This window comes from Manacus candei, unplaced genomic scaffold, assembly GCF_025592945.1.
Source record: "Manacus candei isolate 608988 ecotype Guabito, Panama unplaced genomic scaffold, ASM2559294v1 h1tg000014l, whole genome shotgun sequence".
Taxonomy (NCBI): Eukaryota; Metazoa; Chordata; class Aves; order Passeriformes; family Pipridae; genus Manacus; species Manacus candei.
In genome coordinates, this window is record NW_026138062.1 from 43,306,887 (window position 1) to 43,451,065 (window position 144,179).

The following is a 144,179-nucleotide window of genomic DNA, read 5'->3' on the forward strand; positions in this document are numbered from 1 at the left end:
ATACACTTTACCATTGTGCTGCTTCCCTTCTATGACTGAGGCAATACAGGTTGGCCTTTATGAGTTTCAGACTGTGTTTTCTTGGCATAAGTGGGCATATCATGGGATGTAATTCAAGAATGACCATGGTATTGTGCCTGCTGGGGAAATAAAATTGAAGATGAAATAGTGACTATGTCTGTTTTTCAAATTGCTTTAGTTCAGAGAGTTGGAATATACCGAAGGGATGTGATAAAAATGTCTGTGCAGTATGTTTTTCTTTCCCCTTTGTAGCATCTGATCAGCAGTTCAGGAGCAGAAGCTTAATATCACCAATCTTACCAAAATTTGTCATTTCAAGTGGGAAACTGCAGCTTTGGTGATTTAAAAAAAAAATAAAACACAAAAACCCAAAACTGAGCACAAAATTGCTTGTGTGTGCAAGTGCAGCTCTAATGACAAGAAAGAGTCATCTAGATCTAAACAAATTATGTCTCCTAATCCAAATCCCAGTTTGCCACCAAGCCTGAGAAATACCTTCTGAAGTAGAGGGAAGCAGAACTGTATAGGAGGTGGAAAAATTCAACAGAGAAATCTGATTGCTCTCTGTTAAAATCAGTATCATCTAGATAGAAAGCTTATTTCTAAACTGTACTAGGGTATCATTTTAAAGATCACAATGGAAATCTGTTATTTATGGAAACAGATTCAGAGTTCTTGTGAATACTCTTGCTGAATTTGTCCATCTGGTGCAGACCAACATCACGAAAATGTCGAAAATGTCGTGGTCCTTCTGAGGACAGCTATGGTCTTGAACAAAATCAGTTGTCGCCTAATTCACGACCTAGTTTGCAAAGGCTGATAGCCCTGTGTGCTGTTTGCCAGCCCTCAAGCTTAGTGCGTGGTAGTCTTGGTTTCCTCCCTTGCTCTGAAGAGGTACCGCAGCTGGAGGCTGCAGCTGGGGGTTGTCAGCATCAGGCAGAGAGTGGAAGAAGTTTGGGTCCTGTTGGGTTTCTTTCTTCTGGTGAAGTGAACTGTCCCTTGCACCTCTGGAAGGATTGTTAAACCAACTTCCCCCATTAAAACCTGCTCCTGCTAGCAATACATGGATTCATGACATTTATTACTGCAAGACTTGTTTAGGGCAGTGCAGCATTGTGATTTATTTTAGCAGATGAGACTTCACTGGAACTTCTTTCTGGTTTAAAATTTTAGGGCTGAATTCATTTCAGTTGGAGGCACAGATAAGCTGATGGTAATGACAATAAATCATGTTTTCTGAGAGCTTTAGAAATTATTCATAGATGTGGAAATCTATAGCTGTTTTATGCCCACCTCCTCTTTTAATTTATGCTTGCTTTTCAAACACCAGTTTTTTAAAAATGTAAGTTCTCTCAGTGCAGACAGCGAGAGAAGGAATAATTTTAGAAAATTCCAGAGCCAAATAATTAAAAAAGAATAAAAAGCAAATTAAAGTCCTTCTTTATGTAATATCCCTTTCTGCCATTTCTTCCAGTAAAGAATAAAAGCAAGATGGTGCTATGTAGGCGTTAGAATAGGGGATTGTAATCAGGACTCTGGAGTCTATTTCCAGCCACTAACCTAGGATGGTGGCCTGGATTTTATTCCCTCTGATGGACTTCTGCTGCAGAACTTGTTATATTTGTGGGGTCAGATGTGAAGCTAAGGGGTGAAGCACTGATTTCAGCCCTGCTCTGAGATGGAATGAAAGCAGGGTTCAGGTTTTTCTCTGCTTCAGTTTGAGTGAATTTACAGGAGTGGCTCAGGCATGTAAACCCCTCTAGTCCCAACCCTGGATCTGAGCAGAGATCAGGGTGCTGGCATCCCAGCTCTTACCAGCTCTGTTCTTGTTGGAAGTGGGCGTATGTACCCCTGCAGTGCTGGACTATGGGGAACAAGGCAAGGACCCACCTTAGAGCATAAGGTGGTCACAACAGAGATGTGATGGTCACAACAGGAGGTCTGAGGCAGGGGATAGAGAGAGAAGTGCTCAACTTTGGTCCCTTGGGTAAGTTCACACTTTCCAGATCAGACTCCTGCAGGAGGATGGAGCTTGGGATGTGCCTTTGTCTGCTGAGATGCCTGTTAGCTCGGCCATAGCTGCAGAGGACAAAGATCGTGTCTGGATTTAGGCTGAGAATGCCTTTGGCATTAAAATTTTATTAAAATTACACATTGTCTAAGGCAACATTTTTGGTCAATTAGCAGTGATCTGTCTCAGAAACATATTTTTAATTTTACTCTTCCTTTTAATAGACAGCTACTAGCACCTGCTGATTGCAGATGGGAGCGTTTATGGATAAAGCCTTTCCTTTCCATAATGCTGCAGCCTGGCTGGCTCCTCTTCAGCATTTGTTGGTTTGGAGTGGATTTGTTATCTAATTTCATCCATTTTTTTCCACGATATTACTCCTTGCCAAGAATATCAAATCTGAGAACTGGAGCAAGGGTGTTGCAAGGAAATGGAAAAATGCCATGAAGCGCCTTGGTACAAGGGAATGCCAGGAGAGACTTGATAGAAGAGCTGGAGGGTGCTTGGATTGCACTCAACTGGAGGTGGATGCAGTGCAGAACTAGCAGATGCAGAAAGCTAAAGAAAAAACAATAAAATGATGAAATTAAGTGAAGGAAACAAGGAGATTGGAAGGAGTGTGATGGATGAACAGGAAAGATAAGCAGAGTAACACAAAGAAGCTCTTCCCACTCCTGTAACGGTGGCTTAGCTGCAAAGGTGATAACTCACTAAGTGGGACCAGATGGGCTCCTTTGTCTGCTCTGGACAGCTCAGCAGCACTTGTTTCAGCTGCCTCAAAGGATGAGTTTCAGAGTTTCAGACTGTTGTTCTTTTGACAACCAGTTCAGGGGCCTGTCAACAGGTTTTCCAAAGCACTCAGTGTCTTCGAGAAAATGCTGAGCAATGTCTGAGATTGTGATCAGTTAAGAGGCATCTGAAAGGGAGCTGGAAGCTTTTGAAGCTCTAATTTCTATCCCAGAATGCTCAAAATCCAGTGCTCTGACACATTAATCCTGTGACTGGCATGATTCTGGTTTTATCCCAGCGTTACAGCACTGGCTGTGGTGGAGTTATTCTTGGTCCTTGCTGCAGTAAATGGGAGAGCAAGACCAAGATGTTTCTAAATACTTGGAATTCCTTTTTTAGTGAAATGTGTTTTCTAAGTGGAAATAACAATAAACCAAAGACTTTTTTTGAGTATCCTGGCCATCCTAAGAGTCAGCCACATCTTGTCCTGCCAAGCGCGGGGAGTCTGGTGAGATGAGCTGCCCCCACCAGCCACAGGGACAGTGAATAACTGTGTCTGAGAGTACCAGCTGCAAATCAGAGGTGACAGGCTGAGCTTAGGAGGGGTGGTTTGCAGCCGAATAGCATCATTATGGACTAACCCAGCAGCTGCTTTTCCTGAGGAAAGAGATTTGTCGGCAAGTTGAAAACTCCCTGCAAGTTTTCTTTGCTGATGCAGCAGAAAGAGAGGAGACATGGGGACAGTAGTGTGGGGACATGAAGGATGTAATGGGACCAGCACTGGATCTTCAACTAAGCCAGCTTCTGCCAGCAGGGGAGTGAGTCCAGGGCTTGCTGGGTTTTTTGGGGGTTTTTTGGTTTTTTAAATTCAGCATTCACTAGGACAGAATATATCTGATTTTTTTAAAGTAATATCCAGGAGAATCAGAAAGTATGAAGATGTTCCCAAGCATTCTCTTCCTTTTTATTGTGATCTGGGAAAGGGGAAAAGGTTGATATCTACAGGCGTTGCCTTGTGGGAGACAATGTGAATTGGCATTGGTCACCAAGGCTAGAACAACTGCTGTAACAACTAATGCCCATGAACCCAACACAACAAATGCAGCAGGAATGGCTGTTCCAGCTCATACCCATGCTCTCCTATATCCTTGGCCTCTGGTGTTTCCATGCTGGTATTTTTACAGGCACAGTTGTAGAGGAAAATGAGGAGGAAACGTGACACTCTTAATTTTGAGGTTATGAGCTTGTCCATGGAGTCACTGCCAAGCAGAGCACTGGTGTGGCAGGGTAGTGCATTTTGGATGTGACTTGGAGCAATGCTTGCCTTTTTGCATTGGAATTTGGTTGCTGCTATTCCAGGCTGCCAGGTAAACAACAGCCTGATTGTGAGTTGCTTGTTCCTTCATGGAGTTTCTGCCTTTTATAGGCCTCTTCAACATTGCAGTTGTCTTTTAAGGCTGTTTTCAGGTTTACAGGGGTGGACGAGATTTTCTTGTTTGCCAGGATTATGCTGAAGTCTAATCCAGTCCTCTAAAACACTTGTAAGCACTCCCTCACTCATCCCAGTGAATGCAATGTGGAATTTTACAAGTGTGCTTTATTTTCCATCCTGGGGAAGCCCAAGACACGTCCCTCACCAGGACCTCTGTAGCTCCCCAGGAGCGTGACAGCACCACTGGCAGACGAGTGAGTATCAGGTGGAACAAGGCAGCTGCGTTACCATGCAAACTTATGCCTCAGATATAGGAGTATTCACGCAGTGTGGGTCTGGTCCTAGTAGAGTCTCTGGAAACTGCTGGGACACCCACTGGTTTTGGTAGGGCAGCACTGCTGGCTTCACACCTCCTTGGAGATTTACCTTAATGCAGCATTCAAATCCAGTTCCAAGAGCTAGCTTTTCCTGAAAGGTAAATGGACTAGAAATAGAAATCCTCTCCTCCCAACTCTGAAAAAAGGTTCAGGCTAATTATAAAACTTCTCGACTGCCCTCAAATGCAAGAACTGTGTGATGGCTGTATTGTGAAGGGATCAAGGTGTAGAGCAGGAAGTGGAGCTTACAGGCCTGGTGGTTGGTGGTTGTGTTCTCTGCCTGAGGAGCAAATGAAGGTGCCAATGGCAGCTGGCTTACTGGTGCCAGTAAGGCTGCAGGATGGGTACGGTTTGACTGCAGTGCTGTTGATTGAGTCAGGTCAAACACTTGGACCTCATGATAAATGGTGTATTGGAGCACTCTGGACAGTGAGCTGCTGTCGGCTCTCGTGGCTCTGCAGTTGGCACAGGTTGCTTTCACTCTCTGTCCCTGCCTACCAGTACAGCGATAATGCAGAGTGATGGAAAGCACTCACAGCTCTGAAAAACTTATTTACACTTGTTCTGAGAGGCAGTAAAAGGGGCAGCAGTTGTGATTTGGGTGCAGAATGAGAGTTTCAAATACTGCATCTCTGAGGAAGGAGGACAGCCCCCCCTCAGATATGACATGTGTGCTCTCCTCTGCTTCTTTTGAGGAGTTTCTTTTGGGGGAGCTAAGCAGCTCTCATGGGGCTGGAGATCTGAAGGCAACACCCAAAAAGGGGGATGTTGAAGGAGAAGAGGAAGTACAGCTGTGCTTCTCACCCCAGAGACCTTCACTTCAGCAAGTGAAGAGCTTTGAGTCATCACTTCAGCATCCAGAGGAGAGACCGATCAAGCCACTTTCCAGGACACCCTGTACCATAGGGAACACCATTCCCTGGGGATGTACACTGAAGCTCTTCAGCAGCAGTAGAGTGGTGATGGGGAAACCCAGAACATCGCAATCAAGTCTGTAGATCCTGCCTCCTCACCCATTTTAACAACTTTGGAGCTGCGGAGTTTGAATTCCCCCAAGTCCATGTGTTTGTTCTTTATTATGCCAACACCTTATTTCTTCTCCAAGCGTTTTCACCCAGGGCTACCCACTGGATGTCCATTAGCCAAAAGCTGGTCCCCACAAGGCTTCCACCAATGAGTGGGACTCACCAAGAGGGAGCTGCGGGAGAGAAAGCCCATGTGAAAGCCCTTCTCCTCAATATCAGGCACACAGAAGGAGCCCAGTGCTCGTGAAAACACTCCAACATTTTTTTTCTTGCTTTGAAGTATTCAGATCCCAAAGCCAAGCCTTGGCCTCGCTCGGCTGCATCTTTGCAATCTGTTAATGCTACCCCAGGATGACGTGGAGACCACAGTGAAGACAAAACAACCTCACTTGTCTATCAGTGATATCTCTTGCAGCAGCCTCTTTGTTGTTCCAGACCAGGGAACTCTTCCACATTGCAGGCTGTGAGACACCGCATGACGGGTCAAGGCAAGGCCAGAGATCCCAAGAGAAAGAAATGAAAGCAATCTCCTTTAATATAAACTACATGTTTCCTTGTCCATGCTCAATTTACACTCTGCATTTCTGACTCCTCTCTGGCAACCAGTGTTTATTTGGCAGGGGACAGGTCTCATTAGCTACAAAGGACAACATCAGATTCTTCTGTGCCTTGTTTAAACTGTATTTTTGCTTGTGTTTTCCTTTTAAAATGATTGAGCAAATGACTCAAAAGTGGCAGCACCCTTCCCTCTTTCCATATGCCTCCAACTATTTTAAAAGTTCAAAGAAAAATAAAACATTGAGTCAGGTAAAGCATTTCAACTCACTGATTCAGAAGGGTAAAAGAAAACTCATCTCCAGAAGACAAAAAGAAGTGATCTTTCTGCTTCTGCTGAAACTGCTGGCTGGCATTTATTTAAAAAAAAAATGGTTCATGGTAACACAGACTAATATTTTAATAATATTTATAATAATCTCTGTTTACACAGAAGTCATGTCTTATTTGAAGGTCACTTCTATTAATTCTGTATCTTTTCCAGGAATAGGACCTTCTTTCTTTGGAAAACCAAAAGAAAAGTGCAAAAGCTCTTATTTATATAAGACTGACCTGTTCGAGTACTCAAATGCAGGGTGGCTGAGGGCTGGAGAGACAGCAACAAGGTAACCATTGCCCCATTGCATTAACCCACGCTCAGTGCTAAACCTTCCTTTTACCTCCACAGGCCAAAGAAATGTTCTTTTTCCAACTAATTTCCTCTCTCTGCTTCTCTTTGATCACACTGTGGAGCCAAGCATCCCGCCTCATACCAGCTAACTGGAAGGAAGATTTACTCTGTTGGCTATTGGAAATGATGAGCCATTTTCATAGCTGGCAGCCCTGGCCTCTCACCCAAGTACCACCACATCTGCCAGAGGCAACTGTCTGCCCCCTCAGACCCCATACCACAGTCACTCCTTGCCCACAGGAGATGGCTCCATCCCATGGCCTCCTCCCCTGTGCTGGGATGCTCTGGCTCAGCATCCCCATTGGGAAGGCACAGTCTTCCTCCCACACAGCAGTGACCATACTCCACCTTGGGCTCCAACCTTGAGGACCTTAGTTCAGTCTTTTCAGACTTCAGGAGCCTCCACCACTCCTATTTTTGGCACTGCATTTCCAGAATCACCTTGTGCATTTAGAGCACTGAAAAATGTTCAGTGAAAGTTCATCACAAGTGTCATGTCAGCCAGTGAGCAAGAAATCCCTCTCATGCTTATGAGGTGCTTAAATAGTGGCTTGCCCCCATTAACCAAAGGTTCCACAGTGCTGTTCCTCTTCCATCTTCCTCCTCCTTCTCCCCTGGTGTCCCCTGCGTGGGCTGGAGTCTTGGCTTCTCCCAAAGCTCCAATCTTCCTTGGCCTCCCACAGCTCCCACAGCCTGTTGCTTTGTGCTGGTCCTACTGCAGTCCTTACCTCCTCCACTTTGTTGGATCATTTTAATAGCTCAGTCAAATGCCAGCATGTGCTGGTGCTCCTGGATTTGGGGAGATGTGTCTTGAGCATGTATCTCCCAGGTCACGTTCAGCACCTGCTTCCCACCATATTTCCTGACCAGGATGGTATGGCTGGACTAGTGCTATGGGATGGATGGATCCTTCCAGCCTAGCTTAGCAGAACCTCATTCATCCCGGGGGACTGTGTCAGGTGAAGGTGTGTGACTGGGACCACTGGGTAAAGGCCAAGCAGGAGGGAGGCAGGTGCTATGGATGCCCCTGCTCCCAGGGTTGCTCTCTTCTGTAAAGCCATGTCCCCACAACTCAGCACTCAGGCCAGCTCTCTTCTACAGCACTACTGGGGCTCACAGACATTGTCAGTAGTTTGATGGTCAGGGTTTTTTTTATTTTATGAAGTTTCCACCATAAAGTGAGGATTGCACCTTAGCTGGCTGGGTTGGGGTTTTCCTAGCACATAGATGGGGGGGATGGGTGCCTAGGTGGTGGGGTCACAAGCATACGTGGGTGTTTGAGAGTATATTGGGTTTCTGTGGCAAAGTTTTGGTAGTGGGGAGTCTGCAAGGGTGGCTTCTGTGAGAAGCTGCTAGAAGCTTCCAACACATCTGACAGAACCAATGCCAGCCAGCTCCAAGATGGACTTGCTGCTGGCCGAGGCTGAGCCCTTCAGCAACAGTGGTAGCAACTCTGGGATAACATATTTAAGAAGGAAAAATTTTATTGTGCAGAGGCAATTGCAACCAGAGAAGAGAAGAGGGAGAATAAGTGAGAGAAACAGCCCTGCAGACACCAAGGTCAGTGAAGAAAGAGGGGGAGGAGGTAATCCAGGCGCCACAGCAGAGATTCTTCTGCAGAGCTGGTAGGATCTCACTGCTCCGTGGAAGGCCAACAGGCAAATAATTTTGTGCTATGGGGAACTAAAGGTCCAGAGTCTGAGCTTATATCCTCAACCACTTCTTTTTGGGTGTAACATCCATGTAACATCCTAGGTGGGACTGTTTTAGCTTTTGCACCCAGCTGGTGGTTGGGTAAGTGCCTGCTTCTTTGGTGCAGAGGTACCTACTGCATCCTGGCATGGAGCTATTGGTGGGACAAGATCCCCCAGGCTACACTGGGTATGTGGTAGTGGGGGAACACCAAAGGGTGATGTGGTTGACAGTTAAAAGGAGGGTCGCAACCCTGGAACCTCTCCAGAACCTTCCAGCTCCTCTGCATGGATTATTTTTATGACTTTCTGGATGAAAAATGAAAGGTTTGTGATTTATGCACAGCCTCAGACAAGCTGATGTGCTAATCTCCACTGGTGCTTTGGGCCAGTCTCAAGGACAGCAAGTAAATCCATTGAAGTGGCGGGCTTGTTTCCAGCCTTGCAGGCTGCTCCGATATGTGTAGGTGTGCTAGCAGGAGCCAGGACCAATTTCGTGTCTCCAGGGGGACAGCATGGATTTCAGAGTCTGGCTCTGATCACCTTGCTCCTTGGGGATGACAGGGATCAGCCTCTTCAGGGTGCTGCAGGGCGAAGTCCCTTTGCTGTGGGGAAGTGGAGATTTCTGCTGTGAAAATATTAGATATCATGACACATTTCAGCCCCCTTTTCAATTCTTCTCCAGACAGCATATTGCATTGCCATGTTGCCCATAGCAACTTGATGATCTCAGAGGTCTTTTCCAACCCAGCTGATTTTATGATTCTGTGATCTTCTGGTTGAAAATAAGCAACCTGTGACAAATGCTGGTGGATATGTAAGAATGGTTTATATTATTACCATTACTATTACTATTATTATTACTATTATTATTGCTATTACTATTATTACCACTATTATTTATAACTTTGGAGGCCTTGCAGCAAATGTTTTTGGTTAGGAATGCAGAGATGGGCAATCCAAAACAATATCACCCAGCAGGTACTTCCACAAGCCTCAAGGCACAGCAGCCTGGGGCAAAGGGACCAAGGCCACAGCAAATCTGATTCTCTCTCCTTGATTTAACAACTGCTTTTCTTGGCAGGAATGTGGTGGGAGGAGGCCTATGGCATCACTAGGGAGTCCGTTTTCCAAGAAAAAAATACCTATGTGTCCATGTGTCCATGGAAGTTGGACAGTGGAGCGTGTCACACATGCTCAGACTGTGTGATGTGCTGCCAGTCTCCAGGGATGGTGCTGCTTGAGGAGGTTCCCTCTCACCAGCTCATGACCACTGCTACGTGACACACAAGTCAGAGGTTTTTGGCAGAAGGTATCTTCAGATGGACTGAGCTGAGCAGAAGTGACTCAAGGCTTTGGATGCCTTGGTTCCTGGGTGACCCTGTTACTATACTGTAAGTTTTCATTTCGTGTTTCAGAGATCTTGTCAGAGCCTATGGCTCAGTGCTCCAGGTGTGTGGCGGGAGAGGAATCTTCTTGTGAGCTCTGCATCTAGGCCACAGTGAGCTGACAAATAACAATTAAGAACTTGTTTCAGAAGTTGTTTTTGAGGAACAGTGCCTAGTGAGTGGGGCATGGACTTTGACCTCATAAGCTTTCACTTTTGATCATTTTTCTGTTGTTCTTTAAGCAATTTACTTTGCACTTTGAGGCTGAGAAAGGCTATGACTCATACATGGCTACCCCTCTCTCCTCCTAAATGTTCAGCTGGCTCAGGCTTCCCAGGGTGGGCTCAGAAGTCATTACATCAATCTGCAGCTTTCCTGGGATTTCTGGTTAGCAGGACATTTTGCCCCAGTTCCCCCAGAGCCTTCTGGAAGGAGTCTGGGAAAGCACCCTAATGTTCAGGGCACCATCTCCTGCTCTGCTGCCCTGGGGCCTGTTGACCCACAGAGGGTGGACACAAGCATCCCAAGGTGTGATTGTTCAAAGCACTTCCATTCCAAAGTAGGAAGGAAAAAGCAATTCCACCTAAACAGCCTTTTGGTGTTTTCATTTTTTTAGAGCTGCTTTCCATCATTTCAGTCCCCCACCCAGGATCCATGCTTGGTTATTTACTGACAGGTCCCCTCCAAACCCCAGGGACATCCTGACCAGGATGGTCCCAGGAGGGAGACAGGGTATTTACAGCTGAAAACACTGGGAGAAAATGCGCTGCCATGGTGTTTTCTCTAAGAGCAGCAAATCCCAGAGGTTTCTCCTGACCTTCCTACTAGAAACAAGGTGAAGAGATGCTTAAATGAAATGCTGCTGGCTACAGCAGTGGATGCTCCCGGCGGTTCTCTGTTGGAGAGCAGTGGCAGGGAAGCAGCTCCTGTCACCAGGACCTTCTGGGGCTGCACAGAGCACCACATGGTCCAAGCATGGTGCATCCTCCAGGCCATTGCAGCAGCTTGGGCAGCTCAGCCACGCGAGAGGCTCAGCAGATACCTCGGGATCCAGTACGATGCAGGGTGGCAGCTGGGGGAATGCCTCAAGCCCTTGCAACCTCAAATTTCACTTAGTTCAGCATCTCTGGGCTTTAGTTGCTGCTATGTAACACACATATGACCAAATAAACTGGGGGACATACAGTAGTTCTACACAGGGGGACAGATCCATCCCACAGCTGCCAGGCACCCATCCCAAGGGCAGTCTGGTAGTTCAGTGTCTCTCCAACCTTCCCTGGTAGAAGGCAAGAGCATCAATCCAGCCCCTGTCCTGCAAGCTGGAAATGACAAGCTGCCGCTTTTAGAGCGCTCTGCATCACTTCACTCAGCCTGCGACCTGTCCAGGTTTAGGCTCATTTTCTGTCAAACATGGATGGGCCATGTTCCCCTCTCTTCATGGCTGTCTCCTGCAAAAGCAGGAGGCTGCTCTTAAACGCTTGATACTCTTGTGAGGGTACTTGGATTTTCCAGGACACCACTGTGTTGGTGGTTCAGCATTATCATCTCCCTTCAGCATTTGAAACAAAGATACAGATATATAAAAATATATTTTTATATTATAATATTTATTATAATATATTTATATTTATAGGGGACATTGCCATAAATTCAGGCTTTTTGTCCTGTTAAACTTCATTGCATTTCTATTATTTTATTCTATAAGTTTGTTCAGTTCCTCCAAAGTGACATATAAATCCTTTTTTTTGGTGAAAACTTTTATGTGTTTATGTTACCAGAAATTCATCAGCACATTATTTTTTGTGCCACTGGCACTGCCAGAAATACTAGGTGGTCAAGACTGATCTTTGAGGATCCATCAGGAGTTATCTCTGTGCAGCCTGAATTAACTCTTAGTGAGACAGAGCACTGGTATCTCTCTTGGTTCCTTTGTTACCCATTTCACAGTTTCTTCACACCAAGTATTTTCTTCTGCATTTTAAGTAAAAATTTCACATGAGACACTGTAGAAAAAGGTACTAAAGTCCAGAAAAATGTGACTGAATGCCTTGTCTTTGACTAGAAAAATCAGTTACTCAGGAAAGCTTGAAGAATTTCCTAGCAAGGATTCCATTTGGCAGGCTTGCTGCAGACAGGCAGAGCTGCAGTTTCCCAGGGCATATTTCTTGCCTTCCTAAAATTACTATTTTCCAGTACCGCTTCTAAACCACTGTAGATTAATTTCAAATATTTGCTGCTGGACTTGCAATTTCATGTCCATTTTGTTTCCAGCTCTGGAGTGGAGCTGGTCCAGTTCCTTCAAATTGCACTTTCTTTCCCCCTTAGATGTGGTTGTTTCCATATTCCAATGTCCATCCATCTTCAGTTTGGCCTGAGATTCAGCATTTTCATTCTTCCCAAAGCCTGACACCAAACAGCCACCTCGTTTGAGGGATGTAGTATTTAGGAGGGATTTAGTATCTTTAGCCACACCCTGGGCATGCAAAAGCCACGTTTCTTTCTGGGTTTATGATTCAGGAACTTTTTGTTATTTGTTTTAATTTCTTTGTGAAGATCTAGCACAGCTTGACTTTGGCAGTTCTCATGTTACCGCTGCACTGCCTGAACTTTAACATAAACCTCTCTTGGCTGGTTAATCCCTTTTTCTGTCCATTACAGGCTTGTGGTTATTCCTAATACTATTTTTTTTTTGTGGTAATTTAAGGATTTAGCCTTTCCCCTGAGAGGTCTCTTCTTCTTGCCTGGGATTGCACTCCAGATTGTTTTAAGTTAGTTGATTTCCCTGATTAATTCCCTTAATTTCTCAAAATTCCCTCTCTGAAAAAGTTAGCAGCAAGCTAACAACTCATTTTTAGTTTAAATTGAAATACCATGGAGGCATTCAATCCAAGATATTTTCTATGACAAATTCCTTTGGTTCTTATCAAATGCCCTTAGTTTTTATCAAAGCCAAGCAAAAAAGTCTTCCTTCCTGTTGGATTAATTACACTTCACCAAAGAAACCAGATTGTTGTGTCCAGGAGTAGCCACATCTCATCATTACTAGCAGTGTGATGGGAAATTAAGGTCTTCATTAAACACACCACTCCCACGCTTGACAGTCTCAACTCTATGACAAGACAGAAATCCTTGTCCATACCCAAATCTGACCCTAATGATCATAGAATCAAAGAATGGTTTGGGTTGGCAAAGGACTTTAAAGATAATAGGTTTGAAAAGAGCTTTAAGATCATCAAGCCCACCTGTCAACCCAGCATCACCACCATGTTCACCATTAAACATGTGTCATGTCCTCAAGTGTCATATCCACATATCTTTTTAACACTTCTGGGGATGGTGACTCCACCAGTTCCCTAGGAAGCCTGTTCCTGTGCTTTACAACTGTTCTTTCTGAACTGAACTTCTTTCTGTAAAGATATTTTCCCCAATATCCAATCTAAACCTCCCCAGGTGCAACTTCAGTCCATTTCCTCTCATCCTGTCACTTGTTACCTGGGAGAAGAGACTGACACCCACCTGGTTTCACCCTTCTTTCAGGTTGTTGTAGAGAGAGATAAGCTTCCTTTTCTCCAGACTAAACACTCCCAGCTCCCTCTGCTGCTCCTCATAAGACTTGTGCTCCAGACCCTTCCCCAGCTCCGCTGCCTTTCTCTGGATATGCTAAAGCACCTCAATATCTTTCTTATAGTAAGGGGCCCAAAACCGAACACAGGATTCGAAGTGCAGCCTCACCAGTGCCGAGTACAGGGGCAGAATCACTGCCCTGGTCCTGCTGGTCACACTATTCCTGAAGGTCAGGATGCCATTGACCTTCTTGACCACCTGGGCACACTGCTGCCTCATGTTCAGCCGCTGTGGACCAGCACTCTCCCAGGTCCTTTTCCATCAGGCAGCTTCCAGCCACTCTTCCCCCAGCCTGTAGCACTGCCTGGGGTTGTTGTGATCCAAGTGCAGGACCCGGCACTTGGCCTTGTTGAACCTCATACAGCTGGCCTCAGCCCATCGATCCAGCCTGTCCAGATCCTTCTGCTCTGTTGGCTTTCTGGAGATAAGATCAGGTTCATAGACCATCTCTATCCCATGTCTTAAAATCTGTAGGAATGTGCTTTGCCTCCACCACAGCAGGGCTGACTCCCCAGTCCCTTTTCCCAAACATTTGGCTCTCTTTACAGCTAAGGGGTACACTGCTAACTTGAGGCCCAAACAAGTATCAATATGACTGAGAACAATTTGCTTCACAGGTCTGGAAGGAAAGGTTTAGAAAAGACTGGAAGGGTTTGACAGAGATGTTTCACCAGCACGAGGGGAAATGGCTACAGTGCTCACCCCAGGAATGCTGCCCAACAGACAATGCACAGTCATATGTGTTCCTTCCAATCATCCCTCTTTTTATAATGGTCTACTAAGAGAAACCTTTGACACATACAGCAGCCAGCGGGATAATCCACGCAAATGCCTTTGGTGATGGGTAGAGACTCCACAGTTCTTCCCTGATGGTCCCCCACAGGGGAGACGTGGAGCTGGTGGGGTGAGGAGGAGATTGCCAAAAGGACTCCCAGCTGCTGGTCAGTGCCCAAGCAGCCCTTGCAATGTCCCACCAACAAATGTCCAGGGCAGCACAACTCTAGAGCTGCTCCTGAGGGAGGCCTCAAAACAGTGTTCCCCTCTCCAGTGAGCCAGGTATGAGTTCCTGCATTTAAAAAAGTCTCTTTTACTTAGGACTTCAAGCACATTTTTCACATGGGAAAAATTTTGCCACTGGTGAAAGATCCAAGCAGAAAGCCGACATGTGCTGGGTGAAGGCTGTCAAGTGCTGAGAAATGTTTGCTCTTGAGAGGTGTATGAAATTCCTCTCTAAAACTGAAATGAACCTGGCCTGTTATAGCTGTTTTGGGTCTGAAGAGTTCAACTGGATGATGATGCAAGGAGGATTTTAAACCCAGGGGCTATGTAATAAAGAGTTTTCAAGTGCAGCCCAGTTCCCAGGAGCACACAATTCCATTTTCTCCACGAAAACTCAAAGACCTGTGCTTAGAGCTTTTTACCTGGAGAGGCCTATATTTGAACTGGTCTGGCCACTGTCAACAGACAATTTTCCTCTAGCATGAATGTGTAGTTCACTGTACAATCAAATTCTTCACACTCAAACCTTTCTTTTGCCACTTGCAAATTTCTTTTTCTTCTTCTTCTTCCTCTTCTTCTTCTCTTCCTAATTTTCTTGTTCCCCATGATTAATTGAATTTTTTATTATGCTTTTTCCTATTACTATTCTTTTTGATTTTCTTATTTTCTTGTTCCAATTCCTATTCTTATTCTTATTTATATTTTTATCATAGGATAAGAGAATGGTTTGGGTTCCAGTGGACCTCTGAAATTCACCTAGTCCAACCCACATGTAATGATGGAGGACATCAACTAGATCAGGTTCCTCCTGGTCTTAATCTTATTTCTCTTGCTCCATCTCTTCCTCTACTATTGCTGTTGCTATAGTTACTATTACTATAACACTTGATATTAGCATCATCATTTCAGGCTGGAGTCACCCTTCAGAACAAAATCCATCTGTGCTGTATGCTGCACAAACACATGTCTGTGACCCCCATCCCAGAGCCTTCCTAGTTTAAGTGCCATGGAAGAACAGGCAGGACAGGGCAGCAGGGTAAGTGGCTCCCATACTGTTCCAGCACAGAGGCAGACACCTTGCTGCCAGCTTGGTTTTGCCCAGGAGTTGGCACATGGCTGCTGGAGAATGGCACTGGGGACCACTGGTGGTAGATGGTGACAGGGACAAAGGATGCTGGTGCAGCCCCAGCAGGGTCAAGTGAGGCTTCAGGGCCCTGCAGGCAGAAGAGCCATCTGGGTAACACAATAAGGCACTCATGGCTTATCTATCTAAAAAAAGCCCTGTCATGGGGATAAGGCATTATTTAACGCCTAAGTGAAAGGGCTCTGACTTGTGCACCAGATTTAGGCTTGGGGAACTTGTACAATGATTTCATGTTAAAAGCAAAGGTGCACCAAGCTGGTGTGCAGATAATAATAATCATAATAATCAGCAACAAATACAATTATTTACAGCTTGAGACAAGGATTAGGGGCCACCACACATGGCCTCACTGTGCAAGGCACTGTACAAACACCTAGATAAGGGCATTCCCTTCCTACCAGCTGTTCAGTCTTAACACTGAAACATGGGGAACTGGTGGCACGAGAACCTGATTTTCCTGGGCTTTCCCTGCCTGTTTCTGGCAGGGTTGAGTTGGAAAAAGATGTTGGAGGCAGAAGAGTGAGATGGGGGCAGTAAAAAGTCAGGGGGGGATGCGTGCTGTGAAGATGAAAGCAGGAGCTAGAAGAGGGATGCTACAAGAAAGCCAGAGGGACTTTTTAGAAGGGCGTGTAGTGATAGGGCAAAGGGGAGTGGCTTTAACTTAAACTGAAAGAGGGTGGGTTTAGGTTGGGTATGAGGAAGATATTCTTTACTATGAGGGTGTTGAGGCACTGGAACAGGTTGCACAGTGATGTTGTGGATGCCCCATCCCTGGCAATGTTCAAGGCCAGGCTGGATGGGGCTCTGAGCAACCTGGCCTAGTGGAAAGTGTCCCTGCCATGGCAGGGGAGTTGGAACTAGATGATTTTTAAGGTCTCTTCCAACCCAAACCATTTTATGATTCTATGATGAGCCTGCCAGCTCTGCAGCAGGGGTGATCAGGGCCAGGAGTGGGAATGCATCCCTACAAGGAAACAGGGCACAGATAAGGATGTATCTTTGCAAGAAAACAGGTCGTGGCTGGGGGTGTTTCCCTGCAGAGGAGCAAGGCATGGATGATGATGTGTCCCTGTGGAGGAGTATGGATGGGGACAGGCTGCTCTGCTCACCCACTCTCCCCCATGGAGGGAGCAGACAGGTTACTGCTGCCCCTGGCATCATGCCCACCCCAGACATGGGTTTGTGCAGGTGGTGCTTCAGTTCTCTAACTCGTGTCAGTCCCAAACCTAATTAAGGCCAAACCCACACAACATAGGTTCCCTGTGGGGTTGTGGTGAGCATGCCCTATAAATAGACCCCTCTCCAGCCCCTGTGAGAGGTGGCTGGACCCACAGGCTGCCCCATCCCTACATCCTGCTTCACCCAGCAGCAAGGAAGAGAGGGGCTTCCCCATGACAGGGCTCTGTCCGAACCTGGATGATGGGCTGTTTCTGCTCCTTCAACAGTCCTGGGGCAACTCATTTGGGTGCTCCATGGGCTTACCAGGTCCCACCTTTGATGGGCTTGGGATTTAGCATCACAGCAAAGACATGGTGGCCACCAATCCTCCAGTAAGTGCAGAAAGCCACTGGATTTGGGTACTTGGCCAGTCATTTCTGGGTGTGCTATGAATTCAGGTGGAATTCACATAAACTGATTTTTTTTGAGCACCAAATTGCAGTGTGATTTTAAGAGCAAGCCTACCAGAATGGGTTGTCTTAAAAATGCTCTGAATAACCTGCCAAGGGAGAGGACCTCCATCTCCTCACACCTTATTACACCTTTCTCCCTCCTGGAGCTTCCTCCCAGCAGGTTTTCCTACTTGGGTTAATCAAGTCCCAAACCAGGGACTGGCAGACGGATGTCAAATGCCATCACAGTCTCTTGTCCTCATTCTGAGCCCAGCTGTCCTGCAGGAAGCTTCGCATGCCTGGAGGGTCACTGGCTGCTCACCCTGCTTCTGCTGGGGCCTGAGGGCACTCCCAGGGCATGCAGGAACTGGGGGAGCTATAAATGTGGAGTCAAAGACCCCACTGAGCAGCCAGGAAAGCCACTGGTCAGTTGTGGGTATGATCTCCTGAGAGCTCCATCACTGCCTCATCATGTGGTACCTGGGAAAACAAAACCCCATCCAGCACTGAGTTTTGCCACAGGTCCTCAGCCCCCCACAAGATGGGGGGGCCAACATGGACCTGGGTCTCATCTCTTACTACTGCCCTGCTTTGTGTCAAAGTGGAGGTCACTGGAATAGGACCGAGATCTGGGCTACAGCAGGGCCACACAGGGTTACTCTGGAAAATATGCGCACTGATATTTTATTCATCTAAAGCTGAAGTGGTCGGTATGAAAGAAAATAGCTCGTGGTCTTCATACCTTGAGTCAATGAATTCCTGGGCCTTTTATAGCTCAGGAATGCTGGGCACTGGAGGGTGGTTTTACAAGGCTGTGAAACCGCGGCTTAAGGTCTGGATGAACATTAATCACAGCGGGACAACAACAGCTGCTTGTGTTTTACCCATCTCTCAGGTGGTATTGCACTTTGCACATTGTGCCCTGTTTTACCCATTTGCTTTGGTCAGCAGAGAGGGGGGTTACTACCTTCAGGCTTGTGGGGCCACCGCAATCACCAGTTTTAGTACTGGCATTCAAGGGGTGGGCCCATAACCAGCACATTGATGCAGTGCCAGCACTGGCTTGGCACCCGCCTCAGGCACTTCCCTGCACTTTGCTTTCCCCCCAGGCTGCTGTTTGAACAACACTCTTACACTATGGGGAAGAGGAGGAGTGTTTCTCAAATTTCCACAATCTCTGTGTAGTAAGAGCTACCAATCTGTAAGAAGAGGGTTTTGGGGTTCATGTGTAGTTGGCCTCCCAAGCCCCCATCATTGTAGACTGATGGTTGGGAGGGGCAGCCCAGCACCAAACTCACCAGGTACCACCGATCCACTGCAGCTCTCCCATGCCCATGCTGCCCTCTTTCTGGATGAGCAGCTCATCTGCCACAGGGTATCCAAAAACCTAACAAAGGAACACAGCACAGTGCTCAGGCCCAGTCCAGATTGTTGGGTTGCATCTAGACCCCGGACTGGGGATTCTGATGACAAGCAGACAGCTGGCAGCGTCCTTCCTGCTGGAAACTGATGTCTGCACTTGTGCACATTTCCCTGCAGCATACCCTAAGTCCTACCCCAAGAGGCATTTAGCGACATGAGGAATCTTTTCCCCAAGAAGGCACCTCACTGCTGTTTGTACACTTGCTCCTCTAAAACTTAGGGAGGAGAAAGTCTTGAACACGGTCTTGAAACCAGCACAGAAGAGACATCGCAGCTGCACAGTGCACTGAATCCCAGTGAATACTGGAAAGGTCTCGTCATTTTGGATGGGGCTTGATTTTTGAATGCTTCTAAATGTCAATTTTGTTAATGTTTTTGGCTCTTCTGAGCTCTCTCCCTCTATGTGGCAAGTAAGGAGATCCCTGTCCATTACTTACTTTTGGGATCGTGGATTTTAATTTTAAACAAACTGACTGTGGAATTTGCTTCTTTGCATGTCTATGCCTGAGGTTAATATGCAAAATATACTTAACCTGCAGATTGTGTTACAGTGATATTCTATTTTTGGCTGGAGCATCTGTGGTGAAGACACAACCCAAAAATGGAATAAGCCCCCTCTTTGTCATACCTGAACACAGATGGCCATGAGACTTTTCCCACCCTCTGTTAGTTTCTTTTCTCCCATGACCTTCACAAAAACAAGCCCCAAATTTTGCTGTCAAATCTCAACAATCACCAAATTTTTGTTCTTGTTGGTAAAGAGCCAGGGCACAACAAATACTTTCAGCTGCCATGTCTTGAAAATGGAGTGATCAGATGGGTCAGGCTGACCTGTGCTCACACGGGGAATATGAGGTGCTGGGATGGGGGTGAAGCAAAACCACTGCTCGAGTTTCTGCAACCCCCCCAGACCCTTGTTGACAACATGTGCAAGGATCTGGGGAGAGGAGGTTGGGACAGGCAGAGGAGAACTCATACAAGAGAGATGCCCTTAGTGGCATTCATGCCTTTCATGCCTGCAGCTCCCTGGGACCTGATTCAGGAATTTTCTAATAGATACTTTCAAGTGCATGTGAGAGCCTGCTGAGCAAATCTCCCTTACTCAAAGCTAGACACTTGGGTAACTTTTTCACCCCTCTCCCTATTTATTTCAATTGCATAAACAAACAATACTTCCACCAGGCTGGAGCATTTCCTTTGCCCGCACAACAGCTTCAAATGAGATCTGATCTTTATTCCTTACTGAAGACATTATAGTTAGATACTTCAAGAATATCTAGGTCTACAAGGTGTTCAGGTACCTCACTCACACTGACCCAACACCTGTCAAAAAAGAAGCCCCAGACCCTGAAGAACATACTAAAAAAATCAGTGGGAGTTCTATGCTTAGCAGGAATGCAGGGCTGAAGCATATTCAGATCTTCACCAAACTGTCTCATTAAGTTTCCACCCTCATTTTCTTCAGGTGAAGATAATCTCACTAAAATCCTACTTTTCTTGCTTGACCAAGCTCCCAGTTTGATTCTCTGCTTTGGAGACCCACTGATTTCATGCCCACATACACCCACTGGTGGCACTTGCTGTGGGGCCTTCCATTAACAATGGTGAAAAACAGGAGATGCAACCTTTAAGTCCCCACGGTATCCTCGCTTTGTCTTAGCACATTGTGTGCAAAGCTTAGAGAATTGTTTTAAAAGGTCTTTCTTCTTGTAGTCTGAATATATTCACACTGGAAAAGTGAGAAAATAAACATGTTTATACATTTATTATATACAATAGTAAGGCACAAGTTTAAACAGCAAAGAATAAGAAATCTTTGGCTGACCAACAATATCAACATTTGCTGGGGGTGACACATAACGTTCTTCATTTCCCCCCCTATGTACAAATAACCCTCCAGCTGTACAACACTGTACACAAACTTCTCTATACAACCAATGACAATAAAAAATGACAGTATTTTACAACTAGTTACCAATGTCACCTGGAATGGCTACAGCACAGTTTCCCAAAACCACAAAACAGTTCAAACAGCTGGGAAAATCAGCACAAACGGAACTGTACCGCTCTGCTGAGAGGGGCTGACCTATGGCAGTAGTACTCCACACAAGTCCTGCTAGTGCTCAGGCTGGGAGGTAACCTGCTGGTCCTCCAGACCTTCCCTCCAGGAAAACTGACATCTCTTGAGTTCAACACAATTGAGAAGAATGAACCTTTGGGTCATTTAAGCTGTTGCCTACAACAAGAGTTGCCTACACCACAGTATCCAACAGTTTCCTATATGTAACCATGAATCTGGGGCACCATCAATTGTAAACAGCTTTGGAAATTGGAGGTACTGTGGTCTCCACAAGGAGAAGGAGGAATTCTGTACTCTAGCTGACTTGGAGAAGCTGAGCAGAACCACTACCAAACATAACTGAAAGCCTTATCACGCATGCTGATCCAACAGTGTTTCTGCTGGACACCTCCCTGTCCGCCTGCACACAACTTATTGAACAGTTTCATCAAAAGAAATAATACTTAGGGACTTACAAGCACGTGGGTATCCTTATTTCTTGGATAAAAAATGATGAAATTAAATATTCACCAACACTTTACTTGTATTCCCTTGCTTTGTCTTCCTCCCACCCCAGTCCTACCACAGACACTTGAGGAAGGGCCACGGAGGTGGGTCAGCAGTGATGTCACGTGCAGGCCTGGCTTTGATGCAAACAATTACAACGTTTAAATTAACTTTAGGGAAAAAAATAAAATTATCTTACAAGGCATATATTAAGCTGCATAACATCTTCCAAGGGTTTTACACATTTGGTTTCACAATGCAAAGCTGCTAATACTTAAAACACACAGTTCGCTTGCCCACACAACCTACCTACCACTACTGCATTTAACAAGTGCAAAAATCAGAAAGAGGGTGACAACAACATGTGTCTAATTCTATGTACACACAAAAATAAGTGCATAGCTTTAACATAGCAGTTTTTTTCTTTAAAAAAGGAAGGTATCAGCCAGGCAGTATTGACCACAAGGCTCTTGCCTGTGCAGGCTTTGAGTTCGCAAGGTCTTCAGTTTTCAGCAAAAGCAGAGTTTAAAATGCCTGGTGTTCTCATGGTCAAGGGCTATGATTTGATACCTACAGGAAGGGGTGATTTTGAGCCAGCCCTGAGCACACAATTACTTCTAGCATCCATCACTCTTCCACTCTAGGCAGCTTCACATTAAATCCCATCACCCTTTTTCCCAAAGCCAAGTTCTTCTTAAAGTCATTACGGTGCACCACAAGGTTCAGGAACTGCAAAGCCAATACAAAAATACCTCACAGAGGAAAATTTCCCTATCAGCATGTGCAATGCACAAAGCGAATGGTATGCCATGATTAACACAGCTGGTGAGTTGACTGCCTTACAGTCAGTCACCATCTCTTACTAAATTCAGAGACAAAGCTGAAAATGAGAAATGTTTCATCCTAGGTAAAATAAGGTGAAAAGAAACCTCACCTCAGCACAAAAAATACATGATGCTCACATACTGCTTTGCAGTTAAAGCCTTCCCGGCCTGATTCCACACCTCTTAATGCCCAGTCCCACATCAGCTTGAACAGCAGGTTTGTATGGTCAAGAAAAGTAGGATTTGGCTGTAGGCATTGAAAATAAGGAAAAATCTTGTTCTTACCACAAGCACACTGGTTCTTCTAATACTATGAACCAGCACACATTAAGAGGTATCTTCTGATCTCATGGACTTAACACCTCTGAAAACACAACCATGCAGCCCCCCTCTGAAGGAACTCTGTACTGCACAGCCCTTTAGGGAGCTGTTGGAATCCTCCCTTAACTTTCCCTCCTGAAACCTTCCTATGGTTACAACAGGGATTGCTTCAGCACCCTCCCCCTCCCCCCCCACATTTATCCTCCATGAGAATTCCAGCCAACAACTGCTCCTACCAAAAAAAGAAGTCTCAGCAAGCTCTGAGGTTGCAAGACACGAATATTTGCACTGTAAATCCAGCTACAAGAGCAACACTTGTCCAGCCAGGAAAGAGGCACCTGACCTGCCTGCCCAGGAAAACCATACCACGCCACTTCAAATAAATACTTACAAGAACCTGCCGTGTACACCTACAGACCAATTATTCACAAAAACTAGGCAGTGAAATTTTTGAGACTTTGAAACTTTTTGAGAAACGCATTGATACTGAGGAAGATGCAAGTTTTTCCTGCGTTACTCAGAAACTCCCTCTGGCCTCAAAGGAGACAGGATTTCACTCCCTGTCCTGGCTGCAGAGAGGTAGGAAAACAGAGTGGCAGTGTGCAACCAGTCTTTAACTTCACTACTTTCTCTTTATGCCAGAAAACCCAGTTTCTTTTTGCCTCAATGATCCCCTTCTCACACCATCTTCCATTTTCAATGCCCCTCTCTGTTTAGAAAATCCCAGACATTCATTTCATCGCTCCTCTTCAGCGCTCTTGACTTCTCGCCTGGTCCAAAGTCTACACATAACAGACTCAAGCTTCATTTTGGGCAAAAACTTTATCTTCCTTCAAACTGTATAGGTTAGTTTTCAAGGCTGGCACACTGAGGACCATCTTGGATCTGGCTGTACACACACAAAACCCCAGAGACGCTGTCCTCTGCTCAGATGAGGACTTCCATCATGTCCTGATCTGGAAACTCAGGCTTGTGGAGCAAGCTGCTCACTCTGCCTTTGCTGTCAGGCAGCTTCATGTGGCTGGAGCTCTCTGAAATGGAAAGAAGGGAAAGTTGGTCTTCAGCTCAAATTCAACAGCAAGTTGTTCAAAGCAAGTATCAACCCATTTTTGGGGAAGCAAAGGTGGGGCACGTCCTAACTGTACGTCCTACATCCTGAAACCCAATTTGTTCAGGACACTGAGAATATGTAATGCTTAATTCCCTGCACAATGAGAGCAGGTGTGTCAGTGTACGCAGACCTCAAGGGCAAGCACAAAGATGGTATTTAAGAGATACAGACCAAAGTACCTCTTTAATTAAAATCATAGAATGGTCTGGGTTGGAAGGAACCTTAAAGATCATCTAGTTCAGTGACAGTCAGCCCTCTAATGATACATGGCATGTTCTTAGATCAAAAGCTTGCTTTTCAGAGGAGATGAATGTGTAAGAAATGGGTATTTTCAAAATAACATGCACAAAAGACATATCTCCTTCGTTAGGGCAGCAAACCAGCAGTTCCCACCTTTCAAAAATAATTAAAATTTTATTTTTTTATCCTCCCTAAAACAAGATCTCCACTTTCTCCATACTTTTCCCTCCAGCTTCCCTTTAAAAATTAGGGAGAAAATGGTACTTTCACTAACTGTGATTTAGTTGAAAAAAAAGAGAAGAGTCTGAGTATGTGAGCAGGTGTGGAGTGTTTTCCAGGTGTGAAACTCGGCAATTTTATATCTGGCAGCATGAATAATTGCATTTGCTGCAAACTGCCTGCCACATGTGAGTGGAGCTTTACAGAAGCTGTTGAGCATGAAGCTCTGCAAAGCCAGACTGGGCAGCCTTGGAAAGTTCTCTCTATACAATTTTAGTTTCCCTGGAGAAACCTCCACTCCGCCTAACAAACTGTAATAGCATCACACACATACACACACCATCAATACTAGGGTGTCTCTGGGGATCTGCTGACAGCCTGGGGGTTGCTGACATTTTGCACTGACATGGGGATCTGGCAGAGCTCACCCAGCTTCTCGCAGGCCACTCGTGTCCCCGGGGCCCGTGGAGCTGGGCTGTGTGACGGGGTGGTACCCAGCCGTCCCCGGCCGGGGAAGGAGGCAGTGCCGGGCCAGAAGAGCTCGGCAGCTTTGTCCGTCTGGGTGCTGCTGTCTTTGCTGGCTGTCTTCGCGTGGGAGGCTGCCGGCACTGGGACAGGCATGCACGACAAGGAGGGCAGAGGAGGAGGCAGTGAGGGGCCTGGTGGGTGGTCGTGGTGCTCCTTCCCCAAGAGCAGCCCTGAAAACACATAAAGGTCAGTCACATGCTGGCTCAAATGCAAGTGCTGTCCCTTTGCCCCACCCCTTAGCTACAAGGTGCTGGTCTGGGTATGTCTCCAGGCCCTTAGCTTGGATTAGCTTTTACCCTTGATGCTATCTGTTGCTCTTTTTCTAACATACATATAGTACTTCCCTACAAATAGATTTTGAAAGCGGGTTCCCCTTCCTGTGTTCCCTTCTGCACACTCATCCCAGTGGCACTTACTCCTGGCACATCCTTGCACACCTCCACACACCGATCCTATGCAGCCCCAAACCACAGGCAGTCCTGCACTCATTTTCCCATTTAGCTGACACATCATGCAGTCCTACGCACATGGATGCTCACCCTCTGGATTAACTTTAATCAGGCTTTTTTTAATAGCCCAAACTTGTTATTTACTCCCAAAAAGTTGTAAACATTATGGTTTTGTATCTGGGAGGACTTCTTTCAACTCTGGCTTTCTATTATCAATGCAGAATTATTTAATATGATTAAAAGTATAATTAATGCAAGGTTTAAAACTGACTAATTTTTTACATAAGCACAAGGACACACGTTCTACCATGGAAAGTAATCTGGAAACGAGCTGTCAGGGCAATGCGTGCCAAGGCACTTTTGCTAAGTTCAAGCAGAAGGATCAGGATGAAGAGATGGATGAGCCAAAACTTAAACAAAAGCTGGACTCGCCTATGCTTCCCTTCCAGAGCTTCTCTTCCTTCCTCTCCTCAGCTATCTGGTTGCTGGTGAGCGAGGTCTGGCGTGAGTGCACCCCCGTAGCAGCGGCGATGGAGGGGACAGACCGAGCTGGTCGCAGGCTGGCACTGTCAGCTTTCCCTGGATCTTTTCGTGACCGTTGCTGAAGGACCTTGATCATGGCATCCTTCTCAATTATTTTGGCATGGAGATTCTTTATTCTGGCAAAATATGAACGCTCTGCTTACAGGAATGGAAAAGGCATTTATATGAGCAAGGCTCCACACTCTGGGGCAGCAGGGAGGTCCCAAGGTACGTGCCCTGCTGCTCTGTCCCATCTGCTTTTGAGCTACTTGGACAAGGCAGCTCCCAGCAGTTCCTCCAAGGATAACTATGCACTTCGAAACAGACAGCATTTCTAACTATTAAGGCAAAACTTTTCTGCAAGGTTAACTGAACCCATCTATGCTGTCGCTTTATCAATGCTCCAGCAGGAGCAATGAGGGTAGTATCCTAAATGGGCTGCAGGTTGCTACCACAATGGTTGTCAGCCGGAGTAAAGGCCTGCTGAAGTCAGGGGAAAGGTTCCCTTTGATTTATCTAACAGCTGGGCTGGGCTCTTGCTTCTCCCTCACTGCTGCAGAAACAATCAGCACGTGGTGTGCAGAGCCAAGCAAAGCTCACTACTTCTCTCATACAGACCCTGAAGACTCAAATCACTCAAAAACGGGATTATTTGAGACTTTTCTCCAGGAATGATTAGCACCAAATCATACTGAACGACTACAAAACTATATTTAAAAAAACTCCCGTACACTATGATAGTCAGATGACTATAGCGTGACCGTGCTGTACAATATATAGTACAATGCATCTGCATAGCTTTTGTGCAGCAGTGAAAGCTAAAATGCCACATTTGGAACACCTATATATACAAAGGAGACAGATAGTAACTTCATGTTGGCATTAGTTTTCATAATCAGATGTCTAATTTGCAATGAAAACACAAGATGCTAATCTATCTTTAATTAAGTCAATGGCAAAACTCCACTACTTCCCTGGAAGCAGGATTATCTTACATCTGTGAGTGGAAAACAAAAACCAAACCCAGTAAAAACAATCACTGACATTTTCCACAAGCAACAAATACACCTTTTTTATTAAAGTGTCTGCAGACTTGTGTTTTTGTGGGGAAGCCAACACTGAAGAAATAACTTGAATGTGGAAAACTGAGTGTATCTAGAAAGAGCAATAAGCAGGCAAGGAGCGAAGAGCAAGGCAAAGGAATGCCCTCATGTTGCTGATTACATACAAGTGGGATTACAACTTCAGCTTTTATGGCCAGATGTTCCTGCTTCCAGAGGGGGATTTTCACAGAGATTAAACAAGCACTCAGTTGCCTTATATGCCAACCTGCTTTTAATTGTAGAACAGCCTCTGTTTGGTAAGAATGTCAGTTTTGTCACAGGAAGTTAGGAAGGAAGTTATCTAACGACAACAACCCTTTAATCCCTGCTTTAACGCTGAAGAGCAAAACTAAGTCAACATAAAGCTAAGCCCATCCCTTCCAGGCATGCAAGAAGAAACATAAGGGCATCCTGGTTTATCTGAACCCAGCCCAAACACCACAACAAGCAGGTATGGCACAAGGTCCCCTTACGTGTACTCCATGTCCTGGCAGCGCCGGTTGGCTTGCACGATCTCCTCCTCCTCCTGCCAGCCCCGCATCTCCAATGCCATCTCGCCGTAGCTGCCATTGCGTGAGTGGCTTGGGGCCGAGGCATCCCTGGCAAAGAGGGTCACCACAGTGAGTCAGGCTCCTGAGACTGTGAGGGTGGCTTTTGCAAGTGAGATTGGCACTTGCAAAGAAAACCCCAAACCCACGTTCAAAGAGCAAGCTAGCGATGGCTGCCTGTCAAGTGGAGGGCTATCTGGCATTGGGTCATCCTGCTGCAGGCTACTCTTGGCTTGGGTTTGGTCATTAATGACATTAACTTAACTGGGATGAAGGAAGAGAGAGCACGCTGAAACCATGGGTGACCAATGCAAGGCTAACAACCATCCTGAGGGACACGGTCAGACATCAGAGGGACTCACTCACTGGGTCCCAAGACAGCAAGAGTACGTTGCAAACTAGCAACAAAGCTCTAAACTTTGCCAGTTGAAAAAAAGCATGGGAATTGCTGCCTAAACTGAAGTGCAAAAGGAAAGGACCATTCTGAGTCATGCATCTAAAACTTATTTCAAAGGAAAAACTCTTTTTAGGATAATTTCTGAGGATCTGGTTTCTAAGAAACTGGGGGCAGAAGTTAATTATTCCATCCTCCTGATTGCTGGAAAGTCTCACTGCCTTTTGTGCTTTTGGGCACCATGCTTTGACACAGACAAACTGGAGACAGATAGTCCAGACAAATGCAATGTGAATGGGAAAGGGTTTACACTAGGACATGTCAGGAACGGCTGAAGGAAGTAAGTTAGTTCAGACCAGGGAAGACACAAGAAGGAATATCTGTTTTCCAATATTTACAGGGCTCTTTGAACATCAACAGTGACCTGTTTGTTATCGTGTACACCTGGGAAGGACAAGAATCAATGGAGGTAATTTGCAGTATCGAAGTTTAGCTTAGCTATCAGGAAAACCATTTTAGTTTGAAGATTAATGAAGCCGTGAAAGAGGGGATTTAGGCCACAAAATTTCCCTCATAACAGGTTAAACAACTGCATTGCAGGCCGTGGAACGGATGCAGCCATATACCAACAGTCCCTTCTCACTCCATTGATGTGTTGGGAGGAGCTGCCTTACCTGTCCTGTGTAATTTGGCACCCTGAGACTTTGCCATTGAGGCTATTGCTTGAATCAGGTGCTTAGACCTGATAAACTTTTGGACCTAGTCAGAAGAATAAATCCTGTCTTAACCAAATATTGTATCTCACTGGTATGATACCACAGAGAGGTGCATTAACCCTGGTGGCGCAACTCAGCAGGGAAAGGCAAGCAACATCCAGCCTTAAGAAAATATCCATGTATTGTTTCCCCATGCTTTCCGTGGTGAAGAGAGCTGCCTGCTTACAGCAAAGTCATCTTACCTCTCCGTTGCAGCTGTGGCTGCAGCATTCATGGCAAAGTGCCGGATCGTACTCTCCTCCAGGTACTTCTGCTCCCACTTGGTCATGTCAGCTTCCAGGGCCAGGATCCTCTCCTCCTTCTCCCGCACCAGCTCCATCAGGGCTGGGGCATTGTGCTCTGGGAGGCTGCTTGCCTGGTAGCTGCCCTGCCTCTGCCATTGGAAAGAGCAACAGACATTCATCCCCTGCCAAGCATGGGAGTTGCTAACCTGTTTTTCCCCAGTTCCATGGAGCATACAAAGACATCCCCATGTCTTTTGACTGGGGCAGGTGGAAACCCCAGGCTAAACCCCTTAGCCTGCAGGAAAACAGGAAAGTTGACCATATGTGCAACCCCAGCACATGGCTCCCCAGACCACGCTGACAGGCTGCTCCCTGGATCTGCAGGGATTTACGGAATACCCCACACCAAGGAAAAAACAGGAAAAGAAGCTGGTTGTAAAAAGAAGCAATGAAGCTTTGAAAGATATTTTTCTTGCTGCAACTTCATCCCATGGCTGAGCAGTGCTCACTATGGACAGTCAGTTACTACTTATATATAAAAGCTGAAAGAAAGCGACATGTAACCCATTTACAACAGCAGCTGGGAAAATGCCCCAGACATGCATTTACACCAGCCTCTTCTGGCACATTAGTTCTCATGTGCCCTCAAGAGATGCTTTCTGCGGTGTAGCAGCTAAGTTTCTGATCGGAGGCACTGTAGGGATGTTGACAAGAAGCAGTGGCTGAGTAACTCTTTGCATCTACGCTGAAAGGAAAGCGCTTACCCAGGCAGGATTTATCCCACTCAGTTACAGCACTTAATTAAGTCACCTAAGCAGCATGGGTAGCTGCCCTGAGCTCCTCTCACTGCAGAGAGAGAGTGGAGGCAGATGGAGATTAGGTCCTCAGCTCAGCAGAGGGATGAGCACATGCCAAGGGGAAAGGTGTGAAGCTCTGGGAGAACTCAGCAGAAATAAATGAACTTTTAAATAAAAAATACAAGAGATTTGTTACACTGCATGGTGCACAGTATTGTGCTAAACTGGAAATGGAGTCTCAGGAGCACTGGTTTCTCATCCATGCTACATCATGAATGTGCACTGGTGGAGCTGTACCATCACACTGCACTGAGGGCTGTAGCAACCATTTCCATTTTCCAATCTACATTTCCTTCTTCTAGACACTTATCTCCTGCTTACAAGAAACTAGAGATACTAGGGAAAGGCTGCAGCCTTTGCCTCTGGTGCATTAACAATCTGTTTGGAAGGTACTTTCTGGAAATGCAATATGGTGTGGCCCTTGGGAGCAATGGCTGTGACTCTGCTCCTGCAAAAATATTGTCAAATCTCTAGCAGAAAGGTAATATTTTAGAAGCATGGTCCTGGTCTACAAATGTCAGCTTGGGACATCATGGATGCCTGTCGTCTTCTGAGTCAAAAGCTCTGCCAGCCCTGTGTGCTCAGCCTCAAAGGGATTGTTTTTTGGGTCCAACTCTTTCATCAGTGATAATGAAGATTTGCCATTTGGACTCAGATACCAGCAAGCTAGGGATAGAATATATTCTGCCTCAGTGTCTCCTTGTATCTCTTCTGCTGACTCCATTAAAAGTGAGAAAAAAATCACCTTTTTTTCTCTGCAATGAGAACATGTCTCAGTGCCTATAATTTTAATAGCTCAGAGAAGATAGCTCTTCAGCAAAGAGCTGGGTATTTTTATGCCACATGATTCATTGCAGCATTGTGGCTCATAAACGAAAAGTATAAATAACAATAGTAAAAAAAACCCCAAAGTCCCCTCTCAAAGCTGACAGGTGAGATAAGAAGTTAGAGTATCTTTCCTCTTAAAACTTACTAGACAGAATGGGTACAGGCATTTGAGAGCTGTGTCAACCCAAAATCCAAATGCTAGTTACAGTGCCAAAAAAATTTAAAAATTAAGGAATCTGTAAGTTACAGAAGAATTTTCTGCCAAAATGAACAGATGTAGCCTGAACTCCCAAGACAAGGACTGCAGCAACAGTCCATCCCAAGTTACTTTAGGTATCAACTTGTCCCTATATTCCAGCCTTTCTTAGTTCTAGTTTTATCTTCACTTGAATTTTAATTGCATGTTTCTCAAGTGTTCTTTCATCTACACCAGCATCAGCATGTCATACCCCAAGTAATTCCTTTGTTAAACTGGAGGAAAGCTGGCTAAGGGGGAACTGAGAAGACCCACTGGAACAAGACCTGAACAGCAAGCCCATGGTGGACAGGGCAAGAAAGACTTAACACACTTAGATAGCAGCATGGAAGAGTTGAGACGAATGAGAAGGGTCTCCAGGGACCTGCAGTGAGAGCAGAAGGGTTCTGGGGGGATCTGCCCTGGCCTGGGGCTGCTGGCAAGAAGGGGATGCTCTCAGGTCTGGCCATCTGATGACTCTGCAAACCACTGACACTCACTGTAGAGCTATTTCCCAACCCCATCCTGTCGGCAGGATCAGCCCCTCTGTTTTCTGGCAGCATAAGCTCTGTGTAACAGCTGTTTTGGTTTCCACTAATGCCTTATAAATAAGGAAAGGTTATAGCAGCAGATGCCTGCGATGACAGATATGAGTGAGCCCTTCAGAATTGCAAGAGCATCATGCTTTGCTTATGTTGCTGGTTCTTCCCCAAGTTGTAGTTTGATACATTTAGCACATCTGCTCACTCTCCTCCTGAGCCAGTGCCCATGTATTTGGCACTCAGTGTGGGCTGCAGCCTGGCAATTCTTCCTGCAACCTCCCTATGCTTTTTTTATTTTCCTTTTCACAGGTGACTGGAATTTGGGACTTAGGGATGGAGGAGTTATAACAAAGGAATGATTGTACATAAAATACAAGCATAACACTACCCCTCTAAGGACACAGGGCTGCCAAAAACCAAGGGGGTACACAGAGAAATGCAAATCTACACGTATAGCCCATTCTGGACTGGACTGATAAATAAATTTATTGTCTGAAGATTATACCATTTGCCTCCAGATCTGTCATGGACTGAGGTTTCTGTGAACCACATACATCAAGCTTTGCACAGAACAAACATGGCCCAAGGTCCTGCTCCTACCAAATCCCACATCATCCCACCTTGCTTTTTCAATGAAAGACCAGCCAAAATCTGTGGGCTAAATCTCACACCCACGTGTACTGCACCTTTCCTCTCCTTCTTCTGTGGGGAGCTGATTTTGCACAATATGTCATTGCTGGAGAGAAACCTGGAAGGATGTTTTCCCTATGCAAGGGTAGAGCCCTGACTGCCCTTGGGCAGGGGAACCAGGACCTCTCAGCCCTGCAGCAGGCAGGGCTCGGCCGTGTCCAGGAGCCCCACAGCAGAGCTGCCCCATCCTCTGCTGAAGATCAGGAGTAAGAATCATAGAGTGGTTGGGGTTGGAAGGGACCTTCAAAGATCTTCTAAATCCAGTCCCTTCATCATGGGCAGGCAAAACTTCACGAGATCAAGTGTCTCAAAGCCCCCTGCAACATGATCTTGAACACTTGATCCACAACCCCATCCAAAGGAATGGTTTGGGAGGAAAGCCCAACAACCTGAACCCAAAAGCAAGGTGGCAGCTAGCAGGCCTGCAAGTGACCATCCCTCTTTAAAACCAACATCGAAGGCCCTGTGCTGGGGTACTGCACAGACCACCCCGTCCTCACCTGCTGCATCCTCAGTGAGTCCAGCTCCCGCTCCAGGCGTGTGCGCAGCCGCCGCTCCATCTGCTCCCTCTTCTCGCAGGCTGCCTGCAGCTGTGTCAGCGCCTGCTGCAGCTTTTCCACCTTCTCCACATAGGCCTGTTTCCTGCGCAGCTGTGGGGTACAGGGGGTCAGCAGTGCTGGAGGGCCCTGCACCCCTACCCTGGGCTGCTGGGACCCCTGTGCACTTGCAGGCATGCACTGGGCTCAAGCCATTTGCTTCTGAGAGTTTCCCTAGGGGAAGCATGGTGCCTCTTTGATGAATGGGGAATATGCACAGCAGGCATTGCTGGGGCAGTGCTACCCCTTTAGGAGGGAATGCTGCCCAGACCTTTCAACTACTGGGAATCTGTTAACCATGAACCCCCCTGGCCATTTGTAAGCAAGAGATATCACATTGGTGGATACTCTTTGGGCAAACACAGAGGTTGGACCCAGTTAAGAGAAATCCTGGTGGGTTTAACTGACTGGTGACACTTGGCACATTGCCTGAGTCTGAACAGAGAGGGTTTTTTTCAGTTCTGCATATTTGTTCAACACATGTGGAACAAACAGAGTGCCAGCAGTCAGAAGTGCTCCATCTGCTCTACCCTGCTCACAGTCTTGTCCATACTGATCTGTAGATGTCTTGGCAGCTGAAGCTGGGCCCTTGTTACATATATAATGCAATTACTGAAGGAGTAAACATGACACAAGGATTTTCCAATATAGGGTTTTACAGCCAGAGATTGCTCAAGAAGCATACCCCAAAAGAGGTATGAATTTCTCTTCTGCCACCCTAAATCCATCCATGTCACAGGTGAAATGAAATACAGGCTTGTTCGCAGCAAAAGCAAAGCTTGGCCCAAACAAACCTCACCAGGCAGAGCCAACAACTGGCAGTGTGACCTCTCTAGCTCTGTTGCAATCCAGGCCAATGCTTACAGCTCCCTGGGTGTTCCATGAAAATTAATGAGATTATAATCCCCCCTAGTCTCTGGCAGCAGCACGAAGACTGCATTCCTCAGGAGCTCACGACTTGGCAAGACAGACACAGCAGTGGCTTCTTGCTGAATGTGCAATTTTGGCAGTAGGAAGGTGTTTGTGTCGCCTCCCAGCCACACCAGCAGGGATTGGAGGGGGGTAGGGAGCTCCTCAGTGTCCCTCATCTGCTCTCCCATGTCCTGCCAGAAGCTGCAGGGTCCATCTGTATCACAGCAGCCACAATTTGGCTTTGGAGCAGCCCTCTGAGCCCCAGGGTTCACACAGTCGCACATGAGTGCACCTCTGCCCATGTGGGTGAAGTGATGCTCATGTGTCCTCTGCTTTCAAAAACAATTTTGTAGGAGATAGGCAACAAGACAGTTCTCACATTCATAAATTTACAGGGAGATTTTTTAGCCAATTCTTGACTTTTCTATCCTGCATGTAGATTTATAAACAAAACAATCACCCATGTATTAAAAAAATTAAGTACAAAATGTTGCTATTTGAATTAATGGGTTGTCAGTGAAGTGTGTATCCATAAGGAAAGAGGGACTACAATCAGAGATTTGTGATACTAAGCTCTAACACCTCACAGACACACAGACTCCAACAAAAAAAAGCTGGATGGCACCTGGAGAGGTACCAGTCCATCTTCCTGCTGCAAGGCAGGATCAACTGTACCTAAAACCTGGCACATGTCTATACAATCAGTTTACAAAACCCCCCAGGGGTAGGGACTCCACAACCTATCTTGCCAGAAAACTTTTACCCTAATGCCTAATCTGGATTTCTCTTATGCAATTTAAGCAAATTACTTCTTGTTCTGTTTCCAAACTGTGATCTGCTAGAGCGAGAAGCATTTAATTAAACAATTCTCCTATTCACAAGATCAGCAAACTTGCCTGAACAGTGCCCTTGTCCCAGGGATTAGAAAAATCAAGATGAGGAAGAGCTAAGGCTAAAAAAGGATGATCCAAGCAAATAAATCTGAGTAAAGATGAGTAGGTCTTGGAAAATATCTACACTAGAAATGTGACTCCAGTTTGAGCAATAGAATTCTATAGTATGAGATTTGAGTGAAAGACTCTTACAGAGATGGAGAACCCACTATCACCTAAGTAGGTTGTTTCAGTGTTCATTACTCTAACTCTTTATTTCAAGCCTGATTTACTCAGCTGCAGCCCCCAAACACTGCATCTCGTTATTTCTTTTTATGTAGTTATATAGCAAAGTTTAATCTGTCTGGGCCGGCCCCGGAACGCGTGCACGACGGCGCGACCCGGCCCCAGGCGCTGCCCCGGGCGCTGGGCCTGGCCCCGGGCACGGAAAAGAGCAAGAAAATGGGAGCTTTGCCTGTGCGAACAGTGCCATCGTGGGAGATGAGAGGGGAGCCCCAGAACACACAGAACAGGACAACTCTAAACCCGGGCAGATGGAGCTTGTCAGCCGTGTAAGGCCATCCATCTAAGAGAAGGTCACTCTAAACAAACCTACGTCCTGAGGACCTCGCTGCCACCGTCCAAGCTTGCTCGGCCCCGGCAGATGAACCTCAGGATTAAAGGGTGGGCTCAGTTCAGCGCACACTGTGTCTCACCTAAAAAATCCATTGCACAGGCTCGAAGGCCTTACCCGCATTTGCAAAGCCCTGTATCACCAGCGCGCTTGTAACAAATGTGGGTGGAGACCTTTCCCGGATCTTCGCTCATGAAGACTGGCCATGATGATGAATCTGTCTGACAGCAATCCCTTCTTCATCCATCCCTGGATGGATGAAGGGAGAGCAGTGGATATTGTCTACCTCGACTCCAGCAAGGCCTTTGACACTGTCTCTCACAATATCCTCAGAGGTAAACTCGGGAAGTGTGGACTGGATGAGTGGACAGTGATGTGGATTGAGAACTGGCTGAAAGGCAGATCCCAGAGGGTCATAATTAGTGGCACAAAGTCTGTTTGGAGACCTGTCAGTAGTGGTGTCCTCCAGGGTTCAATATTGGGCCCAGTATTGTTTAACTTATTCATCAGTGACTTGGATGACGGGGCTGATGCCTCCTCAGCAAGTTCACTGACAACACAAAGCTGGGAGGAGTGGCCAATACCCCAGAGGTCTCTGCAGCCCTTCAGAAGGACCTCAACAGGTTGGAGAGATGGTCAAAGAAAAATGGTCTGAAATACAACAAAGGCAAATACAGGGTCCTGCATCTGGGGAAGAATAACCCCATGCACCAGCACAGTCTGGGGACTGACCTGCTGGAAAGCAGGTCTGTGGAGAAGCACGTGGGGGTCCTGGTGGACAACTAGTTGTCCATGAGCCAGTTGTGTGTCCTTGTGGCCAAGGCAGTCAATGGAATCCAGGGATGCATTAAGAAGAGCAACGCCTGAAGGTAGAGGGAGGTGATCCTGCCCCTCTACTCAGCCCTGGTGAGGCACATCTGGAGCACTATGTCCAGTTCTGGGTTCCTCAGTACAAGAGAGACATGGAGCTCTTGGAGCAGGTCCAGTGGAAGGCTACAAAGATGATTAAGGGACTGGAGCCTCTCTCTTACAAGAAATAGCTGAGGGAGCTGGAGCTGTTCAGCCTCAAGAAGAGACGACTGCGAGTGGATCTCATCAGTGTCTATAAGTATCTGAAGAGAGGGGGTCACGAGGATGGAGCCAGGCTCTTCTTGGTGCCAAGCCATAGGAGAAGAGGCAGTAGGCAGAAACTGATGCACAGGAAGTTCCAGATGAATACGAGAAGAACGTCTTTACTGTGAGGGTCACTGTGCATTGGAGCAGATTGCCCAGAGAGGTTGTGGAGTCTCCTCACTGGAGATACTTAAGAACCTTCTGGAGGAAATCCTGTGCCATGCGTTCTGTGATGACCCTGCTTGTGCAGGGAAGTTGGACCAGGTGACCTTCTGTGGTCCCTTTTAACCTTATCCATTCTGTGATTCATGCTCATGTGCATGGACTGGAGCTCAACCACCTCTTCACTTTAACTGTTCACAGCAAAGAACAATTTCTGGGCCCCAAATAAACTCTACAGCTGTTTTCTGAACCCTCTCCAATTATCCAGTCTTCTATTCAAAGCATGGACCAGAAAACACAATTCCACCAGCAGTCTCCTAAATGACATGTGGCGTTAATGCCACCTACATATTTTTTAATTAAATCCTTCTACTAGCGGGCACTCAGGATAATGCAGATGTACACAGTACACTGTCTTATCTTAATTCAACTTAGTAGCTACTGCTTATTTCTCAAGGCTTGATCTAAAAAGCTGTTAAACTTAATTACATTCTGGTGATAGAAGAAATCTGTGTGGATTTACCAAGCAGTGCATGAGCTAGAGCTCTGTTAACAATAAGTCATTGGATTTGAGTGATTTTGTGTTTCCTTCAATATATTCCCAATTATAGTAAAAATCCCTGCTTTAACTTGAAAGTTTAACACTACAGCTATATCTGCTGCATGTGTCAAATTATGACCCAGAAACACTGGAGACTGTTGAAAAGTTGCTCTGATTTAGCTATGAAACAGGGCAAAAACAAGGGAAAGGGAGCACAGGCACTTGGGCACATGCCAGCAGCCTCAGATTAACTGCACTTCACCCAAGCTGCCTGATACTGCCTTGAACAATTAAAACACGGCAGCTGGGCTAAAATTCATTTGGACTCCCCTTAGAATGAAAAAAGCAATTAAAAACTATCAGGTCAACATGGGTTTGTCCAGGCTGAGGGCTCTGTCAGACAAACTCTGGCAAATACTGTTGCGTCACTTTCATATATGTCACCTCTAAGACCTATCACGCCCCGGGCAGGAGGTTACCCCCTCTGTAACACCTACAGTGCCCCAGGTAGGAAGTTACCACCTCCATAACATGTGCCACACCCTGGCAGGAGGTTAGGAGCTCTCTAGAGGGGAAGCTTTAATCTCTCTTCAGCTCCGCCAGTCCGCAATCCAGGATCCAGCAGAGGTACATTTATGTTGGATGACTAGACTAAAACCTGGCTACTGCCAAGCTCTCAGAGACAGAGCCCTAAGGCTGCAAACATATTTACTACAACCCAGCAGGCACGAGGTAGATTCTTGCACCGCCTGCATGGGAATTGGCATTTATGCTTCTGCCTTCACTAGTGTGTACTCAGCAAGTCAATGTTACCTGCCAACACGACACTGACAGTCTATGGAGCAGACAGGAGTTAAATGTATTTCTTCCCATCCTCTGCATGATGTCATGGCTGTAGGAGCATGTGTTGCCACCTAAAACATTCCCTTATTCAGCCACTTTGTAATGAAATGCAAATAGAAAACCTCAAATTGCCTTTAAGCCAAACAGTGTCAAGTGAATCATGTACAGATTAAAGGTATGCTGCCTCCTGCAGCTGCCCCAAAGGGACTGCCCCAAATACACCAGGGCAGTGAGTAGGCTTTAATCTAACTAACAAAGGAGCAGTTAAACTTAATGTGATCCTCTTCTTGCTGCTGAGTGTATCCACTGGAAGAAAAGGAGTTTTTAAAGTGTTTCTAAATAGGAAGTCAGAATGGTCTAATGATCAGGTACAAAAAGACAATGCCTTCAGCACTTACATATAGTACCATAAATCTTCCAGACTCAAATTAACCATTAGTTAGCCTAACAAGAGGTCTGTCTGCTGGATACCCTGATAGGAAACATTCAAATATCACTGAGGTCAATTCACCCCTTATCTTTCCAAGACAAACAACAGCACCTAAGTTACTTGCACAAGTTTGAGAAAAGCTTTCCCTTCTCACAAGAACCCTTGCATCCATGCACTCAGCAGGGTCCTGTGGATTCCCCTTCTGGCCAACCCTGGGGAGGGTGCACGTGGAAAATGAGGCTCTAAAGTGGAACAGACCTGCCCAAGATTGCGCCAACAGTTTGTGCCAAAGCCTGAACCCCTATCAAATCTGCAAGGGTAGAGGTTCGCCAATGGCCTTTCCCTCACCAGTGACCTGCCCACTCAGATGGTAAAGATTATGTTTCTTTTACTTCCCATAAAACAGTCTCCCTCTTTGTTGGTCCCATTGACAGACATTTTAGAGCCAAAAAGACCTGTTTTGACAGTCTTGCCTGGTCTGCTAGAATGCACAGACTTTGAACTAGGTACTAAATCCATACCTCCTGACTGAAGGTCCTTAAGGAATACAATAAATTGAGATATGGTATGATAGGTTCTCTTCAGCTCTCAAATAAAACCTCTAGCTCTCTGTACCTCTAAATCCTGGTCAGTCTGCCCTCAGCCAGATCTTTTAAGATGTAAAGTTACCAAGCCCCGCACTGCTGTGTTGCTGTGCACATCTCAAAAGCCTCTTGGTATTCTTTGGAGAGAAATGGGATGCACCAACATCACATGTCTGTATCACAGTCCCAGGTCAGTTTTTTAATTAGCTTTTTCTGTTAAGTTGTACCATTACCTCAGCCATCAATTAACTAAATGAGTTTGGTCTTGCTCCTGGTTACATGTTGAAGGCTCTGCTCTGGAAACGTCTATGGTTGCGGTCTCCTTTGCTTGCTTGTTTGTCTCAGTATTGTATGACTATGCATTTTCTCTATAAGAGCGCCAATTCAAGCAAAACAGGAAGACCTACCACACTGTGGCTAGAAGAGAATCAGGACTTGGATGGAGAAAGGCCTAACTGCAAGCCACATCTATCCTCAGAGCACAGAAATGTTGTCCATGCCTCACCTCCTCTTCCAGTTTGATGACCTTGGCTTGAGCATTGTTTAGGGCCTGGTCAAGGATTTCAATGTGCCTCCGCTGGTCCTCATTGGCAGAACGCACAGCTGCCAGCTCCATCTCCAACTTTTCCTTCTCCTTCAAGTGCTCTTTGTCTGAAAGAAAGACAAGAACAAGAGCCACTCCATAAGGACAGCTCACAGGCCCAAGATCACATACCAGAGGTAAGCTGCCACCTTCCTAGAAAAGCAAAAATTATGTGAAGCAGCAGCGAGTAGGGCCATTACAACACAGAGCTGAGACACAGCAGGCAAGGAGCTTCTACTGCCCGGGCTCGGTCCCTCAGTGCTCAGCCCTACATGACAACCAGCAGCAGAGACGAGTGGCAGCTTGGGCTGCATCTGCACTAGCAGAGCTTGGGGACGTGAGCATCGCCTCACAACTTTCCATTCTGCACGTTGCCCAGCAAATTTTGGCTTGCACCAACTACTCCTTTCCCATACAATACCCAAGCCCTGCCTGAGAATAGCCTACGTCAAGGGCTGCTTGTAGCTGTCAGCTTGGATGCTGTTGCCCTTCTGCAATGGGCAGGAAACCTCAGACCCATGGACGTGGTTTGTGCTGTGCCTGGTCCTTTTTATCTGCAAAGACAGAGATCACGACATACAGAAAATGTGGAAAAGCCAAATAATAAACAGCAATCTGTGTTGGACAGCCTGAAAATGTAAAGAGGGGAAAGCAATAAGGAAGAGTAAGATAGAAGGTATCTGTACAGGCTTTCTCTAGGCATGCAGAGAAATGGAGGCTGTGGGAGACATTTCAGCTCCACAGGGGCCTGAGGTAACTTTCCAGACCAGCATTACTTAAGGATTCAGTGATCAGTGCTCCTCTCCTACTAAACACCTTAACACATCACAAGCAAGACTTGTGCCGAAAAATCATCCCTTTTTTGGGTAAGATTTAAAACTATGTTAAAAAAACACAACTGGCTAAATTCAGTCAGCTTTGCTCACATCATTTTCTTCAGCAACAAACTGCAGGCCCACCACTGACTTCGCTGGCAAGTTGCCTGGGGAAATGCTTGGCTCCATCTGCTTCTGCCCTGACAGTGCTGAGAAGCCATTTCAGGGAACATGAGTGTCACAGGCCAATCACTGGATCCCCCATGTCAGAACACAAACAGTTAATAACTGGAGCAAGCAGGGGATCAAGGTTTCATTCAGGGAAATATGAGATTTCAAAATCTGGCCTTCATTCTTAATGACAACAAAAATAGAGCACTTGGAAAGCTTCCAGGAAGGAAAATTTCCTCCAAAAATTAATTTGGCATCAATTAAACATTGTTTTGATTTTTGACTTTTAAAACACAGCATTACGGAATTTATTATTTTTTAACTGAAATGAAAAGTTTCTCCAAAAACAGTGAAATGTGGAAAATCTGCCCTAAACATCTAGCCCATCCCACCCAAATGTGACCACTCAAGCTGGAAGCCCCAAGCAGGGTCAGAAAATGTCACATGGCCAAAACCAGTCAATTTCAGACCTGAACTACCCCCAGCAAGGCCACATTCTTCCTTAATGTCAGGTGGGATGAGAAGAGATTTAATTTCCACACCATCAGAAGGTGTCTGTAGCAAGGGCAGATGTATATGAGCTGAGCCATGTGGAACAAGGCAAAAGCCACCCAGCCATCTTCCCATTTATCCTTAAAGGAGGAATTCAGCACCTCATAACAAGAAACCCTGGCAGCAACACCGGCATGCTGGTCACTGCAGAGCCCACAAGCAAAGCCCAGTGAGTGCTGCACACACCACGTCACTGACTGCCACCACGGGCTGTCTTGGTAAGACGTGGCCTTAATCTTCCCTTGTTGGCAAGGAATTTTATATTGGACATGCAGACCTCTTCCTTCAATGCAAATACATTTACTTCAATTGGATTGACCAGAAGAAACATTATTATCTATTGTGCAAAAGTGTACATGTGGGCAAATTAACCAGGAGCTAATGTGAGGGTGAGGAAGCTGGAAGATGACTGCTATTTCAGCCCTATGGCACTTCACCATCTCGTGCTGGGATCACACGTGCTCTGCTCCAGATCTGAAACCCATATTTCATATTACAAATGGGGATAACACATAGCAAAACAGGACTTGGGATCTTCACTTTCAACTTCCTTTCAGGGAACTTGAAGCACTCAGCCTGCCCTGCTGCATTATGCTTTCTATCCCCCCAAAGGAGGAAAATAATGCTGAACACAAAATAGCCACCACTAGAAGGTTGGCAAGAAAAATTTCCTGAACAGCTCCCAACACTTCTCCATGTCAGCTTCAGCCTGCAAAATGCTAGGGGTACATTTTATAAATGCATTACTTGCATTCATTTTTAGTGAAGAAGGAACTTGGCTGAACATACCTTAGGTTCTCTTCAGGTGCATACAAGGTATCCTTAAAGTCTAAAAATACTGGTTTACTGCACTACCCTTGCATACACCATTTTAACTAAAGGACTCCAGTTAATAACTGTTTCTATATTCTAGCAGGTCATTGCCACATCCCATTACAGAATAGTTCCCAAATGGCTTCTCTGCTGCAGTTCACAGTTGTAATCTCACAGTTTTCCACCCACTGCCTCTGCCTGTTGTACCTCCACACACTGTGGGCATCTGTGTTCTGGTTGTGTAGAAGAAAGGAGATTAAGCAAGAAGCCTGCTTCAGTGCTTCTCGAGTAGGCTTTCTGAGTTGTCAAGCTGGGTAAGTACACCAAAAGTAGATAAGTCTTGACCCTGCTTTGTAGCAGAAACATTAGATAAAAAGATACACTCAATCTGTGTCATCTCTTCCCTATACTCAGATGTGAACTCCAGCTTATTACACATTATATCCGAATATCAACTTATTTGACCAATTTAATGACCATCTCAATACATCCCTAGCTGCCTTTCTCCTTGCTGTGATGTTGCAGAGTGGTAACATGGACATACTTTAAAGACAGTCCTTGTTCATACAAAATGACCACTGCTGGCAGCAGAAAATATATCAAGTTATGGCAGCCAGAGAGTAATTGGGCTGCAGGAGATCTGCTGAAAACAAGACTGGCTCCCATACCACATCCCTTGTGGCACTTCCAATAATTTCTCTTATGCAGGTTTGCACTTTCCAGTGGTGGCTCTTCACTTAAGAGCTGCTAATTCCACAGATGCTTTCTGATGACCATGCCATTCCTCAGTGAAACCTGAGGGACTTATTTAGCCTTTTGTCAGCCTTGCAACTCCTGACTAGCGCCAGGTCACCAGGTCCAGACATTGAGGTTTCCCTCCAGAGGAGCACCAAAGCCACTGTCTGCCAATCTGTCCACCTGTCCCTCTGCCCAAGTCTCACTCAGCTCTCTGTAGCTGTGGTTTGAAGCTGACTACGCTGGGACAAGGGAGGCCTGGAGCAGCAACACAGATTATTTCCTTTCTTAATACCAAACGGCACTTAGTCTGTCCAAAACTCCACTTTAAAAAACATCTGTTGTGGGCATTTTCTTTGGCTGGATACACTCAAAGGGAATATTTATTTGCCAAGGATATTTGAGACAGAGATAGATACACAAGTTCATAGCACATGAACTGAACATTCCCATGGAGCATGAGGCTCCATCAACACACTGCCAAAACTGTCCATGCACCCCCACTAACGGGTGAAGAGCCATGTGGATGGGCATAGACCTCAATCTGTCTCAGACACCCAAAAAACCAGACCCTCCAAGGATCCCTGCTCCCAGAGTCCAGAAATCCCACAAAACCACACAAAATTCTCAGATTTCACCAAAACATATTTTCCCATGATATGCTATATCATAAGCTTTCTCTCTGCCCTATACCCTTGAAACTATCTTCAATCTCCCTGTCCCTCCCTTCCCACAGAATCTCTCAGGCTCCTCCTTCCAGTCTCTTCTCTTGTCTGTATTGGCATATATGCCTTCATCAGTTGTTGCTTCATGTCTTTCCTTAAAATAAACTTTTTCCCTGACAAAACATCACAATTATCAGGAAACTAATATGGTGTGAGTTCTCTCCTACCCCAATACAACAGTAGCATTTCTCTTAGGCACAAATGCCTACCACTGAATACTTCCAGGCATGTGGCCTGGCTTCGCCTATTACTATTATAAAGAATAAGATTTTTTGTGTCACCTCCAGTCTCCATCTCAGAGCTCACAACTGCTCTGCACTGTTGCATTGCTAATGGAGAGCTCTGTGAGGAACTGAGAAATGATCCTTGCACATCCTGTTTTGCCAGACTTGTTTTTCAGGGATTTTTTCCTATTACTGGAGTTTTACCACATAAAACTTTGTTTTCAGCATTACCAACCTCAAGAATTTTATCTTTCCTTCTTCAATTCATCATGAGAGTGGCTTAAAAATTATAACTTTTAGGAACCTGTCAATGTTGGAGTTTTCTTGTATAACTTGGGTTATACATAGGGACTAGAAATATGCTTTTGCTTCCTAATGAAAATTAAGATTTGCATTTACATACCTGTCTTAATAAGGTGTGACCCTTAGGAAAAAACAAAAAAAATCAGTTTCATGACAAGTTTTTTTCTCTTCTTCTAAAAATGGCTATTTTAATCTCAGTAGACAAGTGTACACATGGCAGATAAAACTCAGTTTTCCAACTCTCCGTTTTCTGCCTGTGTATCCCATTAAAAGATATGAGGAGAGTACAAACTGTGCTTGTGAAAAGTCCCATCTTGGTAGTGAGGTGCAACCTAACCTCAGTCATGGTCTGCCCCTGGGGAAGACTCACAATCACTCACAATCATCAGCATATAAATGTAGTCAGCAACAGAGGACTTCAAGCAAAACCTTTTAGGGACTCTCAGAAGGGTGTTTTAGGCAGACACCCTGGTATCAAGGTCATTTCTGTGAGAGTCCCAGCAGCCCACAGAACACAACTGAAGAGAACTTGCCTTACACATGCCCATTTTTCTATTCTCGGAAGCACTCTGCATTGCATTGCTAACATTTAGCTCTCTGGCCTAGCCAGGAGACACTCCAAGCATCCAGACTGTCTTATGTGATAGGATCTGGAGAGCTATATTTGTTTGTAAGCTGTGAATTGATTGCAGTAATACGCTGAGTGCACAGCACAAAGTTTCACTGCTATTTATTTACCAGCAGAAGCACAGAGCATGTTTATGTACTAGAAAGTAACTCGAATGGAGTCCATCTTGGAGATTTAACTCCCCCCTGTAGCCAACAGTATATAGCAACACTACCAGGCTGTCTCTATAAGAAGAGAGAAGATCCCAGTCTCCAATTTCCACTGTGTAGCTTATCCCATTTGAACTCTTCCCAAGGATGACAAGACTTACACAGCAATGCTACTTCCTTAACAGATCATCCCCTTGGATTCACAGCAGTATCTACACATCCTTAGGCCATCTGCTAATATGGCAAAGCTAACATGTCATGGAAAAGATCACCAGATTCTCTTCTGGTTTGTGCACACATGCACCAAATAATCAGCTATGCTGGCATCATTGCTGCCGGTGGGAGCCAAGAGAAGGCTCTCCAACACTTGGAGCAGCTGGTGGACATTGAAAGGCTGGTGGTGAAGCATTTTGACTAGTATCAAACACTGTACTGCTAATGGAGATGGATGTTCTGCACTGCAGTAGCGGCTCATCTTCCAAGGAAGCTCTTGGTGTGATAAATAAAACAGGTTTAGTTGTATGCAGCATTGAGCATCAACAGGATTTAAGCTTACAAGATACTGCCCAGCTCTCAGGTGATCAAGCCCTTCTGGATGTGTGCTAAAGATGGTCAGGATACAAAAGAAGTCACACACTGCCACACAGCACCCAGCTGCTTGGGTTTTGGGTTGGATGATCTCACACACATCAGTGCATGGCAACGAAATCTGCAGCACTGTGCCCAGTCATTATGGAAGCCTAAAATTTGTTGGGAACAGATGCCTTCATAGCAGTAGAAGCTGTAAAGTCTTTGTCTCTTCAGTCCTTTGTGAAAGGTATGGTCCAGCTCTGCTCTTTCTCCTGCTGGTTAAACCATGGCACTGATAGTCAGCAGAGGCTGCTCTGGGCTTTTCCCAGCCAAGAGAAGAATTTCGCTTCTCCTAGAAGCAAGCATCTCTAGAGATGACCCTGCAAGCAACACTTCACAATTTCAGATAAATATTTCTCAAAAATAAGCTAAGTTGTGTTACCATTAACTCACACTGCTTCGTTCTGATGCTCAGAGAGAAAAAAAACCCCTACCTACATAATCCAGTCTGCAGTTGAAATGAGTATGTGATAAATTAGCTGAGTAAAACCAAGCCACAAGCACAATAACAATTAATAGCTAAGTATTTACCTCCACTTCACCATGTGTATGCTTATATATACACACATATACCTATATGCACCTTCCAAACAGATAGGCACAGTACTCACTCTGAGTGGCATAAAGGCCCTCTGTTGCCTTATCCTCATGCCCATCAAAGTCTCTGCTGGCTAGCTGCCTATTGGCTGTCTCCAGTCGTTCTGCAAAAAACAGGAAATACTTTAAGTATAAATATATGTATATAAAATTGTAGGTCAACCAAGAAAATAAGACGCGTGCCAGCAGAGCAGTATAAATAGACTCTCTGAAGGAGGACATTAAAATGGAGGCTGACACATACATAAAAGATGAAGCCTTTGACCTCTTCCATGAAGCTGTGTCGTTCAAATTTACAGAAACTGAGGGAAAAGCCTCTGCCATTCACAGCTGACATGTCCAGGTAGTTCATCTCTCACACTGTCCAAAATGCAACAAGGCATCTGCAATCTGAATTAACCAGCTTTGCAAGGGGATGGGTGCTTTCCTGCAGTGAAGAGCTGCCCCTGGTGCCTCCTGAGGGAAGGTAGCCCCCACCCCATTAATGCCAATCCTTGGGGATGCCCACAGGAAAGGAGGAGTTTTTTGCAGCCAGGGATAGTTTCCTGGGAAGTTTCCAGGGAAGATCCTGCCTTCGGATTCTTCCCTTCTCCAAAAAGACCATGTGACCCATCTTGCACCACTGCAAAAAGGTAGGTCAGTTTGCAGAAGGCATCTCACTGCATGAGCAGGTACCAAAGTACCCCATCAGGAACCTGGATTGGCAATAACCATCTAACATACACTCCACCTCCTTCCTCAAAAAGATACACCCTCAATATTATGTTTTTAATACAAAAAAGAGATGGCCTTTGATACTCGCTACTGGTCTGGGAAGGCACTGAACTTGGAGATTTATGGGTAGCACACCACTGTTCTACATTGCAATTTGCTCTTCAGCTCATTAGATCTGGACACGACATTGTGACTGGTGGCCTTGCTCTTAAACCCATATTTGCAAGTGCTGAACACAAAGGCACCATCAGGAACTGACTCTCATATTTTGCCAGGCTTTTTTGCCACTAGGGGGGTGACAGTAGTTTTGTCTTATGCCAAGGGGCAGGGCCTTATTTCTCATTACATTTATCTAAACAGTGTGCGAAGTCACTGTTTTAAAGCCTGCTGCTCTGGAGCTAGTAAGTGAAATACCACGTCAACCAGAGGAAAAAAAACACACAAGCAACTGTAACATACCACGGAGATCCCTGTTGAAGTCATGAAGTCTCCTAATTTCTCCTTCAAGTTTGTTTCTCATTGCTTTGTCCAGAGACTCCCTTTTAGTGGTGGTCTTGACCAAGCCCTCGTAAGCTTCTGAAATCCTCTGAATCTCTATTTCAAACTGAAAAGAGAGAGAGGTCCTGTTAAAGCCCTGCAGGAATGTGTTCTGCCCCAAGGTTTGTCCAGCATGTTTCGATGAGACGTGGGGGTACAGGCGATGCTCATGCCAAGTGTCACACCAGGCACCAAGTCTACAAATGACCCATTTCCCTGGCAGAGGATGGTGTGAAGCCCCAACGATGCTGGAGGCTCCTGCAGTAGGGACCCCTGCAAATGGCCTGAGGGGCAGCTCACCATGCCACAACACCCCATTGGACTTGATGGAACTGTTTGGCTGCTTTTCCTCTATGACCGAGGTGGCTGCTTTAATGCCATCCAAGAGGAAAACCAAAGGAAATGGTGTATTTGTGTGGGCTGTATGCTCTCTGAGAAAGGGTTGTAGGAGGCAACATTTATTATTCGGCCAGGTCCCTGATACAAAACTTATCTCTAAGCTGTGTATGCCACCAGAAGATGTTAAGCTCAGCTGTGACCTCACATCAATTTTAAACTATTGTGGTCCATTTCTTTCCATCCTTGACTGAAGACTGCGTTATACAAGAAGAAACTATAACAGACTGAACCAATTGTTTTGGTTTTTCAGTCTTCTTAACTTCATCTCCTCTAAATCTCGCAAACTGCAGGCAGGGTATGCAGAGGAAGCCCTTAGCAGTGAACTTGCATCTTAAGACCTGAGCCAAAAAGGCTGACAGGAGATTAGTCCTGGGCAGAGTTTTGCTGTCCAGCTTAATCCATTCAACTAATTTTTTTAATAAGATAATGTCATGTTAAGTGATACAGCTTTGGTAAAATCTTAGCTGCAGGAATGATCAACATTGATGTGGGAATCTGCTCCTGCATGCCTGGCCCTTGTGTTTGTGGAGAAAAGCTTGATAATGCGCACAGGCTGGAAACCACAAGATATATATAGCCTCCCACATACCTTTCTAAATCTGGCACTTTTTTGGCCTCTTGAATCATGGCTGGGACAGATTCATGATTTTTGAAGCCAGGGTGCGAGCTCATCTCCACTTGCTGTGGTGTTAGGTCCCTCTCATTAAGCTTTAGGTGTGATTTGCCAGGGATGCTGCAGCTGTCACCCCACTGTCTGCGTTGGAACCTGCAGCCAGACTCCAGAAGCTTGGACTTGCACTTTGCATGATGCTGGGGCCACTCTGCCTGGATACGGCCCATGGGCAGGCAGTACCTCCAAACCACACACCAAGGAGAGCCTGGCAGAGCCACGATGGTGAAACCAGGTTATCTTCCCCAATTTCTACTTTCAGCTCACTCACGAGCACAAAAAATGAAGCAAGTGGGAAGGTTCAAACTGGACATGAGAAAGCATTTCTTTACTCAGAGGGTGGTCAAACCCTGGAACAAGCTTCCTAGAGAGACAGGTGATGCCCCAAGCCTGTCAGAGTTTACAAGGCATTTGAACAGTGCCCTTAACAACATGCTTTAACTTGGTCAGGCAGTTGGACTAGATAACCATTGTAGGTTTCTTCCAACTGAAATAGTCTATTCTGGCCTATGACTATGATCTACAATTAAAAGCCTATCTCATGTGAATTTTCCATAATCAAAGCACTTTCCCAAATTGTTAACTACATGATCCCAATCAGACATCATGCTCAGCTGGGTGCCCTGACACTCGTCAGTTCCCATGCCTCCACTCTCCAAGGTGAGCCACTACATGCAGGAAAAGATGCCTGCTCCCGAGAGCTCCTACCACAGTAAAGCAGACTTGCCAGCGCAGCAGTGGGTTTCCACAGCCCAGCAGTCTGGCCCAACACTGCTGGTTACCACAAGGGCTCTGCTTGGCCCTCTATATGCTGTTATTTCCCAAAACACATCACCATGCAAGTCTCCTGCAACCCCAAAGGCAAAAACTTACTGTACGAAAAGAAAGAACCTCCGTCAGCACTGAATAAAATTAAAGGAGAGCAGAACAACAGCCACAAATTGTGTCGGTGTTTCTCAACAGTCTGGGATTTCTTTCTCCTTCTTTTATGGAGAAAAAAACCAGTTCAGCCTCTTCTCTGCCTGGTAGCTCCTGGAGCGGACCCACTCAAACAACCCACACACATGGCATGAGGAAGAGCCAGCCCAGCCCGGCAATTAAACTTCAGCAAGATAACACCTCTCAGAAAAGGGAAAGTAATATTTTGCTTTTGAAGAAAAAAAAAGCTCAAAATGAAATGTGCACAACTCCTCTTCCAACTCCTTTTGGGTAAGAAAACCAGGCAACTTGTCAAACAGCACAAGGATCAATCACCACCTTGTACCTCTCTGCAAAAAAGTCTGTTCACACACAACTGAGAACATAACAAGCCTCAGGGCTGATCTGCTCGTCCAAATGCCCAGGGAGCCCTACAAGTCAAGTTGATTTTCTCTAATTTCTTCTATTCTGTTATGAATAAAAGTGATAGGAGGGTGGTCCTACCTAGAATAAAACTGTTACGCACAGACAAACAAGAATTACTCCTCCTGATCCTTCACCTTCCAACAAGAGGGAAGAGTTTTCACACTCAAAGTAAGTAATTTAACTCAATCACATTTTCAGAGGTGATGTTCAGCTGAAACTGTGGGAACAGAGGAGCACCTGCCCTGTCCTTGTGTTCAAACACCGAAAAAACAGCATAGGAGGGATACCATGCGTTAAGGATTTGGTTTCCTGAAGAAAGAATGCACTTGAGTATGTGTTTCACTTTAATACTTCGCTTACATTCCCCCAGAGTCAATGGGACTCAAGTCCATGCTCTGTTGACTGAAGTGAGACTTCAGCCCGTGCTTGAATACCTTTCTGTTGGTGTCTGATGCAATCGCCTTGCAGTGCATCCAAGATAAAGAGAGAGTTATTTCCAAGAGTGAAAAAGAAAATTGGAATATTTATAGGGCATTGCACTCAAATACCTTTTACTGAACAACGCAGCTTTTGTAAAATTAATAGCTGGAATATTTCTTTTTGCCCGCAAAGGCCACAGGGAAGTTAGCATTAAAGTCTTTGCAGATGTCTTCACAAATAGTTAATGTTGCTGCAAAAATTTTTCAGCTAAGTTTAGGAAAGTCTGTGAATAAACCCAACTCATCTTGTTGCAGAGGAGAAGGCAGAAAAGACAGCAGCTACAAAACAAATGGTCTTTTTTCTAACCCGTTTGACCAGATTGTCACAGATTTTTCCCCAAGCTGAGGCTGGGACATGGTCTCTCAGAGATGCCTCTTCTCCTGTGAAGGGTGTCTCCAAGAACACCCTGATCTGCACACCATAGAAAAAAATTGAGCTCCTATTTAGATTCCTAAATTCAGTGAGAAAAGACCTGCAGTCTAAGCTCCTTGGTGTATAAGTGGTGGGAAAATAGAAATAAAGTAGGAGTGTAGGATCCTAAATAAATTATTTGGTCTGAACCCTTGGGACCCAAAGCCAGCAGACCTGGGGAGCATCTCTGCTTTGCCTTTAGTGAGTCTCAGTTTTAAGCAGCTTCTACTTTTTTGATTTGACTCTTCATCTTCTCACCCCAGGCAGTGCTCAAGATATTGCCCTTTTCCACTGAAAAAACCTGCATGCATACAGAAAAGAGGGTGCAGGATCTCTTAAAAAAGGGGTTTTGAGCAAAATCTTTACCAAATGGTCTTTCAGGTAAGGGGGCAGTGCTTTTAAAACCAGGATGTTCAAAGATGGACATCTAACATCAGTTCTTAAAGACCCACAGAGCAGTAAGTGAGAGCCTCTAAGACAACACAGTTAATGCATTTCCAAATAACGAGCAAGCCCATCGATGGCTGTTACACTTCCAAAGGGCATAGAGGACCACACAAGCTTATTGTGGTGGACAAGACTGCTTGGGACAGATGTGCATGTGCTCTTGAAATGGTCCTCTCTTGCAGCTCTAACACCTGTGCAGATGGTGCAGGACCCAGCTGCAACAGGAGCAGATTCTGCCTGTGGGAGACCTCCAGGAAAGGCTTCAGTGAGACCAGCATGGAAGGATGGAAGGGAAAATACCCAGTTGAGAGATATCTGATGAGTTGCCCTGTTTTGCCCTAAAGTCAGGGGAGACCATAAGCCACAGGATTACAGTTCTGGGAGACCACCATGGAGAGGCAACGGTTATAGATGGCCACTGGTGCACCCCCATTGCAGTGACACAACTATGAAGAACACCTTGGGGAACCCAAAGACATCAAGATGGTTGTTCTGCCCAGGCCCCATCCCCACCTCTCCACATACCTTCTGTAGCTTGTCTGCCTTCTCATAGTAGCCCTCCAGCTCCTGACGCAGCACGTGGTTCTCCTCGGAGAGCATCTCTACCATCTGCTGTGCCCGCTCCACTATGGCAAAGGCGTCAGGTGTCAGCTGCTGGCCCGGCAGTGTCGGAGTCTGGGCAGCAGCAGGGGCTGGCAGCGGGGGCAAGGAGCCTGGGAGCAGAGGGCCTGCAGTGGCCTGCGAGGACATGGGGCTGTGCTGCTGGGCTGGCGGCGGCGGAAAGGGTGGCTGGCATTGTCGGCTGCGGGAAAGCACACACGGACGAGGTGTTAGAGCCGCGCGCCCTCGAAATGCGTGCAGCAGCTTTCACCTAATGATTGCACAGTTTATTAATAGTGTTGTAACTGTGTGGTCATGATTACGGTCTTCAGCCATTCCTAAATACCAACAATCACAGCAGGGACTGGGTAAATTGTCTCCTCGCCTGCCCTTGACAGTGATGTACACATCTGGCATGAACAGAGAAAGGAAGCACTGACTCTAAAACAGCATTTTTGCCTAGGTGCATAGCTAATACTTCAGCAGCAGCCAGCCTCTTCCTGCCTCCCCTTGCCACAAACGACACTGCTGAGAAGCATAAGCCAGCAGGCTTGAAGGAAACACATGAGATGCATTACTCACCCTTCAAACACCACTCCCTGCCTGGAGCAAGCCCAGCTGATTGGCCAAGCTGCGAGGCAGAAGGAAGTGATGTGAGTGACACAGCATCCCTGAGTGGCTTTAGTAAGCAGCAAAGGGAAGGGCTGGTGGGGAGCTGCTGGAGCCACAACTCTGGTCAATCACGGTGAGCCACAAAACCCGTCTTCCAGTGGGAGACCTCATTGTGTCACTCCCTGACTCTAAGAGCATCCATCACTCACCAGGCTCATATCAGAGAAGAATAAGAAGTGAGCTGGTGGCAGATCTGCTTGTGACCAAGGATTGCTGATGGGGGAGGGCTCTTTAATCCACCAGAGTCACAATTTGCAATGTCTGGGGCATAACCTAGGAGGATCTCTTAGCAGTGAGGGTAACCCCGCAGCTGGTGGCCAGGTGGAATGGAAGTCCCTCCTTTCTGTCCCACATGCCATCTGTGTAAGCTCAAGAAGGGAGACGACCCCTATTTCAAAAGAAGAAAATTTAGGCAGGGCACAGTTCAAAGCTTGTCTGCCCAAGCAGACATCTCCATCCATTGCACAGGCAGTCTCGGAGCCTCGGCCAGGGTAAGCAGTCCCACGTAGAATCTCACTGTGTACAGGCTGAGCCACTCCTCAGCCCAGAGGCCAAAGCTGTGAAATTTCTACACTGCACTGGTTTACGAGACTCAGCCCAGACCATGTGGTCCATCAGTGTCAGAGTCCAGTTTGGCTAGAAAATATGCTGCTGGACCCCACCTGAAGTCTGCAATCAAACACATTCTGGAACTTGTATTTTAGCTTAACCACAAGCTATTAGGCTGTAGATATCATTACCTTTATTTCTGTACCCTACACAAAGCACAAGACATACTGAACAGATGTATTTACCCCACTTGGCCTCAAAGATCCATGAATGCTATTTCTTTGACAGACAATTTTGTGCTATATTAATACATAGTAATTATGGTTACTTGTCTTCAGCACCTACACAGCTTCTTGAAACAGGGCTTTCAAAACCTCTCAGTAACCCACCACTACCTTCAACTGCAGCAGAACAAGCTAAAAAGTGAAGGCAATTTTAAAGTCCTTCCCTGAAAGTGAATAGTGCTGCTTGTCTCCACCAAGCCACACAATGGCAAAGAAAGTCAGCAATTTAGTCTTATCTTCTGTCCAAACTAGAGCGAAAGCAAATGAGGCTCTGCAGGCTCCCAGACACAACACACACACAGCCCCATGCTCCCATCCCAGCTTTGCCCAATGTGGCACTGAAAGGTATTGAAATGGAGTAAAGAGCATACATATGCACACTGCTAACCTGCACAGAAGCACAGAGCAGTGCCCTTAGGAAAAAGATTCCATCCAAGCTTCCTGCAGCCAGCATTGAGGAAGCCTGTGCTAAGCTCACTCTGGCCTTGGGATGGCTTTTACTTGCACAGCATAGACATTCCCTAAGGCTGTGTCTCTCCTGGTAAATTAAATATCCATGGAGGCAGTTCAAGAGCACAGGAGAGGCCATTCCCCCTGGGCACCTCACAGGGCCAGAAGGGTTTGCCCTCAGCCCCAGGAATACCAGTTCTCCAGCAGAGGTGCAGGCTAATAACTAAGGAGCTACATGTCTACTAAAAGTGGATAAAACTTTCACAAAGACAGGAAGTCAAGGAGGTGCTGTATGACACTTCACAACAAAACACACAGAAATTCATAGAATCACAAAATGGTCTGGGTTGGAAGGCATCTTTAAAAATCGTCTAGTCCAACACCCCTGCCATAGGCTGGGGCACCTTCCACTACAACAGGTTGTTCTAAGCCATATCCAACCTGGCACTGGACGCTTCCCATGCTGGGGTATCCACAATTTCTCTGGGCAAACCATTCCTGTGCCTCACTACCCTCAGCATAAAAAATTTCTTCCTTTTATCTAATACAAATCTACTCTCTTTCAGTTTAGAACCACTGCCCTTTACCCTGTCACTACAGGTCTTGGTAGAAAGTCTCTCTCCAGCTTTCTTATAAGCCCCCTCTAAGTATTGGAAAGCTGTAGTAAGATCTCCCTGGAGCCTTCTCTTCTCCAGGCTGAACAACCCAGCTCTCAGTCTGTCTTCATAGGAGAGGTGCTCCAGCCCTCTGATCATCTCTCTGGCCTCCTCTGGACCTGCTCCCATGGGTCCATCTTATACTGGGGACTCCAGAGCTGGACACAGTACTCCAGGTGTGGTCCTATGAGAGCAGAGTAGAGGGGGAGAGTGGTCTCCTTCCAGTTACCAGCCATACCATGACACAACTGGCTTTCTCGGCTGCAAGTGCACATTCCTGGCTCCTGTCTAATTTTTCATCCCTAAGTCCTCTGCAGGGCTGCTCTTTTATCCCCTTGTTCCCTAGTCTACTGATGATGCATTTTCCCTGCCCCAGATGGAGTTCCTTGCACTTGGCCTTGTTGAACTTCATGAGGTTCACACAGGCCCACTTCTGAAGCCTCTCCTGGTCCCTCTGGATGGCATCTCTTCCCTCTAGCAATTCAACCAGCTGCAAAAGGCCTTCCCCTTCAAGGTCATAGTCTCAAGGTACCCCCAGAGCCTCCAGCTTAATCCACCAGTAATGGATTCAGATACTGTTCCCTGCTCATCTCCTTTTGAAGTTTACTGCCTCTCCAGCCTCCTCACTCCTGCCTGCTGCTGAGACCTTGCAGCAGGATGCCCTGGGGGTCACACAGACCTGGAAGGCCTGTTTTACCTTCCTTAGACCAAAATCATGTCTCCTGGCAGTGTTTGTCGATCTGAGGCTATGCGAGCCAGTAAGCCCATGTAGCCTTGTGCCAACCTTCTCTGCAAATCACTAGGACAGTCCACCATAGCTCTCACACCATCCCCACAGTACCCCTTTCCTTCTGATGCTCCAGCATGTGAAACATGGCAAGGGACATCATGCCTGCCGTGAGACTTCCATATTTTTTTGCTCAAAAATCTGAACAGTAAATGACATCACGAGTGAGGGATGTCACTCACAACGTGAAAGATGCTCCACAAGCAAATGTGAATACAACCAAGCACGCAGCACCTCCTCAACGCTGCTGACAGCCAGTCTGCACTCACACGTTTTACCATAGCAATTAATCCAGATCAGCGTGAGTTTGTTTGTCTTTACCAAAAGATTTCAAGCAAGAAAAAGTTTGGCTGTTACACCCTACTGAGACACAGATTTGCTGCAGGTAAATATTTGCTCTCTTCTTTATGGGAATAGCAGAGACCAATAGAATTGAATTGAATTCTGAATCTAAAACAGTAGAGATATCATTTTTTCTTTTTCATTATGAAGCAATCTTTGTTCATCGATACACCCTTTAGACCCTTGCAGGAGCTCTTCACATGGCACTTTTGGGAAATCTCAACCTTTCATCAATTTAACATTTTTTCATCACTTTAGTCTGTCTAGCTTTACACTACAGAGGAAGGAAAGATCCCAGGGATCTCCATTTTCTTGAACTGCAAATGACTTCTTGAGCTACTAAAGATTTACACCCTGTAGCAGCAGCCAGCCACCAAAGTCTCAGCAGCCACAGCCGGGATTCTCCAAAGTGTTTTCCAACCTGGAAACTGAACAGGTACAATCAACTTTATGCCTTTTGAAGTATGACTGTTCAACATAATTAACATGTTTCTTACTTTCCTTTTACTTGTTTAATCTGTCTCAATTTAGTTCTGACTTAACCAACTGCAAAATCTCTGACTATATATGCAATAAAATCAACACAGCAATTCACATTAACAAATCAACATTTGTAAAAATAGGAATGTTGTAACATCAGCTTAGTTCCCATCCAACTTCTCATGTAAAGCTCCAAAGAAACGCAGCAATGAGGATTATCCTGAGCTCCTTCGGGCTTAGCAAAGAATGACATTCTCAAAATGCTTCCACTGTATTTTAAATGTTGATCTTATTCAGCATTACAGCACGTTAGAATCTTTCAGCCAAACACATTCTCATCAAAACTCATCCTTCTTAAAAGCATGAAACTGTGGAACATTATGAGTTTTGGATATCTCTGCAACACCTCAGCTACATTTCTATTAAAACCATTTTTTTTGGTTGACATTATTATAGTAGGGCCCCTGAACGCTTCTGCAATGCAATGTAAAGAAGAAAAAAAATAGGGAAACCAGCTTTTTGAAAAGGGAGCACAAGCAGGCAGTGAGGCTTTCAAGGGCTACTGTGCTGAGGTCACCAGGCTCTCTCTCCTTTCAGGAATGTATAGCTTGCAACATATATACAACAACCTGCTACCTATAGCTTGCAATACAGCATCTTCAGCAAAATACTTCACCATGGACCTCACCTTCATAAGAAATTCCTCTGATTTTGAGGCCACCCAAGACCCCAAATTTAGGTATGGTCTTAATACACCTCTTATACTGGAAAACCCGGGAGCAAGAATGACCAACATAGAAGAATTCGGGGGGAATTTGTAGCTGTATGTAGGAATAAGAAACCCCAAAATGAAAAGTAATTATAAAGTCCACTTGCTGCTGATGGTCAGGAAATCATAAATACAGAAGAGCTGCTGTTCAATAAAGCCAGGCAGTATAAGGAATAAAATGAAAATGCCTGTGAATATTCCGGAAAGGAAATCCATCTCTGCCCTGCTACAGGTACAGTGAAGCTCTCCTCTATGGAGGGAGGGAGAAGGGGCAGTGGAGAAAGGACTTTGTTTCCAACATACCATGGCATTTACATTCATAATTAAAATGCCCTCCTCTAACCTATTTAGCTCATCTTTCTCTGAATGCTCTGCCTTCCTTTGCCTCTAGGGCAGACTGGCCTATTTCATCTCTCAAAGACTCTCCCAAGGAACTTTATCTCCTAACATGTATCTACTGGGGATGCTCTGGTTGAGTCAGCAAAAAGAAAGAGGCATTTCTGGGGTGCAGTTTTCAGAAACTGCCTTAGGTTTTTACCTTACAACGCAAGTAAAAAAGTGTGTGAAAGGTGCTTATTCCTGCCCATTGACTGGGAGCATTCAGTCTGTATACTAACCTCAGACTCAGGTGTCTGCCTGACTTCACTATGACTTTTGCAGTCATGAAGCAGACTTCAAATGCTGTTCTTTCTCACTGAGAATAACATAGAGGAAACTGTTATCACCATGCAGGAAAAAGACAGGATCCTGGGAAAGTCACTAAGCCCAGTCTGATGGTCATGGTGCAAGGAAACACAATTACAGACCCATCATTAAATGCTGCTACAATTCAAAATGGGATAACATTTGCCATAGCTCAGACATGGCCCTCATGGTATATTCTCTGGCTTATGGAACCAGCAATAGTTGCACCACCTTGTAAACGCAAAGGTTTATTTCAGAAACCATTTTGCAGACCTGGATTCACATCTTCTAAATTAACTGTTTTGTTAGTGACATTTGTTAGTGCTGGAAAGATTTGGCCTAGCTTCTTTGGGGCAATTACATAAAGATTTGCAGGGCAAAATGATTGTCTGAAAAGACATGCTGTATTAAACACATCCTCCATAGTTAAGAGAGGAACAGGATACTGTATTTCCTCACAGAGATTCACATCCAGAACAGATTCTCTTTCTAAACCCAGTTGATTTTCAGCAAAAGAAAAGCTCTGCCCAACTAGAGGAAACAACTGGGATAATAACAGAGAAGGATAAGGAGGAATGACATGGACATCACCCAGGCTGTGGGAATAGCTTCATTTCTTTTTCCTTTATTTTAATGTAAGGCATATTAGAACAGGAGAGAACACAAAACAAAGCTCTTCTGCAGGGCTGCCAGCATCCATGTCAGCTGGAAGTGCAGCCTCCAACCCACGCTCATGCTTGGGCTATCCTCGAAGAGAAACGCCAGCACAAGTCAGCTTGGGTGTGACATCCCTCGGCTCGGCCACGCTGCCAGCTCACCCGCCTGCCTGGGGTGTCTCAGGGGAAGAAAGGGAGCTCCTTGTAGTCCTGTCAGCAGCCACAGACATGTGGTTGAATTAGTAAATATCAACAGGTTGTCTGAAAACAGCAGGAGTATGTGTGGGGGGGCTAAACACAAATAACCAGAGAAGCCGCAGACTATTCCAGCAGTTAAATATAGGCTTCTACATCCTGGCAGGGTGGAATTTTATGAGGCACATAAAGAAAAAAACAGCACAAATTTATTCTTTTCATTGATTCTGCATGGTGTCTTTTAAAATGCATGGATTAAATCAGAATTAAAAGCTGCCTGCATGATTGTCTTCTGCATGTAGCCACAAATGAAGCCCCCTCAGTAAGCAGTGGTATTTCCAGTTCAAGGCTTCATTTGCATTATACACGCTTTTTATTAATTAGTGCAGAGAAAGAAATCATTCAGGATAAAAGACATCAGGGCCACTGGGATCAATGAAGAAGATTCATTGCACCAAGTGATCTGGATCACTGCTTAAGCAGGACACAGAGAAACAATATGGACTTAAGCAGGTCTAAGTTCATCCACCCAGGAAAAAATACAGCAAGCTACAGTAAAAGGGTGGGAAATACTATCCTGGGCTGTGACAACCCTCACATGCCTGACCGGATAACAAGCTATATGGGGAGATCCTGGGGTGCCAACAGCAAGTGTTAATGAGCTACACAAACAAGGAACATTGAGTCGCATCGCAGAGGTGTTATTACATCTGATTAGCCTCTGGTCCAGCTGGTACTGAAACAGTGTTCAGGTTGGCTTTCCACAATGAAAAAAGGGGTTTTGACAACGGTGAAATAAGTACAGGACTCCAGGCTCCATCTGTTAAATGTATTAAAGGACTGATAACACAGGGCTCCTTGCTGTATCTGACAAAGATATTGCAAAATCCCTGGTAACTAGAAAACACAGACTGAAACTAAGATGCAGATCCATGCCAGAGATGGCAGTTAGCTAGTGGAACAAGTCTATAAAGGCTGTGATGAATTCTCCAGACGAAGAGTGTTATAATCACCAGGACTGAATGTTTCACAAACTGGAATTAATTCACGGCATTGTGCAAAAGACTAACTTAGATTAGTTCCAAGCCCATTTACCTAACAAGCTGTAACTTTCTGAACATGCACCTAAGGAAAGATAGCAAAGACACTATTAAGGAATAGCTGCACATCTAGGAAAGGAAAGGTTTTGTAAAGATTATTACACTTGGCCAACTTAAAGTATTCAGAAATTCTGAGTCAAGGCCCCAGGCATCAAGTAACTGGCCTAAAACTATTGGTATTTTAAAAGGAAAAATATTGGTTCGTTTTTATTTGCCTTCTGGCTATTTTGTATTTTGAGCTTCAAGGTTAAAGCTCTGCTCTGCAATTGTGATGTCCATAAAGCAGAAGTCACTAAATCTAATTTATACAAATGCTGAGATTACTGCAGCATCATATGACTTTGGGAGTTCTTCAGGAAAACACCCTTTAGAATAAATTTCAAGATTGCATCCTGATGATTATAAAGGCAATGTTTCCTTTAAAACCAGTCACAGCAAAAAAACCAAAGCCAAGACAAAAAAGGAAATTAAGCATCACCTACGGTTATCCCATCTCCTTCGACAGTTCCCTGCCAGTGTTTGCCCATTTCCAGCCACATTTCCTTTGTCAAAGAAGGACTCGGGGGGACCCTATAGGTCTTTTCCATCCCTGTGAGTGCTTCTTCTGGATCAATGCAGCTCTGTGCTTCTCTCTTCTCTTTTCTGGAAGGTAGAAGCCTTTCGCATGGTCCCTGTCCAGAAGATGTCAGAAAGGATGGGCTGGGGAACTGATATGATCAAGACAGAGGAATGGAGATACTGGGATACATGAGATTCCCACCTGACCATGGGCAAAGCTGTTTCCATTAGCTTCTTTCCCAGGCCCCCTTGATGAGCTGAAAGCTGGAATTTCACACCTCGCTTGCCCTATAAGGAAAAAACAACCCCCACCCCTTCAGTTAACCTTATGAAACCACCTAGTCCCCTACCTTGACATTTTCTATCAAGGTTTTCCATCCCAGCCAGGTGGCTGGCAGGGAGCCTCCCCAGAGCACAGGTAATGGAGGAAGCAGTGAGCAAGGGCAGAGCCACAGGAAGGTCTGTGTTAGGGAGCAACACAGCAGTATAACACAACCCCCATCCCTTCTCCAGCAAGCGCTCAGGGGCTGCCACCCAGCAAGTCCTCTAGTAGAGACTGATTTCCCTGGATGTCCCAAGGTTAACCTGTCTTTATCCTCTCCAAAGAGGAATATTTGGAGCAGAGATCACTTTGTGAAATTGCATTTTAACCATCCCAGACCTGGGTAAGCCCATCCTGTGATGGAGCCTGACATGCGCACAGGGATGCACTGGAGCACAGCTGCTGCAGATGGAGAAATGACAAGTGATGAATGGCAAACAGGGATTACAATTGCTTCCTAAAAGCTTATGTCAGCCAAATCTTCCTGGGTAACAGGACCACAGCGGGAATCCTGCAGACCAATTATGAGCTGGGATAAGCACAGAAGAAGGCAAACCAGTTCATACTGATTGCAAACAAGTCCAGGTAATGTCAGCAACGAATATTTCAGCGCACCCAAGCAACAGGGAAGGTTGACATCCCTGTGTCAAAAAATATAGAAAGAAGCCTGAGATGAGGATGAAGACCACCACTTTGCTGAGACCCAGAGGCTTGCTGTCTGATATCTGCACAGCCAGATTTCCCCCCAGTCACTAACACTGTGCAAAGCAAGGCCTCAAGATACAGTCTGCAAATGAGCAACTGTCCTGCTCGTGCCTCACGGGCAGTCAGCAGGAACACATATGCAGGAAACATCCCCCAAAATCCAGGCACCATGTGAAAGGAGCCAAGAAGGGCCTGAAAATACCCACCTGCACATTAGGACCCAAACTGCCTTAAAGAAAGCATGTAAGAGACCATACACCTTATAACAAACCTAACTTTGATGAAACAACCCCCACCATGCCAACCTCCTAACCCACATCTGTAAAAGCATGCTGGAGTAGCCAGCAGGAATAAATGCAGAACGAGAGGTATTAAGGCCTTTGCTGAGTTGCAAAAAAGATACCACTAAAGATTGTTTTAATAAGTCTGCAAAACTCAGCAGCTCCGCTCTGCCATGCTGCCAGTCCTCTGCTGCACAGCATATCCCTGCTGCATAGCATATCCCCGCTGGTGCCTCTGCACCTGACTGGAGGGATATTTCTCCACCATCATGCAAAGAAAACAGCAAACAGGGGTAGCAGGCATCCTCTCTGCAGTGTGATTTGGGAGTTAAACTGTGCTGCCTTATCAAGAATGAGCAGTGACAACCATCATGAGCTAGTGAGTTACTCCCCATAGCTGCTGGGGTGATCCTGCAGCACCCTGGCAAAGGCTGAGGACTAGCATGGAAGACAGCACTGAAATCAAAGGTTTTCCCAGCATTAACATTGCTGATCAGGCACCGGGGAAAGGCTCTGGAAGTGGCCACAAAGGGTTTCCCACTTGACATCACAGCTGTTCCAAGTTAGCTGAAGCAGTGTATGTAGCACCTGGGTCTGCTCACTTATACGGACTCAGCAGAACAGACTCTGTGAGTATTGAACCAGCATTTTCCAAGAGTGATAAAAATATCCAAATAAGTTCATTTTCAGTGGGGATGAATCTGCACGGTGGTGGAGATGTTTGTTGGTACCGCAAATGGCTGCAGGAAAGTATGGCCCCTGTTGCCCTCACATTTGTATAGCTCTTTCTTCGCATAAACAGACATTTTTGCTGAGGTCTTAAAAGTACTGTCTTGCTCTTAAAAAATTGCATAAACTCTGCACATGTTTGATTTGGGAATCAAAACACATGTGTAGCTGAAGGAAGACCAGTGATGCTCAGTGTAGGCACTCCACTTGTTACAGCCACCTTGCAACAGTCACCAAAGCCATGCTCTGAGTTCCTCTCTGTCTTGACACAAAGCCTGTCACTTCTGCAAACATGGAAAGGCAGAGCATTCACTCCTGCATTTCATGCCTTACACATTTTGGAAAGGAAGAGCCAAGTCAGCTGCACCACTCTTTCTATGTGCCTGTGCTGTGGTAAATTTACTGTGTGCAACTTAAGGTGATGCCAACAAAATCTTTGGAGATTCTGGGGTCAGAAAGACCCAATGAGGCAGCTTGCAACATGAAAACTACTCACATTCACACCAAACAACTCCAGCTTTCCAAATCCAGCAAAGTAACTGTCCAGGAGGTCAAAGACACAGCGATGAGACAGAGAAACACTTGCATTCAGGTACTGCAAGGCAAATGCATGGGCTCACCTCTGAAGGCAGGACCTGCATTGCTTGCAGGGATCAGCGCACAGCCACCAAACGCTCTGGATTATTTTTAATGCGCTTGGAATAAACCCGTGCTCACGGGGAGGCCTGGCATAAGGGGCCCAGTAGTGTGAAAGCCCCACGTGAGCTCTGTGGGAAGATTTAAGTAGGGCGTAAGTGGCATATAAGCTTTATAGAGCCATCTGGGAGATGTAGGTGCCTCCATCAGCCAGCCCTGCCAGCCCGGCCATGGGGTGTTATGTCCCCACCACAGGGTGTGATGTCCACACCACGCGGTCTCCACCATGGCTGTGTTTACACAAAGCCCAAGACCCACACATGCTGGCTCCTCCAGCAAGGGTAGGACCAGTTGCCCCTGCAGACCCCCCCACGATGGGCATTACCTGCTGACCCCATACTCTGGGGGAGGCTGGTAGCGGACCAGGGCCAGCTCTGCCCGGGCAGGCTGGGGGTTGGCATAGGCGGCCTTGAGGACGTCCTGTGTTGGCTGCTCGCCATAGAAGAGCCCGTGCTCCTGTGCCTTGCTGCCCGGAGCTGCTGCCTTGGCTTTGTAGGGGTACTCGGGCGGTGGGCCACGTGGGTCTGTGCCCTTGCCAGGTGGTGGGGCTGCCTTGAAGCCCTTCCCGCCTCCCGGGGCTGGAGGGTGCTGCTTAGCCCCATTCCTCTCCAGTGAGAGCTGCATGATCCTTTCGCTCAGGGAGCGGACGTGGCCCTGCTTCAGCTCCTTCAGTGCCTCATCCTTATGAGCCTGCCCGCTGTTGGCCCGGTTCACTGTCGGCCTCCCCTCCGTCCTGGACTTCTGGCTGGAGGAGCCATAAAAACCTGGGGTGGCAGTGGTGGCCGGCTGCGGGGGCTGGCCACGGAAAAATTGAGACTGAGCCTTGGCTTCCTCATAAGTGGGGAGCTCCTCGGTGCCGTGCGGGGGCTGCGGGGCCCGGGGCTGCTTCTCCATCGCAGCACCGTCCCCCTGGTGCTCCTGCCCCTGTGGTTCCTGCCGCCCTGATGGCTGGACCATTGGCAGGTCTTCGGGAGCAAGGTTTTCTGCGGAGGAGAGAGTGCTGGCAGTGCTGTTGGAGGGGCCGGCGCTGCCCGTCGCCTGGTGCTGTATGGCCAGCAGGTTCATGTTCTCGCTGGGGTTGCCATACCTCAGCCGCTCCTGGATCAGGCGCTGCAGGACGGTGCCGGCTGCCACCTCCTCTGCCCCTCGCATCTCCGTCTCTGGGACCCGGCGGAAGCTGGGTGGACGCAGGGTGCAGAGGGTCTCCTCGGCTGGGCAGGGAGAGAGAGGTTGCCATTAGCTCTGCTGCCCAGGAGTCCAATCCCCCCACTCTTTCTTACCTGCTGCCTCCCATGGCTGTGACTCCGTCCAAGATGCACTTCAAGGCCAGTGCCCTGACAGCAGAGGGGGCATGGTTGGAAGCCACCAAAGGAGGCAGGGCCCTCCTCCCTGCTCATCCCCCCAGTCCTAGACCCTAATTCTGTTTGCAGTGAACCCTAAAAATATATTCCAGTCCCCTCCTTGGCCCTCCCTTCCATAATACTCCATGCATCCCATATCCAGAGCTCTGAACTCCCTTCCAAGTCAACAAGGGACAGTCCATGTCATAGGGAAATTTGGTATTTTCTAAAATACACATGATAGGATAGGACAGGACAGTATAGGATAAGATAGTTCAATTGGAAGTGACCTACAATGATCATCTCATCCCACTGCCTGACAATTCAAGGCTGACCAAAAGCTAAAGCATTTTATTAACGGCATTTTCCAAATCCCTCTTTAAACTCTGACAGGCTTGGGGCATCGACTGCCTCTCTTGGAAGCCTGTTCCAGTGGAACAGGAGATACCTGGAGATGCCTTGCTTAGCTTAGAGAGGCAGCCTGTATGCCAATACTAAACAAGATGCTGTATTTTTGATGACCAAAGCCATACGTGTACTGCATGCCATAATAAAATAAACCATAAAATGTGTCACAGAAAAACTGTGAAATGGTACGGAAAATAAAAGGGTCCTAGCAGTCTAAATAAAGAATAATCTGTGCTTTGGCATCTTCCTCTAAAACTGCCATTTCCCTTCTGGCTGATAATGCTGTTTCTAAGGGAGTCAATACTAACCTGTAATTTTGCTGGGTCAGCACAAGGAAGACATTATGGTCGTAGATGTAACACCAGCATTTTCAAAAGAGCAGCTGCACAACCCTAACACAAGCTACTGAAGTAAATCAGAGCCAATGGCATCATCTTTGCACTACATACACAGTGGAGCTTGCCTAGAGCTAAGCATCTAGAACCATTTGGACAACACTCTCAGGCACATGGTATGATTCTTGGGGTGTCCTGTGTAGGGCCAGGAGTTGGACTCGATGATCCTGATGAGTCTTTTCCAACTCAGCGTATCCTATGATTCTATGACACAGCCATGGCTGAGAGGTTTGAAATCCCTCCCTCCTGGAGCCCTCCTTCCACTCCCATCTCAAAAGTGCCGTAAGGTATCTGCCCGAGCAATGTCTGAGCCCAGAGGGATGTTCCTGAAATACTCCAGCTCAGACAAAAGTGAGAATAAACTCAGCTCCAGACAGAGTCCTCCAATGGCCCTAGGCACGAGGAGGTGCTGTTTCCAGTTCAGTTTTCTGAGATCATTCTTGGTAACTTTCTCTCTCCTGCTGTTTCCAGTCCTCAGAGGAGTTCATCAGAAGGACTTACATTTGGGTTTTGGCATTTAAAAGTAGTTAAAAAACAAATTTTCTCTTGAGGTCAGGTATATTTCCCTGAGGTTTCACCAGTTACTGCACATGCTGTGGGATAAACCACATGCAACCCAGAGGCCAGAGGGAAAGAAAAGCCTTTGACTTGTAACAACGAGAATAGGTCATTGCCACTAACAATTCTGTGGTAAAGCCTTAAAGATGATTGTGGGGCTCAAGAAGGAGAGAAGATTCACAGATTGCTTCATTCCATGCCTGTCCTACAAGATACACCTCTCCTGCTTTCCCTGAAACAACATTATCTGCCTGCCAGCCTGACTCACTGGGGTTGCAGCCCAGTCACCAGCTTTCAGAGGGTCTGTAAGCTCCTTGGAATGGTGTTTGAGCCAGGAAGATACACAGACACACACATCTCCATCTACCTCTGTGCTCAACAGCCATCTGTGCTCAACAGTATCCATTTGCTTTATGTATCCCTGCAGTTACAGCAAACTCTTACTGCTTTATTCATGTTATGACAGCACACAGCAGCCTCACCACACTGGACATTTTTGCAGAAAGGTAATAATGTCTCCCTAACATACCAGAAAGCTTACAGTCTAGGTTGTTAGGCAATGCCTGAGACAAGCCCGAGGAAAGTGGATAAAGCCAACATCATGAGGTCAAGGTAGCTCTTTATAATACATCAGGATTTCCCCTCCTGTGTTAGTCATGTCAGCATCCTGGGAGATGAACTTTAATTGCCTCTAACTGAGGTCCAAAGGGATCGACTACAGTGAGCTTTCAACAGGGTCCTGTTCTTTGCGGTCCTGCTCCATCAGCAAAAGAGCTGTGGACATTGGTCCAGCTGTGCAGTGAAGAGCAGCCATGCCCTGAAGGACCAGCGGAAATGCTGCATCCACAAGCACAGGTGACAAGTTATGATGGGTCATAACACTCTAGTCAAAGGTAACTCCTCTTTGACTCTACCAAGGATTAGAAGCTGGCCTTCAACTCCATAAATGTTATTTGTAAATGGTCTAAACTGCTCAATTTATGCTTTGGGAAGTAAATGCAGTGGGTTCATACAGAAGTGTGGCCACGCACTTACCAGCTTTTTCTTTGGCACTGATCACTTCAGCTGTTAGCGGAGAAACGTCATGCCTGCCAGCAAACAACTGGTGATCCTGGTAAAGAAAGCCAGCGTCTTCCAGTACCTGGACGGGGCTGGTAGGCTTGTAACAAACAGATGTGGAGCCTGCAGGAAAAACGAATGGGATGTCAGTAAAGAAACCACTTGAATGATAAAATATGAAGCCACGACTTATGACAGAAATCCAAAAAAATTCTCTTGAGCATGGCTAGGGGTGGCAAAACCCTTCTGAGGCCATTGAGCAAATCAAGTTTTCTGTCCTCACCTCCCAGATAACACATTAGCTCTGAGGAACAAGAGGCAAACACCAAGTCATCAGTGCTGTTTCATGCACCAAACCAGCCTGGTCTTCAAGGTACAAAGCAGGGCTTATAAGAGCTAACAGTGATAAGTCACAAGCTCACAAATCAAGGCATGTCCCCAGAACATGAGGCCAAGAGAGCAAGCGTAAAACTGAAAGAGGGAGTGGATAAAAAGAAGGAAAGGTGAGGACACAGCCACACATTCAATAGGGCTAAAGTCTGTGAAAGGCTTTACCACAAAATCTGCTCATGAGTAATAGTTCAGCAATACAGAAAATTGCTGAGACATAAAATACAACCAGTGCTATCAAGGGAGAGAGTTTATAAATCACTTTGTCCAGATGTTCTTAATAAGGTAAGCAGCGGATGTAGCTGGAGGGCCATGGGAATTCGTCTGGCAGCCCAACTGCACAGGAGCTGCATGCCCCAGCTCCAGCATCCCACAGACATTGATGGCTGGACTGTGCTGGTTGGGATAGAGTTAACCTTCTTCTCAGTAGCTAGTGTGGGGCTGTGTTTTGGATTTGTGCTGGAAACAGTGTTGATAACAGAGGGATGTTTTAGTTACTGCTGAGCACTGCTTACATAGAGTCAAGGCCTTTTCTGCTCCTCCCTCCACCCCACCAGCAAGGAGTCTGGGGGTGTACAAGGAGTTGGGAGGGGACGCAGTTGGGACAGCTGACCCCAGTTGACCACGGCGATATTCCAGACCAGATTGCATCACAGTCAGCAATAAAAAGCTGGGGAAGAAGAAGGAAAGGGGGCACTTTCAGAGTGATGGTGTTTGTCTTTCCAAGTCAGTGTTATGCATCATGGAGCATTCCTGTCCTGGGGATGGTTTAACACCTGCCTGCCCAAGGAAAGTCATGAATTAATTCCTTGTTTTGCTCTGCTTGTGCATGTGGCTTTTGCTTTACTTATTAAACTGCCTTTATCTCAACCCACAAGTGTTTTCTCACTTATACCCTTCCAATTCTCTCCCCCATCCCACCAGGGAGGAGCGAGCAAGTGGCTGCATGGGGCTTGGTTGCTACTGAGTCACTACAGTGCCCCAGCCCTTTCACAATCAGTGAGCAAGAACAAGCCCTCCTGGCAAGGAACAAGGCTCATCCTAAATCTGTTCTCAGGGGTACTCTCCAGTGTGCTTGTTTTAACAAGCTGATACAAAATGCATCACAGCAGTGTTAAGCCAGGAATGACATTGGCTTGACCTCATAATTTATGCCACAAATGACATTGGCACAACCCTACAATTCAAGAAAGACACAGACAGACTGGACAGGGTCCAAAGGAGAGCCACAAAGCGGGCTGTTGAACCTGTCTTATGAGGAGAGGCTGAAGGAGTTAGGTCCTTCCTCCCTAGAGGAGAAGCCTAGAGGGAAGCCCTCATCACAGTGTTCCCGTATTTAAAGGGGACTACAGACAGGACAGAGGCTCTCTCTTCACAAAGAGCCACATGGAGAAGACAAGGGGCAACAGGTACAAGTTGCACTATGAGATGTTTTATCTTGCCATAAGAATGAAATTCTTTACAGTGAAAATAATCATTCACTGAACAACCACCCCAGGGATGTGGCAGACTCTCCATCACTGGAGGTTTTCCAGATGCGACTGGACATTGTCCTGGACAATCTCATCTAAGCTGCTCCCTTTCCTCAAAAGGTTAGACCAGATGATCTGCTGAGGTCCCTTTCAATCCGGGCCGTTTTATGATTCTATGATTTTTTACTTTCTACTTATTTTTTCTGAGCATTCCCTCGTTTTTGTAAAGAGAAAGTTCTTTGAGGTTCAAATCTCGGAGATGAGCATCTCCTGACCCCAAGAACCTGGCACAGCAGGGATACAGCAAAATCACTTTCCATTTACCCCACTGATTGTCATAGGTTTAGACTAAGGGAATGGTCACTGACCTCTGGCATGGCCACTGCCACTGCCAAGGGACTTGCTTGAGCAGGAGGTGGAGTGCTCAAAGTGGTACCAGCAAAGCATCCATCTGTCCCAATGGGGCATCTGTCCACCCCTGTGGGGCAGGAAGCCCACAGACACAGAGACCTGCAGCACCCTACTCTTTAGGAAAAGCAATTGGTCATGAATGACCTGGATTTATTAATCCTGACTGTTTGCTTTGCGCTCAGCTAACTGCATGCTCACTGGCATATATGACGCAGGGAAGCTGCTTTGCTCCCCTCCTTACATACAGGTCATCGCTAACTCCATGCAACTGCATGGAGCAAGGCAGCAGGAGGGTCATGAGGGGGTAGGATCCAGCCCGTCTTTTCTACAGGCACGAAGACACTATTTTCTTCTGTGCCTAGAGGAGAGGAAATAGGCATTTCTGCTAAATGTTAATGAATTCATCACTTTACCATTCATATTATGCATGAATGTTTATGGCAGTTATCTATATTTAGAGAGCAAGAGGGAAAGACTGCTTGCTTGAGTAGATCTAAGCCGAATATGTTTGTGAAAACAAGCATGGTAGACTGGTCTGGAAATTGTGCTGATGCTGACACAGACTCAAGAAAAATCTCAAGAACCCTAATTTCCAAAATTATTGGCCTATTCTGGTAGAGAATAGGATTAAAGACATCCTTCATTGCTTCTCCACATACAGTCCTGCACTGGAACTTGAAATCCTGGATGAAACAAGTGAGTTTTGAACCTGAGCCTTTTTTATGAATAAAAAATAGACTGAGGTGAAACAAAGAAAATCTGCACACCCAAGGAAGAAGATGAGCAGCTTCAAGCATTACAGGCAACCTGAACAGCCTGCAGATACTGGCTTGGCCTCACCACTCACCGAACAGAATTCAAAAGAAATAAACTGTTAGTAAAACTGTACGCTCGCCTTCTGCATTTTGAGTCTGCAGGCACCCTTGAGTCATGGTTTCAAATTTTCCGAGATGGAGAACAAAGACATGCTTTTTCTATAATAAGAGCAGAAATTCTCACCTCAACTTCTCTAACTTGTCTTTGGTTGTCGTGGCAAAGCAATATTCTACCAAAATCAGGACAGGTAAATTCCAGCATTTGCCAAACTGATCAGTTTCTGATCTCTGTTATATCAGAATCAAAATCAAGTAGCTTGAACCCAGCCAAAAACTATCACACTTTGTTGTACCCATGTTGATGTTTTATCATCATAAAATGATGTCATGATGTTTTATGATGTTAAAAATGATGTAAAGATATTTTATGTTCATTCACAGTAGGTTTTAATAAAATGTCAGATGTAACTGGCAAAGAAATGCAGATTTTGTGTAACACAGAAAATAGTCGCCAAAAGATCAGTCCTTGGCACACAGCCACAATCCAGATCATGAGCAATAAGGTACCACTTGCAAGTTTAGTGAAGCCTCATGAGCCATTTGGAGCACGGCAAAAACCTTTTTTCTTTCCCCCCTTGGTGTCACTGAAGCCTCCCAAATCCCAGCTCCCCTCTCTGAAGGGAAAGGCTTTGCTACACCCAGCTCCATATGGGATACAAGGTGCCCGTCCCACGCTCAGGCACTTGTTCCTTCCCCAAACGTCCTCATTCCTTTACAATGCTCACCAAAAGAGCAATTTTCATCCCTACAACTGATTCCTGGTGCCAGACCAGTGGTGTCCAGCAGTCATGAGTAAGCAGCCGGTTGAGGGCAATCTAGAATGAAGACCATTATCACTCCAAGGACATGTCCCTGGGGAATGGCTTTCTACCCATATCTAGTCCAAATATCCTAAGACACAAATCACAGCTGCTGCCCCATGTTTTGTGACTGCCACTACCAAAAAGAAATGGCCTCATCCTGTCTGTAGGTGCCTGCAGGCAGCTGCCAGCTGTGCTGTGCCCTCATCCTCTCCCCTCCCAAAGCCAGCCCAGCCCCACACAGCCCCAGCATGCCAGGACGCAATCCAGTCCATAGACATCATGTCTTCAACTGCCATATATCCAGTGTTCCTTATAGCTAGCTCTGTAAGACATGACCACATCTCTGGCCTAGTTCAGTCCTTTCTAAATCGGGTAGCTGCTCCAGGCCTTCACTTCTGCATCTCTACCAACTCTCCTACATCTAAGTGACTGCCTGACACCAATTCATTTGTTTTCTTTTCCTTTTTCTTTTAGATAAGCATGCATTACACTGTACAGAAGCAGACATATTATCATGGAGGTTACTGCATAGCAGTAGAATTCATTTGAAGATTCAGAACTATTTAAATGAATCAGTCGCTAAGATTAACACCAGACAGTCAGCCAGGACCCAGAGACAGAGGAGCAACACTTAACCATTTCCCATTTCTGATGTGGTTTCAGTCTGGTTTTGAAAAGGATCTAAAGCAAAACCTCATAGGAAGCTCACTGCTGTGACATTAGAGGAAAGCCATGTTTTTAAAGCAATAACAGCATCTCAAGAAACAGATTTATAAAACAGTCAGATAAGATGGTTTTCTTACAGCCAAACTGTACTACTATTCTCGTCTTCAGTAAAACACCAAAAGATGCCCATCGTGCAAAGACAGTTTGCTGCTATTTAGAGGCAACACCTCAAGGCAGAGCCCAGGTAATGAGTTTCTGCATTTTACCCCACTGCCCACCCAGGTACCATACTGTGGCTGCCTGTAGCACAGCCCATGCTGCCAGCACGTATGGTTCCTTCTCTGCCACATAAAGCCACCCAGCCAAACAAAACCGGAGTTGTGCTCCAAAAAATCCTCTTTCAAGCGGTTCAGAAAAGACTGAGGTATTTCAAACACCATCCAAAGCAATCATCTGAAATTAAAAAGTAAGGCAGCTTTGCACTTTCCTATAAACCCTGCCACAGTTTGTAAGGGAAGTCCAAAAATGACAGAACAAAAATTACATCGTTTCCAAGCCCACATCTGTCCTTCTGTCTCATAGCCAAGCCAAAAAAAGTATAACTACTTTATTCCACATTTAAAATATTTTCTATTCCCTGTTGCCGCATAAAAATCTCAGGTCAACAAAGGAAGATAATTATTTCAGGAAAACAACAAAAGGACAGTCAAAGCATTGCAGGGTTCCAGGGGTTGCATGAAGGTTGTGCCATGAATTGCCAAGGATGGACCCATCAAGTCCCTCCAGTGGGTCACAGGGACCTTGTCGAAGCTGGACACCCCATCCTGGCCCAGGAACCTTACTCCCAAGCATTGGCCCAGTCTTAAGAGCAGGGATTTCCATACCTCAGCCACACAGCCATGCCACTCTCCCAAGGCTAGGAGGAAGATCTGAGTTTCCTTTAGCACGGAAAAAAATAACTCAAGTGTGCAACTTCTTGGTTTAGGTAAAAAAATTGGACTTCTAACAACATCACAAGGGATGTTCTTGGTACTTTCAGCAGCTCTCCTTCAGTAGTGCTGCAACTCCTTTGCATCCCCAGCTCCAATGAAGTGCAGAGACTCTGGCAGCCACTGGTGATTGTTTTGCATCAGCAGGTCCCCAGTCAATGTACAAGTTTTCTAGGTCAGTTCTGGGGCCGACGGTCATTTCTGGGGTGGCTAATTCATTCTCACACCCCAAAATTCTTCTTGCGAACTTCACATCCGCTGCAGGGCTCCCAAGCCCTGAGAGGATTAAAAAGCATCACTAATATTATTTTCACAGGAGCAGAGCAACATCTTGCAGGACAGAACTCCAACACATATAATGTACACCAGATGTGAGTGAACAGCACCTCTCATTTCCCACATGAAAGCCGGGAGAAGCTATAACCCTGTGCCTGGCAGGATTCACCAGACCAAGCTCTCCCTCCGCAGCTCACCACCCTGGGGAAAGAAATCTTCGTCTCAGTATTGGCTCCAGGATCCACATTGTGCTATTCCCTTGCTCAAGAAGAGTTCCTGGAGTCTACCATCCTGGGTACTGTCATTTCACTCTCCAGAAAGTACATCATCCAAGAAAGCACTAGAAAGACTAATAAGAACAGGCAATGGAGGCAGCCAAGCCCCACCTCTCCCAAGGAATCGTGCTAACACATCCAAATTTAACTGCCTACAAGGATGAACACTTTTCATGAAGCTTCAGCCTCACGTGCTTATTTTCATATGTGCTTCCCCTCAGCAAAAACCAAGGCAGACAAGAAAAAAGGTTACAGGAGAAGCAAAGCAAAAGTGCCTTGCAAGCAGCTCCCAAACCTGGCATGAGATCAGATGGATAAAGGAAAGCATGGAGCCAAGTCTGCCTGCCCGGGAGATCCTCTTGGATGCCCGCACTTCTCCGCCCTCCCAATGGAAATCAGGTGCGCAGGCGTGTGGGGGCAAACAGCGCCTATCACTGCTCTTTCATCTCAGACGGTTACAGATTTTACAACATCAGAACAACCCGCTGGATTTTCCCTCATCTCAGGCTCATCCCAGAGAGGCAGGGTGCAGGCAGAGTATTAACATCACACTTCCAGGCACCAAACAGTTATCTGGGCATTAACCCGAAAGAGGAAGGGATGCATATTCCTTAGGCAGCCACGCTAGGCTTTGCACAAATATGTGCATTTTTAAGGTCTCTATGTATTATAAGCTACAAATTTGCCTTTGCAGCTGTAACATTGAGTCTACTATATGCAGCCAGCCTAAATTTATTCAAAGAATTGAATCAATAATTGAAACTTCTGCTTTGATCAAAGTTGCCAGTGGCACAATGACGACTCATGTCAGTGTTGCTGCTCTGAGATAAAAGGGTAAGTACTACAGAGAGTTGAAAGCAAGGGAAGAAACTGTCAGTAAAAGAGTGAAATACAAAGGCTGAAATGGAGCTCACAAGTGAGACAACGCTTCTGCTACAGCCGCACCACTTGTCAGCACAACGACTGTCTGCAGACATTTTCACTACATCATAAATTCCGATTTCCAAGCAATAAAAAAACCTCCAAGATAAAAATTCATCATGTAAATTCTTAGAGAAGAAATTTTTTCTTCCACTGGGGGGAAAAAAATCATCAATCAGCTAAAACATACAGACAAGACACTTGCAGAGCAGGAGTTTAAGCTATGATTAACTTTGCTGTACTTACTGCCTTGAAAAACGATCATGCTACAGAAAAGCACTGGCATGATCCATGTCACTTGGACATTTAAGCCCTTCCATTAATTAACCAGAAGTGAAATAGGACCTAGGACTGTGGATCATTCAGTCTAGTTCCTTGTTACTTTGAGCAACTACATTATAAAACTCCTTATTTGAATTGAATAAACAGCATCTCGAAGAAGAGGAATTTTTTTCAGCCCATTTGGAGGAGGTTTCAGGATCTCTCTTCCTCAGATACACACAAATAGTCCTCTTGCTTCCCACTTGCAGTCACTGACATTGCTCTTTATCCATCTATTTTTTTTGCCAGTGGTGTCCTTTAGGTTAAATAGCTTTCTCCCTGAGTCATTCCCACAAACTTGCAGTGTACAAAGGAGCCTGGGATAAGGACAGAACAAAAATAGTACAGAGACTGTACAGTACTCTCTAACTGAAAAGGCAGACATTGAACTCTATAGTATGGATCTTCAGATTTCTAGAGCTTTTCCATTTTTTTTAACACAAGCAACAAACCATCAGCTAAGGATCCACATTCATCTGATCCGTGTGAAGAATTGCTTGTGATAACCCCACACTGAGTGGAGTCTCTGCACTGTCCTTAAGTGTCAAAACTTAAGGCAAAAAGAAGTCAGACCTTCTTCCCACCCAATACACATTACGAGTCTTCCCTTAATAAATCATTACATGCAATGTGTACACAGCAACTTTTAAAATGCAGAAATTTAATAAAGGTATTATACGTAGAAATGCTAACAAGATAATTGCCTTTAGTTCTTGCTCCCAGATGGCTCAGTTCAGATTTAGAATAGGGAAAATCACAGTAACAGCCAATGACGTGAAGTCATCATCTCAAAAATGGCCCCAAAACAGTGCACATTGCAGGTGGGGGGGACACATCCCAGGTGACAGGACACGTCACTGGTAGGGACTCTCTGTCCATCCCAGGTAGCCATCACGGGGAGGAATGTCCCCTGAGAAGTGCCTCCCTGCTTCTGAGGGACGCAGCAGTCCAGACCAGGTTCTAGGGGAGACCTGGATGTCTTCTGCCCTCCATGCAGTTTGGGGGACCCGCATGTCATACCCTAGCCCAGCAGAGACTTAATTGAAATATCTGCTCACAACATACCAAATAAAGTGGGAGAAGAGAGGCATAACAGTTTTTTAATTACTTCAGTTAGTTCAGGTCTTAAATAGAGACTGAATTGCAGTAAAAGCATTTTAATTCACTAAATCATTCATTAAATGAAATTAACAATGGCATTATTTTCCAGCCTGAGACTGGATCACTGGAGTTACTATTGTGCTAGCCAAATTGGTCAGAGCAGATGAATCCCAAGTATTGCTCAATTATTTAATCCCACGCTGTGTTTTCCTGAGATGTGGCATCCCCCTGTAGAACACCACCCTCCTCAGCAGGTGCTGCCTTGACCCATGCTGGTCATTCCTGCCTGGCTCGCGCAAGAATGACACGCTACAACTCCAAGATGTGGCACAGACACTCGTCCAGAAAGGCACAGTCACACACCGTGGTGGGACATATCCAAGCTAGACAAGGCCACCAAGAGCCAGAAAATGCTGCAGGACCTTCTGCCGCTCACGGGATACACCTTACTGTGTGGCAAAACTGTTCTCACATGTGCTGATCCAAATCTGGAGGACCTTCACCAGCTTCTACAGATTTACTCCAAATTTACACTCACAGAAGCATCTCACCTACTGAAAAAGTCACTAGAAGGACAAAAAAAGAAAATATACTCTTCCTAAATGTAACATTTTAATAGAAAAATTGCCCTAAGATTTTTTTTTTTAATAGAGGTGATGTTGTTCTTGTTACTATTACTTTTGTTTTCTATCTACTTCCATCTATTTCTACTTCTGCCCTGAGTGAAAAGCAGGCTGCTCCATTTAAAAATTCAGGACACAAATGGGAACCAGATTACATCTATCCCAAAGCTGCCAAAAAGCAATTGCTGTATGAAACCGAAAATCCTCCTGGGATTTTTCTCAAATCCGCAAAATATTCCCGAGCACTAAAGTTTCCACTGGGACTATTACATTAGCAGATATTCTGTGTGTGAAAACCTAAGTATGCAGCCGTTCTCCTAATGGTTTCCAGGACAAGGAAGCTGTGCAAGGCACACACTTTCACCTTAGTACCAAATATCATTTATACCAGATCTAGCCTTTAAAGTGAGTTATACACCTATCAGTGAAAAAAGAAGGTACTGTGGACTCAGGCTTTCGTATCCTGAGGAAAGCTGCAATGGTCAGTAGTAACATCTCTGCATAATCCTGAAATTCTGCATGCAAACAAAGTCCAGTTTTGCCTGAATCCCCTGGGGTTGCTGCTGGGACCCCTACAAAGCCCCTTCAGTGTCTCCTCACTGGAGAAATGCAAAGCTTTAGCTCTCTGCTGGTGTTTCCTCACAAAGTAGCTCTTGCACAGAGCACCAGAGCTGTATCTGTGCACCCAACCCTCAATCCAGGATGCAAATGTGCAGAGGGTCTGGTCCAGATTGCTGGGGGGGGGAAGGGGCAGGACTCAGGAACTGCCCCCATGCTTGTCCACAATGTCACAGGTGGAAATAAAAAGTAAATGAGAGCAACCACCAATCCTGCAGATATTTGGGCATTGGAGAGACAACACTTGACACTTTTGGCTGAAGCTGCCCTCCTCCAGCAGCTGAGTGCTTTCCAAAAGAAGCAGGAAAACAAAGTTCCCCATGCCAAATGCTGGCAGACATCAGGACTGAGGAGGATGGACATGCAGGTGATGGGCTGGCCCCACACAGCCTTGGGAAACTGGGAGGCCTAGCCCCAGCAACACTGTGGGGCACATATCTCCCTATTTAACAACCTAAAACCAGCTTCCCTGAATTCACTCCCTCACACCGCTGCTCCAGTCAGGGTTGAAGATGAGGAAGGCTGGGCAGGACATGGGGTGGCGGGGCCACAGCTCTTGCCCACCCAATATTCCTTGCCCTCACCACTCCAACGTTTCTCAATAAGGTATTTACAGGACCTTTTAAAGAGCTTTTCTAGCCATTGGCAACGACTACAAATATATGCAAAAATCTATATTATATATAAACATGTATAAAAATAGAAATAAACATAAATATATATAGTGGTCTATTTTTTATTTATATATATGTAGCCATATATGACTACATATATAAATATATAAAAATATATAAATATATATATATAAATATATATCTACATATATTTTATATATATTTAATATATATATAACTTTGTATCTCCAAGTACACCTATGAGCAGGAATGGTGCTGCCAGCTAGCTGTACCCTGGAAAAATCATGGGACTCATGTTTACAGCCACCCTTCTCTCAGGAAGCTTTTAGGCTTATTTTTATACATAAAAAGACAAAACCTGAGCTCGGTGGATGCTTGAGAAGGGTCTTGCAGACCCCCAGCCACTAGGTCCCGGTCTCAGGCAGCAGCTGCCCACGGCTCTTGGGATGCTCACACAGCACCAGGAAAGAGAAAAATAACCCCTCTTTCCATCCAAAGAGGAAAAAGCCCAAGCAGTGACCTTCCTGTACTTAAAACTATGAATCACAAAACCTGGTAGAAAGATTCGGGCTAAATTCACGTGGGTTTTTTTTTTCTTTCAGTGCTGCTTTCTTTTTTTTTTTTTTTTAGCCGAAGTTTAGCTTTGCTCGCTGCATGGGTAGGAAGGTGAAGTACAAAAAAGTTCCCTCGCACCATCCCCCTACAACAACGTGAGAAAACGCTCCTCCGGCGTGGGAGGCCCCTCCTGCGTGTCTCCTGTGGCCGGCGCTGCCGCCCCACGCTCCCGCGGACCCAGCAGGACGGGACGGGACGGGACGGGACGATGCCGGTCTCCTCGGTGGGTGCTCCCGGCTGGGACGGGCGGTGACAGCCCAGCGCTGGGGACCCACGGGGACGCCGCGATCGCTCCTGTAGGAACGGCAGCGGCCGCTCCGGGTGCCGCTGGAAACATTCCCCGCGGTCCCGGCCGGCGCTTAGCTCTTCCCGGGAGCGCCGGGGCGGCGGAGCGTTCCTCCTTTAGGATATCCTGCTGACACCCCACGCTGACGAGGGCTGCTCGCCCCGCGCCGCTCTGCCTTCCCGGAGCGGGGAAAATTCGCGGGAGTGCCCAGGGAGGACTCCGGGAGCGGAGGAGCAGGAGCGGCTGCGGCCGCCGGGCTGGAGGCTCGGCCCTAACAGTGCGGCGGGGCGGGGAACGACGGGCTCGGCCCCGCTCCCGCACCGCCTGGGGTTTCCACGCACCCCGGGGGCACCGAGGTGCGCTGGGTCCAGAAGCCGACTGAGGGCTGCCCAGGCCTTCCCGCATCCTCCCGGGGAGCGGCGGGGCACGGCACCGCGCACGGGCGGGTACGAGAAGGGACATCTCGCACTGGCACTCCCGCACCGCCGGCGTGCTCCCCGGCACACACGTGGACGCGGGCACACGCACCCCCCACGCACCCAAGTCCGCACGGACACCCGTGTGTGCGAGCATGCACGCGCGGACACGTACTTGTGCGCTGACACACGGACACGTACGTGGACAGACACACGGACACCACCGCCCTTCCCCGGCGTTACCTCCGGCTCCGCGCCCCGCCGCCCCCGGCAGCACCGCGGCCATCCGCGCCGCTCCCCGCCGCCCCCGGGCGCGCTCCGCCGGCCGCCGCGGGCCGGGCCGGGGCGGGGACAGGCGGGGGCGGGCACAGCCGAGGGGGCGGGCTCGGGGGCGGGCTCGGGGGCGGCCTGGGCACTCCCGGGGCGGGGCGGGGCGGGGCGGCTGCTCACACTGGTCCGGGCAGTGACTACTCTTGCCGACTCTCCGGGAGGGGCAGTGGGGCAGGCGGGCTTGCAGAGAGCTCCAGTCCTCTGGCTGGGCCAAGAACTCTCTGCTGGAGCCTCGCAGCCCCAGACGAGCCACTGAAGACACCTGAGTGCGCCCGGGGTGAGCTTGTGTGGCAGCACGGCCGCCCCGCCTCATGCCTGGTGATGCTCGAGACCTAAATCCCGTCCTCGGTACCACCACAGGCTCCATGGTCCCCCGCGGGACAATTTATGGGGGTTACCCCAGGCAAGTGAATCAACCCCGGGCATCCTCCTCGTCTCCTAGGACTTCAGTTGCTCCCTGTGCCTGGAGGAGTGACTGGGCTGTATATCACTGGGGCAGTACCCCCTTCCTAAACCAACCCTGCATTCCTGAGCACAGTCCTTTCCCCTGCTGCCCACTTGCTCCATCACATATGTTTACATGAGCGGCGGGTACACATCTCCTTCAGTGTCAAAGGATTTACAGCTGATGCCAAACACAAGCACTCCGATAATGAGGACACAGGACATTTGACAGCTCAAGGTGTCTTTGTGGTTTGGCGCACCAGCTCCACAGGATAAGTGTTCATTAGGGCTGGAGCAAGCCACTGCTCTGTCTCCTCAGACCACTCCAGCCTTACTGCCAAGGGTCTGATGCGGGGAACATGGAGGGAGAGCTCTTTGGGTGTTGGCACTACACTTTGTTCCCATCCCTGCAGCCGTGTGGGCACAGACTGGGTTGGGCACTCCCGCCACACCTTTTTCCCAGCACTGCCTCACAGGGTAGGCATCTTTTTGGACAACTGGTGCTGACAGGACGCTCCTTGCGTTTCCCCATCTCAGTGCTTCAACTTCCTTCAGCCCAGCAAGCTGCCCAGTGATCCCAGAATTATCCATTCAATTTATACTTCTTTCTCCCAAGGACTGATGGTGGCTTCTGCCCCCTAAATACTGTGCCAAAGGGATAAAAGCAGGTAGAAAGAAATGCAGCAACAGGCTGAAGAAGAACACATGAAGTACCGCTACAGCCCTGCAAATAGGCACAGCAGGGCAGGAGCTGGCCCAGTGCCATAACCACAGGGCTGGATAGATGCAGAGAGGACTCCCAGCAGCTCCAGGCACTGGGAGAGTGCTATGAATCACAACAATCTGAAGCATTGCTTTTTTGAATCTCAAAACCCAGCTTTGCTCAGAGTTTGGCTTTTGTTTAGGTGCAAGACATGGGAAAGCTACAGTATATGGGAAACAGGTAAAGGAGGAAAAAACATTGATGATGAAATCAGGTTCCTCAGTACCCACATCAGTGCATCTCCATGGCAGCAGTTCCCCCAGAACGATGTTTCAGGTGTGAGCTGAGCACCCTCAGATGTGCCCCTCCCTCCATGCTGGCACGCCAAAGTGAGGTGCTGATCTGGTGCTGTCCCTGTGGGTGTCTCTGAAACTGAGGCATCTATTATCTGTCTCCCTGAGGTCACCTACTACAGGCTGGGGTTACACTTAAGCAGGGGACCAGTGAATTGCAAATATACTGCTGTTTGCAGTGAGGGGGTAAGGGGAACCATTGCATCCTTGACCTATTCAGGGGAAAAACTACAAACTAGTAGTGCTTAGGGTACCAGACTTGGATGAGAGAGGGATGTTCTGTTTCCCTTGTCACCTGCAGATGCCCTGTGTATTTGAGAGTAAGTTAAGCCCAAATTCAGGTTTTTGAATGCCTAAATTCTCTGCAAAAACCTAATGATAATTAGACATCTCCTCTGTCTCCTGGAGTAATTTGCCTTGGATTTTTTAGATTGTATAGCTGACCTCTCCTAAATTCCCAAGAGATATATGTTGTTTATAGACACAGGTGAACCATGAAACAGCTCAGCTTTTACTGAAAGTGAAATTTTGCCCTTGGCTTGTCAGGTGCCTGTTCACAGCGGTGGATGAAATGGGATGACACAGCTGCTGTCTGAGCCTCGTTCAAAGTAGCAATTCAAGCGCTACTTTTTGTCATGTTCCAACTTTATCATTAGATTGGGCAAAATGGGACACATTATTTTGGTTATTCTGCTTCCCAGTCTCTGTCATGGGGGACTGGGGACAATCTGGCTGTACTGCCTTTGGCCAAGTGGATCCAGCCTGTTCAAGGGCTTATTTTGTTTCTCATACTGGCCTCAGAGTCTGTACTCTCCTTTCACCTACTACTGCATGGTGATCAGAGATTATTTCAATGCTAGAGAAACAAATATATCAAGAAAAAGGATTATCTGCTGTCTTGTCTTTCAGTAGCATTGCAAGGTCCTGGTGAGCCATGCTGTTACATTTCCAAGGAAAAGATCATTTTTTTTCCTGCTGAAGAACAAGCGTAATTTCAATTTTCTCCCACATTATTCATTTCCTGGTGTGCATTTCCACATGATTTTCAAAATCCTTTTTCCTGTTCAACTCCATTTTGATTTGATAAACTCGTAAGTGGCCACAAAGGACAACAGGCTGGAGAGGAAGTTCTCTAATCTCTTGTGATTTGATACATCTGATAACATCTGGAGAGCTGTGTCAGCCCAGGAGGCCAAGGCAACCACCACTCAAGCTTCTCCCCTTTGCAGCTCCATTATTTTAATACATTTTCGTATTAATTTATTAATTTGCTTATTTATTTATATATTAAAATATATTGTTTCCCCAATTTGGGAATAGCTCCACTATTTTGATATTTCTTTGTCTGTTTGATATGGTTCTTCTAATAAATTTGGGGGAGGAAAGAAATTAAATCTTCCACCCTTTTTGGTTCTAACCTGCTCAGCCAGTGCCAGGTGCCACCACAAATCCAGTTGTTAGGTCAGCAGAGTGGAGCTGACAGTGCCATCTCTTTTCACTGCCTCCTTCCTGCTTCTCCCTAGTAGCTATGGATCCAGGAGACACACATCATCCATGCATCCCATGTCTGTTATATTCTGCCTTGGAAAATAAACTCCTCTCATGGATTTCCCAAGCATTTCGGTGAGCTGAATGGGAAGGGAGAAGCATTTCCAGGTGCCACTATAGCTCTGCAGCCCCCTGGATCACTCAGCATCCCTGCACCAACCCAAACACCTTCTGACTGGGGATCTCTCAGTAGTTGCTACTGACAGACTCGGGGCCAGATCACTGAGGCCCTGCAGAAGGGATGTGCCCATCCCAAACCACGAGTGCATTCGGGTATTGATGCTTGTTACATTTGCAGCCAACCATGCATGTAATCCCACAGATTCCTAATGCTGCAAGCAAACAAATAATTGTCCTGCTCTGCCTGACACTGCGGCAACCCCAAATGCCTGCACACAATTCCACTTCTTGCTGTCACTGCTGCTTTTAACGATGGCTGATGGCCCTGTTAACACCACTGCTGGGGAGGGCACAAATAACTGCCCTGTGATGCTGAGACCACAGCAAGAGCTGAATCAAGAAATACACCGCACAGAAACTTTCACCCAGGTAAATTTAGTAAATAAAAGCCACAAAGCCTTTGACAAGAAAGATGCCCTTACCATTATCTCACGTGGACAATACCCTATCTCTTCTTAGTAGTCATGGGCTTCACCTGCCCCTCAGAGACACATCTCTCCACCCTCACCATCCCCGAAGCATCTCTAACTACTGAGCAGAGGCAGATCCTCTTGCAGCACTGGAGCAGCACTTTCTAAACCACATCTGCAGAAGGTTTTTAAGTAATTTGAAACCTGGAAGCCAGGGAACTTGGTGGTTCGGGGAGCCCCAAAGAAACACATCCTAGTAAATTATTAGCCACTGTTAAGATTTCTACAACAACAACTGTGTATATTTATCAGATCTCCTCTGATACACGTTTCACAGGTAGCATTGTATTTGAAGGCAGCAGAAATATATGCACATCTGTTTTTCCAGTTCTGCCAAAGAGCTTTCATTTTTCTCTAATAACTTGACCTCTTTGGTTTCTGGCAGGAGACAGCTAAGCAGAGCACTCGCTCTCTGGATTCTCTCCAATATGGGATGAGGTCAGGACAACAAAGAAAAAGAAACAGCTGGATGGCTACAAAGCAGTGGAAACAAACAGGGTGGGACCAGGGCTTTCTCTTTCCTTCCCTTTTTATTTATCCAATGGGATTTCATTTCTGGGTGTTTTTATTCCCCAGGCACACAGTATCACCAAAGCAGTGTTTCCTGCAAGCTGCTATTGTGGGGAGCCTCCTCCAGCAGGCTCACCGTGCTGAGGGTGAACATATAAGTAGCACAGCCAGCTAATCCCTCCTCTGGTCGGCTGCCGGGAAATGTGAGGCGCAGGTCCTAGGGGTTCCCACTGAGATATTGCATCTCCTACACAAGCATTTTCATCTCGATTTTGGCAGGGTGAGGTTCATGCCCTCCCCTCCCACTTTATTATTTCGATTCATCACATTCTCATTACTCTACCCAAGGCTTTCTGGGCTGGGGGCCTTCACCTTGCATTTTTCGATCATTCTTTTTCCTGATTTTCAGTCAAATCATCTTAAAACAGCAAGCAGAAAAATTGCCAGTGGTGTGGGAAGGAGGTGAAAAAGAGGGGAGGGATGAGGGAATGGAAGATGGGGAGAAGACATGCCAAGCACGGGAGAGAGACAGAAAAGCAGTCTGCACATGTTCCCCTCTTGGGAGAGTTTTTCTCTCCCTGACATCACTTTATCCACAGTCAGAAATTCCACCTCAGGATTTGCCAAGGAGACAACACATTTCTCTGCTGGGCCACAGAGCAAGTGTGAAATGTTCTGTTTTAATGATTCACAGAAAAAAAAGGAACACAACAGTCACCATCTGATTCATATCTTCTGAAATCCAGCAGCCAAAGCTGTGGGAAAGGAGAGACAAATGAAAAAAGGAAAGGAAGAGAAGGTGTGGGTTTGTACATTTTTTTCTTCTTGTTGGACACTGTGGACCTAAGGAAATATAAGAAGGACCACGTTGGACTATTGCAAAGTTTAAGAGCTCCTAGTGTCCTCTGTCTGATGTGGCCTCCAGTAGATGACTGCAGAGAAAATACAAGGAACATTGCTAGTGCTGTTTCCCCTAGTACATGATCCCGTTTCCTCTCCTGAGCCAGAGATTTTAGCCACATCATCAGATTTGAGAGCCCTTCATAGACCTTTCTTCTGAAATGTTTTCTAATCACTTTTTGAGCCCATTCATACTTTTGGCATCCTAGACATTCTGTGGCGGCAAACTGCACAATGGAATTTTGCACTGCATGAAAATGTACTTCCTTTGGGTTGTTTCAAGCCTCTCCTTATTCCACAGAATCTTGGACTGGTTCAGGTCAGAAGGGGCCTCTGGAGGTCCTCTGGTCTAACCCTCTTGCTCAAGCAAGGCCACCTAGAGCCTGTTTCCCAGGACTATGTCCAGGCGGCTTTGGAATATCTCCAAGAATGGAGAGTCCACAACCTCCCTGGGCAACCTGTGCCAATGCTTGGTCACCCTTACAGTAAAAAAGTGTTTCCTGATGTTCAAAGGGAACATGCTGTGTTTCTGTTTGTGCTCTTTGCCTCTGGTCCTAGCACTGGACACCATGGAAAAGAGTCTGATCCTGACCTCTTTACAACCTCCCTAAAAGTTATTTATAGACATTGATGAGATCCCACAGAGCCATCCCTTCTCTATGCTGATGAGACCCTGATCTTTCAGCCTTTTCCAAGAGCAGGGGTGTCCCAGTCCCCTCACCATCCTCGTGGCTCTTTGCTAAACTATCTCCACTATGCCCATATCTCTCTTGCACTTATTTACTTCTATACCATTCATATATCTTGTACTTCTACTGTGTCTTCCTTCAAGTATCTCTTTTCCACAACATCCAGTTGTAGTTTATTCAGTGTCTGTTTTGGGGAAGCTGCTCTCTCCCTCAGTCCCCTTTGCCTCCCTACCTGGTACTTCTCCAGGTAACCTCAGAAATGTGCTCACTGCTCAAGGTACAGGTGAACCATGCACTGACTTACACAGCAGCAGCAGACCACAGAGAAGTTTCCAAAGGTTGGACAGGGCAAGCCAATCTTTAAGACAAGGATAGAAAGAAGAGTTAAGAAGTGATTTCTCAGTCATTGTTAATTCCGTCGTTGGAAGTTTCAGAATCACCAAAATTTTTGCAAACATGTAGAAAAGAAGAGTATGAATAACATCCTGCACAGATTCAGCAAGAACAGAGCTAGACAGACTCATCTGATCATCTGCAATGAGGTAATAAACCTTGCAGATGAGCAAGAAGGTGCAGATGCTGTACATGTTGATGTGTAAGTAAGGCTTGTGATACTGTGTCATATGGTATCACTATAAGCAAGAGAGGAACACCTGGACTACAACAAAATATGAAAAGATGGGTGCATGACTGGTCAAAACTTTTCTGAGAGGTTAGTTACCCATGTTAGGATGTGACACAAAAGCCCTGTCATGAATCTGGTCCCGATCAGCATTTCCATAAAGGACACAAAATCCAAGCACATCTTTTTACATTTGCAGGGTACAGCAAGCTGGGAGAAGCTGCCAGAAAGCTGGACACAGGACTAGAGGTCAAGGAAGACATGAGCAGGAAAAAGGGATACAATTCACTGATCCTCCATTGGATTCCCTTTCAGTCCCTCCAAAATAGGCAAGAAACCCTCAGTATGACCCGTGGAAGGCCTTTTCTCTGCTTACTCCTGCCTTTGGCTTAAATCACAGAAATCTATTTGGACACTGAGGAAACGCTTTCAGTGCAGTGAAGCACTGGGGTGGCTTGCCTGGGAAGACTGCTAAGACAAGGACACATTGGTCTTCCACACAAGGTGATGAATGAACAAGAGGCACTAGCCCTGCCTTCAGGCAGGAGGGGAGTGTAGCTGTCTTCCTGAAGTCTTGCTCAGACCTGCCTTTCTGTGATTTTTATCCCGATGATCCTTTCTTACAATATTGATGTTTTGTCTCCAGATGTTGTTATTATAATACTCCTTTATTCTCTGCTCCTCTGCTCCTGTTGCTCAAATGGCTGGTTTGACCAAGAGTGAGTATTTTTGACCTGGTATTCTCTGACTACACAATCATTTCAACACAGCATAGATCCAAGCTGCTACTAGGGTGGCATTGTCCTCTTCCCCTCCAAAATGTGCTTGCTCTTACTGCCTGGCTTGCCTGGCACCACAGACCAGTCAACTGTGCCTGACTTGGGTCAGGGAGACTGATCTAGCTGAAAACTCACCAGCTGGGAGGGAGGCAAGTGGAGAGATCAGTTTTCCATTACTTGTTCTGCTATCTCACATCCTTTATCTGTCTTGTCTACCTTGGATGGAGCAATTACATCTTGTGCTATGTTTGGAAAGCAGAGTGGAAATGTAAGGTGATACAAACACTGGTTTGAATAATCTTTTCCAGATTGAGGGATATCTAAATTGCTGAGCAGAGGAAAGTGGTGTCCAAGGAGATCCTCCTGCCCCTCAGATGGGAGCAGGGCTGTGCAGAAGCCCTGGGAGATGCCAATCACCACCTCAGAAGGCAATGGATCATACTGCATGGCACAGACTATTTCCCTGTTAACACAAGGAGGATGCCAGCAACCAGTTGTCCCATGTGTCAGCCCTGATCCCTACCCCTCCAGGGTCCTGCCCCTTGACCAGGGATCACCTCATTTTGTACATCTAAATCATCTGTCTAGCTGCTACTGCATTTATTTGCTACTCAACTAAAATCAACCAAATCTTGATATTTGGGAGAGGGAACTTTTTCTTTGTCACTAAATATGTTTGCTAAGACCTGGAGGGTTTGTTAAGGTTAGGAGAAATGAACACATGTCACTGAGGAAAGGGACTGTTCAAGGGATAAGACAAGGAAGATTGAGAGAAAAAAAGGAGCTGGTGTAAGTTCTGTCACAGAAAATGCATTTTAAAGTTACTTGACTTGTTTTAACCACAGCGGGTAATGAATGAGGTGCCCAAGGGAAGGCTCTTGGCTTTATTCCCATTCCCTGTAAAGACACTCCTCTGGGTGAATGCATGTCAGAGCAGTCTCTATCCTGACACCAAGTGGAGAGAGTTCACACAGACTCCTTTAAAACACCATCAAGTGTATGGAACTGCCAGTTAGGACAACACAGGATGTGCCACCATTCTAGCACCAGCGAGGCATCATGCGGGTTTTGTATTTATAGGATTTTCTTTCAAGAATCTGTCTCCTAGCAGCAGAAATAGATATTGGAGATAGTTATACATGACAAAAATCACTCTCTGGGCTCTTGCAGTTTTACCCTCCTATCCCAAGTTTCCACCAGCGTCATATGTGGTGAGCATCACAGTGGGTGCATGTGGATCATCTTTACTGGGAACAAAGTGGGTTTCAAGAGTGGTAGGGAAGTCACAGGATCACAGATGGGTTGGGGTTAGCAGGGACCTCTGGAGTTCATCTGATCCAACCCCCTAATCAAGCAGGGCTGCCTAGACCCTGTTTCCCAGGTCCATGTCCAGGCAGCTTTGGAATATTTCCAAGTATGGATAATTCACTACCCTGAAAGTGAAGCAGGTGGTGTCTTTTCCTTGGGAGGAAGTGCTAGTGCTTGGTCACATTATGGTGATGGACATTGTGGTGTGCCACAGTGGTCCCACCAGGCTGCTCCATCTCTAGCCTTACCAATTTTCTCAGGAGGGCCTGGGGGCTTGTCTGGTTCTGGACTACTCAGTACAAGAGAGACATGGAGCTCCTGGAGCAGGTCCATTTGAGGGCTATGAAGAGGATTAAGAATCTGGGGTATCTCTCTTACAAAGACTGGCTGAAGGAGCTGGACCTGTTCAGCCTCAAGAAGACTGATGGGGGAACCTCACTGATGTCTAGAAGTATCTGAAGGGAGAGTATCAAGAGGATGGAACCAGGCTCTTTTCAGTGGTGCCAAGCAATAGGACTAGAGACAATGGGTGGAAACTATGTACAGAAAGTTCCACCTGAACATGAGGAAGATCCTCTTTACTGTGCTGGTGACTGAGCACTGGAACAGACTGCCCAGAGAGGTTGTGGAGTCTCCCTCCCTGAAGATATTCCATTCCATTCCATCTAGATGCAATCCTGTGCAGTTGATTGTTCTTGAGCAGGAAGGTTGGACTAGATGACCCCACTCTGATCCTTTCCAACCTTACACATTCTGTGGTTCTGTGACTTTGCCCTTTCCTTGCACGTCAGAATTCCAGGGCTGAGTGGCCAGAAGCCATCCTTCAGAAGCTTCCCATGCTGCAGTTCAAGTCCTCACCCCCACCTTACCTCAAGCACCTGTAACATATCCTGAAAAATCTCTTGACTTTGGCCCTGGGATTAGATGGAGATCACTGCCAGCTGGGGTTCCACCATGGATTCAGCTCTGAAGCCTTCAGTTTCCCTTGCCTATCTGAGATTGTTTTCTCCCTGAATGTCTTACTCTTCACTCTTGCTTTGCACACCTCTACTTCTGCCTCCTGGGGTTAAAAAAATCCCTCATCATTTTGCAAGGTGCCAGAAAGTCACAGAAGCTCCAGTGCCAGCTATGGGCTAAGCTCAAACCCCCAGAAAAGAAGCAACACCATCCTATAGTGCTCTGCATCAGAAAGGTGAGAGCTTTTTTCCCAGGGGAAGAAACCCTGCATCAATTTAACGCAGAAAGGTATTAAACATATCTAGCATTGAGCTGTTCCATCCCTCTGACGGATGGCATTCAAAAGCAACACAGAAAGGAGGCACCAGTGCTGATAAATTTATGCAGCAAAAAGTATTCAGCAGCTGTCCTGTTTAAGTCATCTTTTAATTACTTGACATAGAAAAAAACAGGGAGAGGAAAATGTATCATGTATGGACTTACCCAGCTGATCCAGAGCAAAGAGAGCTGGAGCACCTTCGGAGAGCTCATTGTCTGAGGGAAGAAGAACAAATGCTTGGAAAGGTCAGCTGAGAGATAGATAGGGAGAGCTGGGGTGAAAACACTGTTTTAATCACACTGCAGATAAGCTCAGCCTGCTTCCAGTTACCCTGACAGCTTCCATGTGTGTGTTGTGGGTTTTCTTTTAAATCTGTTATTGAAAAACCACAGAATCAGGTCAAGACAGAGACTTGTCAGGGTGAACCCTTATGCCCTTTCTAGCATCACTGAAGAGCAAGAGCTCCTCTGCCCCACCTCTGCCCTCACTGGGATACCCAGCAGTGCTCCTCTTTTTGCCATGCCGCAGCTCTCTGCTCCCTTTCTCTAGTTCATCTGGCACTCAGGGCATGGCCAGGAGCATCCTGGCCACAGCAAAGCTTTCCTGCTTGCTATGGTCTACTCCAACAACAGCAGCTGGAGCAGGTTTAACCAGCAGGCGCAGGAAAATGCCCTGGTCAGAATTTTTTCAGAGGCTGAGCAAACCCTTGAGTCATTTGATAATAGCACTGCTGTAACTCAGTGCCTGTGGCAGGTTAGACCACGGGCTCTGAAAAGCCCTGAGCTGGTGACATTTCTCACCAAAAGCTTGTACAAGATTATTTTGGATCCCAAGACCAATCCCATAATGAGCCTACTCATTCTTGTCTGCTCTCAGCTGCAGAGAACAGCACACACTGATCTCTCACTGCCAGAAAGATCTGTAACCACAGAGGAATATGTGGCCAAGTGTAGAATGCCATTTGTGCCTTGGAGTTGGTGGGAAATTTCTTATTTTCAAACATTTCTTTCCATGTGAAAAATTATGCTAAATTGCACAAACTCAATGCAAATTAAAAAAAAAAAAATAAAAATTGCAGAGGGTGGGGTCTTTTCTGTTGATTTTTGAGGGGGTTGATGTTCTGGGGTTTTTTGTCCTTTATGGCTCATGACATTTTTTCAATGCATGGACCATTTGGTCCATGGAAAAACCTTTTGGTCTGGAATCTGGGGACCTGTGTGTTCCTAGGGGTTCAAGGAGAATGTTTAAGAAGGGAAGGTGCATATACCATACAGCAATCCATACTTAAGAGTTCTTGCCCCATGCTATAAAATGCTCTTAGGCCCACCAGTTAGAAAAAGCTGTAAGCCACTAGTTTAGGAGAGCAATGGGCTGCATACACCAACAGCCAATGTATATCTACAGTTGACAGTTTTGGATTTTTATAAACTCCTGGTGGCAGTGACTCTGCCATCGTCTGCCTTTACACACACAAGGACAGTGTAATTCTGCATTCAATAGGTATTTAACCACTACATCTATAAACAGTAACACAGACCACACACATAGCAAAGATTTATAAGAAATAACAGAAGCAGAGATTTTTCTAATGGGGGAAAAGGGTGGACTGCAGTGGACTGTGCTGGTCCCTTGCGAGCACCCTGCATAGGGTGCCTGCAGAAGCAGAAGATGTGCTATCATAAGGTTGCTGCCCAGTGGTGCTTGTCTGGGGGAGACTGAACCCAGGACTCAACCGCGTAAATCTACTTTACGGGTTCAAAAGCATAAAGCTACTTTTCTAATTCAGTTCTCGTGGAAAAGGAGACGATGCCACATCTTGGATGATCCCTTTCCCCTTCCCCCAGCATCTGGGCGATCAGCAGGAAGCCAAAGGAAACAGATGGAGATAAGCAAGCACTTTGCCAAAGCAAAATGTTTCCGTTCCCAAGGTGCTGCCATCTGGAAGTCTGTGGTTGTTTTGGTTTTAGTCCGGGGCACAACACATTCCAGACAAAAAAAGGAGCTTTGCCCATGGAGGGGCAGTTTGTGCTGGCCCAAGGGACGGGGACCTCTGGTGATAAAAATGAGCTGGGGCTGAGCAGGGAGCATTTCTGGCTGCTCCTGCCAAATGTTCAAACAAGGATTAAAAATCAAATAAAAGCAGCTGGCTGGAAATTAGGTAGAAAGTAATCAGTAGAGGAAATAGGTCTGCTGGCTACTTCCCATTGTATCTGCCCCGAAGAGCTTTCCTGAGACTGGCAGTTTCTGGAGAGCAATAAACCCTAACCTTGAGCTTGGAGGTCTTGTGCCATGCTGAGGTGAGCTGAAATCTTGAATGGTCCTGCACAGGGAGCACCAGTTAGGACAGCCCTCAGTCCCCTTGTCACTGCTGGGACAGCATGTATCCCTGCAGCCATCCTAAATTGTCCCACACAAATATGACTAAAGAGAGAAGAGAGCATTTTATCAGCTCTCCTGTCACACTTCCCCAACCACAGTCATCTACAGTCCTGCTTGTGGAGAGTGAGGGTTGTTACATCCAGCACAAGAGGCATATTAACTTGCCAAAAGATGGATGATGGGACCTTTTTTTTTTTTTCTGGTAAATGGCCACTCCAGAAAAGGAAAACAAGCCACAGATCAAGTGCCTGTGTCAATGTGACTGGACCAGAGGTTTCCCACTTTCATACCTAATACTGCCTTGCTCTGGACATAGCCCAGCAAAACCTCTGGGACCATTGGAAGCACAGTGAATGGTAGCAGCACATTGAGAAGGCTCTCAGCACTGTCACCGGGTGGATTAAAAATCAACAATTATATCCTACCTCCTTTCACACTGGAAAAGGGGTGGATCCCACCATGAGACAACCAGTTTGTTTCATCCAGCTTCCAGTTTTCACCAAGGTCCATCTCTGATCCACAGCACCACAGATCTGCTTGCAAGGCCTCCTGCTGCTCTCTCTGGGGAATAACCAGAAGATACTCTGAGTGTCTGTCATGCTGCTAGACCATGTTCAGCTGTGAGAACCTTACCTCAACAGAGGAAAATGTCAATATTACAGGAAAAAAAGAAAATTAATAAAAAATTTTGAGAAAAAATCCACGTGCCTCACAGGGAACTCTTGAATCAAGGAGTAGCTGACTCTGCCAACCCTCAACTTATCACCTTGACAAGTCTCCCTGCTGTGTCAGAAGGCCAACAATGATTGGACCTCTTGCATTTTCTCTTGTTGGTCTGACCAACACTTAGAAATTCCTAATCCATTATGATACTTGCAGGGATGGGGGTTTATTTCTGAGCAGGGTGATGTTTCATGAGGGCATCCATCAGGGATGTGGGTCTTGGCTTTACATGCCCAGCCATCAGGTCCTGACCAGTGAAGGGAGTGAGCAGGAGTGGTGGTCCTTGCTCCCACATCCCAGCCCCTCCATGGAGAGGAGTTGCAGGCTGGGAGTTATGATCAGTTACACATTCCAAGCCAGTGCTACTGCTGGCCATTGGCTCTCACAGCTGCCCCAACCCTGGAGTGGTGCTGTGAGCTATTAGGGAGCAATGGAGATTATTGAGCAGTTTAAGCTGGAGCTCCCTACCCTAAAACATTCCTTTCTGGTGTAGATACTGAATTATTTTCCCAACTATCAGTCATTCAGTGCAACCTACAGGATTGCTGCACTTGGGAATCCACATGGAGACATTTTTCCTCCCTTAATTCTTTGGACCTGTGCATCTGGGAAATCCCAGGCGTGAGTAGAGACTGGGAGAATAACTCATTGAGAACAGCCCTGCAGAAAAGGACTTGGGGGTTCTCCTGGATGAAAAGCTGGACATGAGCCAACAGTGTGTGCTTGTAGCCCAGCAAGAAAACTGCATCCTGGGCTGCAACAGAAGCAGTGTGACCAGCAGGTTGAGGGAGGTGATTCTGCCCCTCTGTGCTGCCCTCATGAGACCCCAACCAGAGTGTGTGCTCTGTTCTGCTGTATTCTGCTCTGGGGTCCTTGGCAGAAGAAAGATGTGGATCTGTTGGAGAGTGTCCATGCTAGAGCATCTCATTTATGAAGACAGACTGAAAGAGCTGGGGTTGTTCAGCCTGGTGAACAAAAGGCTCTGGGGACACCTCACTGCAGCCTTCCTGTACCAAAAAGAGGCTTATAAAAAAAAGAGTGACTTTTTACCTGGGCAGATGGTGATAGGTCAAGAGAGAATGGTTTTAAACTAAAAGAGGAGAGATTTGGATTGGATGTTAGAGAGAAATTCTTTACTCACAGAGTAGTGAGGCACTAGCAGAGGTTGCCCACAGAAGCTGTGGCTGCCCATCCCTGGAAGTGTTCAAGGCCTGGGTGGGGTCCTGAGCAACTTGATCTAGTGAGTGGCATCCCTGCACTGGGGTTGGAACTGGATGATCTTTAAGATACTTTCCAACCCAAGCCTTTCTATGCTTCTGTGGTTCTATGATCCCTGCTGGGGTAAGCACACAGGGGCATTTAATGCATCCCTGGATCTTCAGGATCACGTGGATCGGGGAGGCAAGAGAGTCCTTTCAGCATCAGGAAGAACACAACGGTGTTGGGATGCAATAACAGGTTACTATAGAACACTTCTGCCTCTGTGATAAGATATGAAAAGGAGGTTGCAAAAAGGACTTTCCCTGGCACTATCTGAAGCAAACCAAGACCCCAAATGGCACCAATAGAGCTGCTTTCATGGTGAGGTGAGTCCAATGAGATCCACCACACTAGCAGCCAGTCATCTCAGCCTCTGATCTTCTTCATCACCTGTTCTAGGACTTATTTTGTAATTTAATGCTGTCACCCTAATTCAAGGCACTCCTGGGAGGGACAGGCAGATGTTGATGAAGGGACACCATCACACCAGCACCATCTCCTTGGCAAATGAGGCAAAGAAAGAGATGCACTGGGGCCCTATCTCCACAAGGAAGCAAAGCATGGCTGAGCCATGCCACTGCGTTTCCCAAGCACTGATACCTCCTAGCTACAACCCTACTGGGGGGAGATGCTGCACCTGGTGGGGTGGGGGGAAGAGCCTGCAGGAAGGGACAGCAGCCCCACATGGACAGATTGCCCCAATGGCTCCCGGTACGACACAGCCCAAACCCTGACTCAGCCCATTGCCAACTCCCACCAGCGTGAACCATGACTGTGCCAGTGCTTCCCTGGTTGGCCAGACCTACAACAGGTCATTTCATACAGTCTCTTGCTCAACTCCTTAATTAAGCAGAATTAAATACTTGTCTGTATGTGTTTGCTGAGCAGCAAGCAGGACAGGTCACTACGTGTGCAGACAGAGCTGGACTGGAGTTTTTTTGATGTAGTAAATTCACCTGAAGTGCAATTAAGAGGTACTGAGACTCCAGGCAAATTTGAGGTGGATATATAATTAGTTTTGGCTGAAAGAGAATAAAAAGAATTCTGAGAAGAGCAGCAAGGCTCCATTTTGACATTTAAAAAATAAAACTTTTTTTTGTAGTTCTTTCAAATGCCATTTTTGGTTTGAAAGTGACCTAGTTTGCTTTTATTTTCTTTTTTCTTCTATTTTTTTAAGTTATGAAAAGCAGTAAATAATCTCAAACCAGAATGTCTCATGCAATGCTTTCGAAAAGAAATCAAAGAAGAAAAGAAACATTCTCCTTCAGGGGGTGACCTAAACCAAAAAGTATTTTCAATTTTTCCCTTCAGCCACTGAAATGAAAAACCTATTATTTGTACAGTTACACTACTGAAAAGCATCTCATCAATGTGTACTGCTAGCAATTTCTTCTTTTTACCTGCCAAGGGAGGGATTTGTCTGAGAATTCAATATAAGAGAGAAAGTAAAGGGCAATTTAACAACGTAGCATAGAAGATAAAATGGCTTTTCCATATCTACTCCTTTCTCTGAAAGAATGAAAAAGCAGACCTACAGACCTCAGCTCTCTGCCTGCTGTCCCACTCTGCTCAGAACCATATAGACATGAAACTCTGTAGACGCAAGTCCTGAGCTCCCATCACATAGAAAATTATTTGCAAATGTAAAACCTTCCGACTTCACTGACACATAAGGTCCAACCAATATTAGAGAAAGCAAAGGTCAAAACTTTTTGGGGGCAGTAACACCAGCAATGAGAAACACCTAAAAGACCATAAACCTCGGTCGTTGTTGTTGTTTTGGGGCATCCATCACTTCATTTCACAGCAGAGCCTGGTGCCAGCAGGGCCTGGTGGTGTCAGGTCTTCATAGCCAGCATCACAGGATCAGGGGTGGGTCTGTGGTCCCTGTCTCACCACAGAGCATCCATCGTGCCCACCCTCTGCTGTGGCTGCCCAACAGGATGGGATGGGAGGCAAAGGGATGGGTATAAACATGGAACAGGGCCCACTAGCTGTATTGACGTTCATGCAATAGACCTCTCAGTAAAATGCAGAACTGAAGAAGGATGCATCACCACTCAACCTGGTGTCTCACAAGGGCTGGGACATGAGCAGCTCCAGCTGCTTGAAGGGCTTGGCCTTGCTGCATTCGATAATCAACACCTGTTACCTCCGTCTTTCAAAAAGAAGAAAAGTCAAATGTGAGATTTTGACAAAAGGTCTGAATGAAGGTTCTCAGTCTCCTCCTAAGGCAAGGGGGGCTCACTTTACACACCTACAGCTTCCATCGGTCCTCTGAGGAAAAACAAGGTGAGAAAAGACTCACATTCCTGCTCTATGTCATATCATGATACAATATAGAAAGAAAAAAAGGGGGCTGAATGAGTTAAGACCCCTTTCACTCCAGTTTTTACTATATCTAAATAACACCCATGCAGATAACAAAGCACTGTCCATTTTCAACATAACCTGCAAATCTCTTCCAAACCACAGAAAAAAATTGCAAAATATTGTAATGACCATTTCAGCAAAGTTTTACAAGCCCTCTAATCTGACAGAAGTGGCTGTCGGAGCACAAACCCCAGTTAAGCTCCTTTGCTGCAGCATTTCCATTTCAAGACAATCTGCCATGCAGCTCCTCTGGACACTCACCAGCTGCACAGGGAAATTTTTTTTTAATACCATAAACTGCAGAATTCACATGGCCAGAACAACAGGAAAATAAAAGGTAATCACCTGAGACTAACCCAGACAGACAAGACATTAAAGTGTCAAACCCTCAATGCTACAGCACGCAGGGGCTTGATCTGGAGGACAAGTAAAGGCTGGTAGTGTTTGCACAAGCACTGCCCTCAAAATTGGCTTCATCCACATGGCTCACCAAAATCAGGTGAGTTGAGTGGTGCTGAGTGGTGTTGCAGATGCTGTACAAAGGATATCCCATTTCTTCGAGATATCGTTTCTCCTTGCATGCGGCTCAACTGCAGAGATTTAATGGCATCCACCTGCTTGACTGGGGTAAAATTCAGTGGCATCTTCCAGAAGACACAGACTCAGCCACTTCTCCCCTTCTCCATGAGGGACAAAGTAGGGCACAGTTTCACGAGATGCTCAGTCCAGTCTGATCCAGACATTGCTAGAGCAATGGTGACCAGCTGGAGGTGGTGATCACTTAGGGCTGGTGATACTTACACACCACCTTGCTGGTCTGAGCCCTCTGAGTAACACATTGGAGCCCTTTGCACTCAGTGATTTATTTGTTTAGATGAACAACCTTTCCAACCCCTTGTAGCACCTAGGAAGAGATCATATATAAACCTTTCTGAGCAGAATCTGTCCTGAGCGAGCCTGACATTGTGGGGTGTACACAGCTGGCTCCTGGGACCATGGCAGCCCCAAGCAACACCACCACATTGCTTGGTGGCCAGGCCAGGGCAAGTGACTGCAGAGCCACCATCAGCCTGTTCCAGTCTGGTGTAAGATTGAGCATTGGCAGGGACTGTGACAGGAAAAAAGGCTACACAACAGCTGAGGTGGTCACAAGCCACAGAAGGTCTGGCAGATGGGCAGCAGGGAGGACACTGAGGAGAGTGGGTTTGGGTATCAGTTTGGTGAGGAGGCTGGGACAGGAGAAAAAAATCTGTTTCTGTTCATGTTGCAAACCCTATGGTGGGGACTGGCATTGCTAGTGTGTTCTCCAGCAAGAGAGGGCACTGACCCTAACCTGTGCCTCTGAGCAATTTGTGCGGTTTGGGATGGATACTAACCACACCAAAGGGACAAGGTGGGCAACCAAGGCAGGACTGAGGCTGAGAGAGGAAGCAGGGACTGAAGAAAAGAGCTTCGTCCAGCTAGAGGAGAGGGAGAGAGCTTGGCCAGACCGTGGGAGAAGGACTGGGGCAACAGCCTTTCAACAGCCATATGTGGGATGAAACGCTACCAGACAGATCACTTTCCCTGGGATGTTTCCAGGACCCTGCAATAATACAGGGACAGCAACATAGCCTTCTTCTCATCAGGCACAAGCTGGGAATGTCCATCCCCACGGTCACCAAAGTGATATAGATGTCCTTATGGCACCTACACAATGATCCAGATTCTTCCTACTCACAATGAGTCCAGAGAAGTCAAAGTATCCCCTGACCCACAGTTTTGCTCAGAGTAAAACCTTTGTGTCAAAAAGGCCGTGCATGCCGAACATGGGAGCAGTGTTGAGAGGAAGTCACGTCACCTGGGCAAGCAGCAGCTGCTCTTGAGCAGGTACAGCTGCCCTGGGAAGGCACTGCCTTCCTGCAGCTGCTCATCTGCCCGAGGGCAACAAGAGCGGGAATGAGAAGGTCTGACAAGCCTTATAGAGCTGAGCAGGGCAGGATCAGGCCTTTAAGGGGACATTACAAATTCATTTAACCTGGAGCACAATGATCACAGCAAAAGGCACAGTGATAAACTGCTTCCCCCATACCCCAGACCTCAGCCTGATGGCTGCCTTTAATCACCCACAGCTGTTCTTTATGCCTTGGATGTGCTCCCCTTTAATTAGCCCAAAAGGTGACTAATGAACTATTTGTTAATGTCATCAATCAAAAAGCTCTATTTGTAGTTAGTCTGAAAGACCGTTTTTTTTTTAAAGCATCAAGTTTCAGCCAACTGGCACAGAGCATGATCACAAGCTAATTACATGATCTCATGGCAGTTATCTCAAACTAATACATCATTAATCTGATTTTACAACAGCTAAAGGAGAAGCCCAGAGTCAAAAAGCACTTGAAGGCTCCACAGTCCCCAGGACCGGAGCCCTTTTTATAAAAGCTGTGGGTTTACACACAGCAGGCACATGTCAGGGCAAGCTGTAAGTTGTATTGCTCCCCTTGCCCTGACAAACAAAAACATTTAGGATCTGGGAAATACACAATCTCCTCCAAAGGTAGATTTCCCCAAAGCATAGTCGCTGTTCCCCTGGCCTATAAGGATGACCAGAGCAGGAAGGGGCTCGGAGTCAGAATCCCAGTGTTGCTCAGGAACCCCAAGGCATTTTTTATAAGCTTTCTGTTTGACAAAGCCCTTTCGAAGGACTTGTCCCAGTCTGGTCTCAAGGGGCAAGTGGGTAGTTTCAGATCACCTGCAGTGCTGGGGATGGGTGCTAGAAGCTCCTCTCTATTCTCTATATCTTTTTGGATATAAAGGTAGGAGGCAAATCAATAAATACATTCCTATTTACATGTCATGATTTACTTTGACTAGCTCATTGCTAGCTAGGAACAACCATCTACACACATAACCAGGAACCAGACAAAATCTTGAAAACCTTGGAAAATACTATCTTTCATTTCAGCCAAACCCTTTCTCTCACCCCTGAGCAAGTGTACCCCCTGAAATGGTCCCAAAGGAGTTCACGAACTTGTCCCAGCCATCCCACAGGTATGGCAGGATGCCAGGGTCTACCTTGCAGTGCTCCAGGACCACTGCTCTGATTACAAAGCACAGGAGGTGCTGGGTGTGCATATCTACGCAGATTTGGGGTGGGTTTAAGATGCTCCAAGTCACCACATGGAATAAAATTTCTCTTTCTTATTTCTCTGGTTTTCTTCCAAAATCAATGAATTGAATTGCAACTCAACAATTCAAACATTAAAGTGCTTGAAGTGAAGCCTGTGTCTCCCTTTGTGTCTATTGCAGAGCTGGCTGTACTAAACTAATAGCTCCAAACACCACCACACCTCAGCTGTGCCAGTTATCTTCACAAGCAATTAGCTGCCAGGTTATTTTAACCATAACAATCACTTATCTACTTAAGAGAGAATAATTTCTCTGTGCTGTTCCCATGACCTCTCAGAAAATACACAACTGCCTTTTTTTTGCAGTCCTAAGAGAAAATGTTCCTGTTCCAGCCTCAGTTCAGACAAGATCTTTAAAGAAATGGTAAAGTAGAAATGGTAAATCTTACCTGACAAAACACCTGTGATTTCTCTGGTGACAAAAAGTGTCTGTGCCTCGGTGCTGCAAGACCAAAGCTTTCCCGGGAAATGTTTGTCCTCTGTTGAGTAAGAGCTCCACAAAAACTATGCAGCCATTGCCTGGACTTGCTTTGGTTTGGGCAGGTAAGTTACGGGAATTCAGCTGCTCCTGTGTGTTCAAAGAGCTTCAAAATGCTGTACACCACCTATCGCATTATGGTTCCCACAAGTATGCAAGGTATGCATCTGTCTTCCTGAGTCACGTAATTATCTTTGGGAAAGTAGCCTGCAGAAGAACGGCAGAGGGAAAAACCCCCAAGCAGCCATATAAATCCCTCAATGGTTATCAGTAGATGTATAAGAAGATGTCCTCGAACAGAGGCGTTGCTAATCCCTATGTCCCCAATGCCAAGCTAGCGGAGATGCTAGGCTGTCCACTTCCTGCCTTCCTCAGCAGTTTGCAGCACCACATGCAAGAATATCAAGGAGAAGGAGCAGCACAGTCTCAAAAGCAACCACAGCACTGGAAGAGTCAATCCAAAGTTCATTGTGCTGCACAGGTTATGGGGTGGCCTCTAGCCAGGAGGAAATGTAGGGTGAAATAGTCCCTGATGACTGCTGTTAATGAAGACTGAGTCATCGGTGACACAGAACGAAAAAATGATGTGATGCAGCAGTGTCTGGGCTAGTTACATCTTGATAAGGATGGTGGGTGTCTTTCTGGGTTTTCTGTTGAGTCAGAAGCACCTGGGGAAAGTGATACCAGGAAAGGAATATCTGCCATGATCAAATGCCACCTCAGGCAGTCTCAGAAGGGGAATAAATAACATGAGAGAATGGAATACCACGTAGGTGAGTTTTCCAAAGAAGGCCCTTGTACTAAGCATAAGGAAGGAAATAAGGCCAAAAATGAAGAGCAAACAGTGAAGGGAGCCTTGATTACACCACCTTCTCACAAGGAAAAGCATGGTCTTAGCATGGTGAGAATGGCTCCAGCAGATGTTCAACTTCTGCTATGTTTTTTCAGGGTTGCCAGTTTTCCCAGATTACTTACAACAAGGACATCTCAGAAGTAAAGCTCTAAATCCTACATGACAGCAGCAAGCCCACTTGAGCGTAGGCAGCCACGCAGTTCTGGTAGATGTAAACAGATCTTGGTTTTTGCTCTATCTCCTGAAAGACCAGCTCCATTTATCATCTCTCCTGGTGACTTATGGTACTCAGGAAATTATTTCAAAATTTTGAGCTCAGCTGTTAAGTACTTCCAGCTACCAGGTTAGACAGAAAACCTCACACCTGGGAGTCAAACAGCTCCCATTCCCAGGGCCAAGAGGGCTTCAAGCACCGATGTGCACTGAATGACAAAGAGAAATGTGCTGTGCAGCATTTAAGCCAACTCTGGGGCTTGGTTTTATCACCCTACTCCAGCTTTGGCCATCACTGCTTAATGTCTCCGTCAGTATCTGGCGAGGGAAGGTTGGGATGCTGCCAGGCATGAGGTGGATTGCAGTCTGCCTGTGTATTCAGGAAGCCAGCAGGTCCAGGAGCAGCAGATATCAGCTGGATTAACAAAGACCATCAGATATCCTGCATTCCTATACCTCCTCTAAAAGCATATCTCAGCTCTGGCCACGAAGGAAAAAGCGTTCAAACTCTTACCAAGAGGCATTTTGGGTACTGCCAGCATGCTGTGGCAGCAGACAATTTGTGGAGCAGTGAAAGATTCTGGCTGTGCTGCCACCTGTGCACAAGTGAGGAGCTGAGAGGAGCCCTGGCTGTGCTGGTATGTCCCAAGGCCATCCTCACATCCAGGCTCACTCACTGCAGCTGCAAAGCAGCAGGAGCAGCCCTGGCAGTGTCAAAGCTCTCCCACCAAGCCTCTGAGGTGCTGGTGCACTAAGCTGCATCCTGAGGATGGGGATGCCACAAGGCTTCAACTCTATAGTGAGAGAAACTTGGAGAAACCACTCTGCTTGGGCAGAAGTCAACTGATGGACATTTGTGTAATGGAGACTTTGGGTTAGGCTTGTTTTTTCAAAAAAATTCCTACATAGTGGGCTTGCAATTACAGTAACACCAAGTCCTGATGGCTTTTGCAGGCCTGCTGACTCGGGGCATGCACTTACCCTTCTCCCAGCATGTCTGTGCAGGGCTGTGGTCACCCCACCATGGCACAGGCTTATCTGCTCCTGCACAAACATCCCAGGGAACCAAAACTTCCTTCAGAAAGGTGAGCAGCTGACACCACATAATTCACGGCACTCCATTGCTCTTATGCTGTGAGTCACGAGCTTCCCAGCAGATTTACAGCCAGTGGCACCAATCTACCTCAAAGACAAATGGAGTGGATATTTTCAGCCCAAGCAAAGCTCCCAGGTGAGTTGAGGCGAGGCAGAGATGAGCAGTCATTCTCCAGTGTTACATCTGCTGCAGAAGGGTTTACCCACAAAAGGGGTGCCTTTTCTCTCTTCCCGTCCTGTGCTGAGGACAGGGGATGGTACTGGATATCAGCAGCCTCCTGCTCTTTCTCCAACCACATCACCTGAACTTGGCACCTGGTGCCCATGTAAAAACTCCTGTCCCTCACACCTCATCCTGCTCACCAGTGCTTCTGAACTGATGGGGGAAAGGTCTTCAGAACAGGGTCTGTCTTCTGCTCCACATCTGCCCAGATGCAAACACAGCACCCCCCCAAAAGAGTGGAGCAAATGGAAACAGATGAGAGAGGCCATCCCACCGTTGCTGGCAAATTCTATCTGAAAACAGATACTTTTTCCTAGGAAAACCTTCCTGGGTTTCACCCCACAGGGCAGCTCAGGGATGAGGCTGGGAGATTGCCCATATCCTGAACACTGGTGGGCTCCTGCACTGCTGCTTCTTGAATAGCAGCAGAGTCTCTTGGCTGAGGGCTGGTTTGTCTCCTGTCCCCACGCCCAGACCATGCCATGCATATAATGCTATTTCATTCAGAAATACTGCTGGGTTATCTTTGCCAAGACAGGAAGAGAAGGGAAGGATGACTGGTGGTAGGAAGGAGATAAGTTCCATCCCAACCTCAGGCAGCAGAGAGTCTGAGGTTACTTGTGGGGCAGGCAGAGATGGGCAGCACTTGTGTTACTCAGTGGTGGGAGTCAGAGAGGAGTTCTGTCTCATTGATACCCTGATGGACAGCACAGCCATAATCAGTGTCATTTTCTCCCTGGTGAAGGACAGGGCAGGCTGAGGAAACTTCTTTGCTCCAAAACACAAGTACATCCTTCAATGCAATGGAGGCTCATTCAGGATCTCTGCTGGCAGGTGTGAAACACTTAAACTTCTTGTTCAAGCTGCAGTATTTTTCAGAAGACTGAATTAGACAAAATATTTACAGCTCTCTCTTCAGAGAAAGCTGCTTTTGGGGCTGTCATTCTGTGGTAAACAAAATCAGAGCTCTGAGAGGAAAAATAGAGAGGGAATCCAACAGCATCTCAATGAATCGCTTCCCCAGGATCAGACAAGAGCAGAAAAGGGGTCGGTAAGGTGGTGGTGATACTGGTGACTGTGGGAAGAATTAATGACCAAACCACACCTCAGTGGCCTGTGTAAATGATGCCTTGTCCTTCCTTCCTTATCTGACTTCTTGTAGGGGTTATGGCATCCCACACTTGGTCTGGATCCTAATTTTTCCTCTTTCAGTTCAGGGTTGCTCTGGAACCTTTGCTTCCTGCAGCTTCCTGTGTCTCACCCATGCACAGCCCTGATCTCCCCCAGCCCCATATTTTTCCATCCAAGGGCAAGCCCATACTCAATCCCAGCTCATCCAGCACCTGCATGCCTCTCCTGGCTGCAGGAGTCCAACACTGGACACCCCAATCCCAGCTCTGTCAGTGAAAGATGCTGGTTTTCGGGAGGTGCTGGTGTGGAGGCCCTGGGTCCTGGCTGATTGTCTAGCTGGCCTCATGGTACACTTTTTGGGACAGACACACAAATGGATGTTCACTGATGGTTTCACATAGGTGAAAGAGGAAAAATCAAGTCTTGCTTTGGTGGGCTGGAATATTTAAAAAGCAGACCAAATGGGACCCCAATATAACAGTAAGTTGCAAGCTTGCTCACTTCTACCACATTAAATAGAATGTGAAAGTCTTTCTGTGGTGGTGGGGAGAAGAGAAAAAAATCTCTTTTGTCTCCTTACACCCAAGAGTCTGGTGCTGATTTATGAGGGTGTGATCTCTGCCTTTGGAGTCAATCATGGCACAGGCACCTAACATCTTCCAGTGGGATCAAAGAAATGCGGCCACCAACTGTTTTCTCCTGATTTTCTCCTGGCTGCCTGCCCTTCTCCCCAGACTGTGCAGTGGGATGCTGTGCTCACCTTCCACCCCACATCCTCTTCAGGTGCAGAAGGACCTGGATGTATCCAGGGCTCATGCCCACCTGATTCAGGGTCCCCTCTGCCCACTGGCAGGTGAGCCAGGACTGCTCTCTGGGCGTGAGGATGGTGCAATTATAACCCCCACCACTAATCACACTGAGCAAGGGTTTGGCCAACAGTCTTAGGTACAGCACGGTGGTGGCTCAGTCCCTATCACCAAGCCCCTGCCTCATTCTATTTAGTTCTTGTGAAAAACTGGAGAAGATCTTGGTTTTGTTCCACATCACAACAAACTCAAAAGCTGAAACTTCTAAATAGCTCACAAAAGAGAAATGCCATTTTCCAGCCAGGTCTACTTGCTGCTTAGGAAAAAAATCCTGTTGCCACTGGAAAAATATCAACATTGTAGTAGCATTTGTTCCAGTTGTCATCTCCTTTCCTTTCACATTACTACCTGAGTATTTGTTAGACTTGTGTTTTGCAGCAGTAATGAGGTTCTGGGTTGTGCATATTACTTAAACTCTCATCAAGGAAGCAAAGTAACAACTATCCACCCCATGGCCTGATGATTCACAAGAGACTCTGATGAACACTCTGATGCCGTGTAACCAATATGAAGTATTGGTGAGGAACAACCATAAACATTGTCTACTCAGGTCAATTATGGAAGAAGAGTGCCTAACAGGATGTGTCCAGCTGCATCCTGGAGACTAAGACACCAGGTGACTTAATCATCCCCTGAGGTAGTGTGACTTTCACATGCGTATTACTGAAAAATTCATTAGCAATCCAACAGTGGTGGTAGAAATTCTCAAATGGAAACAGCTTCAGGTTTGGGGCAAAGAGAGACCTTGTCAAGTCAATGATGTTCTCCCTGTTGACTTTAAGAGATGATGGACCAAAGTAAGTGGATGGGAATAGCTCTTTCTTTTTACTGTATGGCACACAGCAACTGCCCTACACTTCTTAATAGCCAAGAAGACACCTCCATTAGCACTGACATGTTTGTGATGTTGCCAATAAACTAAAAAAGCTTCCTGTGGCTTTACCAGGCACTTCACTCTAACAGTCAGTCCTACCCACGTTGGTCACTATAATTCAGAAATATTGTAAACATGAACTCTTTTCAGAGAGCTGTTTAGGGTTTTCTTTTGCTACCACTCTTAAATGAAGAATAAACTTTAAATTCTATTAAATATATTAATTTTTGCCTGACTCCCTCTCCCTCAAAGAAAGAAATTGCTCTCATGCCTTTTTCTGTTCTTTCTGCAACCCATATGCTGGAAGCATTCTTGGTAGGTCTGAGCAAATTGGAGGTATTTTTCTTCTAGGGTATGGATCAATTCCATGGCTCTTCTCCAAAAGATGGTGTGACAGAGGCTGCCCTTTCCCTTTTCCTTCCTTCCAGTAGCCACTTAACTCAAGCTCCCCCCAGGAAATTACGGCAGTCCTTGTTTCCCTCCATATCTCAGCCTTGTCTCTCTCCAACAAGCAGACAGGGCCCCTTGCAAGCCCACCTTCTCCTCCCCTCTGGGGACACTGAACCACATTGAATGTACAGCTTGGGTTATCTGCAACACCAAGATTTAGGCTTTTTCTTCAAGATTTTTTCATGAAGGATGAAACTTTACATACATGCTGTGTATGGAGACTGAAGGAAACCAAATCTACCTCTTTTCCCCCATGGGCAAGCTGTAACATCTCATTCTTGGCTGTCTGTGGCTTGGGCCATGCCAGTGGGGTTTCCACTGCTATTTTTTTCCCAGGCACTGTAGCCTGCACACATCTCTGAAGTTTTCCAAAGGGCTGTCATTTGTGTCCACAGTGGTCAGGACCCACAGAGGCCGCAGGGATGCTCCCTGCCCATGGAAGAGCCTTGTCGACCCAACACTTGCACACACGGGGGTCAGCAGCAGCTCCTGCAGCCTCTGTGCCCACCCCACGGCCTTCCAATTGCCAGAGGAATCAATATTTCCCTGGAAAATATCAACTGATCTTTTTTTTTTTCCCTTGTTCCTCATTTCAGGAATGTACTACTTTCAACAAAACTTTTGCCAGGAAAAGTTTCTTAGGCTGGAATTTTTAGTTCATGTGTGGAAAAACCACCTGGGAGGCAGCAGCAATCAGCACCTTAACCCTTTGGTTATGATCTTAAATTCTAAGTCTTTTTCTAGCAAAATCAATAAATTAAAAAATACAAATATGAGATTTGGTCCTCCTGTGAAGTTGAGGGGAACAAAAGCTACATAAAGCTAGAAGTGTTTTTTCCCAGCCATAGCATGGACTGTTTTACTCCTGGGGGAAGTTCTCCACGCATTTTCCATGATTTGCATGTCCAAGGCCAGGATTGCACCATCCAGCCTCTCTGCCGCTCAGCTCTGGGAGACGAGAAGGGCTCAAGGCTCCAGCAGATGTTTAACAACTTGTGGCCAAACTGAAATGCAGAGGTGATGGATGTTCTATGCTAACTTGGCTCAGCCCTTCTGTCCATCCACATTCTGCCTAGGCAGCAAAACACCACACATGGCTATGACTGCTTTTCCCTACCGGCGCCAAGTGAGTCCATCCTCACAAATGAAAATGCACCACTGAAACACCTTCAGGACAAAACTCCTGTTCCTCACAGCTTGTCCTTCTTACCAGTTCTTCTGAACTGGTGGGGGAAAGGTCTTCTGCTAAACATCTGCCCAGCTGCAAGCACTGCATTCCCCCAAAAAAGCAGACAAATGGAGAAAGAGGGTCACATTAGGCAATGGGATGAAAAAGGCCAGTCCACTGTGGTTGGCATATTCTGTCTGAAAACAGACACTTTTTCCTAGCAAAGCCTTTCTGGACTTCATGGGGCAGCTCAAGGAGGAGATGGATGGGAGCTAGTCCTTACCCTGAGCACTGGTGGGGTGCTACACTGCTTCCTCTTGGGCATAGGAAGAGAAGGAGAGGGACAGATGAGAAGCTGCAGGGGGTGGGGAGGGGGGAAAGGGCTGCCACCTTCCAGTGCTTTTGTGAAATGAGCCCTTTATTTCCCTTGTTTTCCTTTACCTGCCACCCAAAATGAAACTGCTACCTCCAGCCCTATCCAACATTTTGTTTTGAACAGAACTTTCTATTCTTTACTTTGTCATTTTACTGACAAAACCACCACTACCAAAAAGTAACATCAATTTAGATACCTATCAGAGTGTGTTTCCTTTCCTCCTTCAATTTATTGGTTCAGCAGCAAAATCAAACACAGCCATCCCCATGACTGCTCTCTGGCCACCACTGGATCAATAAATAACAGCACTCCATTTCCAGCTTACCTCGAGAGGTCTCTTCTTGCACTGGCAGTTGTATCCAGCTCTCCTGCTGTGAGTCTTCCCATCCCCAGCATCTCCTTACCCCCAGCTGTGGGGCTGATCCACCTGCACAGGAAAGGCTCAGGAGACCCTGTTACAAAACTGGACATTGGGTGCCATCGCTTAAGACAGGATTAAAATCTATGTGGTGGTGGAGTTATTCCTGGCTCACGTTGGCATGTGTGGGCACAGGACTTGGTGCAGGGAGCTAACATGAGCCTTTGACATCACTGGTTAAATTTAGGGAATTAGCACACACCTAAAATGCTCTGGAGGGAAGCTAATGCTAAGCTGACAGGAGAGAGACAACATCCTGCAACCACCTCTCACCCAAGCACAGGGTACGGGATGGAGCCAGGAGTTTCTGCACCAGTTCCACTGCTATGTTGCATTGCCCCTTCAAAAATAACCCCCCATCAAGGTACACTGTGCTTTGCTGCAGAACAGAAGCAGACACCCTCCCTGGGCATGCCCATGACATGGCCAAAGGGACCCATCCTGAAATCCCACAGCCCCATGGAGCTGCTTGTCCTTGCTCTGCTAGTCCAGGTGGAAGGCTGTGGGGTGACAGAGAAGCCCCCTACATGGTGATAATGTGGGAGGGGAAGTAACTCGAAACAGGTCCCAGTTCATGGACTCCCCAACAGCCTTGTGCAGCTGTCACAGCTGTTCCCCCCCTGGGGGTGCTGCAGCTCCCCCTGGCCAGACCAGCCCTGACAGGAAAGCACCTCCAAAGAAAAGGAAGGTAGAAAAGTCACAAAAGAGGCAGCTCCCTCCAACAGATGAAGAGAAAATTCTAAAATCCAAGAGGAGTCTCTGAATCCCAAGTCTGTCTGAAGTTTGTAGAGATGGGTGGAAGATGTAGCTGTGTAATTGCAATGCCAGTTGGTTTTGGCAGCCTCGGTCCTTACAGAGGATGGCTTCTGCAGTTTATGGTATACTTCATGGACACTACTTTTCTCTTGATTCTTTGCTGATTCTTGCAAAGCCCTCTCTAATCTCTGTTTGAAGAACATCCCAGGAAGCAGTTGTAATAATACCTTTGAATTTTCATGACTTTTGTATGGAGACCATGAGACACCCAAGTGTGACATGATGAGAAGCAGCTCTCTGTTTCTGAGTGTACCATCTTGCACGAGCAACTGCCTTGTTTTGCTGCAGTCCTGTGGCACCTGAATAATGGACACCGGGGTATTTTGGGTGCGAGGAAAGAACCATCTGTTTGCTTTCCTGAAGCAGTAGCTCTGCAGCCACCAAACAGTTAGTGAAACAGCAGTCACAGGAAGCACCTAATTCCAAGACAGACCATGAGAAAGAAGAGAACCCTTGATTGCTTTCTCAGTACTTGTCCCTAGCCCGTGGTAAGAGCAAAAGGCAGTGGAGCTGAGCAGGCTGATGGCCCTCAAGTCCAGCCTCTTGTTTCTGACATTAATGATGCCTAAGAGTACACTAATATAATCTGTAGAGTTTACTGTAGTATAATTAAATTTTCTTCAGCTTTTAATGAAATTTATTGGATACGTGGAAGGACTGCTGACAGCATTTCCAAATTTCTCTGTCTTGAGGAAAATCTTCACCATAGCTTCAGCCTGTGAAGCTGCTCCATGCCTTTGGGATGTGGGAGGCTCAAGTCCAGGATGTTCCCTCCACAGCAAATCCCACATGGGCCCTTATTAGCACGGTGCAGGAGAATAGTATACTCATTGCATCAGGAGGGTGATGTGTTTCTCATAATTCTGGAATAATTTTCATTGCAAAATTCAAATGTTTTTCAATTTAAATTTAAATATTTACTCTTGGGGTATAAACACCTGGCGTCTTCAAGAATCAGGTACCATCACTTTCATTTTCTTTCCAGCATTGCCACTTGTGCATCTAGACATTAATTTACCTGTTTCACAACCACTTTTCACTTTATGTCATCTCCCAAGCTTTCAAAGTCTGTGATCGCTGAGGACATTTGGTGTAATTTGACTTTCCAGCTAACAAGAAAGACGCAGTATATTTCTCAGATCAGTCATTCTTCTGCCCTCTTTTGTTCTCCCTTTGATTAATGTGTCTTCTTTGATGCTGCTCAGGGACACGTTACAAGCACTTTCATCTTCCCACATCCCAGAGAAGTCACTGCAGGTCATCAACGATTTCCACCAACCCAATTATCTCTGCTGAAGGGCACCTGGTTCTAGCTCACAGCTTTCATGTCCAAATGCTTGAACATAATGAGCTCAGTGGTGATTACTGTGGATCCAAGCATGCCTTGTGAAGAACTATTGTGGTTATTTACATAAAGAGTACTTATTATGTTATTCTAGAACCAGAAGATGCTGGAGCAGAATTCCTGGGTCATCATACTCAATTGCTGTCTGCCACAAGGAATCACATCATAAGATTGTGCTAAACCAACCGAGGTACATTTCACAGCTAGTTACATCCTCTGTATCTCTTTTTACTCTTAGAAGGATGTTTTCACCTTCTGATGGTCAAGAACATTCTTCTAATTTCCAGTCTAAATACATTCATCGGTGGTTTATGTCCATTTGTTCTCAAACCTATGTTCTCTTTTAGTTTAAATAGTTCAGTTCTCTCCCCTTTTCTAACCCAGGAATCTATTTTTAAAAGAGAAATTGTAACCAGCATATACAGTACTGAGTTGTTTTATACATTTTGACTGGTGTATATATAGGCCCCTTAAGGCTCCAACATGCAAACATTCATCTGCTTAATTTTATTCTAGCATGCAGGCCTATTAAAATTAAAGAGACTACTCAGAAATAAATGAAACATAACTTTGCAAGAAAGTTGTATAATTAGCTGCATCTATGTGTGTTCTGCATCCAAAAATATGTTCTTCTTTTCAAAAGTATCATGTTATGTATTTGCTGTCAGTAGAAATGAATATCCTTTAATTTGTCTTCTTTCCTTATGAAATTACAGAGCGCTATGACAACTTAATACAATTACTTAGGTTTAAAAGATGTCATACGCATATCTGAAGCTGTAGTGCTGTCTCACTAATATTGTGTTAAGAGTAATACAAAAGCAAACCCAGAACACTTCCAATCCAGCAAAACTCTTCATCCAGCAAGATGTTGAGTGTGAAGCGCTCTTTCATTTCTTGTTGCTATTTATGGATTTGGCACACAACTTAATAATGAAAAGCTAGGAAAACTTTGGCCAAGTTAACACCACATTACCCATGAAAGTAGAGCATACACCATTTTTACCTACACATGGGTTAGCATGTAGCTAACAAAAATGTATTTATTGAGTGATAAGGCAACCAGCACTCCCCACCAGCTACACCTACACAGTACCTGGGCACAAAACTGAATTATTATGCCACATTCCAATGAACTTCTGGCAGAGAAATATCTGTTTCAGATAAAACTGCTTTGCTGTTTTACCAACATAAATTCCAAAATCTTGAGTGCACAAGCACAGACAGCCTGTAGTAACTGGAAATATGAATTACTCATGGTGCAGCATGTCAGCTTCTCCTCCCATCCACCAGCCCAGTGGTTTCAGTGAGAAAATTAATTTGTCTCATGCAACCATACTGATTTTTTTGCTCTTCTAACTTGTATGCTGGAGCAAAAAGTGCTGAGCTTCAGCAGGTCCTTCCATGCTAGTCCATTTGAATTCTCTCTATGTATATGTATATACAGAAATCTCTATCATTTTCTCCCTCTCTCCACCCTCCAAGAGCTAGACAGCCAGCTCCTAGGTAGACACCTTAGCTCAGGTGTCAGTCCTGTGAAGTTGTATCAAATGTCCACTGCTGCACAGATACCCTGATTGGACAGTGTTTGAAGTCCCATCCGCAGGGACTGCTCTGGGAGTCACACTTACTATTTTTTCCAAGATCAAAGAACTTGTGGGATTTTATTTGCTTAGCACATATGTAAGTCAGCTGTGGCCTCACCTCCTTTGGGCTCACCAGCTTTGGGCACTTCTGTCCAATGCTTTTAGGAGTGCAAATGCAACTACTGAATCAACCCTAGGCTCTCCACCTGCTAGCAAACCCTTGCATTTCTAGCTCATAAAATAGTCTCTGTACTCCCAAAAAGCATTTTTTTTTCTTATTTTTGTTAGCAGTGACCTGCCTTTTCAGAAGACACGAGCATTTCCAGAGGATGATTCAGCCAAGCAGCCTACCAGCTCTCCTAAAATGTCTCCCACCAGAGGTGCCCATTCTCCGCCACTGATGACAAAGAAACCCTGAAGCAATTACTTCAGGCTTGGATATCTGATTTCTGAGTGTCCTAAAGACAGGAGATGATTGCCACCCAAAATGCATTTACAATTGCAGGCTGCTTTCAAAGCTTTCTAATTGGGAAGAGTTACAAAGATGAGGTTAGGTTCACCTGTTTTAAGCTCTAAAACTCATCCCACGAGAATGGAGGAGCCTGTTTTCAGGCTTAATGACACTAATCAATGTCAGATTAATGACACTAAATTCCTGACTTAGGATGGTTTGATTCACCTCAAAAGCTGCATCCCTCTCTCACGTCGCTGACACCAGTAGAGACGAGCCATAGCTGGGAGAAGGCGGCCACCCCCTGCAGTTCCTGTGTTCCAAGGGGGCTGGAGCTGGGGCACCTACAGTCAGTTTTGGTTTGTATTTCTTATGTTTAAAGGTTGTGACCTTCGAAATTCTTTCAATGTCTTAAACTTTAGGTAAGTTTCCATTCCAATGCCCAGTGACATACTTGCAAAACTAAATTAGACATGATCCTCCCGTGCCTGCTAGTTGAGGCGTGCTGATGAGCTATGAAGGTTTTCCCAGGAAGAGATGGTGTTCTGCAAACTGTGATTTCTCCTGGCATTTTTAGATGCTCTGTGGTTTCCCTTTGGGTGTTTCCTCAGTCTGTTTCAGCTGCTGGTGTGTTCAGGCAGACTGATGTGTCAGCGAGCATGTCACAGAGATGCTCCATGTGGTAGCTGCATCTACACAAGGCAGCAGCCAGCTCCAGAGAAATGCTTCCCTCTAGAGTGGTATAATAGAAAAACAATGTTCCTTTGCCTACCATTAAACCAAAAATATCGTATTTCTATTGAGTCACCCACAAACCTCTAGGAAAACAAGTAGGAGACTATGGCTATTCTCTGGACTGCAATTAGCAGGTGATTTTAATAAACCTGAAGTCATCGAATCATAGAATCACAGAATGGTTTGAATTCAAAGGGACCTTAAAGATAATCTAATGCCAACCCCACTGCCATGGGAAGGGACACCTTTCTCTACACCAGATTTCTCAGGGTCCCATCCAACCTGGCCTTGAACACTTCCAGGGATGGGGCATCCTCAACTTCTCTGGGCAACCTGTGCCAGAGCCTTACCACACTCAGCATAAAAAATGTCTTCCTTACACTCAATCTAAACCTACTTTCTGTCGGTTAAAATCTATTCCCCTCTGTTCTATCACTATCTGCCCATGTAAAAAGTGGTCTGCTAATGATGGATCAGGTGGAAGACAGAATTTCTTTCCATAGCATAGTCATGTCTCTGTCTCTCTCTTACACACACACACACATACACATACACATACGCACACACTTGCACATGCATTTTGTTGTCTTTTTGCATTCTCCAATTCTTTTTCTTTAGCACTTTACAGTGATTTCAGTTCCAGTTCAACGACAAGTCACACTTTCTCTGCTTCAGAGTTGGTTTTTGCTTTACAGCTCCACGACTGCAGGGACCGTACTGTTTTTTCCCAAGACGTTACTTTGGAGCTTCAAACAAGGACCTGCAGTTTTGTAGCTCATCTGCAAAAGATAACTTCCTCCAGAGAAACTGTGTGGCTGAGTGCCCTGCTTTGAGCACAGCTTCCTGCATCTTCAGCCAGGACCTGCAGGCAGATGTTCTCAGCTACTTGAACCAAAACAGGTCAAATTGGCAAAGCTCTACTATTTGACCCAAAAGTTACATGGCAGCCATTTTTGTCAGAGGTATGCACACCCAGGGTTGTGCTACTTTAATTAAACCAGTGTAATGTTGCATGTTTAAGCAGATGCATCTTTAAGTTTAGTGCTGAACATTTGACATGTCATAGCTGGGTCCATACTCAGTTTAACAGAGTCAAAACCAGACCACTCTCATAAAATTTAGTGTAAATATCATGGGGCGCCTTCTCTTCTGTTTTACTCTGGTAGTTATATCACAGTAGTGACTCCACTGGCTTCAGTCACACTTCTCAACCTTAAGGGGAAGGGAGGAGGACTCACACAAGCTTTGTTTTTTGTCTGGCTGAAGTTACAATTGCTAAAGAAAAATTGGTTCGTGTTTTGATTTCCCAGAACTCATAAAAACAAAGTGGTCAGCTGAGATTGGCATGATAAGTTAGAGAGGCAAATCATTCGGAAATGGTGCAGAACATAAAGAGTAATTTTGTATTATTATGATATTCATTGCTTTCTGGAGAATCTGAGATGAAAGCCTGAAGAAATCAGCCTGAATTCTTCTACCTTGCTGCTTGACACAGGAAAAATTCCTACTGACTAGAAATCGGCATGAAGAAATTATCTTTTTATTAAGTGTGTATACACTTGCTGCTTTTGGAAATCGAAAGCATTTTACCTTAACCATTCATATGTGCAAAAAAACCACGAGCAGAAAGCCAACACACCATGTTCTAATGCAAAATGAAATATGACCTTTTAAAGAACCTTAACTTCTGAAGAGTAAATGTTAAATCTATATATAATTCAAAATTTATTGGCTAAATTCAATTACTGAATTCAAGCCTGTCCTGAATAAAACCATTCTCACATCTGTTTTTTGGCTTCATTTATTCTCTATGGTTAACAGAAAGGCTTTTGGAATTTTACTGTTATTAACGAATTTACTGAGGAAACCTGCTTTCAGAAGCAGAGTGGCTGCCACGCCCATGCCCACATGCAGCTCCAATACCTGAAGTGCTCAAGGGCTTGACCCAAGAAGGAATGAGGGTTCCCAGAAGTCAGAAGCTGCTGGACTCAGCCCTTGTCCTGGAATTGCCAGGCCAGAGTCTGGGTCAGGTCACCAATAAAATGCAAAGTGAGATATTGCAAATTGATGTTCATTTCCTAGTCCTCACCACCTCTGCGAGTGAGCTGTCTGCTGCAAAGGTAAGTTATTTCAATAAAAATATAAAGTATTGGATACTGATGCATGAAGATCCCATAGCTTTCCTTGACCCACAAATTATTCTGCTGCACTGTTATCAGGGAATGAAAACATTGAGCCAAACCCAATTTTATACTGTTAAAACTCCCACTCTCATTTTTAAATTAAATTACTTATTTGAAAAGAATTTGAAAAGTGCAAGTGCAAGTATTGCCTTTGCAGGAAGTATATGCATTTAATAGCCCCATCACACTAATTTAAAGAAAGTCTGATCCAACTGGGTATGGCAAGATAGTAAGAACTGAACTAAATTTGGATATTGAGAGTTCTCTTATTGATATATGAATAACGACAGGTACTCCTTGGCCTTGACAATTCACCCTGCCCTCAAATAAACTCATTAGATCACTTCCCCTTCGCTCCTTTTTGAAAATATTTTCCAGAAAGTTTGCTTACCATTTAAAAGCATGTTAGCTGTTCATGTGCCAATAGTTAAACTCACAGTCACATATGGCTCAGTTTTCCTATAACCACCTTGTGGATAATAACTGAGGAAAGATCCTGGACCAGCACGTGGACAAAACACAGAGATTGACAAATACAGGAAACAGTAGAGTTAGACAAGTACTGGATGCCAATATTAGCCAAACCATCTGTAAATGAAATTACCAACTTCTTAGCTTCCTAATACTTGAAATATAAACAGGAAATGCACAAGATACTACCATCTGAAATGTGTGACATGATCTTTTTATCTCCTTGAATTCATCAGCTGAATAGCAATGCTTATAGTACAGAAAATCCAAACCACAGTAGTGTTATTCGGAGCCGCATTTGCACAGCCAAAGGCTCTGCTTTAGATGGGGAAACAGTTTGGATGGACACACACTGGTGTCTGTCAAGGCTAGACTGGAAATTTATAAACTCCTTGCAGAAAAGGCTCAGTCCTAATTTATAACTACAATTTATGTGCTTTGGGAGCCAAATCTGTACAGCAGGCACTGTCTGAGCACAGCCCTCCTTCAGGTCACCATGGCAGGGAAACAGCAAGAATATAATGACTCTTGAGTTGCACAGACTTGAGCCCAGAGCAAGACTTTCCTCTGTTTCCAGCCCATGTGTCAGTGGGTGTTACTGTGTTCATCTATTCCTACACTGTACCGCATCAATACCAGTGTTCATTTTCCAAAACATCTTGCCAGTGTCTATTTCCTTACCTAGGTTACCTCAGTATGCAAATTAACAACAGAATGAGTTTAGAAAAAGTTTCAACATAATATATTTTAGTAATTCAATGTTCATATTATGTATCAAAAATATTCCTGTGATGCAATGAAACTTTATTTCTTAAGAACTGTTTGAAATCTCTTGTAAAGAGACAGTAAATAAATTTTGTAAATAGAGAAGTGACCTTGAAAAGGAACCCAGAAGCCAAATGTATGTGCCTGCGAAGCAAGACATGGTCTATTTATGCCCCAAGTCTCAAGGCATTAGTGATGGGTTTGCCCCTGAACACCAGAATTTGTACTTAAATATCATAATTCCTGATGCTGTGCTAATCTGGGCATACAAAGTCCTCAGCTGTCCTAATTCAGATAACAGATTATTTCTCACTTTAAATATAAAACCAGATGCTTTCCCCTCATTAATGTGGGAGAGATTTGGAGCAAAAGTGTACTGGCAGCCTTGAAATTCCAGTGAGATTTCTGAAAATAATTTTTTCAATATGAGGTTATCCCCTTCACTAGACAGAGAAGCTGATCAAGCAGCTCCAGGCTTGGCTCCCCAAGGTTGCTCTGTCTCCCCATTCATGGTTATGGGGTACTCACAGGCCAACCAGACCCTGCAAAAGAAACATCTGAGAAAAGTAAGTGGACACTTCTTATCTGCACCACTGCTACTTCTTTTTCTTTTTTTCTGTATACAGTGCTGTCATAGAACTATTCTCCCCATCGCTGGTGGGCATAGGCCTCCCAAGGTCCCATTCTAGATGTTCAGCCAGAGGCTCAATTTCACAATGAAAACTGTATTTTTTCATATTTAATATATATAGTTGGTGAAAGCCATTTTTTACCATTTTTGGACTAAACATGCAGAAAACTCCTTGAAAACCAGCTGAGGAGCAGGCATGATGCCTTCAGACTCCTCTTTCCACTAACACAACAATTGGATGCTCTTGGAGGCTGCTGCTTCTCCCTTCCTGAGGCCTTGCTCATCACACCCAGGCTAACCTGTGCTGCCTGCCTAAGAAACGGCCCTGCCTTCCTCATCCATCTGCCCCCACTAGGCTCAAAGAGCAGGGCTGGCAGCAAAGTGCCACCCTGCTGTGATTCCTGATGTGATGGCCTGGTAAGATGATGTGGAGTGATGCCTGGTGAGATGCCAGCTCCCATGCCTGCTGACATGAACTGGTGGGTTGCCTGCAGTGATGCTTGCTGTGCCACTAGGATGATGCCTGGTGGGATATCTGCTGTGATGCACAATGGTGCACCATGGTGGGATGGCTGTTGTCATGCCTTCCACATTTAGTCATCTTTCAAGACAAGTGAGACTAAGCATTTAGATATTTGTAATTTTTTTTTTCTTTTACCAGACTACCTGAGTATGTGTGCTGTGTGTAGATGTGCAAATACATTTAAATTTTTGTTTTTACAGGCTCTCTTGTTCTGGAAGGAATGTTCCAAACGATCCAGGCTCCAAAGGTGTGCTTCCAGCCTAGCCCTCACCATAGCTTTCAGTCTCCCCTGAACACTAGCAGAGAAAGAGAAGCAGTTAGCTTAGGTCCTCTCTTGCAAATACCAGTGATGCTGTTCACACCCAGCAGCCCTTCACAGGCATATTAACAGATTCAGACCATGGGCACATTCCACAGTTTTTCTGCAGGGAAGACACTGCAGCGCTTGCTAATGCCTCTCTTCCCTGTGTCCACTGCTGTCCTGGGCAGATCATCCTGACCCATACACCCCAAATGAACCCTTTGATTCACCAGGAACCCCATGAAGAAAGTTGCATCTTGCTCAGCTCCCCCAAGGCTCCCTTGGACCCTATGGACTTCAGCAAGGAGCTTCTGGGCAGGCAGCACTGTTTGTGCCCACCAAACCTGCACTGTAGGAGGTGGAGGACCATTTGTGCACGTGAACACGAAGTTGCTCAGATGCAGAGACTGCACCCACAGTGAAGGGTCACAATGTCACACTCACAGAGTGCCTCTGTCTCTGCTGTTGGCTCCACATTCACGTCCTCTGTCTCCTGGCTTGGAGCTCAGACACCTATATGAGGTGTGCAGCAACCCTCTTGTGTATATTCTAGGTTAGTCTTTCTTCTCCGGGATACCTTCATTTCTGATTTTAAATGTTATGAAATATCTAAATGCACACTTCTTCCATGCATGATTTCACAATCTATTACCTGTTGCAATACCTATTTAATACAGTTTCTTGGCCATCAATGTTGTTATTACACTTCGCTCTAAAACTGTACTGGCAGCAGGGCAGAACTGCTGTGAGAAATTGTGGAATCAGATTTATATGAATTACTTTAAGAGAAATTCTGCAGTTATAATTTTCTCTTCCAGGAGGAACATGTATTAGAAATTGCCTTTAAAATCTAAGACTGTATGTGCAAAATTGTTCTATACACAATGTCTTCTATTTTTAATGAACTGTGATCATCCTAAAGCAATAAAAAAGTTAATATGGAATGCTATGCATCCTTTGCAATGCAATTAATGACTCTGTCAGCAAATTCCATATTAGAATTTTAATTTATATTTATAGATTTAAAAATATGACAATTTCTGTAAAATAATTAAGGCAAGATGAGTTTTATGAGATGAAGAAATGCTAAAAATAGTCACGCACTGCTTCATTTGGTCCAGGTATATGGTCTGGTTTTGACTTTAATATTTTCTCAAAATGCTGAGTGATGGCAGATACTGTCTGAACCACGTTACTCCCCTTTAGCTTGACTGTCTGCACTGGGCTCTATACAGATGCCAAACATTTGCTCATTGTGGTGTAAATCTCTCCTTGCCATTCAGGGTGCATGCAAGGAACCAAGGGAAGCATTTCTCCAAGACCACAGCTGTGACACCTTGGGTTAGAAATCTCAGGTGGCCTGAGACATCCGATTCCCACGTAGGGCTCTATTCCTGGATCCCATGACTTCTAGATGAGTCATTTCCTGTGACTTTGCTTATCCATCTGTGCTTCCCAATACCCATTCACACCTCATCTGGCAGTGCCTGACAATTGATGGCTGACAGTTATTGTATCAATAGCCAGTGAGTGGTTTAGGTTGCTTAAGGAATCACTGTCAAAGGTATTAGCAAAAGAAGTTTAATATGAATTTATAAAAGTGGGACAAAGGTCAGTGGCAAGTTTCACTCCACTAGTTACTATATAGATGAAGCACACCAAGGATAATCAGTTTAGAATCAATCTAGAATGATTTACACAGGGACACCAAAGGGTAAGGGTGCAAAAGGGTAAGAGAGGCTCCTCCATAGACTCACAAGGTTCAGAGAGGACCCCCATGCTTTTTAAACACCTGATGGAGCCTACATGTGGCTTAGTCCAGACTTAGCACCAAACGTGGTCAATGGTTTGTGTCTTAAAAGATTTAATAGCAGCTAATAATTGACTAATTTAATATTTACAAAATGATTCAGTAGAATTTACTGTAAACACATCAGTAACATAACTATAAATCCAATGTGACAACATTCATACTTGCTGCACAATGTTTAAGTCTATTCTCACGCACATGCACACAGAACAAAGAAGTATGTACAAAGAGATACACCTTTGACTTGAGAAAGCCTCCTCCAGTTCAGGGAGATACTCATGTCAGATGCCTTGACATTTTTTAATGGGTGAGATGTGAGCCTCTAGGAATGGGGGTGTCAGCCCAGGCCCCATTGTCAGCTTCGGTCCTCCAGATATCACAAACTTGAGAGCTGGCGAGCTCTGAGAGATGTCTCACTCAGAGGGAGATGCTGGCACAGACATTGTGGTCCAGGAGTGCTCAAAGGGTCCCACTTGGCACCTGTCTGACACATCTGTCAATTTTCACCTTGGCCATAGTCAGAGACAGTAGTTGCCGGAATTTTCCTCATAAGTCCAGTAAAAAAATATTGTTCCACTTGGGTTATGATTCAGCTAAATAATATTCCAAGGCTATCCATTAGAAAACAGGAGTTTGGTAGGCAAGAGAAGTTCCTGGGATCAGACAGTGCTCCTGATAAGTTCAAGAGGAGCTTACCGGCACAGGAAGTCATCATTCAAAGCCGAGGCTTAATGAGCATTCTTGAGAATATAAACTGTCCTGGAAGAGTGGGGGAGGATGTACCACTGCAATCCACCCCATTACTAATATCAATTTGTTGTGTTCCACAGAGTGGCAGTGTAGTTGTCTGTAGCCTCTGTGCCTACAAAAAAAGTAATACTATGTTCTGGTTGTAAATGGAGGTAAATTTCTGATCAAGTTACCTAATTACTAATATTTTGTTAAACATGATTGAGCAATATTACATATGTGAGGAAGACTTTGCAACAATGTCACATATAGAATAATGTTCAATAACAAGCATAATGCAACAGAAATTACAAAAATTATAATGGAATGCAGCATTGCATTTAGAGTTCCTGTTGCTGTCAGAGACCATCTCAATCATATGTCCCACGGTGATGTTCTCCATCTTTCATCACTCATTCCAAGACACTGTGTTTCTCTTCTGTATCATTATACACAGTGATTAGAGTTCCATGTCCATGGTTTCAGATCATAGAATCATAGAAAGGCTTGGGTTGGAAGGAACTTTAAAGATTAGTTCCATCCCTGCCTGGTCACAGGCAGGGATGCCACCTGCTAGATCAGGTTGCTCAAAGCCTCATCCAACCTGGCCTTGAACATTTCCAGGGATGGGGCATCCACAACTTCTCTGGGCAACCTGTTATTAGGCATTCTAGTAGTTGATGCAGGGTCATGGTGTTGCAGTAATTTCTTCACCAGTGTAAGATTCATTGGGGGTAGGCAATAAATCTTGATAGGATGTGTAGTTAAATTGTAAGAATTGGTGGATTGTGAGAGGACCATCACACTAAGTAGATTAAAATGTAAATTCACTTTTTAAAATCCAAAACCTCTTGAAAAATGGTGCCCAGGGCTGCAAAGACCAGTGTTACCATGAGGAATCATGCTCCGTGTACTGCTGGTCCTCAGCACATGCTCTTAAAATCAAACCATTACCTTCCCTTGCTCATCCTTCTGTCTCATAAAAATGCTGGGCAGTCCATTAATTAACATTAAAATGCATTTAAACCTCTTGATGAAAACTGCTCTATGAAGTGGAGTATATCTTGAGTGCCAGCTAAACATGCCAAGAACAAAGTATGTGTGTTTTCTACTGTGACCTCACATTAAGTTTACATTATTTGAAATATAGGTTAAGCCTGTGACTGTCAATTAATTGCAGCACAGTAATGCTCATATGTGGCTTTCATCAAAAGTGCTTCACATTTTGTGAATTACAGAGAGATGAGTAATGAAATGCTGCATTTTAGTGAATCATTATCTGTATCTGACAGTTGCAAAAAGTGAAGCATGAAAAGTTAGACTGTCTGTGTGACCAAGACATGGGAACTAAATGTAATTTAAGCTGCTTCTTGATGATGGAGGCATTTACATTTTTACAATAAGACTAAGTATTTTGCTGAATCTCTGTCCAAGAAACTAATAGATTACTGGAGACAAACCTGTGGTTTTGTGCCAGGCTCTCGACTGCAGCTCTGTGTGCCTTCCCTGGGTTGCACTAGACCAGGGGACAAGGTCAGCACCAGCTGCTCAGGTTCACCCATTCAACCACCACAGTTTGCATCAGGTGGGGCAAGGGACTTACCTGAATGTGCCCTCCTTTAAGGTAGATAATATCTGCCAAATAAGCATATTTGATTTAAAGATGAATCATAGCAGAGGACTGATGATAACCAACCCATAGCAATTTTTTCCAAAAATCAAATATTGTATTAAAACGATTTATTAGTGATTATTAATGACCGCTCTTCTGAATCTATCTAACTTTGACTTCAGCCACTGGATTTTGTTGCAATTTTATCTGATACACTGGAAACTCCACAATCCAATTTGTTCCTCAAATAAATAGGGACAGGGATCAAAGCTGACTCTCAATCCTCACTTCATTAAGCTAAATACCTGACCTCGTTAAGAGTCTCACAACAAAGGCACTTTCCCCAATACTTCATTAAATCTGTGACTCACCCCCAAACTGTCCCAGTGTTAGATGGTTACCGAAACCATCACACTCAAGAACTACCACAACACTGCCAAATGAGGAGGTGCACTAGCTCATCTAGTCCTACTTGATATTTTCCTGTGTGCCTGCATTACCCTGGTAACGTTAGGCTTTCCTGCAGTATGAGAGGAAAATTCAGGCTGAAAGGGACCTCTGGAGGTCATCTCCAAGATCAGCCCCGGGTGCTCAGAGCTTCATTCACTTTGGTCTTGAAAGCCTCCAAGGAGGGGGGGCTGCAGAGCCTCTCTGGGAGGAGGGGTGGGTTTCCTCATAGGGAAAAGGTTTCTCCTTATGTCCATCCAAACCTCTTATATTTTAGCTTTTGCCCATTGCCTCTCATACTCCTGCCTTACACTGTATATTGGGTCTGGCTGAGCTGGAGTTCATTTCCCCACAGTAGGCCTCACAGTGCTGTGCTTTGCACTAACAGCTAGAAGGGTGTTGATAACATACCAGTGTTTTGGCTACTGCTGAGCACAGCACCAACACTGTAACATTCCTTCCTTAGTTGAGGGCAAGATCCTGGGAGGGGACTCAAGTAGGCCAGCTGACCCAAACTGACCAAAGGGATATTCCATACCATATGACGTCAGCTCAGATATAAAAGCTAAGGCACAGAGCAGGAGGGTGGGCATTCCTTGTCTAATGGCTGCTTGCTGAGAAACCATCACGTGTGCCGCAGCCCTGCTTCGCGGGAGCGGCCAACCATTGCTGCTCATGGGAAGTAGAGAATAAAACCTGCTACCCTTCGCTTCTGAGAGCGCAAGCTTCACTTTGCTTTTTTGCTTTAAATAAACTATCTTATCTCAACTCAAGAGTTGTCTTTTTTTTTTTTCCCTTTTCCACCTTGCTCTCTCCCTTGTCCCTCTGGGAAAGGGAGTGATAGAGCGGCTGGGTGGGCACCTGGCATCCAGCCAAGGTCAACCCACCACACATTGCCACACAGAGCCTGGCTTGTGCTCCTCTGTGCCCTCTCTGTAGGCTCTGGGGCTGCCCTTGGCTCCTCAAAGTCACACACTTTCGGGAAGGATCAAAGCCCCAAGCTGTATAACCAGGCTGACAGGATGAGTCACCACCTCCTGCTCTTCAGCAAGAATTTGGCCATGGCTGGAGGTAGCCTGGGCATCCACAGGTTCTGCTCCCTCTTCTTCTACCCATTTCCTGAAGTTTGGGTCAGCTGGGAGTGTTACAGTAAGGATTTTGCCATCTTCCACTTCAGTGATGATCCGATTTGTCTGAGGCAGACTGCCCTAATAAGGAAGGCAGACATGGCAATAATAGCAGCAGTGTTAGAAAAGCCTTACCTCATGATGCTGGATTTGGGGTGGGCCATCAAGCCCATTAGCCAGCATTCTGCACTGGTGGGGTCTTTACCAGCATTAATCACTAGAGGAGATGTGAAATGTGAAATAACATCTTTAAATTTGGAGTGATTTAGTGATAAGTGGTTTTTATTGGCTGCTAATGCATATTAGATTTTCTACATTATGATCTTTATAGTGCCTGATACCACTTCCTGCACCTTGCACAACCTTTGAGTGCTGATGGAGGCTCTGAAGGAAATAATTTGGCTTATGGCTATAACTGAAGAATCTTGCCAGTACTGGAGTTGGCCCCTGACATCCCCATGCACAGAAGAGCAAATAGGCAGATTTCAATAATGAAGCCAACACTGAGTGATGAGTCACTTCAAATCAAAGGTGTGACCCAATAATACTGCTCTTTGGACTTCTACAGCACTGACAAACCTTTTTGAAATAGTTAATATGGGGGAGAAAAAACAGCAGAGAAAGACTGATTTCCTGTTGATATGTCAGTAACATAGGGACAAACTTTTCCTATTATTAGCACAATGACAAAATGTACAATATCACAATACAAATAATTGTCTAATTGTCTAACTAAACCATCTGTTTATTTTTGAAGATCAAGAAACATTTTAATGTAGGCTTAATCCACCCTCAAATGACTGCTTAGGAAAGGAGATAGAATTAACTTCTGATCTATTGGTGAATGAAAAAAGCTAATTAGTTTTACAGTATCCTCTCTCAGCTACTTCACATGACCTGACTGAAACACCCCACACATGACCACTTCTGACTTCAAGGTCTGCAGTGCCAGCAGAACAAGAAGTGACCCCACAGGACACTCTCTCACTGGTTTTAGTACCACACCAGGGGCAAGTCTGCCTGTTAAAACCTCCTACATCACTTGGCAGACCTCCATGCTTCTGGAACCTAACTGAAGAAAAGGCTAAAATATTTCCAGCATCCAGGTTGCAGAGGGAGAGGTTGTCTCTGACTTGGTCTTCCTACATCCACAGGAGGACAACATCCCTGGCCAGGCAGTCCCGGGGATGACACTGCCTGCTCTCTGCTCTTGCCCCTGCCATGTGCCTCTTCCTACCCATTACATAGATAGTCTCAGATGCCTTTGTATTTATTATTTAAGCCATATTATAATTAAATCTGGCTATAACAAAACCCATGTCCCTCCCCAAGAGACATGGAGGTGGTGGTATAGTGCTCCACTTCCACACATCTCCTTATGAGGAGGTTTTTCCACTACTTTAAACACATACACAGTATTTCTCATGAAATGGGAAGGATTTATGAATTCTGACTGATCTGGTTATCCTGTAAATTTCTTTTTCATACAAGATGACAGCTGGAAAATAAGATCCATATAGCAGAGCTGAAGATATCTGCCCAAATTGACCATGCTGAATAAATGGGTGACTCAGCTCCAGACCAAATCCTGTCAGGATCAAACAAGCTGCAGCACTGGAGGGGAGACCTCTGTGATGGCAGTGCTTCCAGGACAGGGAGAAAAGGCAGCATGCTCACTTTAATCCTGTTCAGGGGGGAAAATAAAGCAAATACACTTCATTAGAAGTGCAGCAGGACATAGTGTCCCTGTAGCTGCTGCTCCTGCACCTACTGCACTTCCATCCCACTCCCTCCTCAGTCTCTTCATATCTACACTAAAAAATAAAGAAATGACTGTACCGTGCACAAATATGATGTATGTAGCTTTCAGTCAGCTACTCCAAAACCAGTCACAGCCCAGCCATGGGAGCAAACCTCCAGTGCAGGTAGCAGGGTAGAACAGTAGCCTCGCTCCCTTGCAGTCATGCCGGTACCAGCATCCAAAATAACTGCTCTAAGGTTTCTGATCTCTGCACTGTCAACACTCACTTCCCTCTCCATCTCTCCTCCCTGAGGGCCAGGAGTCAGGCTGCATTTTCTTCAAATGCAAAAATCCGGTTGCCTTAGTAAACAAAGGCAGTAACCCCAGCTACTCATCAAATTCAAGTGCTGCTGCCTTGCCCACAGGAATGCCACCCTACACTCAGGCGCTTGTAACAAAATCATGTGCAATAAACACATCAGCCGTGCACTGATGCAAATGTCAGTTTGCTGCTCATCCTCCAAGATGAGGACCAGTCACCCGTGTGATACCACATCCACCAAGTATAATTCTCAGAAATGTCCCAGTTTTGTGGTTGTTTGGGGGGGGGGGGCAGTTCTTGTAAAATCTGAATTTTTGGGGTAATTAGTTCAATTGCTTCCAAAATGAGTCTATAAAGGATGCTGCAGTAATACCTGCATGCTGTAGTGTACACAACAGCAGCTTCTTGAGGTGTCAGCAGTCACTTTGGCCATTGTGACCCTGTAAAATGAGGCTCTGCAGACATACGTGCCTCACTCAAACATATATGTGTGGAAGTGAGGTCAGAGGAGGGAACACCTCTGCTATGAGAACAGATTGAAAGAGTTGAGGTTTTTCAGTCTGGAGAAGAGAAGGGTCTGGGGATACCTTATCTTCCAGTACCTGAAGGGGGTTTACAAGAGAGCTGGAGAGGGACTTTTCACACAGATATGCAGTGATATAATACAGGGGGATGGTTTTAAACTGACAGAGGGTAGGTCTAGATTAGCTATTAGGAAGAAATTCTTTACTGTAAGGGAAGTGAGGCACTAGCACAGGCTGTCCAGAGAAGTTGTGGATGCCCGATTCCTGAAAGTTCAGGGTCAGGTTGAATGGGGCTTTGGGTAACCTGATCTAGGGAATGTATCTCTGCCCATGGTGGGGGGTTAGACCTAGATGATCTTTAAGGTTCCTTTGAATCCAAACCATTCTGTGATTCTTTGGTCAAAAGCAGTTACCCCAAACAAGCCAGATCTAGCACGAGCTGAATCTAGGAAACGTGGTCGGTAACAAGCACTAGCAAAGCAGAGATATGCCAGAGCAACAGCTGTGGGTGCAGGACCTGTGCAAGCCTCCATCCAGCTCCCTGCAGCTGGGACAGTAACAAGCTCTGCACCCAGCCCTGCCATCTCAGCTCTCCTCTGGGCATGATTGTAACTTTTCAAGGAAACCGAGGTGTCATAGAGCTGTGTAAAATCCGTGGGGCAGTTCACAGAGCCACTCATGGTCATCTTGAAGAAGGTGGCCATGCAGTCAGCACCAAACTGCCTGTCAGTATCACTGCCAAGGGACACCCATCTCTGCACCCACCTCCCGCCCAGCAGGAGCTAATGGCATGTTCAGAGAGGAGTAGGCAAGTGAATCATGGAGCAAAGACTCACATTCCAGTTTCAGCTCAAAAGACCAAGAAGCTAAACATGGCAATCAATAAAAGCATGTTTCAAGAGAACTCCTGTGATGTTCTTGCTGGGGGGTGCATGCAGATGTCCAGAACAGTGATCCCTGAGGACAGGGAGCTCATAGCTGGAACAAAACCAGCTCTCCAGACTGTATGTTTTCATTCTGATGGAGGCACAAAGGCAATGCCAGCTGCTGGCAGAGGCTGGCTTAGAGATACCACCAGCTCCACCACACTCCAGCAACTGCAGCAGAGCATTTCATTGGAGACCATCTCCAGTGCGCATAAAGCCATGAACACTGGATTGGGAAACCCAAAAACAGTGTCAGATCTTCTTTTCTTTTCTAGTTTAATTTCTTTTCCCCTTTTATTTGTTTTCCTATTTCCAAACACATGGCAGGAGATCAGGTGCTGAAAAAAAAGATGTCCAGGATCAGTCACATTTCGCTCCTTCTCAAGTCAGCTCCACATGAGCTCTGAGCACCAGGGTATTGGGACATAAAGACACTTCACTTGCAGCTACTGTCACCCTTGCTTTGTCATTTAAAGCATGCACACAAGCCAGAGACCTCTCTGACAGGCAGCAGTGCTCAGATCACCTGATTTGGGGCAAGGAAAGCATTTAACCATGCGTAATAGGGATGTGCTGTGCAACTTGCCCTCAGAGGCAGGGAGAACCCTGGCCCATTTTTACCTATTAGCCCTTGAGGAGCTTCACTGGCATTCTGAGAGCCCAGGAGAATTTTTTTCACAAAAATTAGCTTTCCCTATTTCATTATCAAAAGATAGAACAGATTGAAGAAGTTGTCTCTGCCTTACTGCCTACTCATGCTACTCATTCACCTCTCCACACTTCCACAATTAGCACAGTTTCTCTTCAGACATAGCCAAGTCATCGTGTTGCAAAACACATGCTACACCATAGCCCACAGCGATCAGTTCCTTGTCTACTCACAGGTGAGACGTTCTGCACCTTAAAAGCTGTACTTTAATTTGTCTTAGAGTTTGTAATTCACTGCTGTTATTGCATGGGGAGCTTGGAATGCAGCAGACAATGCAGGACTGATCTGCAAGTCAGGCTGCCATAACTGACCCCGCTCTTGCCAGCCATTTGACATCACTGCTTGCCCACATGAGCGTCATCCAGCCAGACACCTGGAGCTGCAGGGAACACTGCTGTGAGTGACGGTGTTTGACAGCTCACAGCTCAGACCTGTGAAGGGCACACACAGACACTGCACTGCTTCGGTGGGCAAGCAGGCAATCATTAAGCTGCATCACCTACTTCTGCCTCTGCAGAATCTCTAGCCCAGCAGGAGCTGCCCCAAACAGCTTGAAACCTAAACCAGCTCTGTGTTCATGAAGGCAGACACCTCAGGGGTCCTGGGGAGGACAATGAAAGAGGAAGGAGTGCCTCTCCAGCTACCTGAGGTTGCTACTCATCTGTTATGAAAATGCAGTTTAATAGCCATGGTAGGGAGGAAGCATCTTCAGAGATAAAGTCTAAATGAAGAGAAGACTGGTCCATGTGGGCTGGGACTGTTGCTTACTCAGTGGGGAGCACACCCAAAAGCAAACACAGCACTGGAGAGAGAGGAGCAAGACGAGAGGAGAAGCTGTCTTCATTTGTTGTTAAAATTTTGTGGCCATCTCTTTTAATTTAAAAGCATGTGAAAGGTCTTTACATGCTGATGGATTAAATAGGCACATAAATGCAAACACTATACTTTGTGATAAAGTGCCAAGACTCGCCAACCCTGCTAAGCAAAGTGAGACCTTTCTGAGAAACCCCACAAGTTGGGGGATTTCATATGAAAAATCTCACTGCTCTCTTGGCTCCGTTCAGACTGTTTTAGACAGGTCTGCAAGCTCTGCTCTTCTGCAGAAATGCAACAGCAGCCTGCTGCCCCAAAGCTGTACTTCAATGCCCTTTAACAGGTCACTAGCAATAACTTAGCAAAAGTTAAGAAAAAACACAAAAACTGCTAAGTCTTTAAAGACAAAAAAGTAACCTCATCACAAAGAGATCTTCATAAACAACCTCCTCCAGCAGAAAACATGAACTGTCATTCCTGAGGGCTTCTGCACCTTGATCAAGAGGCAATCTGGCATCACTCCCTACAGATCAGCAGCTCAAGCAGCTCCCGCATCCAAGGAACTTCTGTTCACGGGAACATATGCTGCAGATACAAGCTGTGTAACATTAAATAGCAATCCCCTATGTCTGTTCAGAGACCATCTTCCTTTTTCTTTATGACTGAGACAAGGAGATAGCTGGCCTTTCTCTGGTAGCAGGCTTTGCTCCCCAGGGTTTGAAAATTCAGATGTGTTACAATCAAAAACACTTGATGGGCTGTCGTAGACTGCGGAGATACAGAGAAATAGGCAATTTATGGGGAAAATTTGGTTTGTGAACTTACTTTCTGCTCTTCTGTTAAGATTTGTCATCTGCAAGAGCTTGTTCACTCACAGAAATTTAGCTCACAAGCTTCGAGGGCAGACATAAACAACCTCCGTTTCTGCAGAAGCATTTTATTTGATATAAAAGACAAGAATTTAAGGGCATGTTAACATAATTGAGAAAGAGCTACCAAAAAAGCAAGAATCTGGTTGTATTTCACACTATTAGTTGAGAAAAGCAGCCCAATACTGGCTAGTAAGATTGGGTAGCATCTGCCAAAATGATGTGACCAAAGACCCTCTTAGGATATTGCCAGTTTTATCAGCTGGTCCCTTCAAAGCGCAGATCAGGCAACAGGAGGTAGCCGAGAATTACAGTGCTATAACACCACCTGGAGGACTGAGCCGTGGCTCAGCTCATGGAGAGGCATGTGCAGCTGGCAGCCCATTGTTAGCTGAGAAGGGCACAGCTTTTAAATAAGAAAGGATTTGTCCAGCCCCAAGCCCCCACTTTCTCTGCCTTTTCCGTATGTCTCATTTGTCACACAGCTCTTAAACCTTATTTTACCTTCACTACACCTGTCACACTGTTGTGTTTTTTTTTTTAGTTTACATCTAATTTTACCACTTGTGCTACTCCGGTCTTCGCTTCCCTGCTTGTTGCCCCCAATAAGTACTGATTATATATAAACCTAAGTATGTGCTTTACAAATTCAAATAGTTTATGAGGGATTAGGCTGGTTAAACATGATTGAAACAAACATTATTTTAAAAAATGTCAGTAAACCCATGAATGTGGAACAATTTGCTACAAGAAAAAAAAGCAAAATCAAACCTGACTTTGAAAAGGAACATTCAGCTTCTGTTCAAGATTAGCACTGAGGAGCATAGTGCATCTTCCTCTTCTTTCTGTTTATCCTAGACTTTACTGAGTGCTGTTGCAGACAAAGTCCTCAGTTTTAGATGCATGGGCACTGTGGGTCCCACAGTTTCTGCAAAAGGTAGAATTATGGAATGGTTTGTGTTGGAAGGGGCACTCAGGCCCAGAAAGTGTAATATTTAAGGTGCTCACAAAGCAAATAAACAACTTTTTTTTCTTGCCAAACACACATGCAAAACTGCATGCCTATTTGTCTACCTCTGCAGGGTTAAAAGCTTCTAGTTTTTGTGACAGTAAAAGGGCAACACCACCAGGTGCTCCAGTTTTCCAATTAAATTCTTCAATGCTGTAAAGCCAAGAAAGTAGCAGGCATTTCAAATCAAATTTTGAGTCTATCCTTACATGGTATTGATAGAATAGCAGCCTCCTTAGCAAACCTTTACTATAGAGGCTTATGTCTGCTTTCCCTTCAATTCCGCTACAGAATGAAAAAATTGTTTTAAGCCATTGTTGGCAGAAATACCTTAGTTCTTATTAATTTGTGATAACAGTGTCTTCTCTGGTGAAGCATAAGAAAATTTAAGAAGCCTGAAGTGATAATACAAAAATTATTTTTCCACTATCAATATTTACTACCTTGCAGATATTATGAAGATAGCAAAAATAAGGGAAGAAATAAAAAATTAACTCTAAACCTACAATTAAATACAGGAATTGACACCGAGTCAACATTCAGGGGTCTTCTGAAGGACTATGGAAACAAGACTCGGAATCAAGAACCGACTGCACTGAAAGCAAAATCAAAGAGCCCTGCAAATCTCTGTCACAGGAAGCAGATGCCCATAAAACACTTATTGTCACGTTGTTAAAATATGACAGAGAACTGGGGCTGGACTGAAGCGTTTAACACAGAACCCAAATTCCCACTGACGACACTGTAACGAGCACACATTGTCACATGGCACGACATTTTATAGCTCCAACCATAATAGGCTTGCTGCAACAAAGCAGCGTCTTTTGAGTAAAAATACTGCTTTGCATTTCAGCATCATCCTACGGCAAATCTCATAGCAGCGGATTACATCAACCAATGCCCCTTAGGGAGCACAATGCCATAATCCCCGGAGTAAGGATTAGGAGAGGCGCAGAGGAGACATCCCATCCAAACAGCTCCTAGTGGAAAGTCAGCAACAAAACACAGCCTGATGTGCTTCCTTACAGGATCCCACTGCACCCCACTGTGATTTTTAGTGCTATCTCCCTGCAAAGATCTAAACCAAAATGTCCTTCGGTTAACCACTGACAGGAGCAATGGGCCATACATTTTCCTACATTTACATGAAAAAAACCCAACCGTAGTCTTTCTAGAGATAACCAAAAAATTTGAGCAGATTTAAGTTACAAGAGACAAACAAGATGATGTTCATAGCGAACAGAACACAGGGAACAAACAGCAGCAAGCATCTGCTTTTAAGGAGCAAAGAGGCTGCTGATAAGCTAACAGGTAGGGGTGCCTGAGCACTTTGATGCTGCAGGTCCGTGTAATCCTAGTATCTCATTCTTATTTTGAGCAATGCTAGGAGACAACCAAGATGACATGCAGCTGTGAACGTAAATTTAAAAAAAATATTTAAATTTGTACTTAAAACCTGCATTTAAAAAATACAAATAATATTTGCTTAAAAAAATAGAAAGCTTTCTCTACCACTTTCTAAGCAGGATTTTGCCCTTGCTGGACTTACTAATATCTTGAATCAAAAAAATTGCAAATCCTTGATACAACTGTCTTGTCAGGAAGGAGTTGAAGCATGGAAAGAAAACTGGGTTGTCAAAACCCAGACATCTCAAAATATTCCCTTGGCAGAGGAAAACTCCTACACATGTTCTGAGCACACTCTCAGAGGTAATGATTTTGCACAAGACATGAGGACTTTGCACAAGGCTGTTTTTGTGTTTTCGAGTGCTAATTTAAAGCTTCAGCCTTATGAGTCACTAATGGGAAAAACAGTGAGGTCCCCTCCTTCCAATGCTCAGGCACTGTCTAAACCCTGTCCCACAAATGCAGGGTAATGCAATAAAAAAACTCTATTTTACCTGGCTTATGATCTCTAACATCTGATATTGTCTCCCTGGTATTTATTTCTCAGTCCTGAGCCCTCCTCCCCTTCTTTGCTGTTGTGAATCTCCTCTCTCCTGCAGCATAAAAAAAGTGCATGGAGAAAACAGAAATACAGAGAAAAATCTAAAATTATTTTTTCTTATTGAGTCCAGTGGGGTCAATGCAGTTTAGATGCAACTAGTATTGCTATCTTCTGTTTCTTCTGGGTTTGCAAAATAAATAGCAAATCTGAGGGTTTGTTATAGTTAATTGGTTTTTATTTGCCCAGTAGAGTACTCAGCATCAGAATGCAAAGTAAATCTTACTAAACTTATGCCAATCAGTTTAATGACTAGTATGGCATTAAAATCTATTAATTCTTTTTTCAAAAATGCAAAAGACAAATTACTTTACAAAACACAACAAAATTTTACAAAATAAGAGAAAATAATAAATTATTTTATAAACAAAGGTAAATTATTTTGCAAAACAAAAAGTATTTCATTTGTGTGCACATTAAAATTAATTTATTTACAGCATTCTGTGCCTAAGGCTCATAAATACCATTAACTTTGGTCAGAAAATTATACATTTCATCAATCCTGCAATATGCTTAATAACAGCATTATTATCTCTATGACAGTATAGGAAAAAAGGCAGAGAACAAGACAGAGAACAAAAGAGAAGTTCCCTGCCCTAATGAGCTTATATTGTTGTTTATCATTCATTTGTATGGGCAGAGCGGGCCGGCTGGTTGCACACTGCCATTCTGGAGCCAGGTTTGATGCTTTCCTGTGGGCAGCCCAGGTGAAAGCTCCTTTCTCAGGCTGCAGAGCTTGAGCAGCCACTGGTTCAGCACATCCAGTGATCTTGCAAGATGCTGTTAATCCATCTGCAAAACCACGAATAACCACCGACCACATCTGTGCTTTCTGACTCACAACCTCCTGCCAGCACCATCCCAGCTCTCTGCACCCGGTGTTTCCCCCATGTGAGCTCCTCCAGGACACAGCCTTGCTGTGGACTCATCTGCCTCATCCCACCTCTGACCAGCTCTGAAGAGGAATGCTGGTGCTTCAGACACCTCATCTCTGCAGTGGTCCCCAACTGCGACAAGAGCCCAGAGGGATGCAAACAAGCCCTCCAAGCAACTTCAGCTGACTTCAGCACAGATGTCTGAAAAAGGTCACAAAAGAGTTTGAGAAACATTGTTTCTTCTACTGGGGGTGGGAAGGCTTGCTGCTGGCAAGATGATGGGCAAGGAGAGCCCTGATACCAGTACCTGCACACCACCCACTGCAGACAAGAGATGCCAAAGCACCCACCTCAGCAAACCACAACTGTGGAGATCTTTGGATGGGTTACTTTATCACCTACAATTCTTTATACTCTTCAGCTTTTTCTATCCAAACTGTGAAACTAAATTAAGGAAGAGTACAACAAAAATGGGTACAAAAGATACCTGCATCTAAGACGGTCATTTTAGACTCCTTTTATAACCACTGGGCAGAAACAGGCCATGGTTCATCTCATCCTAAAAATAACTGGCTGGAAAGGCATGGTTAAATGATGCTAAAGGATTAGAAATATCCATTCTTCATATACATTTTTGTTCAGTCTAGAAAAAACCACAGTATTCATTGTATATTCAGTATGGTAATGTTCTCCAGGAGTTGCAAGAAAACTGAGTATTCCATAAATTAATACAACTATTTTCATTTTTTTTGCAGTTAGAGGAGTGTAGAGCTGGCCTTTTCAGTGTCTAAATAGAGAATGAATTAGGACCGTCATTTTTATGTATTTACACCATCTTAATTCATATTGTTCTTGCTTTATCTATGTGGATCTGTCTTCTGCTGTAGCAGGGAGAAGTAGGGGAGCAGAGCTGGCTCTGCTGTCTCCTTCTGCTAATACACATGAGCATTGATTCCATCCTCCCATCCAGACTCCCACACTCTAGTTTATACAAACAGGACACTAAAGAAGCAATGCACAAGAAGACCATCAAAGCCCAGTTTTATCTTGCTCTTCACTGCAAGCTTTAATACCCCAAAATGAAGACAGTGTAAAAGCACTGCCATGAAAGAGGCAACAAAACAGAAGAGATATTCAATACACACCTCTTCAGCTAAACCAGCAAGCTCGAAGAGGGGAAATAAGTAATAAGAGCAAAGAGGTTAAAACCTCTTCTCCTGCCTGTCCACAGCTGTTTACAGACATTAACTACTACTTGCAGGATGCCAAGCTGCACTTGCAGATGCTTGTTGAACCCAATGTCCCTACCCAGTCCCACCTGCTCCTTTATGCAAGACAACATAGGCTTCTCTACGAGTAGCAATCTTAGCACCCTACTACATGCAGCCTTGTGACTCTCCCTTCACAGGATCCTATAGATACACTTGTAGGCACAGAGAACACCAGGCTGGATCACAGGAGTTTGTAGCATCGTTGTGCTGCACAAAATCCCAGATCCCATACTCTGTACCAGTGGTGTGCAGATTAGGAGATGAAGCTTGAGCTGTTTTCTACTGAACTTGAAATGCCTGAAATTTGAGCTCTCTGAGCCATTTTGGTAGAGTTACAGTAGGGATAGTGCTGCTGTAGCAGCTCTGGCAGGTGCTAGCCGAGTGGATTTTGCAATTTGACATTGGAAATCAGTTCTTCACTTTATGAAAGCAAAATGACTCAAATCTTATAATATCCACACCCTTCTGCTGCGCTCAGCTCTGTTGTTGGGCTTTTAAGGACAACTGAACAATCTGAGCTCAGTAATGAAAGGTTGCTTTAATTATGGTCTTTTTTTTTTTCTTATTTTAGGTTTCAGGAAGTCTGGATGGCTTCTTTTTTGACACATTTTTAACAGAGGTGAGACACAGGCAGTCCTCGATGAATCCTTCGCTCTTTTTATAACTCTTAATGGACAGATAACATAGAGGGCTTCAAAGTATGAGATATCAGCTTGTACTGGTTTCAGTTAGGATAGTTAATTTTCTTCCTAGCAGCTGGTAAAGTGCTGTGTTTTGGATTTAGGATGAGAATAATGTTGATAATAAAGTTGATAACACGCTGATGTTTTAGTTGTTGCTAAGTAGTGCTTACCCTAAGTCAAGGACTTCAGCTGCTCACACTACCCTGCCGGCGAGGAGGTTGAGAGTGCACAAGAAGATAGGAGGGGATACAGCCAAGGACAGCTGACCCCAATTGGCCAAAGGGATATTCCATACCATATGGCATCATGTTGAACAATACAACTGGGGAAGCTGGCCAGGAGGGGCCAATCACTGCTCAGGGACTGACTGGGATCAGCAAGTGGTGAGCAACTGCAGTGAACATCACTTGTTTTGCATATTCTTTTATCATTATTATTTTCTCTTCCTTTTCTGTCTTATTAAACTGTCTTTATCTCAGTCCACTAGTTTTACCTTCATTCAGATTCTCTCCACATCCCACTACGGGGAGTGAGCAAACAGCTGGGACATGTTTAGCTGCTTGCTGGTTTAAACCAAGCACAGCTACACTGCTAGAGAACTGATAAGCAAGTGAAGTGCATTTATTGATACACACAGAGGAGAGAAGCCATATCTTTTTGCTCTTAATAGAGACCATTCTGTTTTCAAGAGCATGTACACTCCAGCTGTCCTCGCTGGTGTGAGAGTGAGAGGAAAAGTAACTCTGCTGCTAATACACAAGAAAAGTCTTTTCCAAACAAAGGAAATCAATATTTCTGTGTATCTATCCATGGGCATACATCCTATTTGGAGTAAAACACTAATGCAGTTAACTGCATGTATGGCTGTCTCCATTTAGGAGCTTAGCACTTTAATTAAGCTGAAATATGGGAGGCTAGATGAAGATTTGGCAAAGAAAAGGCCCCTGCTGTCAAACCTTTTGATCTCAGTCTCTTTGTACATGTTCTAAGGAAAACAGGTAGTCAGTAAACAGTGATCTGATTATTAGCTCCTTGTCCCACCAAGGAAGGGCAGTGGAACAAAGGATTCAGTGTTCAGATGTGTCCTGGCCTTGGGTGAGAGCTACCTGGCAATACCTTAACCAGGACTGGGATAGTCTACCTCATTTCTGGAAAGGAACTAGAAGCAAAAGCGACAAGTTATATCCATGTAACTAACTGATGGGACTCAACTGCCATTTGTAATACAAGTGCATAACAAAACAGAAGTACTATGGTAGCCTGACCTGCTCCTGGAAAAGGAGGTGTGCTCAGTGTACGTAGGCGTTTTTCCAACCATGCCTTTTTCTGTGCAGGCTTTGTTTCAGTTATCTGTGTTTGTCTTATCTTGGGATTGGATTACAGCAACAGAAGGCAATATGTGGCCGGGCCAGAAAAATTGTTCTCAGGCCAATGGTATGAAAACCTGGTCAACTGAGATCTAGGGTGGTAACAAAACTTCTTCCAAGGTGACTCCATGGCTCTGAATTTCACTTCTATAATTGAATGGCACCCGTGTCTTTGACCCTTCTATCCTAGGAGACACTGACAATTTCAAATCTCGGATAAAATCCAAGAGACTAATTTTTATTCAAAACAACCAGATTGGTCTTTGGTACCTGGCATGGGCTACCAAAGAGCCTGTGATTCTTCTTGTTCAGTGCTGTCTTATTTAAAATTGGCGGTAGCTTTCGAACTAGAAGCCCACTCTTCCTATAAAAGGACATTGCCAGCAGTGAGCTCCATTAGCTAGTACATGAACTACTCTTCAGGGCACTTTTATCTCCAAAACTGGGCTGAGGATCAAGGAAAGTTGTCCTGTACTTTGTAGGTCATGTTTCTTCTGTTCACTTTAGCCTATTATTTTTAGGTTCTACTCTGGATACCATGGATGTGAGAGCAAATTAATTTTCTATTAACCTTTGAAGAGAATATGGAATACCCCCTTCAAAGATGAAGAAAATCACTTCATTTTACCCAAAATATGTGGTAGCCTGGCCAAGGATGGATGTTGTCAGCTGCCACCGTCACCATTGCTGTTTGCTCCGAGAGGCAATGGTCCAGTGTTCTGATACAGCACCTCCTCTTCCATGTGGCCACTGAGATGGTATATGCTTTGCTGTGTGCAGACACAAATACATTCCCCATTGCCAGTGTGTGTCTCCAGGGTGGCAACTGAAATGCAGCAGATGACATCAGGTCATCAGGTAATTGAATGCCATCAGGTCATTGAAAATGTTTGTATGTCCCCTGAAAATAAAAACATGATGAGATATGACCAACCAACACCTCTTCTTTATAGCAAAGAAGTGTATTTACGTGGTGAAGAATGGAAACCTGTGTTTTGCTCTGGGGCTAGGGGATTTTCTGGCTCTTTGAACTTCTTTGCTTCATTAATCTGAAGGAAAATTCCCTAAAATTTTGCTAAGAACCTACGCTGACATATAGAATCATAGAATCCTATAATGGTTTGGAATGGATCTTAAAAATCATCTAGTTTCAACCCCCCTGCCATGAGAAGAGACACTTTCCAGCAGGCCAGGTTGCTCAAAACATCATCTATATATTGCTTCTCCTAATAATCAGCTTGAGGTATTGAAGAAAAGTTGCCTTTTAAAGGCAGAACAAAGCTTATTTTACAGCCCAGAATCCTGCAATATTGCATTTAGGATGCTAAGTACTTTAACTACATTTTTCATGGTTCAAAGTTTACCTAAAATACCTTGCCATATGTCCTTTGTAGGGCATTCCACCAAAAAATAGCAGAGACTGGTTTTTTTACTGGTTTATTCCATGGTACTCATTTCTCAACACAGCCAAGGTTCTTATATTGTAGACCCATCTGAAACACAGCCCGTGAGGTTATGCTCACTGCAAACAAAGGCACAAAACACACCATTATTTCTTGCAGACCCTGTTCTGTTTGTGCTGTAGCTTGTGGGACTGCAAAGATCAAAGAGACGCAAAGCACCAGGGGTACAGAAACATATTAATACATTAATACAGTGTAAACAGTGCACATGGAAAGAACAGTTTGACTTTGTTTCGCTTTCCGCTGCTTCCAGAACAAACATCACGTCAGTGTGGTCACTGATTGGTGTTGGAGCAGTCTTGTTGCTGCGCTCCCTGTGATGATTTCTATGGCCATGTAGGCAAAGACAGCACTTACACATAGGGTGATACACCAGGAAAGTCCCTAGAGAGATTTCTCTTGGGCTTTGGTGAGACATGGGTGATTAGACACTTTTAGCTTAACCAGGTTAAGCTCGCAGGGAAGCACTGACACAATGGAGACATTTCCATCTCCATTGTGTTACAACTTGCCTCTCAAACACAAAATGCAGGGAATGGGGAAGGTAGCACTGCACTGACAGGTCAGAAGTGACAACTCCAGCCAAATCTCAGCGTAGCAAAGAAGCATGTGACTTATCCCAGCAGAGGTCACAAATCCAGGCTGCTTTAATATAGCAGACTTTTCATCTTATTGACTGCCATGCACTCCTTTAGTCTCTAGAGCCAGCTCCTTCACATCACCATGGTACCTTTTTCTTAGTAGACCCCAAAGCACTTTATTAATGGGGAAAAATATCTCACAATCCCCCTAGGAAGTAAGGTAACTATTAGGTTTCTTTATGAATGGAGGTATTCTTAGTAGCTTACTATGATCAAAGTGAGGGGAAAAAAAGAACAAGGAATGGTCTGGGCAAGTCCAGTCTTACTTCACTATAGCATTCCCAGGGTGAAGAACCAGGCTCTCCCAAACATACCCCACCACCATTAACTACTACCATCTCTGAGCCCAGATAAGAACTGATCATGAGTGACATCTATCTATTTTGAGCACAGTTTTGTCTGAAGGACCATTGTAAGTATACACATGGATCTGAAGTGTAAGGCTGAGTGGAGACCACCACAAGTCACACACTGGGCCATCAACTGAAGGAGGAGGTAAGTACAGGGAAAGTATCATCCTAGCAACTAGCACTGCTGTCTCCAGGAAAGTCAGACATGAGTGACTTTCAAAGAATTAGGAATATGTAAGATTTCAGAAAAGGATGAAATCTGCTTGTGCCTCCTGGACTACCACTGACAGGAGACTCTCTTCAAAAAGGAATATACTCCTAAGAGTCAAGGTCAGAAAAGATGTCATGGCTGGTCACAGGATTTAGAACCCCTGAGATACGTCTCTCTTGATTTTCTGGAGGCTGAAACAAAGATAAATTTCTGTGACATTTTCATTAAAGCCCAGATGTTCTTTTAGCTGAATTTTAATGTTGAGTTTTCATCATATAAACCGCGCAAGATACAATTGAAAATCTTTTCCGTTAGCAGAATGGAGAAGTACCTGTAAAATCAGATGATTGACAACCCTGGAAATTAAATTGTGTAGGCTGTCTCCCTGATGTCTCTTATCCTGTTCTGGTAAAACCCGACATGTGAGATACCACGGAAACAAATGGATACTTTTCTTTTGATGCAGCAGCATTTCAGAAGGATCAATACAGAAGGCTTTAATGTGCTGTAAACACCATGAGAAACAAGATGAACCAAACAGGTACTACGTGGTCAGACCCCTCAGTGTGAACAAAGCCAGTGTTTCCTTGTGATGATGTCTTGGGTCAGATTCAGGCTCGGACAACCAAACAGATATTTTTTGTTCTGTTGCTCACCTGTTATTCACCCAGGCCATATTCCTTCAGCATTTATTTGTACACAGGTTTTTCTAGATTGCAAGTCCAAGAGACGACTTCAGTATTCCTGAGAGTACCCTGGTGAATGCAGTAGGAATGCATGGATACAGGACTTGAAGCAGATACTTCTATTCTAAATACAGATTCCTACAGATGTGCAAACTAGGTTTAATTTCAGTATCAGGTGAAACGTCCAAGCCCTTCTGGGTCCAAGCCTTAATAGTATAGCAGTCTGCTTTGCCTGTGGGATCTTTGATGCTGAAGCATTTTGCACCAAACACAGATTTGTAAAAATTATATCCATGTTACTCTTCCATAACAAACTTCAAACTGAAGCCAGTAGTTAAGCCATGAGGAATCAACATATGCATCAAGATGACACATTAAAGCTGCAAATAAATAAGCACTGGTTAGGATCTCTGGTTTCACACGAAGAAGAGCAAAAGCAAGCTAGCAAACACAAAACCTCATAACCTCACCAGAGACATACCTGGCATCCAGCCTAAAAAGTGATGACAAGTAACAGGCAACTACAGGGTAATGATGAAATTTGTTGTCCGCCTCTCACTTGTATTCTGTTAAACCAGTCCTGCCTTAGCATATGGGCTCTCATCCAGTCTATCTTGAAGCTGAAAAGGTCGTATTGAGACTTCTAAGTGGAAGTGACAGTAGGCTCACTCATATGTAAGACAGTAGGTTCCCAGACCCAAAGCCACCTTTTATTTATATAACTCCAGATAAACCAATTGAAATTATCCCCTTCATTTTTGAGTTTTAACATAATGGTTATAAAGGGATAGTTTCATCTGAACTGATGAAATCTGTTCTATTTCTTTGCTCATTTGCACTTATTTTTGTGGCAGAATTAAAGCTAGGCCATGCCAGATATGCAAAAGCAGCAGAGCATGGTATACCAGTGCAGTAATTGTACTCTTCCAGCATGATTTGAAACATAAATCCCAATCTAGACCAAGAGAGATGGACATGACGTAGAAAAATTTATCTATTTTTTAAAGACTTGCCCAAATTTCTGGCTTTGTAACATATATTGTGGTCTAGACCAATAACAAGCAGGAATTTCCCCAAGAGCTGATGACAGTTTATATACTCCAAAATCACTTGAGAAATCCATGGAATACATGGATGTTGATAGCACAATACAAGCAGCATGTGGCTCAACAATATCCCAAGCAGCCAGAAGTTTTTGGCAGCCTGCCCATGCTTCAGCAGTTAACATCAGGGAAAAAAAAAAAAGCAAACTATTTTCTCTTTGGACTGTACAACACTCTGCCTTCTTAAAGTAGTATTTGCAAAATAAATGAGGTTATTCATGGGCAAGAAAACAGGAAATGGCCTAAATGATACAGTCTTTCTGATGTATGTGGTGCCTCATAAAGGGGGTACCTAGACATAGCTGTGCTAGTTTGTGAGTTTGGCTTGTGGGCTTGATTAAGGATATGGGGCCAAGATATGCTCTGCTATTGCATTCACAGCTTTTCCGTGCAGAGCCAGCATACCCACAAGTAACACTGCTCAAGTGTTTAGACAGGCTACAAGAGGCAGGGGCATGGGGAGACCTGGGAGGAGCAGGCGTCTCATGAAGCTGAACGGTACTGTCAGGTCTGTCTCTGCACCCTCTAGGTAGATGTGAACATGAGATCAGAACCACCAGCACTTCCACACAGAGCTCACTGCCCCCTCTGAGCCCTTTGCATCTGCCAGAGGAAAGCAGATGGCCTCAAGGACAGGTTAAAACAGTCCAGATTCCCCTGTGGTTCAGCAGGATCAAGCAGGTGAACAAGTTACTGGAAGCAGAATGAGATGAGGGAGTGGTCTGAGGCAGTCAAGGATCAAACCTAAATTTGTAGAGAAGCAGGTATTCAGAGAGAAAGAAACAGAGACTTCTCTATCGCCATTTCTGCTCCTGTCATGGGAACATTACAGAGCAAATACAGAGAGTTTCTTCAATTTGGCACTTAGGGATACTTGTCTCCTAGAAGCTCTTCTGTTCTTTGGGTATGATTAGCTTTGGTTAAAGCTCATTTTTTGTCTCTTCCCAAAACTTGGTATCTCCTCAGCCTGACTATCCACAATCCCAAAAGGCCACCAAAATAGAAAAATACATACGTACCTGTGTTTTGTTGAGTATCACTGCCAACCAGACTAGATTAACCTGCCCAAGCAGCTGAGCTGGCCAGCAGTCCATCGAGAGGGAAATTAGAGCAAGATATGGAAGCTGGCCCACAGCAGAAATGTAATAGATAAGTGCACAGGGAGACCCATCAATCCCTAGAGTAAAAGGAAGAAAGCCTTTGTAAAAAGCTTATTCAAATGCCTAAATAGCATGTCTAGCTGTCCCACAGCCAGCAGACACTGTTTAAAGAGTCCATAGCTTAGCCAGCTGGACAGGTTGGACAGATGCTGAGAGCTTGTCAAGTTCTAAGACTGCTGGATATTTAAAAAGGTTGGTTAAAGTCACTTCTTCCCTTGAGACAATGTTGGGAAGAAGATCTTTCCCACAATATGTCACAAGTCAGTAACCAGTGCGAGGAAAGTGGCCTATGCTTCTGTGCCTCATGCACCTACAAAACAAAGAGTGAGATTCATCTTTCTTCTGAAACACTGGAGATGCACCTTGACTTGTTCCCCAATGCCTCATGGTCCTATTGATGACACTCAACCCAGTGGCAGAGTGGATCATATATCTTGCTTCTATGCTCAGGGTAAAATTACTCCCAGATGTGATATCCAAAAGGAACCCTTCCCCAGCCCCTGCCCTGGTCAGGTCACTGAGGCTGCCAGTCAGCCTCCCATGCTGCTGCCAACTTTTCATCTAATACATTTCTTTTACAGCCTTTGTGATATCCTTGCCCTCTCCTGCTCTCTTCCAGCTGTTGCACATGGGAAAAAGCTTATAGGGCCTTTACAGTTTGTTTCTGCAGGTTTTAGCCATGGGAACATGCTGAGACTATGGAAAAGTCTGTGCCTGTGAGCAAAAGGGTCTCCTCTTGTGTTCTGCTGTGAAGTTCCTTGCATTTCTCAAATGCTTTAGGCAATGGAGTTCAAAGTACTTTAGTAACTTTGGAAAAAAAAAACAAAACCAACACTTCAGCGACATTTGTTCATCTTCTTCATCTCATGCATGGAGTCAGTCCCAGGTCTGCCGCTCATTCATGCTACCTGCAGTGATGGTGCCTTGGGGGCTGCTCCAGAATGACCTAAGCCAGTGGTCTAGAAGCAACCAAAGATGTCCCAAGATGCCCCAAGATACAAAGCTATTAGATATAAAGCTATTAGGGAGTGTCCAAAGGAGGGCAACGAAGATGGTGAAGAGCCTTGAGGGGAAGCCACATGAGGAGTGACTGAGGTCACTGGGTCTGTTCAGCCTGGAGGAGACTGAGGGGAGACCTCATTGCAGTCTACACCTTCCTTGTGAGGGGAAGAGGAGAGGCAGGCACTCACCTCTTCTCTGTGGTGACCACTGACAGGACTCAAGGGAATGGCCTGAAGTTATGTTAAGGGAGGTTTAGATTGAATATTAGAGGAAGGTTCTTCACCTAGAAGGTGATTGGGCACTGGAACAGGCTTCTCAGGAAGTGGTCACAGAATCAATCCTGACAGAGTTCAGAAAGCATAAGGATCACACTCTCAGGAACATGGTGTGATTCTTGGGGTATCCTGTGCAAGGCCAGGAGATGGACTTTAATGATCCTTGCGGATCCCTTCCAATTCAAGATATTTTATGATTCTATGCCTTCAGCATCTGCCTATTTACTGCATGGACAAAAGTGCGAACCAGAATCCTCCCATCACTCTGTCCCACCTGTCCCAGTTGCCATCCAGTAGAGAGCAGACTGAGATGACACCTCCGAAGCCTTGTACAACATTGCTTCAAGGGCTGGGCAGGATTTGTCAGCAACTTAAGAGGGTAAGAAGACAATTTTGGGGTGTGCATTGGACTTCAAACCACTTCTGACAAACCAGTTGATCATGGTATCCTATTATTGCTTCTCAGTGATCTGCAACCCACCATGAAGCAGAGCTACAATAAGAACACGGGTCTTCCTCACTCCTTGAATCTGAGTAAGACGGTAGATTTCATCTCCTCTGTTTCAGTAGTCCCATAAAATATTGTTTACAAAGAAATCAACAGCTCCTGTGGATTACTCCTACTTTAATAACTGTTTCATTAGTAGAAACAGAAATTACTAAACTGTACAGAGAGCACAGAAAATATTCCTCACCACAAATACTGTAAGAGACAAGGTGGTGAACCTGGGTTTTTTTCATTAATGATTTGTGTTAATATGCTTTATCAGAGCCTGAACTCAGGACAAATTCTGCTCTAATTAACCTAACACATTTTTTCACAGCACGGACATACTGAATGAAATCACTGTGTTCATAGTCCATCTCTGTGATTCTGTGATTCTGAGATAATAGAGCAGTGGGACTATTTGGGAATACCTGACATAATAATCTTCATCACTAAATAGAAAACTCACAGCATAAAGTCTCAGCCTTAAAATCTAATGAGATGTTTCACTCCAGGCTGGGGTGTCCAAAAAGATACTGCCATAAAACGTGCTTCTCTGTTTTGTATTCAGCCTCTATTGTTTACTTGTATTTACCCCATGACTTTTGCAAAATACAACCAAAATTCTCAGCAAACATCTATATGTTATTTCTTCTTAGCTCTGCTTCTCCAAAGGGAGAAGCCATCAAAGCCACAGGTTTGTGCATGTTTAAGGAGCAACATATGAATGAAAAAGAAGGGAAACTAGCAATAAGCCAAGTAAAATGTAGGTTTGGGACTGGAAGGGAAATAAAAACATTCAGAGCACTGCCACAATCTCAGGGGGCCATTCCTGAAACAGATGTAAGCATGAGCACAAGCATGACTCCGAACCTATATTCCTTGGTTTTAATTGAGGCTAGAGTCAGCATTTCCAAGGAAATTTGTTTGCTCCCAGTTAACAATTTAAAGTGCCTATCCATGCTTTACTGCAATTGCATGCCTTTTTTCTTCTTTTTTTTTTAATGCAATTTTCGTATCATTTTTCCATTTAAAATCCAAATTTGCCTTTAGGATAATTATTTTGCTGTATTTCATATAGTCCTTTAGTGCTTGCTTCAAATAAATCAATCATCTTTAATACTGCACAAAGTAATTTGGCAGCATTATGAATGCACCAAAATATATTCACAATCCGATAATCTATGCTTTCTATTTGCAATCATCTTTCTGCCTTCTGCTCAAAACCAAGACGGCCAATTTCCAGTCATGGGCACTCATGTGATCAGGATCTCAAAGCCATAGCATGCCACAGCTTGGGCATTGCTAGTGCTCTGTGTCTTCCTGGACTGAGCTTCTCATAATCCGAAATACCTACAGCATCTTTTACATCAGTGGCAAATTCAAGGATGCAAATGCAGAATTTTCTTCCATGATGCATACAGCCAATATGTGGGCTGGTTAACTTCAAAAGATGGTTTAATAAATAGAGAAAATTTCAAATTACAAATTTGGGACCATCTTTTCACAGTTATTAAAAGAATATTATTAAAATATTGAGTATTACTGAAATAAAGTCCAGTTTTAACTCTGTTGCAAAAATTAAACCCATGCAAGGACCTAAAATCACTGAAGGATTTCAGAGAAGTATGTACTCCTTAAGAGAAAAATTTTCTATTAAAATGGGCTCATAGCTCCAGGATGCTTCTTGAAGACACTGAGCACTTTACTGCTGGCAGTTCGAAATCCCTGCAGCTCTCAAAGTGCTCCTGAAAAACAGGCTTTGACTTGTTCCTCTCAGATACTTTTTGGGGTGAGACTCTCAGGAACAGCTGCCACTGTGTGAAATTTAGCCTTAAGTAATTTAGCTCAAGATCACAAAGCAAAAAACAACTGCAGAATATAGAGAAGACATAGATACTCTGGCCTCAGGTTTTGTTTTTAAAATGACCATACAAAAGAAAATATAGAATTACACAAATTTTTAGACCAAGTTAGTTACATAAACTGAGCTGGTTGCAAGTGACACCTGAGTTACTTGAATAATTATTTTTTTTTTTTTTACTGGTCAGAAACAGGCTGTTATACTTGGATCCTGATTTATCTTTAGTTAAATACCACTTAAATCCACATTAAGTCATTGTGTTCTAGTCAACAGATTTTAGAATGAGTCAGCTCTATGCTCCCTACAAAGGGCTATTTACACTCTTAAAACAAACACAATTTTATATGACCGTTGGATAGAGAGCTGTGTGAGCGAGTTTAATCAGGCATAACTCACCTAAGAGTCACCAAACAATCTTGAACTAATGGTACCCAGTGTTTGGCAGAAAAATATTTACACCAGTTTGCCTAACCCAGTGTTCGGTCACATCTGGAAAATGAGCAAAAAAAATCTCCCATCTCAGGCAGGAGTAAGCAAGCAGTCAGTTTAAGCTCTGCTTACAAAAGTTAATTGGGATGGTGATGCAAAAACATTCCCTTAAGGGAAAAAAGTGAGGACTGTAGCACTGACCTCATCAAGGCTGGGCAGGAAATTTCAGAAATGTTGAAATTTCTCAATACTGTGCACCAAGCAATACAGAAGACACATGAAGCGAGAGGTAAACATCAGCTGTATCACAATTTGTATCACAAAGTATTGACAAAGGCTTAGGGTCCTCGGTCTTTTGTTGCTCAGTTGAAGACAATGATGAACAATCATGAAAAAAGTGGCAGCTAAAAGGGCAGATGTAGCACTACATGCTGAGTACCAAAATAAAC

At 45.3% G+C, this 144,179-nt stretch overlaps 1 protein-coding gene and 1 long non-coding RNA gene across 2 annotated transcripts; both read right to left on the reverse strand.

Annotated features, from left to right (window-relative positions):
- Positions 1-20,436: 20,436 nt before the first annotated feature.
- AMOTL1 (angiomotin like 1) lies at positions 20,437-77,572 on the reverse strand. Its single transcript, XM_051778998.1, has 13 exons — positions 77,501-77,572; positions 65,541-65,687; positions 62,130-63,015; positions 50,815-51,091; positions 46,461-46,605; positions 45,302-45,391; positions 38,868-39,013; positions 32,176-32,325; positions 28,482-28,672; positions 27,055-27,180; positions 25,389-25,615; positions 24,408-24,677; positions 20,437-23,440 (listed from the first exon to the last, which is right to left on the reverse strand). The coding sequence occupies exons 1-13, from the start codon at positions 77,541-77,543 to the stop codon at positions 23,337-23,339; spliced, it is 2,802 nt and encodes a 933-aa protein (XP_051634958.1). The 5' UTR covers positions 77,544-77,572; the 3' UTR covers positions 20,437-23,336.
- Positions 77,573-82,317: 4,745 nt separating this feature from the next.
- Positions 82,318-105,494, reverse strand: LOC127467258 (uncharacterized). Its single transcript, XR_007903029.1, has 4 exons — positions 105,321-105,494; positions 90,174-90,309; positions 87,534-87,584; positions 82,318-82,550 (listed from the first exon to the last, which is right to left on the reverse strand). It is a non-coding gene; the product is annotated as an uncharacterized LOC127467258 (long non-coding RNA).
- Positions 105,495-144,179: the final 38,685 nt, after the last annotated feature.

Excerpts from the sequence above, each read along its gene's own strand:
- AMOTL1 (XM_051778998.1), bottom strand. The coding sequence starts at position 77,543 with ATGGCCGCGGTGCTGCCGGGGGCGGCGGGGCGCGGAGCCGGAG. Across the intron at positions 39,014-45,301 it reads GGGCCTTTATGCCACTCAGA|ACAAAGAGCACTTGAAGGAG; the intron begins GTGAGTACTGTG and ends TCTTTCTTTCAG. Across the intron at positions 27,181-28,481 it reads GCCACAGCTGCAACGGAGAG|GGATGCCTCGGCCCCAAGCC; the intron begins GTAAGATGACTT and ends CCTCTTTGCCAG.